Source organism: Vanessa cardui, chromosome 6, assembly GCF_905220365.1.
Source record: "Vanessa cardui chromosome 6, ilVanCard2.1, whole genome shotgun sequence".
Taxonomy (NCBI): Eukaryota; Metazoa; Arthropoda; class Insecta; order Lepidoptera; family Nymphalidae; genus Vanessa; species Vanessa cardui.
Window position 1 is genome coordinate 12,360,839 of NC_061128.1, and position 121,896 is coordinate 12,482,734.

At 32.6% G+C, this 121,896-nt stretch overlaps 3 protein-coding genes and 1 non-coding gene across 6 annotated transcripts; 2 read left to right on the forward strand and 2 right to left on the reverse strand.

Moving 5' to 3' along the window:
* The first annotated feature begins 14,836 nt into the window (after positions 1–14,836).
* Trnay-gua lies at positions 14,837–14,922 on the forward strand. Its single transcript is given in 2 exon segments — positions 14,837–14,873; positions 14,887–14,922. It is a non-coding gene; the product is annotated as a tRNA-Tyr (tRNA).
* A 53,240-nt stretch (positions 14,923–68,162) lies between these two features.
* LOC124530766 (netrin receptor UNC5B-like) lies at positions 68,163–93,660 on the reverse strand. The gene is given in 22 exon segments (XM_047105042.1): positions 68,163–69,997; positions 70,931–71,188; positions 71,761–71,861; positions 72,367–72,535; positions 73,209–73,340; positions 73,794–73,952; positions 74,331–74,387; positions 77,398–77,586; positions 78,803–78,881; positions 79,694–79,893; positions 83,212–83,422; positions 83,880–84,306; positions 84,470–84,477; positions 85,266–85,372; positions 86,873–87,014; positions 87,643–87,855; positions 88,477–88,608; positions 89,230–89,328; positions 90,484–90,687; positions 91,838–91,981; positions 93,299–93,435; positions 93,513–93,660. Coding segments are annotated over 22 exon segments (4,353 nt in total). The 5' UTR covers positions 93,532–93,660; the 3' UTR covers positions 68,163–68,831.
* Positions 93,661–95,898: 2,238 nt separating this feature from the next.
* Positions 95,899–104,073, reverse strand: LOC124530183 (zinc finger and BTB domain-containing protein 24-like). 3 transcript variants are annotated; one of them, XM_047104190.1, is made up of 7 exons: positions 103,782–103,991; positions 103,321–103,366; positions 103,038–103,219; positions 102,725–102,875; positions 101,623–101,754; positions 100,022–100,184; positions 95,899–98,119 (listed from the first exon to the last, which is right to left on the reverse strand). In XM_047104190.1, the coding sequence occupies exons 3-7, from the start codon at positions 103,156–103,158 to the stop codon at positions 96,671–96,673; spliced, it is 2,016 nt and encodes a 671-aa protein (XP_046960146.1). In that variant the 5' UTR covers positions 103,159–103,219; positions 103,321–103,366; positions 103,782–103,991; the 3' UTR covers positions 95,899–96,670. The 3 variants fall into 3 exon arrangements, with proteins under 3 accessions (XP_046960146.1, XP_046960144.1, XP_046960145.1); XM_047104188.1 differs by lacking the exon at positions 103,321–103,366 and having other exon boundaries at positions 103,782–104,073; XM_047104189.1 differs by lacking the exons at positions 103,321–103,366; positions 103,782–103,991 and adding an exon at positions 103,499–103,763.
* A 73-nt stretch (positions 104,074–104,146) lies between these two features.
* Positions 104,147–121,534, forward strand: LOC124530184. The gene is made up of 5 exons (XM_047104191.1): positions 104,147–104,404; positions 108,407–108,519; positions 118,225–118,382; positions 120,208–120,394; positions 121,243–121,534. The coding sequence occupies exons 1-5, from the start codon at positions 104,372–104,374 to the stop codon at positions 121,394–121,396; spliced, it is 645 nt and encodes a 214-aa protein (XP_046960147.1). The 5' UTR covers positions 104,147–104,371; the 3' UTR covers positions 121,397–121,534.
* Positions 121,535–121,896: the final 362 nt, after the last annotated feature.

The window sequence follows — 121,896 nt, forward strand, 5'->3', positions numbered from 1 at the left end:
AGAATTTCGATGAAATTAGACATATGCAGGTTTCCTCACGATATTTTCCTTCACCGCCGAGCACGAGATGAATTATAAACACAAATTAAGCACATATATATAGTGGTGCTTGCCTGGGTTTGAACCCGCATTCATCGGTTAAGATGTACGCGTTCTGACCACTGGGCCATCTCAGCTCTGAAACTCGAAACCTGCATATGTGTCTAATATCAACGAAATCCTGTGAATCCAAGAACCTAACATCTCCTCAAAATGAGAGAAGGCTTAGCTCAGCGGTGGGAAATTTATAGGCTGAACTATTTATATCTATAACATTACAATACTAAGTAGACCTATCCAGGTGCGCTAATAGTCTAAGGATTTGCTACAAGTTTATTTATGTACGACAATACTAACGGACTCACTGCATCGAATACGCAGATACTTTTTATACATATATTTACAAAAAAATCGTGCAATGAAAGCCCTAAATGGGGAAGCCGCAAGAGTTTTGAGGGTTAGTAATTAGCAAATAAGAAGAATTTTAACATTTTATATCCTTTATAAAGCGTCTTTGTACTTTAAATTACTTTTTTAATTGCATTAAGTGTGTTCAAAGAATGACACTTAAAACCTTTCTTTTAATCCTCGTGCCAATTTTCGGGCGTATTGTATTCCTTCACACATCGCTCATCCAATTTTATATAGTGAGATGAAATTTTGGGCAGATATCAACTTGAAACTTTTGGGTAAGTTTAATTGTCATTTAAGGTAAAAAAATGTGGGAATTGGCTAGTTTCATAGAAATTTAACTGTCTTAAAAATCGACAACAGAGCCATTTTATAGGCACTTCCTGCCTCACACAAACACTTTGTGCAACCAGCTTACGGCGGCGGTTTTTTCCGAACCGATACGACCTGGGATCCTTCAAGTATAGAGCGTACTCTTAAAAGCCGGCAACGCACCTGCACACCCCCCGGTGTTGCATCTGCAAGGTGTTGCAGATGTCCATGGGCGTAATAGCTTTGCATCAAGTGAGCCTCTTTAAAATTTGCCCCCTATAACATAAAAAAATTGCCACCATTGAATATGATTAGTAATTTTTAATTACTAAATATTCGTGTATAATACACGAATATCTAATTACTTTTTTGTTCCATTTGTTGTCGAAACGTTTGGCCCTTGGAGTAGTGGTGCAGGAGGTGACAGCAGGGCTGGTTCGTTTTTTGCCCAGGATCGGAATTGCGATTCAACGGGGAAATGCTGCTAGCATTCTTGCCACCATTCCACGCGGTCAAGATTTATACAGTAACTAGTTTTCGTTTATATTTATATATATTTTAGCATTTAATGTTATTCATTCTTATGTTAACAAACATGTAATTAGTAATGATCTCGTAGTATTGTTAAAATCATTGTATTTTTAAAAAAATTACCGATTTGAAATGCCTGACTCAGTAAATACAATTTGTCTTTTTATGTTGGTTGGAAAATAAGTCACATGATAGTCGAAGATAAAGATGTTGGGACTGCTAATTGTTTAGCCCTTTTCTTGTCCTATGAGCCACATATAGCTCATAGTCGTTGTTTAACTGTTCTATATGGAAAGATTAACGAATTACACAAAACAAGACGTTATATATATTGTTCTTGGAATAGTTCTGATATCTGAACGAACTGATGATCTTATTATAGATCACACTGGATAGCTAGATGTCTCCAATATATGGTTCTGCCAGGGGATGCCATTGAAGTAGCAATGTGCTCTAATAGAATATAAAGTACTGTGCCCATGGACCGTAATCGTAGAATCGTGACTTATCTTGTTAAGAATTGCCTTCACATATTAAGATCAATGACCAAATGTATATCCCAAAATTTCTAAGTATCAAGATACTTAGTATTAAAATATAATTTGTCATGTCATACATAACAGAAAAAAAAAGATTATAATACAATCATATTTAATAATATACAATTAAAGGATTAATTAATAAAAAACGTAATTAGTGATCTCTAGAAAGAATATAATTTGTTCTTTTTGACATATTCACACGCCACTGGCTGAGATCACAGGCTCTCATTAGACGGCGCGTGCCGGTCGCGACGTGTGCAGGGGCCTTAATTGATTATAATAACGCCTGATCTCACCCATCCATAGTTTTATAAGGGTGACATTACGTACTAATGGCTGCGAACTATTGTTTTCAACGCATTGAAATAAAACGCTTTGTGTTCTAAAAAATGCTTTCAAACACATCTGCCGTGAAACGGAATCGTTAATTGATAATTGGTTCGTGTATTGCGCTTACAATAGTCAACAATTGTTTAAATATAAAAAGTTTTGTTTTTGTTCGTTTCCTATACTTTCACTCATGGCCTTTCACTCATAGTCTTTTTTAACTGTGCCGTTTTGTTAATTCAAATTGTTTGTAAAAAATACATTGGTAAAAAAGGCATATTATTCGATACAAGATTTTATAGATGATAAAAAAGCGCGGAGTTAACATCTGTCGACTTCCAAGCAGGATATATTAATTTAAATAATTGTATTTAACTAACATAACTTTGTATTTTTCAATGTTGACAAAGAGTAATTACTGATTTTCTTGTCGGTTCTTCTTGGTATAATCTACTTTCCGAACCGGTGGTAGCATCACTAAATGGTAAAATGACGATTTAACAGTGCTTGTAAAAGCCTACTTGAATAAAGCTTAGTTTGATTTTGATTGCTCTTGATTTTTTTACTTAAATCTTGGTAGTTTTCTATTACTCCAAAAATATTTCTGTAATTGATAATTAATTGGTTCGTGTATTGCGCTTACAATAGTCAACGACGATTGTTAAATATAAAAAGTGTGTGATGGAATTAAAAACATTTAAGTTCAATAAACATTCAATCATAGTCATCGTGTTCATCTGATTGACTTAAATCTTGGTACATTTTTCTATTATTCCAGAAATATTTCTGCAATAGTACCAACAATGTGGAATAGTACAACAGGTGGCAAGCATTTTGCACAAGATGTAACTCGTAATTTTCATAAGCAATTTGAAGATACACTGCAACTATACCGTTCATAATTAATTTAGCTGATGATTTTTTGATGACTAGAATTCAATTTAAATTAAGGTATTAAGGGCTGGGAAGTCCTCAAAATCATTAATTTTTTTTTTATTTTTATAAATAAATAAATATGAGACAACATCACATACATTACTCTGATCCCAATGTAAGTAGCTTAAGCACTTGTGTTATGGAAATCCGATGTAACGACGGTACCACAAACACCCAGACCCAAGATAACGTAGAATACTAATGGTAATCTACATCGACTCGACCGGGAATCGAACCCGGGACCTCAGAATGGCGTACCCATGAAAACCGGTGTACACACCACTCGACCATGGAGGTCGTCGTATTTAAAAAATAAATAGAAGTTTGTTGTGGGGTTAACGATCGATTCTCACTCCATATGAGGAATACGCGGAGCATATTTAGGGATTAATAATACTTAAAAAAAATTCTACACCAAAATTGTATCAGTACTGAACGAAACATGAAAGAATCCCTTTTTTATATATAGGTATATTTAATTAATGAATCAGTATGGAGTTCATATTTATTGATTTGCTTATAGTACCTATAACATTGTAAGGAGTTTTTATTTGTCGCCATTAACCCGACGAAAAGTAACTCAGAAGTAACGTGACATTTGCTTGCCATCGATGGTATGGAACGGACGACGGTGGTTTTGATAAAATTTTGTTAATCCGTCAAAAATAATAACTGATAATATACGTATCACTTACTTTCAAAGTATTATCCAAAAGATGTATCGCTTTACAATTCTTCTTCTATTATTATTATTACCAATTAATAAAAACTATGTGTATAATATTATACATTATTATATAACTATATTTTGAATTACAATAAAAATAGAATCTATTATACTACATTCTACACACGGCTTCATCGGTGTGACGGAATGAGCATATAATAGCTAATGTAATTTCAGTAGTTCGGGATGGTCAAAATAATATTAATGTTTTACAATGATGTTTCAATCTCTCTATCTTTTGTTACAATGCCACGCAATCGTCCAATTGTTATCTAATCACAGCTCAATCATTTTTAAAATAAGAAATAGTGTTACATGCCAGAATTAAATGCTATGCCATATAAAATAATTTTAATGATCAATAAATTTGATTTGATCAATTAATTACAAATGATTGTATATAATAAAGTAAATTCCATAGCCCCTGGTATATTCATAATATACAATAATAATATGATATAAATTATAATATTTAATCGAATGTCATAATACCGTATTGAAGGTTAAGGTAACCCTCGTAACACTATATTTTGTCCTTTTCTACACATCTTACGCCTATGTAATTTTCATTATGATTGGTCTAATAGTCAAGTCACTGACGCACTCATAATATAAAGTCGTATTTCTATATATTTTTGCGAGTAACTTAATACTTTTTTAATAATAATACTCAAAGCGTCAACTTATGTTAGTATCATTTTTGGTCACGTATTATCAATATCATTTAAACCGAGTGAGTAGGATTATACTATATATATAATAGTCTTTGAATGCAAATCGTATAGAGTAATAAATAATTTATAGCAAGAATAAGGTCGTTTTCGCATTCCGCGGTCTGCAACGATCCTACCGTGGAAAATAGGATTTTCATCATACTCGAATCTGGCTAGCCATCTGTGCCCAAATCTTATTTGTGACACACTGTTGATACGAACGACTTCGTAGTTCGTCATTGTCAAATGTTTTGTAACGATCAGAGTGGATTGGTGGCTAAAAATGTGTGATTTTTTATGTGACTAGTATTATTGTCTGTGTCAGGTTAGAAAAATACGTTTTGTTGTCTTAAATTTTCGCGATTACACATTGAAATAAAACTAGCTATAACGGATTTGAATCGCGTATATTGATTCGCGTAATCAGTATACGCGATTCAAATCCGTTATAGCTAGTTTTATTTCAAAATACGTTTTGTTTGCGATGGTTTTGTCTAATTCCAAAAAAGAATTACTCGGTAGGGACTCATGCAAGACCATCTGGGTACCTAATTCTACCGCCAATCAGCAATACCTGGTATTGTTATGTTCCGATTGGAAGTGTCTTCATTTATCAGTGTTTCCTTACTATATTGTCTATTCTATATACAAAAGCCTTCCTTTCGAATCACTCCATCTATTAAAAAAACCCGCATCAAAATCCGTGGCGTAATTTTAAAGATCTAAACATACACAGAAACAGACCGTGGTAAGCGACTTTGTTTTATACTATATAATGATGTATAATAATATATAATGATAATGATAGATGAATCTGTGTTAGATGTTTTAATTTTCTAAAACTGAAGGTGGCGTCTGTGTGTATAGGGTATTATAGAGGTCGTTAAAATTCAATTGTTAGTGGCCACCCTGCCGGGTCCATCGGCCCCCTGTAGATGTAATAACTCCATTGAGACTGCATAATTGCAAATCATTTGCGGGTTTTTTGTCCTTAAAGAGCAGGGCGTAGCGTGAAATTATGATATGGAAACCTCAAGAGGAATTAAATTGTTCAGGATTGGGGCTGATAGCTCGGCTAATAGACGAAGGAAATTAGTATGTATTTATAACTGATGTAAAATATGGTTGGAGTTGATATATCCCTTACTAGCGACTCGTCCGGGTTTGCACGGGTGCAATGATATAACATTACAGTAGTAACTTCTAAAATTATCAGTGTTTCTTAACTAAATTGATAATGTATTTTAAATAAAAACCTTTTTATTGAATCACTATATCTATTAACACCGCATTCAAATCTGTTGCGTAGTTCTAAAGATTTAAGTATATATAGGGGTATCGGGAAGAAGAAAGCGACTTTGTTTGTGATGTTTATAACCTACACCTACATAAAAAAGGTAAAGGTCAATGCCCTCTTCTCCTCTTCCTGGATTCCCATTTTTTAATGTAAATAAGAGTACAAAAAAATTGTTCGATATATGCAAATTAATATGTAATTTTTTTTATTTTCTCAATTGATAATTATCGAATTTTCACCATAGGGCTTTATTAATTCAATTGATTTTTTATTTATTAATTGATTACATATGCGTTATAAAACATTACAAGCATAAGATATATTTTCAGATTTTCAAACCGTACTATCACCTCCAGCACCATTAACAGGTATAAACTTGTCCGACAGTGTACGAACCTCCAGACGAACAGATGTTGCTTAAAGTAACTCTTTTATGAGATACGTGTACAATTACAGTACTTCTCCAAACGATCTCACTTCGCATCTCACTCGTATAATGTCGCATATTAATCATAGCGAGACACTATAATTCATGTACAAATTTATCATACTCTAAATTATTTGTACATTTACTTATACTATGAGACAAGTTTTAAGTGTGATACGTGTTTGGTCAAATTAGTCCATTGACAAAGATGTCAATCCTGTGTATAATCTCATGATTCAGGACTAAAAATATTGTATAGTGTCAAGTCCCAAAGGCCCTAGCGTGTATTTTAATCCCGCCTATTTCAATCAAGTGTAGTCAAAAAGAGTCAGTAAAGAGTATTATATGAATTGTTTAAAGTGTTTTATGTGAAGTGTTTTATGAATGGAATTATAGAATTTTATACCCAGTATTGTAAGTCCTACAGTACACAAACAATTGTCGATTATTTTTGTTAGAAATATAAATTAAAATAGACATTTAATAAATAAAGATATTATAAAAAAAGATATTCTCAGAATTCTCAAATTAATAATACAGCATGATATATGACAAAGTAATTATCCTGTCAGACTCGCCACTTTTCAACCCATTAATGTTGTATGCCTCAATATAAACAGAATATACATACGTGTTTTAAGAATACGTGCCTTACATTCAAATAGCTTGGTCAACAACAACCCCAGCCATTGTTGTTTTGAAGTCACATAACTGTCCTTATCAACAACACCTAACACGAAGTATACATACTTTATCTTATGTGAATCTTGTTCATGGAGTATGTTGTAATTATCTAGGCGATATTAAAAATATGTTTGCGATTGTTTCTACTATTGAGAAAATGGTTTATTAGTTATTATCCTTAGAACAGAATTAGCCTACCTAGAATATCCAATACCTATATATATTGACAAAGATCAACTTTATTCAGCAATATATTTTATGTTATTATTGTAAAGTTAATACCCAATTTATATTGTATAGCATTAAAACTATTCAAAACAAAATTGATAAATCGATTTAAATAACGAATATATTTATACAATCGAATGAAATAAATATACATTCGAGTTATCGGTACTGAATAATTCGAATAAATCCATACAAATGTAGACGGTAATAAAATAATTTTCTCAATCGGAACGCACCCTCTGCGTGCTTAATAAAGCCGACTATAGATTCGTTTAACTGCCAACATTCCATTCTAATCATTAAATCGTTGATGCGTTATACATATATCGCATGTATTTGTCTCTGTGCCAACGATTCCATTGAAAAGTTTATAATATAATGTCATTTTTATTACTGTACTAAATAATATAACTATCGTCATATGCCTTTGAATCAATTGTTTTACTGAAGAACGTATTTAGTTGCACAAAGTTCTATTTACAAATTATATTAATGTTTTCAATACAGATTTCTGTCACAACGACTATTTCCAAGTAAGATTACTCAATTGTCTTACTGAAGAATTTATTTAGTTGCACAAAGTTCTATTTACCAATTCTAATAATGATGTTCTCATTACCGATTTCTGTTGCAACGACTTTTTCCAAGTAAGATACCCAAAATGCAGGTTATTCATACATTCATGTTGTAGTTCTCAAATATATGCTTTACGAAAGACAAATTGTTTTTCTAATACAACGCTGTAGAACGATGACTCATTTTGTCTCTCATACTTGGGTCACTCAATAACATTATCTCTAACTAAAATATAAGTCATTTTAATCGAATATATGCTTTAAGTCATTATGTTACAGTGCAAAGTCCTTTGAAAGCTTGAGACCCTAAAAATATATTTTAGAGGAGATAGAATCGTTCCAAATATATACAAACTTGGGGTGACTTCATATAACCTATTCCATAGATTCCATAGATAGAAAAAAAAAACTCAAATTTTAACATCATAATTGTTGAGTAATAATTAAAGAAAGGTCTTAAATATACCCAAAAAACACACTATTTTTTAAATTTGAGTTTGTTCATATCTTTATGTGACTTTCGTTATATTTTCGAAATAATCTAATATTTATAGAATCATAGTCGTGTCTGTATGACATTCTGTTAAATTCTACTACACCGTAATTACTTCTAGATCATAGTTCATGTAATGGTCATCTGCGTTGAACTAATAGTGTAAAATTATATGGATTTTATTAATAGGTAATGTTACATCAAGATGTTGATGTACATAATAGGGTAGTTACAACCGAATATCGGGCGTTTCACTAATCCTGTCCATTCGCACCCTTGCAAAGATTGTGAGGGAGCAGCATTATCGGGGGACTTGTTAATTCCTCCGTTGCTTATCGCTCTCATCCTGGCTTATTTAACATTTCGTGTTAATTTTTATTGATATTGACATTTATACATATGAAACATAACGTAGAAATATGTATGAATAAACTACTGACTTGTTGGTGTAGTGTCTAGATATAAGGCCGTAGCTTCGGAGATACATCTATGAAAAAACACTACGGTGTCGCTTTTCCCTAGTAGTGCAATTTTAAGAGAAATCACTTGTACAATGTTTTGATCTGACGTTTATTAGCTGCTAGTTGTCGCTCGCGTTTTATCCTCGGGTTGCTTATCATGTGTTGGGCAAAAAAGTAACCTATGTCCTTTCTTAGAGTTAAAGATTGCTACACATTTTTCATCAAATTCGCTTCATTGGTTTGGTGGTGAAAGAACGACAAACCGACAGACAGACAGAGTTACTTTCGCATTTTGTAATATGTATTAGTATAGATTTTGATGCACATCTTTTATTGGCATAATGACATTCCACGTTCGTTTTCTGTGATGAACTTCGAGGCCCTTCTAGAACACTAACAAAATATAGTAAGTGAAAAAAAAACATCAGTCATCTATTTTAAAATCCAGTGAAGTTGAATAAGAACACGGGTTTTTTTATAGAATAGATTGGCGACCAAACAAATGGGAAAACCGTCATAAGTGGTCGTCACCACCCATAGAAATTGACACTGTAAGAAATAATAACCATTCCCCACATTACACCAATACATCACTAACCTTGAGAGCTAAGATATTATGTCCCTTGTTTCTGTAGTTACACTAACTCACTCATCCTTCAAACCGGAACACAATAATACTAATTATTGCTGTTTGGCATTATGATATCTGTTATTTGGTGCCTATCCAGACCTACCTGCTACCCTTGATTCTAACGCCATATTTATTTTATCGTCTATTAATGTATAATCATTATTGAAATGAACAACATTGTTTATCAATACTTACGTAATTGGGACCACATTTGCCTCGTTTCCAATTTACTATCAATAAAGTTAAACCTTTATACTTATGTTCCCAAATTAAACGTAAGGTATTGTTTGTATGATAAAATCCTTCATGAGCCGTAAAACAATAACGATTTAGGTTATGGTCGTGATAAAAGGGTGTAGTTGTATGTATCAGTATAAATCTTCTGTATGTATGAATTTCAGTGAACCCCTTTGAAGCCACTGGACCGATATGACCATAAAAATGTTTTTTTTTTTTGGTATAGGTTGGTGGATGAGCATATGGTCCACCTGATGGTAAATGGTCACCATCACCCATAGACAATGACGCTGTAAGAAATATTAAATGTATGGAATAGCCTTACATCGTCAATGTGCCATCAACCTTGGGAACTAAGATGTTATGTCCCTTATGCCTGTAATTACACTGGCTCACTCACCCTTCAAACCGGAACACAGCAATATAGAGTACTGTTATTTTGCGGTAGAATAACTGATGAGTGGGTGGTATAGCCAACACGGGCTTGCACAGGGCCCTGCTACCAATTATATTGAAAAAAAAAATGTATAAAAAAGATTAAATTAGATTAACTATACAAAGAATGATTTGTATATATTATTTTGTATGTTTCCTTGATTTTGTGGATTTAGAATGATTCTGGTAGATGAAATATTGTGTTCTAGTATTTTTTTTAAATATTCATTTCTTATTTCACTCGTATGAATTCGGTTTTATAACAATTATATATTCATATAAATAAAATATTGTCATGTAAGAGGTTGAACTAAAAATTAAATTCCTTGCTAAGAAAGGGATCAGGTAAATAAAATTGGTATTTATAACAAAGTGACAAGCTGATTACACCCCAATCAAATAATTATATCATATTTTTAACCAATTGGATAATTATTTGCTAAGTGATTTGCTGATCGATCCCTTGTCCTGTGCTTTTTACAACTTTTAAATTTGTTGGACATCAAATATATTTAAGTTTAAAAAATGTTCAAATGGATTGATGAAATTGGATGTTCAGTTTAATAAAGATACACAGGATAAGCAACTTCAGTATAATTTCGTATTTCGGTATTTCCTTTGCTGCTGAGCCTGTTGGAAATGAGAAAATAAGGAGTTATACGATATTTCCCGAACCGTTATTTTATTTTTTTCGGTATCAAAGATCTCCAAATTGATCTTATTGGTTTATAATCCCATTAATTTATTTATATTAATTGTGTTTATAGTAAGACTGTTCTGTTTTTGGGTTTTTTAATATCTTTGTATCAAAGATGGCAGCTCATTTTTTTATCAGTCAACAAATCCATATAATTAGATTAATGATTTCCCATGAAAATATAATAAATGTATTAATGTACTAATATCTTGTTATTTAAATTAACAGCCGTACATTTCAACGAATCCAATTATATTAGATGTCATCACAAGCTTAACGGTCTCATCTCCTTGGCTTGACTTTAGTTGGATAAAAATTTAATTCTACATTTCCCGCAACCAATACGGCTATTCGGAACTTCCCTACTGCGAGGCACTAAGATTGTATCTGTGTCCGTCGGGGAGCATAATTGGTTGCGATGCCGGCGAGATAACGCAGTCTCGTCTCGCAGCTGATTAAACGTACATGCATATTTGGTCTTTCAATTCCGTTCCATTTGCGTGTTCAATCAGGGCAAAATTTGGAGTTCTTTTTTCAACTTTTAAATAAAGCACTCCATTAATCAGCAACATATTAATCATCTTTTATAATATTCATCGGAAAATAGTATCGAGTTCTTTTTTTTGGAAATATGTCCCGATTCTTCTGATTCAATTTTATTGTTAAATCTTTCAAAAATATATAGATGTAATTTTGGTCTATATCAAGTTTAGAATCATACCATTACATAAAAATGAATCACTTATATTGGTATACAAAGAATGATGCGATTTAGAGTAACTATACTACTACAGCAGGCTGTAAATTTCCTACTGCTAGGCTAATGGGCCTTCTCTCCTTTTTAAGGAGAAGGTTCGGGACGTATTCTACCACTCTATTCCAATGAGGATTGGTGGAATACACGTGTGGCAGAAGTTCTTTGTAATTAGACAGGAGATCACGATATTTTTCTTCACCGCCGAGCACGAGATGAGTTATAAACACAAATTAAGCACACGAATATTCGGTGGTGCTTACCGGGGTTTGAAACCGCAATCATCTGTTAAGATGCACGCGTTTAACCACGGGACAATCTCGAGCTCTTTTTTTCATTTCAAACAAAAGTATAAGTTCTGATAAATTAAGGTTCAAGATTTTTGATAACTTGGAAGAAAACTATATCCGAGAATTATCAAAGAGATATAGAAGGCAAATATGCATCTTTAAAAAATGTACCAGTGAATAGTCATAAAGGAAATAGGACATGACCAGAAGCTTAAAAATCACATAAGGAAGTAGAACGCAATAATGCCATAATTACTGTTTTTCCTTCAGCATTAAAACACAGCGCTTTATGGCACAAACAATTTTGCTTACCGCTAATGGCGTCACGATGACATAGTATTCGGATAGGTTGCTGTAATTATGGGAATCAGGGTAATTCGCCGCTTAGTACGGAAGGTTTTTGCTCGTTAGGAATCACCTAAGGCCTGACTGTAAGCGTATTTAGAAAACCTTCGAAATAAATGACACAATTATTTATAAAGCGTTATATTGTTCATTTTATAATGGAAAATTTTAATTTCTCTCATCTCATCTTATCATCTTTTAAATATAGGAACTATTTACATTTTTGAAAATAGAACGATATTGTTTTAAATTCTAGTTAAGAGTAATGTAAAAATTATTACGAGATAAATAAAATCGTTTATTGCGATGTAAGTTCCGTTAGTATTAGGACCACGCCAATTTGCTCCATTGAGCCGAGAAATGCCACGTCATCGCGGCTGAGTTTGCCGGTGAGCTCGCATGAAAGGGTTTTATGGAACTGGTACTAAAGTCATGAAACTGCGCAATGGACACTTTTCCTAATACCGACTATTGCGAGTTGTGAACTATTCTATTTGCATTTCATGATTTGTCGACTGTCGAATCTGTGATTGGCGTTTGGATTTATAGATATGAGGATCGTAATCCTGATTCGTGAAGCTCTTCACGATTCGATTTGGTGAATCAGCGTCTGTGTTGTGGTATCGGTGATTTAGCTTTAATTTAGAATCATCCTAAGTGTGCTATTGCTGGGCATTAATCTCTTATGTTGTTAAAATTTTCGGATCAATTCAATTTGGGTAATGATGATGATGTATTATGTTTATATAATATAAAGTCAGGTATATTTGTTTTTGTCAAAGTTTTAATAAACCAATTTGAGGCTCGATATGATGTGTGATGTTTTGACCTTCAGCTTCGATCTGTTTGTTTTATCCACTAGGCCCCCTTGAATTGGTTGATAATTTGTAGACTTTTTAACAATTTACTTCAGAAACTAAACTTTATTACGGCGTATTAGGTAAATGGTTGTGATTAACGTAATTATAATCATAAAATTGTACGTTGTATAATATGATAATAAGGAAAATTAGATTAATTTAAAAGGAGTATTACCGACAAAATATACTTTTTATTACGCATGTCATCTTGTGGAGCATACATTTAGTACAAAATATTATTTATTTATTTCAGTCAAATTAATATTTTGCACTTTGAACCTTCAAACTTGGGTGTATTTTATTTTTTACTTAATTATTTAAAACAATCTCAAAACAAAAAACAGTCATTACTTAACATCCGAGTAAAATTTTTATGACCATCCTCACGACATAATATAATTACGCTAGTCGCTCAGAGTACAGAAAATCAGATCATCCGCTGAGCAAACAAAAGGACAATTAGACAACGATCCGGCACATGAATAGCTTAATGTAGACGCAAACGCTGTTTACATTTCTCTCTTTGTTAAGGGCGAAGTAAACGAGCGGTTAAATCTCCGTTCCGATTTAAATACAGCGAATAGTTAAACGAAAATTGGATTTAAATTTTATCGCCAAGAGCAACACAACCAATGATTCTTTATTGTGATCCATAATATTTTTTATCTGTGTACGAAGGCAGTGCAAGTAAACTCAGTGATGGAAATGATCTTCGCCTATGGAAATTTGCCCTGAAAGTTAAATAAAGTAATTCTCAAAACAATTTTACTATCAAATTGGCGTTGCATACATTAGACCATGTTGGATGCCTTTACTAAAAAGCTGAAATGAGTGAATTTGAAGAATAATGTTCCTTAAGTAACAGGATAACCACAACGGAAATCATCAGAACGATTAGAGGGTGAAAAACTTATATGTAAAAGACTACATTTCAGATATTTATTTATGTTTGACAAGTATACATTTAAATAAAAAAGCAAGTTAATGTTTGGAGTTTCGTATTTCATTCTAAAGTACGTCATTAAACTTGAGCGTGTGTACTTCAATTTTACTTAATTAGGACATTTTAGACGAAGTAATTAGGTTTAATGTCATGTGCTTGAAAATATTGTAAATATTTATTTCAAGGAAACGCGTAAGTATTTCATACAAAAAATATGTACTCTATATTTTAATCATCCTACCGATATTATCAATGCGCAAGTTTGTGAGGATGGATTGATGTATGTATGTATCTTTGTTACTCTTTTAGGGAAAAACTTGTAAATGAATTTGGATGAAATTTTACAGTAATATAGACTGTACGTCAGATCAACACATAGGCTACATACTGCTACTGATACTGCTACTGATTTTATGTAATTTAGACAAAATATCAAATACCCGGGAGAAGCCCTACTTATTACTACAGTTAGTAGTAACATAAATTGGTAAATAGTAAATGGTTCGCAAAACTATACAACGAGACTCACAACATACAAATATTCGTATAATAGTTTTATCCATAATGTTTTAATTTTTTAATGTTTTAAAAATTTAAACATCGAATGTTTACATATAATATAATCAAGAGTTTACATTAATATGAGTGACGTAATTATTATTCCTCTTTACATAAAAATACATATTGTCTCTGTATTTTATCTATAATAAATTGTACGCGTGCAAATCCGGGGTAGGTCGCTAGTATCCTCATGGACATATTATTTATTTCGAATCACTTTCAAAATATATAAGACTGTTGACATTGATAAAATACGTATATAGTTAGTTATATAAAGTGGCGCTCGTATTGAATGATAATATAAGTAGAGCACACCTTTCACCTCAAGAGCAAATCGCAAACGTTCGCTCACGATTAAAAAAATCGTTGTTACTTCTGTGCCTTCGATAGCTCAGTTGGTAGAGCGGTGGACTGTAGCCGTGCGATTGTCATCCATAGGTCGCTGGTTCAAATCCGGCTCGAAGGATCAATATTTTGATTCACATTCAAATTTTTTTAAAGCGTTTATTATAACGCTCGTCTGCGCTGTACTATTGTAACTGTCGCCGTCTCCGACCTTTCTTTCTCCCAAATCTCTTCAAGCGTCATTTGCACTTTCCCAGGAAAAACATTGCAAATGAAAAATGAAATTTCACCGCCAGCCCTCCGAGCACAATGCTCATTGTAAGTTAAAACCTCATTTAAATCTCGCTGTAATGATATTAATTCTCTATCAGGTTTTTTTTTAACTTATGAGCTGTTTTTTTTTCATTTATAATTTTTCACATCGTGTCAGATCCTTCATGCTTAAATTTCATAATGATTTATTAAAAATAAATTGTCATGATATAAATGTAATCAACACCCTATATCTTTCATTTAAAATGAAGCTTCTCTCAGTATTAACTTGATAACACCTGTTTTTATATAATAAGTATGCGGTATTGCAAATAGGCCACTTGATGTTAAGTGAAAATAGTATATTAGAAATAGTAACCTCCCCATATTTCGCCAATGCACCTTGGTCCCTTGTGCCTAGTTACACTGGCTCATTCGCCCTTCAAAACGTAACACAACAATATTACTTGGTATTGTATAGTAATATAAAGACTGCTTGGTGGCAGTATATCTAATGAATGGGTGGTATCTACTCAGAAAGCAAACCGTAGGGATTTGTGCTAGCATTCGGTAGATACCTCTGATAGTAATGAATTATTACTACTGAAGACTCTTACTAAGACAAATACTCTTTATTATATCACTATAGATGTATCACTAGTGATTTATTCAATTGGCATATAAATTAGTATTGTTTAAATAGTGTTTAAATATGAAATAACTAGCTATACCCACCCGCTTCGCTGGGCATTAGTCGCGGAAAAATAAATTTTTAATTTTTCATTTTGTAATTAATTACTGTTCATCAACAATATACAAATAATAAAGAAACAAATGAAGAAACATTCGAGAACTAATCGAATTCTTAAAAAAAAATATTTAATATTCGTCATCTATTTCATCTTCTTCAATGATGTTCTCGATAGGCTGCAGATTGGTCATAACACCCATAAACTTATACGATGTTATGTAGGTACGATGAAATTTTTAATCAAATTTCTATAGTCTGTAAAAGTTTGCATCAAACCAACACGTCCTCTTTTTTCCGCTTCTATCGAATATCGATGTTATTACATCTACAACCTTGTCAATACTTGCGAACGTACATCAAAGCATCCTGAGCTTATTCGTACATATGTCTTGGACTTCAACTGTACGAAGATCTTTGTTTTATATCAGCAGCGACTTTATCATTCGATATTGTGTCTCGTAAAATAACTAATAATAATAAATCAACAATGAATTGTTAAAACAGTTGACGACACTTCAGAATATGGTCACATTGATTATCTTTAATCATCCATACAAAAATCCATACAACTAACTCTTCGATGTCACAGAGCCTTGATACAGCCTTTGATACAGTCCGAGATGATACCCATCTATAATTAGATAATCGTAATAATTGTCATACGATTGATGTGTTTCAGCGACACCTTGATTGTTTTTCTGTCGCATAATGATAACAATACCTCGTTTTGTAATTTCTGTACCGACAACTACAGCTGTGACTTTAGGAGCTACGGCAGCAATAAAATGCCTTTCATCCTCTGCATTCAATGGCGTTATATCTGCATTGATAATAATGACCTTGAATCATTTGTTGTTTCAGCTTCTAGAGCAGTTTTAAATTCTTTAACTAAACATTTATTTTCATAAAGCATACCTAATCCTAACTTTAACGAAGATTTCTCGATTAGTTGTGGTACTGAACATGCATTGAAGATTAATCTTTTTCTACGTTGTCCATGGAATAAATGTCCAGAAATGGAAGAAGTGAACCAATCATATGATACACTTAAACCTAGACGCGAAATTATTGAATTGAACAATATTTGTTGCTCTAAATGATGACATTTCAAAGAAAGAATTGTTATTTCTAATATGCTTAAAGGAATTTTCAGACTCCTCAGTAGTTCTCGTAACGTAGATAAGAAGAGGTTCTGGTGGTTCAACCAGTTGTAATAAATACATTTTGCCAGTGGAGTAGCACTATACCAGCAGTTTATTTTAAACATCATAGCGTGACAATATGGACATACTATATTCATTGAATCAATGATCACATCGGGATTTAATGAGATTGAGTTCTTGACTTAGTCTATTTTAATCGTTAATCATCCAGTCGTTGGGCTCGCTCGTCAGGTTTTTCAGTATCTCTTGATAAAGATTCTTGTACGAAAATCTGGAACTTGATCATTACGTTGACTTACTGTTTTGGCAACTCTCAAAATAGAAATTCGCATTCTATTTGTTTCTAAACGTATTTCTTGTTGGTATGTTGTTTCCGTAGCTCTTTTGGATGACGCTGCGCATATATTGTTGATGTTCCGATATTTTATTTCTTCGATGGCATGGTGGTTTCTGTTTATATAAATTATTTGATTCAATGATGATCAATGATTTGCATTTTTTATTTCATATTTTATACTTATCGGTTGATCGGTATAGAAATGCATCGTGAAACTCGCAAGGGCCATCTGTTGGTTAATTTTAATGATACGGATGAAATAATCACTTTCTCCGTGAAAAATACTTGTACGTACTTATTTTCGTAACAATCGCTTGAACGGTGTGGAATTACGACAAAAATAAGTGTACAGACAGACTCTAGAGATTTATATAATAGTATAGATTTAGTATTCACGTGCGATATCTTTATTATTAGTGTATTTCATGTATAACTTTGGTGTTTCTATATCGATTTCTATACTTCTTTTTTATGGAATAGTTAATACTGTTAACTTTTTTAATTTGGGATGATTGAGAGTGTTATAAACGCAGGAAAAGACAAATATAATCAGAAATCTTCGAACTACTAAGCTATTGAGAGTGACACGTCTTATTGTGAGTCAACCATAAAAGATAGACAAACGCTTTCATGGGATATTTTTTATATAATTTTAAGAAGAACATTTCCGTAGTACACAATTTCTATGTAGCTTTAACCATTAATGTTATATACGCGACGGAAGCTTAAAATATGGAGTAACTTCTCCCGTTTCCCGACATTTCCCTCCACTGTTCTGCTCCTATTGACTGTAGCGTGATGAAAAGTATACTATAACCAGCTCAGGAGGATGAAAAATAAATGTACCAAGTTTCGTTAAAGCCCGTCGAGTAGTTTTTGTTTCTATAGCGGTTATACGGACAGACAGACAGACAAAAATTTTACTGATTGCATTTTTCCATCAGTATTGACCCCTCTTCAACCTCTGATAGTTATTTTGGAAAAATATTTCATGTACAGAATTGACCTCCCTACAGATTTATTATAAGTATAGATAAAGAAATATTAAATAACTATTTATATGTTATACAGAATTTATTAATATAATATAAATATAATAAAATAACAATAAGCAACATTAAATGCTTAAATATATATATATATATATATATATATATATATATATATATATATATATATATATATATATATATATATATATATATATATATATATATTTTTAAATATATATATGAACTAAAACTGGTTACTGTATAAATCTTGACCGCGTGGAATGGTGGCAAGAATGGTAGCTGCATTTCCCCGTTGAATCGCAATTCCGATCCTCTGGGCAAAAAACGAACCAGCCCTCCTGTCACCAGTGGAGGCAATGAGGCGAGGTGTTATACTTTTGATTAAGCTATAAATATATAATGTTATATGTAGGTTATATTGTTGTAATAAAAATAACAAGCCAAGTAAAATACCGTTGCACCTGTCTATATGTTTTATGTCATAGAATAGCGAGAAGGCGTATCTTAAACGTCCAATCCATTCACAAGACATACATTTGCATACAATGTTTTAACGGCAAATTTATTCCTTTTTATAAATTGATTTTATTATATTCAAATATCATATAAACAAAACATCATATGAATTCGATATTCACAATCCATTCACAAGACATGCATTTGCATACAATGTTTTAACGGCAAATTTATTCCTTTTTATAAATTGATTTTATTATATTCAAATATCATATAAACAAAACATCGTATGAATTCGATATTCACAAAGCATCTGTCACTCTAGATAACAACATTTGTTAAACAAAACGGATGTAAAAGCTAAGTCATGTCCGATGTCTTAGGGGGAGCGCGCGTCTCTTTGACAGACAGGAAACGTCGAAAGTAAGACTCACTACATCGATAGGATGTTAGCTATTATTTTAAGAATTGCCTAATGTAGTATATTTTGGAGAGTCGAGATGGCCTAGTGGTAAGAAGGCGTGCATCTTAACCGATGATTGCGGGTTCAAACCCAGGCAAGCACCGCTGATTCATGTCCTTAATTTATCTTTATAATTCATCTCGTGCTCAGCGGTGAAGGAAAACGTCGTGAGAAAACCTGCATGTGACAAATTTCATAGAAATTCTGCCACATGTGTTTTCCACCAACCTGCTTTGGGACAGCGTGGTGGAATATGTTCCGAACCTTCTCCCCAAAGGAAGAAGAGGCCTTTAGCCCAGCAGTGGAAATTTACAGGCTGTTGTTGTTGTTATTGTATACTTTGGATACGATGTAGGATGTCTTTGAGGGTGGACAACGTTCTTAAATAAAGTTTTTTTTTTAATATCTATACATATATAAAATAAAAATATCTATTAAATTGGAGTATCTATTTGTCATACGCCAAAAACATTGTTTACAATTTTTGTCTGTTTTTTTGGCTAATCTCGTGAACGGCCAAACCAGTTTTGACGGAACTTTATATGAAACTATATACGAATATTTATATATCGATACTGACAGAAATATTGATCATCCCTTACACCGACAACGCACCACCAATACATATTATAAATGCCTGGTGTAATTAGTACCTGTTAGGCACACACACATTTAAAAAATATATATTAAAAGTCAAATGTAACGTAAGTCTGTTTTTTTAATTCTGGTAACACCTGAGACTGAAACAAGAATTAGAATTTAAGATATTTTATAAAATTATTTTTACTTTCTGTTCTGATGGGTATGAAATAATTGGCAGCCATCTCTGTAAATTTCGAAGTGCTTAACTGTTCAACTGTGAAGGAAAACATCGTGATGTTTCATGCGATTTTTGGCAGAACACTGAGACGTCTGGAAAACAAACCATATTGAATAATTATTCTTAATGAATGAGGAAACCTTTTGAATCTGCAACGTCATACAAGTTACAGAACAATACACTTTAATGACTTAAAAAATACATGTACCATGTATTTTATGAATAAATAATAATTTGTGTTTATAACTCATCTCGTGCTCGGCGGTGAAGGAAAACATCATGAGGAAACCTGCATGCGTCTAATTTAATCGAAATTCTGCCACATGTTCATTCCACCGCATTGGAACAGCGTGGTGGAATATGTTCCAAACCTTCTCCTCAAAAGGGAGAGGAGGCCTGAACCCAGCAGTGTGTAATTAGGCTGTTACTACTATGTACCATGTAACTTTCAAATGTCCAAATACGAAAGATTAAAAAAAAACGACCACAGACTAAGCTGTACTATTTTGTAAAAAGTAATTTGTTGTCACAATCATGAAAAATCGAACATAGTGTTCGCTACTCGTAGATTTATTTTATTTATTTATTTTATTTTAGGGAAACAAACAATAAGATATGAACCGAGATGGCCCAGTGGTTAGAACCTTAACCGACGATTTCGGGATCAAACCCAGGCAGCTCCACTATATATATGTACTTAATTTGTGTTTATAATTCATCTCGTGCTCGGCAGTGAAGAAAAACATCGTGAGGAAACCTGGATGTGTCTAATTTCATCGAAATTCTGCCACACGTTCATTGCACCGCATTGTAACAGCGTGGTGGAATATGTTCCAAACCCTCGTTTTAATGGGAGAGAAGGCGTTAGCCCAGCAGTGGCAAATTTACAGGCCTTTGTTGTTAATTTAATAAACAAGAAGATGACACTTATGGAATTAAAATACACAGTACTACATACATCAGCAAAATTTCTACTGATACTAATTACTCAATAATAAAAAAATAAAAAAAAACAACATACATAAAATCAAATAGGTAACATTAACATCGAAAATTTGTCATTTCACGATCGTTTTCTGCAGTGAGTTTCGAAATTTCTTACAGAATAGCTTTACTGACCTTTACTAACTTGATATAGAGATTTGGAATCAAGCACGCGATATTATTTCTTATATATAAACGAAAGTAATATTTCAATCTTTATTGACGTCAATCGGCATTCGTCGGAGCCTTATCAATTTTTTCATAACTCATTTGCTATTTCGATTCAAACAAGGTCAAACATAATTTACAAGTTGCTACTTAAATAAACAGAATTATGTATAATACGCTATTAATTATATACAACTACTTGACTCATGATTCAGCAATAGTTAATTCCTCGTACATCTGACAGATTTGTGTTCACAGAATATATTTTTTAATAAAAAGTTGATGTGTTTAAGGGTACTTGTACACGGGTACATTTATTACGCAATTGACAATAATCTACTATTTAAAATACACGTGTTGCATAATGTATACGTAAAACTATAAATTTCAAAATGTAAATAACATTATTTACAAATGAAATCGAAATTCCTAAACTTTATAAAGTTCATATTGTACATGTGTCTATAATTGGCTATAATCTATTGTTTAAAATACATGTGTTGTATAATGTATATGTAAAACTAAAAAAATCAAATTATAATTAAAATTAATAACATTAAATTCTTAAATTACAAATATGAAATAAAACTAGTTACTGTATAAATCTTGACCGCGTGGAATGGTGGCAAGAATGCTAGCAGCATTTCCCCCTTGAATCGCAACTCCGATCCTCTGGGCAAAAAACGAACTAGCCAATTGCACCATTCCACGCGGTCAAGATTTATACAGTAACTAGTTTTATTCCATATTTGTATATATTTAAGCATTTAATGTTATTAATTCTTATGTTAATAAATAAGTAAAATTGAACTAAAGTTTATAAATAAAACAATAACAGAGGTTCCTCTCAAAAAATCCAATGAATACCTTAAAAATCTTTAATGAAATATTTTTAAAGTTTTCTTAAAGTTATAAAACTTGAAACATCTGAAAAATTCTTCTCGAAAATTACCTTCTTCGATATTCCTAACGCCGAAATATATTGAATTTATGACTTATTAAAATTTGACGAGTTTCGTAATTCTGACTTTAAGTTAGATAATATCATATTTTATTGTCCGGCCATCAAGTAACGAAGTGGTTTATATTCAATCGGAGTGAATAACAGAACCGTTATTTGTCTGGCAAAAAGCACAATGCCATTAAATTAAAATTAATTTGCCAGTCATATTCAAGAAACACTTACAGATACTATAACTATCGTTCATAGTGACACAATTTGCTACTTGGGGATAAATGTATAGTACGACACAAATTAGATGTAGCATTGGCAAAATTCGTAAAACCGATCACAATCTAATTAAGTACGCTGTCCCAAATTATCAATATGTATTTCTTATCTGAATATGACCTTTACACAATCGTAATAACTTGTAATATCATATGACCTAAGATATTCGTCAATTTTGACTTTGCTTTCTCGAGTTGAACTGACGCGAGAATCTATAGCGACGAATGGCGCGATAGGGAGCTATTTCTATTGGTTGTGTAAATGGGTTTTACGAATTTTACCGATGCTACATCTAAGTTGTTTCGTACTATATAACCTTGTTACGTTTAACAGATTCCCACTACTCGTTATACGTAACGTTACGTAACTCCTAAAGTGTTAGCAATGTATGCAATCCTGTCTAAGTACGTCTGGTTTCTGTAATGGTAGATACATTCATCATTTATTTCACAGCGAAATACTCGTATTTTGTGTTTATGTGTTCCGATTTGAAGGGTGAGTAACACCTACTTTAGGCTTGTTTCTTTATTAATAGTAAAAGTAACCTTTTATAAGGTCAGGTTAACTAGTGGTCCAAATTGGTCCATAAAAAATATTGATGTTTTTAGGGATAAAATAAATAAATGTTTTTCAAACTTTTCGTTTTTCGATTATAATAGCAATCTGGAAAGAAAATTTGTATTGTATTCGTTTGATGCTAGCTACATATATAAAGGTATTAGCAAACCTGTTCCGCGCTCCTGTGGTTACCTTATATGTTAAATATAGTATGATAATGTCTAGCCCAAAACCTTCCCAGAGACACGCTGAAAATAATGGCACAAAATTCACGTTAAAATATTCAGTGGTTTCTACGTGTTGGGCGTTATAAAAACGGCGATCTTTTCATACATATACGATTTCCGTGGTCGAGTAGTCTGTACATCAGTTTTCATGGGTACGCCACTGCGAGGTCTCGGGTTCGATTCCCGTCTGTGTCTATGTAGAAAATTTCATTAGTTTTGTATGTTGTCTTGGGTCTGGGTGTTTGTGGTACCATCGTTACTTCTGATTTTCCATAACACAAGTGCTTTAGCTACACAGATTGGGATCAGAGTAATGTATGTCCAATATTGTATTGTCAAAAAGTATGGATATATGCTTAACAAAATAATATTCTCCGGTCTTGATATCAGGGAAAAAAAGTTTCAACTTTCGTCGCAAAGAAAATGAATTATTTTCGAAAAAACCATCTCGCAAACGCCACAAAAAGTTTCCTGAAGTCCATTGAAATTCTTATCAGTATTGACACGGCGGCGACGCACATCTGGTGATTGATATTAATGGGGGTCGTGTGTAGCGAGCCTTATCTCTTTGTGTTTCGGGGCATAAATCCGGCCACAGACATCCTTTGAAAAACGGAGCATGTGTAAACTAGCATAGTTCGGCCGAGGACGGCAAGGAAAAATGTGAAATTGCACTTACGTTACGCAAGCTGCTTATTCTAAGAGGTATATTTACATCATGGTAAAAAGATTAGTACTATTTTCTTCGGATGAAATCATGTAGTTAGAGATTTTTTAAATATATTTTGGACACTTCTAGAAATTTCTATATAAATATGAGAGAGAACGGAAGGCATAATAAATACGAATTGCGTAAAAATCCGTTTCGTAATTTTAAGGGTCTAAGCATATATAGGGACAGACAGTGGTAAGCGACTCTGTTTTATACTATGTAATGATGATGATACAGTTGGTATATAAAAAATAAATTACGTGTTCTGTATTGTGTGTTCTTTGTGACTGAATTTAAATCATTAATCTATATTAATGATCAGAATCCCATTACCATCATTATCTCGTATCACTCGCTTAAAATAAATCAAGCGCAAGATATATCATTATTATGCCAATTATTATATGAAACAAAAACGTCTTCTCTTTTTGTAAAGTTAAGTAAAGTAACAGCCTGTAAATTTTCCCACTGCTGGGCTAAGGCCTCCTCTCCCATTAAGAAGAGGGTTTGGAACATATTCCACCACGCTGTTCCAATGCTAGTTGGTGGAATGCACATGTGGCAGAATGTCGATGAAATTCAACACATGCAGGTTCCTCACGATGTTTTCCTTCATCGACGAGCATGAAATGAATTATAAACACCATTAAGCATATATATATAATGGTGCTTGTCTGGGTTTGAACTCGCAAACATCGGTTAAGATGCACGCGTTCTAACCACTGGGCCATCGGAGCTAAGTTTTTTGTCCGCTTATTTTTTTAAGAACAATATCCGTTGCGTCATATTCATACATATATATATTTCAGAGTCCAAATATCACGTATTAATACAGATATGTATAGCAAAAAAATATAACGCGTCTTCTAAATCCTCGTGCAGACGTCGTCGCAATATGTTAGACGCAACGCGAAGGCGTTTCCGATACATAACAATAAATAAGTTCTGTATACAGTTCTGCAGAAACATTAATATGATACAGATTACTGGAAACGACACTATAATAAAACATTTTAATTATTTATCATTATAACTCTTTGTCAAAATAAGATATAGTGTAAATATACATAAATACAACTTTGTGATTAGGACTTTGTGCAAGTCAGTCTACCGCCAAACAGTAATACTTATATGTTGTATGTTATGTGCGCTGGTTTGAAGGGTGAGTTAGCTAGTGTAATTCTAGTAGCTAACGTAAGGAATATAACGTCTCAGCTCCCAACTCTGGTGCCGCTTTGGTGTAACGGTTAATACTTCTTAAGGCACTTATATTCTTGACCCTAATTCTACGCTTTGTATAAAAAAACACTAAAAAATAAATAACAATGATTCAAGTTGACCTTGACTGAAGCGATAGAGATTTTTCGAAATATTTAAGTCTTCAAAATCGTGTACTTTTAAGACATAAATTTTTAAACAGACATTTAATATTATAATACAAATAATATATAATTTACAAAATCATTAGTCACTAATCTTGAACTTGATTAATTATTCTTAAATCTGTAAAACGATTGAATCTATTCAGACAGGTCATTTCCATTCTTTATCATTCTTGGTGATCATTAATTGCAGAACACGGTCGGTCGGCGCCATTTCTTCGCTGTCCTTACACTATGGTCTTGGGAGCCACACTTATTTCACCATAATGTGTGTTCCACAAATCCTTACAGAGCGAATGAATGTAATGAATGAGAATGGAACGAGCATGTTGTTTTCTGTATCGTTTGGACATTAACCTGTCTGAACATTTTAAATAAATAAAAGAACTGCAAACGTTTTCAACAATATTCTTTTGTATATATTTAATGTTATTTAAATAGTATTATTGTTTAAAGTAGGTTGTTTTCAAAGAGATTTTATTAAAAAGGTTTTATTTTATCAATACCATACATTCATGATAACTATCAATTTTATTATTATAAGGAAAGTTGTTGTGTTCTTCCGTTATAAATGCTCGATCGAAGCCTGAAAGATGTAAGTGGAACAGTTCCATGCCCCGAACAGCACGCACTCGAGATCTATTAACTGTAAATTACTATACTATATTGTAAAGTATATCGTATAATTTTCTTTATATAAAATTCAGGCCGTGAAAAGTCGGGCTGGTGTATAACAATTCAACAGTATTAGTCTAATCACAGATGTAATTTAAATGTTGAAAAAAGATAACAACCTAATTACTTAAAAATTATTATCAGCACATTCATAACGGGGTCAATTAAAATTGGAATTATTTTCTTGCAATGAAAATTCAAAATTGCTCGGTATTTATAGCGTTGTCGATTTTCATTCGAAAATGTTCCCACCTGATTTCACTTTTCACTTCGAAATGATTACGAAGGCAATTAGTTAATGCTAATTCCAAGCCGTTTAGGTCAAATTCGAAGTTTAACCAAGCCATTAGGTGGCACGCGTCGTTAAACTACTAATTGCGGTTCACGCTTGGCACTCCCTCGCTTTGTATCCAATTAGTTTTAGTTTATTTGCCGTGGCTAGTTATTTACCGCGATACGGTCTGTTATTGGGCACGTTAAAGTATCATGGTTTTATCGTTTTATAATACACACTAACATAATGGTAACTTAGATGTTACATATATATACATATGTATATATACAGGGTTATTGGTAATTCGACGTATATCCGTTAGGTTAGGGGTGACTATTTGCAATAATTTTAACCCCTTTATGCATAATCCTAAAGTGAACCATTTTTGAGTTATCACGTTTTTTAGCTTTTTTCAAAATTTGTCAAAAATGCAACTTCAAAAATTTATTTTAAAAAACTAACAATTAAATTCTATTTTTTTCTTTTGTATTACAAAAATGATTAAACACTGGATATTTGTCAATATTTAAGCAATAATTATCGGTTCAAATTTTAAAATGCGTGTCGGAAAACGAGATTATTCATTATTCAAGAAGCTCTAGCTTAAACGAGTGTACGTTACAATGAATCAAAACATTTCTAAAATATTATATATCATATTTTATTAAAATTGTTCTTTCAATATATATGCTTATACATATATATGCCTTCTTGAATTGAGTATATTTTTAATTTGACATATGATCAAATAATATAAACATTTTGTCTTAATAAATACAGATTTTTTTTAATGGTGAGAAAAGCGCAATAGACTCGCCAGATTATAAGTGACTGCTATCGTCCATGGACCAAGCAAAACGGTGCTTGGTCGTGCGTCGAAATCCTTTGAGAAATGTGTACGCTCTTTTCTTGAAGGTCGTATCGGTTCAGAAACCGCCGGCGAAAGCTGGTTCCACAGAGTGATTGCGAGGCAGAAAATACCTTAGAAATTGCGTTGCTGAAAACTTTTTCAACTTTCCTATCTGGTCATTTTACTAAACATTTTTAATCCAATGAAAATATTTTGACACGCGTGCATTTCACTAATATATGCGAACTAAAATGGAATCCATGCATTAAAATTCAGAGAATAAGCGTCGCTAGCTTTAATTTATTACACGAATTATAAGAATTCCATTCATTTCCTTTATTATATATGAATCAAAGTATCACATTTTAATTCCGAAAATTTGTAAAAGCATAAAAATCAGGTCGTAATAAGATTAATTACAAAATTGTTTACATCGTTATAATAACAGCCTTTATGTTATCACAATAACTGCGGCGTGGAGGGCGAACTTTTCGCCAAAGCAAAAATTTAACTCGCTCATAATCCTTGTCATTTTATGTATTCCATTGAAAGAACAATTTTAATAAAATATCCCATAGAATATTCTATAAATGTTTTGATTTATTGCAACGTATACTCGTATAAGCTATTTTCAAACACTTTTAATAAAATTGAATTCGATATCCAGTCTTTTACAACGATATCCCGTTGTTAGAACTTTGCAATCTTAACTGTAATAATTCAAACCTAGCAAAGTATCATAGATTTTTATTTACAATATCGTGTTTAAATTTGTATAAAACAAATGAAAATCTGCCATAGGTGAATCCGCTAACACGAATTGGAACAGCATAGTTTAAGTAACTTTATCTTCAAAGGGAGAATAGGGCTAATTGGTTTTATTTTATATACTGATACTAATTTCAAGGAGCTACCCCCAATAAACGGAATGCTTTACAATTATTTATTATGTTATAGGTAGCAAACGAGCAGGAGGCTCACCTGATGGAAAGTGATTACCACCGAACATGAATATCTGCAACACCAAGGGGTTTGCAAGTGCGTTGCTGGCAACGCGGGAGTACGCTCTAGTACGACTAGTAATGGAAAGAGTACGCTATTTTCATGAAGGTTCTCAAGTTGTATCGCTTGCGTTGTTGTGAATTTTTGGCCATCAAGGCGAGATAATAATCATATAAGACTGAATACAACGCCGTTCCGATGTTTCGTAATCACTTGTTACTTTTATATCACTGAGTGAAACGAAATTTTCCAACGAAATATATGTAATCAGCTAAAATTCACAATTGTATAAATGTAATATATGCGAACTTTAAATAACAAAATACATAATCTAAAATATCCGTTCATAGTCTTAAACTTCTAAGTATTTTCCACGAAATAGATAAGATACAAACATGACATAAGGACCAAGAAACACTTAACCCTAAAATGTATCTACGAACATTATACAACAATTACAAATCTAACCCTTACCCCTAAACTAAACAATTTATTTGCACGTACCAAATTATCTAGCGTTGAGATCTGCGCGTGACCAACCGAGATACGAGATAACAAATATCTAATTGAAACACAACAGGGTCCGAGGGACCGATGGATAGCTGAGGGTTAACTTTAAGAAATTGTAATGCAAATCTTGGAGTATTACGAAATGATATTCGGTTTGTGTTTACTTGCAGATAAGCTTAGTATTATGTAAAGTTAAATAACAAAGTTTATCGATGTTGTAAGAACATTCCAATAGTGTTAATTTATTTAAAAAAAAATAATTCAATAAATATATGTATCATAGCCGAGATGGCCCAGTGGTTAGAACGCGTGCATCTTAACCTATGATTGCGGGTTCAAATCCAGCCAAGCAACACTGAATATTCATGTGCTTAATTTGTATTTATAATTCATCTCGTGCTCGGCAGCCTCTGTTCTGCCACATGTGCATTCCACCAATCCGCATTGGAACAGCGTGGTGGAATATGTTTCATACCTTCTCCTCAAAGGGAGAGGAGGCCATAGTCCAACAGTGGGAAATTTAAAGGCTGCTGTTGTTGTTGCTACTGTTGTGTAACATATTAGCCATATAGTCTTGTATTGAACCAGTAAAAATATTTATATGACAAACTCTAACCTTATTTTGTATTCGAATTTTAAAATAATATGTCCGCACTACCGCTTCATTTGGTTTGAGAGGCTCAAATACTTGTGTTGTGAAACTAATAATGTCTGCGTTCAAAAATGGAATTAATTTTACAAATGAAAAAGAAAATGTTTTTTAGTCCTCACCTAAACTGCCTTTACATTATGAAAAGTAATAAAAAAATAACGTATTGGATTATAGTAAATTAAAAAAAAAAGAATAAAAGAAAAACACGTCTAGCGACCGATCCCGATATCATACTGGCAACTCTATTTTATTATAAAATCAAGAAACGCAATTATATAAATAAAGATATCGATATTTCCCTATTATTATTCGATAGTCATTAACAATGATGTATCCACACATGTACTTCTTAATTTCGTTTCTGCGTGTATTTTACAGACCATGGCCGCCATATTGGATTTAATTAATTAATAAAATTATTAATCATCTGCTCTTTGATAATGAAGTTATATAATATCATAATTATTTCACCTTTTCAGAGATTTTCTTCATACACATATAAATTGTTAAAAAAAATACTAGTAACATATATTTTTTCTACACAAGAAATGTTTTACATAATGAGATTGTTATACATGGTGCTCTAAAAGTAATGTTGCAAGTCGGGCACTCAAGCTCGCGAGTTCCACCTCACTAATTACTCCGCCAAATATTTACTTTACAGAGATTCCCAGCGCAATGAAAGACTGTGGACATATTATATGAAACCAAGAAAGTTATAGAAAGATATTATATATATTTTTTTAAATTGAATTAATTTATTAAGTCTAGTAAAGTAATTAATATTTAATTTGTAATTGATTATTCTATCCAGCAAAACAGTAATACTTAAGTATGGCTATGTTCCGATTTAAAGGGTGAGTGACGCACAAGGGACATAAGACCTCAGCAAATGCGCCACTTATCTTGAGAATAACGAACGTTATATGAAATGGTATTCCTTACAGTTTTTATGTCTGTTGCTATGGTATTTACTAATTATCACATTTGCAATGAATTGTACCGTCAAGAGCTAAACATAACTTAATATAAAATATACTTAATATCAGTATTTTACAGTACAAGTCAAATGAAAAGCATAACAAACTTTATAATTATCGCATTATTAAATATGTAAATTAATTATATTTATTCACAAATAAAATCATATTAGGTTCATTTAAATACTGAATATACACGCAAAATAAACAACTTCATTATATAGCATAACACAAAGTCACTTATCGATTACAATGCGTTTTTTTTTAAATATAGAGTGATTCGAGAGGAAGGTTTTTGGTTTATAATACGTGGACAATATAGTTAAGAAACACTGATAATTTAGACATTCTCTATTATAGTTAGTATCAGTATTGCACCCGTGCGAACCCGGGTCAGGTCGCTAGTATATAAATCGTATATTGTTTGAAATGAGAGTACTCTGAAAGAATCCCCCGCTGAGTTCTCTTAACTGTATCCTAAGTCTGGGCATTAGAGCGTCTTAGCTCTTGGCCAGGAGTTGAAACTCGTTGAGAACTCGGTGGATTAACAAGATTAATGTGACAACATGCTACTCCTGTTTCAAATTTCATGACTTTAATTTATGCATTTAATATAGTGCTTCCGTTTTTTTAATAGCTCTCGGAAATCTTCGTATTTCCGTATTTAACCGAATATAATTTTGTATGTATACTTGCAAGAATTTAGACTTGTTACTATGTATAGTACGACACAACTTAGATGTAGACCTAAACATAAATAAAAAAAAAGTTTTCTATACAAATATTTTCAAACTAGGAAATTTAATTTTAACGAGTAGAAAATAAGACACGACCGTTTTTTTTCGACATTCCGTCCGACATCTCGGATTAACCTTTCCTTTGTTATTATCTACCTAATAATACTATACCGTGTAAAATATTTAGATCGTCATGAAAATTATCGAAACGAATTATAATTAATATAATTTCATTAATCGTTACAAAATATATCTGTTATATTTCATCTATAGCTCTGAAGCTGGTATTGTACGACACAACTTAGATTTAGCATCGGAAAATTCGATAAAACCGATTACTGCCGATTTATACAACCAATAGAAATAGCTCCTTATAACGCCATTCGACGCTATTCGTCGCTATAGATTCTAGCGTCAGTTCAACCCGAGAAAACAAGTGCATGTGAATCGACGTGTCAAATTGACGAATATATAAGGTCATATGATATTACAAGTTATTGTGTTTTTGTAAAGATCGTATTCACATAAGAAATAAATATTGATAATTTGGGATAGCGTACTTAATTCGGATGTGACCGGTTCTCGAATTTTGTCGATGCTACATCTAAGTTGTGTCGTACTATATATACATTTATCCCCAAGTAGCAAATTGTGTCACTATGAACGATAGTTATAGTATCTGTAAGTGTTTCTTGAATATGAATGGCAAATTAATTTAACTTTAATGGCATTATGCTTTTTGCCAGACAAATGACGGTTCTGTTATTCACTCCGATTGGGTATCAACCACTTCGTTACTTGATGGCCGGACAATAAAATACTATATTGTCTAACTTAAACTCAGAATTACGAAACTCGTCAAATTTTAATAAGTCATAAATTCAATATATTACGGCGTTAGCAATATGGAAGTAATATAATGTTGGAGGAGAATTTTTCATCTTTCGATTTTTTGTAAATTGCAAAATGTTTACAATATATAGTTATAGGTACTCAATGATATTCTAATAAACAGATATGTTATATCCATACTAAACAACAGAAAAAAGTGTGCCGCGCCGGGGACTGTTTATTTTTACATTTTGTTAAAAGTCAAAAGGATAGCTTGATAAAAACAATAAGTAAAAGGGATAACTAGATGTTTAAATTACGCAAAACGTATTACTACGTAATTATGATGTATTATAACGTATTACTACGTAAAACAACTAAAGGCAAACGTCCCAATTAGGACGTTTTCTAGTCTTCACTTTTTGCGCGTTATTAACATATCTGTTTACTACAACATCATTGGTTATACTACAATACGGCGCACTGTTACTTAATTTTTCATGTTCTTTTTATAAGCTCACCCGAGTAATTCACGCACAATACACTTTCCAATTGACTATGATGTCAGCCATTTATATAAATAAAGTATAATCGACTTTTTATTAGTTTTTTATCTTATTACTAGTCTATATATTTCAGACTTACTTAGTGAGTTTGATATGGTAATTGATATCAACTTTGGATATTATTAATAATAATCATTTTTAATTTCCTATTTTCCAATACGATTAGGGATCCCATTTTCATACATTTCATGGCTCTCTGCTCACGAATAGACTTACTCCATTTAACGACCTCCGTGGTCGAGTGGTATGTACACCGGTTTTTATGGGTACGCCACTCCAAGGTCCCGGGTTCGATTCCCGGCCAAATTAATGTATATTATTATTACTTTTCTATGTCGTCTTGGGTCTGGGTGTTTGTGGTACCGTCGTTGCTTCTGATTACCCATAACACAAGTGCTTTAGCTACTTACATTGGGATCAGTGTAATGCTTGTGATGTTGTCATATTTATTTACTTATTATTTTATTTATATTTTTCTTTACAATATTTTAGTTTTCTTTATGATAGATAGCTTTAATCACAAAACATAATTGTCAGTTTAAACCAAAAACTATTATTGATTTATCTTTATCATTCCTTTACTATTACAAGAAATGGCATAACTCCATAATGAGACCCAAAACTAAACATGCTCTGATGGTTAAGCAATAAGGTTGATATTTAAATAATAAAAATGTCCGTACTCAAAGATGATGTTTTGGTATTAGCCAGTAGAGATTTGTAATGTCCCCTCGGTCGCATCAATCATTTGATCTTAATTGAGTAATGGCCGATGTGACGTTCGCTGCTGATTGATCGGCGCGCCGCTAAATATGATGTATTGACTTGCGTACGATCATGGACTACGTCTGAATAAATCTGTATACCGAAATATTTAAATACGTGCACTAAAAATATATTTAATATATTTTCTTGGTGGTAGGGCTTTGTGCAAGCCCGTCTGGGTATGTACCACCCACTCATCAGTTATTCTACCGCCAAATAACAGTACTCAGTATTGTTGTGTTCCGGTTTGAAAGGTGAGTGAGCCAGCGTAACAAGCACAAGGGACATAACATCTTAGATCCCAAAGTTGGTGGCACATTGACGATGTAAGGAATAGTTAATATTTCTTACAGCGTCATTGTCTATGGGTGATGGTGACCACTTACCATCAGGTGACCCATATGCTCGTTCGCCAACTTATAAAATAAAAAAATAATAATAATTTTGAGACGACAAAATTTAGTTATACAATACAAAAACCTCAAAATATCCAACATTATCAGCTGGATGCTACACCAACGAGACACTTGAATGATTATACGTCCCATATAAATAGAATTCCAACGAAGAATACGAGACTAGGAAGGAAACAAAAAGGTTCAGCAAATATTTTGCAGACGTAACAAAGAAAAAGTAAAATACAAGACAAAAGTTTCACGTCCTCGATTACATGATACCGTTGCTAAAAATGCAGTCAAATGTCGTCTAAATTATAGGGGGACATGCATCATTACTGCGGTCGACATCTAATTGTTTCCTTGGGCTTAGAGACGTATCAATTTGCAAGCAATTTCAGCGTCGGTCGTCTAAAATAACCTTTTTCTGTACGAAGATAATAAGTACATCCCTTTGTGAAGGGTTCTGTTTCTTTGAAATTGCATTTCTTTTATTCTTCAAAGTTCTTATAAAATTGTTGTAAATTGCGTCTGCAACCAGATATATCATTTTATAAACATAGATTTGTAGACTGTTTGTTTGTTGATAAAGTTTTAATATCTAAACCTTTTTAATGTTCGAACTATTAATAATTGAATTGAAAATTTGGACGATATGAAAGACAAATTTCCTAATTGAATTCTGTGTTTACATTATTTTCAAAATGACTTAAAATGGAATTAGATCTTGAGTAAGCTCATTGTTGATTGGGAAAAGGAAACGAGTTTGTTTTTTTTTTTAAATTTCCATCTAAAATAATTAAATTCTCAAGATGAGAGATTTGTACCTGTTAAATTCGTCCTCGACTTGATTAGCCGGCAGCTCCGAGATCAAAGCGTTGTCTAAATCTCGTAAACGAATTGTTGGGACGAATAAACTGATATTAACTCCGTAACTCCTAGCTCTAAACGTTGATGTATTTTGTAAAAGATCGTAAAAGCCATCTGAATTAGAAATGATCATTTTATTAAGTTGGGTAATATTTAAACAAATAGAGATTCTGTTTGCATTGCACTTCATTTGACTGAGCTGTTTGACGTGTTATGCGTAAAAAACATAATTGTAACAGATTATCTAGATTCTGATAGACAACCCAATAAATTACATGTAGTTTTAGAGCGTGTACTTAACATTTTTTACATTTGCATGAGTTATGAAAAGGTTGTTAAAGTATATTTTATAGACAGTTGAGCTGACGTCATCTCAGAAGATAGAAGATGAGAATGTTAACCAAAAACTCCAGGTTCGAACGAATTCAAGCCCAACAAATTATCGTATGGCTAATTTGTGTATATAATTAATTTCATTCACGGTGTTGAAGGAAATCGGTGTGAGGAAAGTTAACATATATCCAGATCACAACTATTTTAAAACAGCGTGCATCAACTCCAAGCACAGTCATTTACGGGCACAATATTTATTTATCATCAAATAATTTGATGAAGACACAAAATGTATTAGTAAATCTTAATTCATTTATACGATTCAAAAATGCGATTCACGTTAAACTGACGTTAAACCGAAATCCACAATTAAATCACGTAACACCGCAACGAGCCCAAGTCGAGCGTGTACTCCATTTCTTAGCGTTTTACAGTCGCGACGTAACAGCGTGTAATTATATTATAAGGTCGACGATTTCGCTGAAAATACCGAGATTTTAACGTCATTTTTAGGTAATAATTATTAACGATTTCTTTAAATATATTTTTGATGTTTCGTCATGTATACCATGACGAAGCATCAAAAAATTAATTAGGATTTATTCAATTCAATTCAATTCTTGGTTTAATGGATTTTAGTTGTGCCGACAGGGCACAGATTATTTCGCCAATGTCACGTAGGATTGAGAAGACACGAAAGAGATTGATTGGTACAGTTGAGGAAATTAGGATTTATTATATTTTTATCGTACAACGTCACTGGCAACGTCAGTATGGCATAGATGACAGCACAGCCATAAAGTGATATTTCAGAGAACATTGAAAATAGGGATATTACGAACGTGAATGACTAGACATACATTTCGAATAATGCCTGATAACGAGTTGATATCTAACTCCTCGTCATATACGTATATCCTAACTTATATTAAAAATGCCATAGTTGTGCTTAATTTTCCACAAACGTTGTCGTAGCTACATGTAGGACATAAGATACCTAACACTTACTGCCTATGCATGTGACTATACGCAAGCGATGCCGCAGGCTGAAACTAGTTATTCAAACGATATGGATACCTTCAAGGTAAGTAGATAGTTAAGGAAATACGCTTCTTGTACAAATAAAAGCATTAGGTTACTTAGGTATTACAATCAGCAATGTTAATGATCACTGTTTGACGTTAGTCGACTACGCTGGGTCTGTATGTTTTTGAATGATAGAACAAACTTTAAAAATGAATCGCCTCCAGGCCTCAAATAGTAAAATATTACTGTCAAAAAATAACTTTCGCCAATTTTCCTCAAACTCTTTCCAAACCTGTATAAGATTCCTGGCACTAAATAAGATGCCCACATAATAGATCATATATAATATATTATATGTGGACACTCACCGTAGGACTGGTCCACAAATTTAAGGTCGCTCAGCGAGCGATGGAACGCGCGATGCTTGGGGTTTCTCTGGGCGATAGAATCCGAAATGAGGACATTCGCCAGAGAACTAAAGTCACCGATATCGCGCGCAGATATAGCTCGCTGAAGTGGAAGTGGGCTGGTCATGTCTCCAGGCGCATTGATGGCCGATGGAGCCGACACGTGTTAGAGTGGAGACCGCGCTTAGGCAAACGGAGTGTAGGGCGCCCTGTGACAAGATGAAGAAGGTGGCGGGCACGGGATGGATCCGCATCCAATAATTACTAGACTTAATTTGACAATTAAATTTCCAAATTCACGAAATAATTAAATATTTTATACATATACTTGTGTTTTTTTTTAAAGGAAATAGCTGAATTGATGTAGGCCGCTATTATTTAAATCTAGAATTAAATACGAATTTATTAAACTTTAAATCAAATAATCAATCTGTTACTGGCTAAGAGGTAATACAAAATCGAGTAATGAATTATTCACTCGGCAAAGCAGAAGGACCGCCCATTCTATTCGAATAATGATAAAATCGAATGAAAACCAATGAAAATCTTTACTTCATTTTAAGTGACAATAAAAGTCGTTTCGTAAAGAACGACAATAACTGAGAGACCACAGACGATAAAATCTTTGAATATCTTTTTTAAAATAAGCGGTAACAGCTTCGGAACCGAGAATTTTATTGTTTCAAATACACGCATATATTGTTGTACAGAAATAAAAGTCGAGATTTACGTGAGCATCTTTTAAATATTTATAAACTTTATACCTTTAATGTATATTTTTTCTGTATCAAGTGTGTAAAAATACAAATTAATACATATAATAAAATTGGAGTGTCAGTTTGTAATATTAAAATAGGCCTTTTTTTACTCAATGCATATTTATACACGGTACATATAACAGAATAACATTTTTTACAATTTTTGTGGGTCTGTCTGTCTGTCTGTTTTTTCCGGCTAATCTCTGGAACAGCTGGATTGATTTTGAAGTGACTTTCACTGGCAGATAATTGATATAATACTTAGGCTGCAATTTTTTTTGTTAAATTCAACGTACACGGTCGCGGGCACAGCTAGTATATAAATATAAATAGCTAAGCAGACCTAAAAACTTTTAGACAGTCCTTTAAGCTGTCAAACCTTTTTTAAACACCACGTACAGTCCTTAATTTAATTCTATATTTTATTACGTCACAAATTAAAGTGTACAATATATAAAGCGATATTTCCTTTAAAATAATCCATTTTTCATTATTATTATTAATTATTCTGTTTTCCTATACATTTGACATATTGATGCTATGAAGCATCGATAAACGTTTTGCAACTGATTTCTTGAAACATTTAAATAATGATAAAATGTACACTTAACAATTAATATATTTAACATATTTATGAATAATCATGAAAAGGCTCCTATTTACTGAGTTATATCTAAGGATACATAGATACAGACTGTGGTAAGCGACTTTGTTTTCAACCGTCTTCAAAAAAGAGGACACCGGCTCCAAATATAACAATAACTATAACTACGTTATATAATATATATATATATTATCGTGAATCAACTATTTAAGTAGTCTAATATTTTTCATTTCATTTTACTTAGGACTCTAAAAAATATGTTGAATATGCAATTATTTTTATTACTTTTTAGTGCATATTCATTTGTTTTAAAATAGTGTTTTGTTTGAAGTCGGTTTTTCTTTTTGTAAAAATTTTTATTTATATATGTACAATGTAAAGATTTTCGGATTTACCGTGCCCTCACTTGTGTTTGCGGCTCCAGTGCACTTTAATATGTCCTGCACAGTTGCCTCATCCTCGTTTTAACGGCCTTCGTGGCCGATATCGGTTAGAAGGACACCATATACATCTTCTGGTTCGAAATTTGAAACTTGGCAAGGCAAATGCATAAATTAATCGTAATATTTACAGGTAAGGTCTTAAACGACTGATGTGGTTTGTACATATTTCGACATTTAAAACCATTATCTAATACAGTTAAATAATATATAGTAGAACGCGTCTATTTTGTGCTAGAATTTATTTAATTACACAACGATAATATAAGTCCAAAAGGATTTTTCCGCAATAATATAATAAACAATAATTCATCCGAGCGCATCGGGCGTGCCTGTTGCAAATTGAGCCAATTTACACACACCTTTGTGCGATGAACCAATATCTACTGCTCAGCAGACTACACGTTACGTCAGTAATGATTTAACTTTGATACTTATATCTGTAAATTTAACTCGAGTGACACACGCGAAGTACACGTTTCTTAATAAACAATCGATTCGTTACGCCGTCTCGTGCAGTTTTGAAAGGCAATAAGTTGATAATGATTGCCTATCGAAACTGTACATTTAGGTTTTGATGAAACGATAATTTAATAGTAGTTTTTGTAATGGCTTGTGTTTTGATTCAAAGAAAATCTGTCACTGTTTCAATTCCCAACTTTCACTGGAATAAACTCTAGACTTCCTCAAAGGGAGAGGAAGCATTACAAGCTGTTTTTTACTTTTTTTAAAGATCTAATCTTTAGAAGGAGCGACGTACTAGTGACTCTCGTGCTAATAAGATGTCTTAGTGTACCTGAGATGATTAATGTAAAAGTTAAATATACAAATTAGATTATATTTAAGTAAAGTAAATAAGTAATTTAACAGTTAAAAGGTACATAATACTCTAATTTTGATTAATCTTGAAAGTGGAGCCCCTAACTCAGTAGCAAGACATGTTTGCTATGATGCTACTGTCTGATAATAATTTTCATCTTCCAGTATTAAATGTATTACAAAAGCCTTGTTACGACTTGTTTCCGTTGATGCTTTACGCTTTCTCGTCAAAAATGAAATTCATTGTAAAATCTGAAACACCAATCACGCGAGCGACATTTCGGGCATCAAAACGTTCCTTTTCACATGTTTTGTATAAAAAATGTGGCAAGTGAGTGAAAAATGAAAACATCACAAACACGATACCCCCTCCCCCCGGTCCCAGCACGCCCCGCGGCGCATTGTCACACTACCCACCCGCGGAGCAGAAAAATGACAATCGCCAAAGAGTACGGCACAGATATGACAAAACTTCAGTTAAAATAGACCGTGAATGGTACAATGTGTAGTGTTCTCGAAATGCACTGAATTTTATATGACAACGTTTATGCCGACTTCTTGATAATACAGAGTATGCCGCGTAAAGATAAATATTGTGTATAATATGTACGCTTTTTATTATTCAAGCTATCGTTTACGTATTATGATTTCATACCGAAATGCGTTTTTTAATTTAAGTTTTTTTTTTATCTGTGATTTACTCTCCTCATCGCGTGGTTAATACATCCCCTTACTTACCACACACGTGAGCATAAAATAGGGGCCAATATCTATAAAATAATCAATATATACTAGTCATAAGTAATATATCAGAAAGTTCCTAAAGAGCCTGTGGTTTTTTTTTAATGGTATAGGTTGGCGGACGAGCATATAGGCCAACTGATGGTAAGTGGTCACCATCACCCATACACAATGAAGCTGTAAGAAATATTAACTATTCCTTACATCGTAAATCGTCAATGTGCCACCAACCTTGGGAACTAAGATGTTATGCCCTTGTGACTGTAGTTATACTGGCTCACTCACCCTTTAAACTGGAACACAACAGTACTGAGTACTGCTATTTGGCGGTAGGATAACTGATGAGTGTGTGGTTCCTACCCAGATGGGCTTGCATAAAGCCCTACCATGAAATAATAGTTGTGGTACACCCATTATTAAATAATCTTATAAACTGTCCAAAATTATTTAAATGATTATATTTATATTGATGTTTTCTTCCAATTTCTTTGCGTATACGTTCTATATATATTCGAGAAAGTTTTCCTCAAAAACCCCCAGTTCGGCAATGGTCCCTTCGTATACATTAAGATATTGAGTTACATCCCATAAAATGTACAATATAAAACAAGATTTACAGTCATGACCTTCTTAATTTCTTTGTCTATGAGTGAATTTTCACTGTGACACGGTTCTATGTTGTAGTCGTAACTCGAATTAAAAGTTTTTGCGTGAATCCGAAAAAAAACATAACTTTTCAGTATATCATGTTTAGTTATATGATGTTTTAAAAATATGAGTTTTATGACCTGAACAGTAATGATAATTCGTAGATTGTACTTGTGGTAGTGTAGTGTATATTTCGGATTATACTATTTTATTACTATTTGCTTATTTTAATTACGCTAATGGTTGGTTGTTCCTTTTCGGTAGAATCTATGTAACGGAATTTACCGGTGGTGGTTTCACTTAATTTAGTATGGAAAATGACGATTCCAAAAGTGTTTGTAAAAGCCTACTTGAATATATTATTGATCTGATTTGGTTTGGTTGGTCTTGTGTCTCATGAGGCTGCATATTCAGGCTACTGTATTCAAATTCCGAATTGAACCAGCAGAAAATTATTAAGAAGAAATTCCAAGTAGCACATTAGAGAGAAAAATCTCTCAAAAATCTAGATTTGTCAACACAGCCGACTATAGTAGTGTACAAGGATTGCATCTGTGCTTTCACACATAAACACACACACACACATACACAGACTCTAATATTTTAACATCTATGGAATAACGAAAATTGTTACATTTAACACATGTAGTAGTACAGTACATATTTGTAAATGTTAATTTAATTTTTTTACACTTTCACTTTTTTAATTCGTTCGCATACCATGCAGATACTCTAGTCTGATTTAAAATCAATCTTAATAATATTTAGCGTCATAAAAAGTATAGCACAAAGCAACAGGAACGATGTTACAACAATGTCAACACAGCTGATATTCGGCGTTGCGTGTCTCGTCTTTGCCGCCTCACAAAGGCCGGATATGGCGGAAAAATTTTCAAAAGTTTTCTGTTTGTTGATTGTATGCATCCGAGTGAGAGATTTTTTGTGTCCCTGACTCAAAGATTCGGTTCAAATAAATGAAAAAATCTACGCGAAAGTGTCGATTAAATTGAGGCATTTTATTTGCAAGAAAAAAAGGCATACCAACTACAAAAACTAAAAGAAAATGACTTAATAAATGGCAATACTTAATGTTTATTTGTCAGTATCATATTTTATGCTACTTCAACAATGTATCGAAATACCTGGTCTTTATACGACTTTTTTTTTATTTAAAAATGTTATATTATAAATGTGAAAGTTTCGCGATATAGAAGTTTGTTAACCGACTTCTCTCCGATTCTCAGTTCGATTGTTTGTATGTATGTATGTTTATGTATGTTTGTCCGCGATTATCTCGCATTTGGCTAAAGCTATTTGGATGCGGTTTTCAGAAAAGTAATTGTTGTATTCAGGAGAAGGTTTTATTGCTTTAACTGACTCGGAAAAAGGAGGTTCTTAGTTTGACCCATAATTATTACTAAATCTGTCAAGAACGACGTACCGGATCACAATGAATTTTGGCACGGAAATATTTATAATGGAACATTTTACCTAACACTTGTAAAGAAAGATACATTGGCAATTATTTCTATTCATTATATCACTAATGTGCCACTAACTAAACTCAAAACTTAAACTAAAATTTCTTTTTTCAATAAAGAAGCATTACACTTATTTATTTATAGTCAAATTACACACTACCACTGCACTGGTTAGGAAAAGAAAATATCCTGAGAATAACCGGCGAAAGAAACTCAGCGGGTCTATTTTATTTTTATTTACATATATTCAATATGAGTTGAAATAGCCAGGAGGCGATTCATTCCCAGGGTGTGCTCAACCAAGCTTTGGAAACTAAATTGTTTTATACCATCTATTCGCAACAAAATAATACCCAGTATTGCTGGTTAGCGGTAAATTCATTTCACAGTATAAGACAAAGTCGCTTACCGCTGTCTGTCCCTATGTACGCTAAGATCTTTAAAATCACACAACGGATTTTGAGTCATGTTTTTAAAACATAGAGTGATTTGAGAGTAAAGTTTTTGTATATAATACAATGACAATGTAAGAAACACCAATGATTTTAGAATATTCTAATGTGGTGTCGTAAATAAACAAATTCTATAGTATTCAAATAATATAGTGCGAAGCGGGGCGGGTTGCTAGTATTTGTTAAGAGCGCTCTCTCAAACAAGTAGAGCTATACTACACTGGATGTGTCGCAATGAAACATGACTGCTCGAAGTTTGACAAATAACTGCATTCCTCCCCCGACTATCGTTTGTCAAACTTTTTCGATATCTTCATGCTTATCAAGCAATTCTCTTGTAATAAATGTAACGGCACTTAACAAATGTTGAGTCAGCTGATGGAAAGGAGAAAAGCAACTTAATATATCGAATAGTGTTATTTTAATTCGTCATTTTCTGTAATTAATAAAATCTACCAGTGGGTAAGCCGCGAAACTTGGAAAACTTCTTTATTCAACAGACTTTTTGAATATTTCAAACCTATGACAGGTTTTTGTTTTGATTTCATTTCATTGTAAACAACTCACTAGTCTACACTTTACGCTAAAATTATGATTCTCTTTTTAATTATTTTTTTAATGTCAATTAGAATTGAAGTTAGTTCTTACGTTTTTCATTTGTTTTTTTTTTTTTTTTTAATAAACGCCTTCTCTAATCGGCCACTAACTTTCTTACACTCTCTAAAATTAATTCTATGTAAAATCGTTATAATTTTGTAAATTGAAATGAAGAATCTATTTTTTATTTTATATCTAAAACCGGAGTTCTTCAAAATGAAATCTTTACCGATTTTTTTATGTGCAGCTATCGTCCCATAACGGAAACGCCATTAATATATAAGGTATTTTAATAGAAATGTAAAAATAGTAAGTGATAATGGATATGATAAAGGAATCATGACTTAGCAACGTTCGACTGATGGTATTTGTTTTTATTAGTCGACGACCATAATTGACAAACAAGTGCGTTACTTGGTATTAACTCTTTGTCCTTATCTATCCCCTAGTTTTGGTGTGATCTGCTTTGAAGGGTAAATAAGCACAGATCAATATAGTTCATAATGCTGGTACTATATTTCGTAAATATTCCACCAGCATTGATCCAATGGATGATCCAATGGATGCCAATGGATGGATCATATCCAAGACATGTTTGTCTAAGCTTGTCTGGGAAGATACCGATACCTCTACAGAGGTATTTCTACATAAAGTAATAGGCTATTTGACAATGCGAAAAATAAATTGTGAATTATTATCATCAGGGTATATCATGAGTTTAAATGGTTATATGGTTATTTACTAACAAAAGTTGAAAATAATACTTAATTTAATCAAAAATACTTGAATAAAAGTGCATTTTTTCAAATGTTTGTCACGTGACACAAAACGCTCCTGATTGACCAGGCTTATGATGAAGTCACTTTCTTGTAAACCTTGCTTTTCTACTATATGTACCACAGATTAAAATACAGGAAAGTGACGTCACCGACTCCATTGCAGCGCCAAATTATCCAAGTAGCGTTTTTGCGCGCTATTTTAGTATGGAAATTTTAATATGATATTTTTCGGCAAATATGTACTAGAAATAAAAAACACAACTTTTACTGGGTTCCTAAACTTCTACTAAATCATATAAAATGCATTTTAAAAACCAGTCAAATAGCCTATTATGTACATTCAGTAAATGTATCTCTGATGTGGTACATTTTTTTAATGAATCTTATATGATATATTGATTTCTTTATGCACTTTTTTATAGTTTACATATCGTAATAGTCTCAAAAACAGAGATTAATTTAAACAAAATTCACATATATTTATCGTATTGAAATAAACTAAAAGTTCGATAATAAAACGAGTTATCTACGTTTCAACTCGTATTATTTTCCACAATAAAATCTTTCAACGGCAGAATCTTCACGGGCGTTTCACAAACAAGTGTGGCTGACGTGAAGGGTGGCGTCCAAGTATTAACAGTGGTTCCACGCACTTACAAGTTTACAAGCCGTGTAAGATTTATATGTTTTCTGATTGCGGTTCTGTTAGCTAGACGAGTTCACTTTGTTTTGATGTATCATAAACGCAAATGGAGTTTCAAATGCACTTAAACATTAAACTCTTTGACTTTCAAATATAAATAAAAAAATATTGGACTAAATCACATACATTATATAATTCTTATGTAAGTAGCTAAAGCACTTGTGTTATGGAACATCAGAAGTAACGACGGTACCACAAACACACATACCCAAGACAACGTAGAAAACTAATGAATTTTTGCTACATCGGTTCGGCTGGGAATCGAACCCGGAACCTCGGCGTGGCGTACCCATGAACGCCGCTGTACACACTACTCGACCATGGAGGTCGTCAAAATGATTTTTTTTTCTATAATAATACATCACAGACTGTTTATTTGTCTTTCCTCGGTAAAATGTCTCTTTGATATGTCTTTCTAAATTGCACTTGGATACTTTTGTATTATTAACATGAAATCAAAATCAATAAACTTTATTCAAGTAGGCTTTTACAGGCACTTTTGAATCGTCATTTAACAACTATTTTAAGTGAAGTTACCATCGGTTCGGAATGTAGATTCTACCGAGAAGAACTGGGAAGAAAATCAGTAGTTACTTTTTGTCAACCTCAAAAAATACAGCCATGTTTGTTAATTACAATTGTATGTAATTATTCCTGCCTGGAAGTCAACAAGTATTATTTCCTCGCGTTTTATCGTCTGCATAATCTTGTACTGAATAATATGCCTTCTTTATCAATATATTTTTACAAATGATATATAAATTTATGAAACGGCAAAGTTAAAATTTGCTGTGGAATTTTATTATCATCACATATTATCATGAAAAATAATTATAGTTCAAACTAAGAACCTCCTTTTCTCGAGTCGGTTGAAGCACTAAAACCTTCTCCTGAATGTAACAAATACTTTTCTGAAAACCGCATCCAAATAGCTTTAGCCAAACGCGAGACAATCGCGGACAAACATACATAAGTACATACATGTATACATATATACAAACAAACAATCGAACTAAGAACCTCCTTTTTTTTAAGTCGGTTACTAAAATGTTGGGTCCTAATGTTACTATAATTACTTGAGTGAATGTAAATTTTTATTTTTATGCAATTTAGAATCAGTTTCATTTAAAACCAATGATGTAAACTTTAATAGTAGAGTTATCAGGTAAATAAGATAATATAATATTCCAAATAGCAATGTTGATAGTCTCAAAGTAACTACAGGCACAAGATACATAACATCTCATTTCCCGATGTTGATTTTGACTTTGCTTCAGAGATGTTATTTTGCACACGACTAGTCAAAATTGTTCCAATTCCAATTCCAATTTTTTCCAAAAAAAAAAAATTTTGACTTTTGACTTGAAAATGTCAAAATTGTTCGTTTAAGTTAAATCTTAAAGGACCGAAAAGTCTCTATAATTGAATTTAAGATTTACAAGAAGATATTTCGATTTTTTCTTTTACTTATATTCAAAGACGTCGTTAGTGATGCACCCACGTAACGGGATACTGACTTCGTTATCAATCCCGCTTGACAACTTAATGGATTATAGTCTTAGGGGAGACGATGTCGAGATACAAAAAACATTATGTAATGTATGGTATAAATGCTATATTTGTCGAAGATATTGTATCGTATCGACAAACCAATCTTGTAATACCCTAATATATCAACATATATACGAACATTATCTTTTTATCACTTGAAATAATTGTCGTCAAACTGTCAGTTGACAGTTATTTTATATTTGTGATATATAGGGCATATTACTCAATACAGGTTTGTATTAAAAAAAAGTAACAGGCTGTAAATTACCCACTGCTGGGCTAAGGCCTACTCTTCAATTAAGGAGAGTTCTGTTCCAATGCGGGTTGGTGGAATGCACATGTGGCAGATTTTCGATGAATTTAGACACATGCAGGTTTCCTCACGATGTTTTCCTTCACCGCCGAACACGAGATGAATTAAAAACACAAATTTAGCTCATAATGGTATGTGGTGCTTGCCTGGGTTTGAACCCAAAATCATCGATTAAGATGCACGCGTTCTAACCACTGGGTCATCTCAGCTCATTCCATATTCACGTTAATATTTACGTTAAACTATAAAGTGTTTTTTGTTTTACAAAATAAGATCCTCTGTCAAAGTAAATTTCTAAAAGTATATATAAATTTCTGTGAAAAAATTCACAGCCACCAGGGATGCATTACGTCGTAAAGTTCTTATCAAATAGAAACGCATATTAATCTCAGCAGGACCGCCGGTACCGCCCACGCTTTTAGACCGGCTCACATTGTAATAAATCCCGTGGAACATCCCGAACCCCGGAACGCAAGGCGTTGTGGCGACGACGAAGCGGCGCCACCGCGATTTATGTGGGAATCCCGGAATCGGAGCATAATTTTACATCAAAAATTAAACTAGCATAGATAGAATAATATTAATTTGATAAAATTGTGTTTAAGTATTTTTTAAATGTTCAAAGTAAATATAAATTTCGTAATATAAAACAATATATATGGCATTTATTTACGTGGATCATATTTAGTTATAACTATTATTTTCGTATGATAACAAAAAAAAAAAAAAAACATTTCAATATATATGAAATTCGTGTTCTCTTGATTTAATTTTTGGGCCGTGCCAGTAAAAAGTCGATGTGGCCCAGTGGTATGAACGCGTGAATCTTAACCCAAGTTTCCGGATTCCTACCGTAGAAGCGATACTGAGTTTTCATGTGTATAATTTGTGTTTATCATTAATATCATGCTTGTTGTTGTTTTAACTCGTATGACTTTCAATCAGTATATGAGTAGATTTAAGTCTTCTACTAACGATGAATAAAGAAGTTTTCTCAGTAATGAGGTATTTACAGTTACAAGCGGTTATTCCAATTTTAATTATATTCTATTAATTAATTCACGTATAACTTTTCCAGAGAATAAGATAACATCCAATGGAGCTAATATAAACTATTTTCATTCGAAAATGTTGTCATAATAAACAGATTAATTAAAATGAGAGCTTGAAAGCCTCCGAAATGCAAGCCCATTGTTCCTAATTTAACAAAGAATTATTCCGAACAATGAAAAGAACCTACTCATTGTGACTGTTTAATTTTCAATCTGAGAATTAGGTCAACAGTTACAATAAGATGACGCGTCTTTTAATTTTTCTTTCAAAACTGTCAAAGTTGTACTCCAACTTCTTTACTAAAAATAAAATGAAATTACACAGGACAAAATATACACCTAAGTACACATAAATAAACAATTTACATGCCTAAAGAAAGCGTTAAGTATAAAAATTTATAGTACGACATAACTTTCTAAGTAGCATCGACAAATTCAATAAAACCGATTACTGCCGATTTATAAAACCAATAGAAATAGCTCCCTATCGCGCCACTCGACGCTATTCGTCGCTATACTAGATTCTCGCGTCAGTTTAAACCGAGAAAGCAAGTGCATGTAAATCGACGTGTCAAATTGACAAATATATTAGGTCACATGATATTTCACGTTATTACGTTTGCGTAAAGATCATATTCACATAAGAAATAAATATTGATAATTTAGGATAGTGTACTTAATTCGGATGTGATCAGTTTTACGAATTTTGCCGGTGTTACATATAAGTTTTGTCGCACTATATTTATTTATAAGTGAAATTTAAGTTAGAAAGTTGTACAACAATTTACCCGTAAAGATCTTTTTCGGGGTAAAAACGGTACCAAATTAATTAATTCCTGTAATGTGAATTTTATGAAGATTAGTGTTGCGGAATTTGATCTCCAGAATCTGTGATCGCCGATGAAATAATATATTATTTGGTGAAGTAATTTTTTGGATAATGACTATTATTACCTTATTGTTTATGAATAATGTCTTATCTATAATTAAGGTCACAAAGATATATTCCAAATGGATAAAATGTGTATGTCGCTATGTTTAAAACACTGCGGGTTACATTGATAATGTGAATGACCTCATAAATCAAAACATCAGCTTAATTTGAAGAATATTTTGTACAATTTAAAAATTGCTCATGAATAAAATTAAACGGGTTTATCAATTAGAATTGTTTTGCTATATCGTGTGACCAAAATCGATCTAGAAATAAAACCCGCACAATTCATGATGAAATATGTTGCCAGAATTGTTTATTTTAGTACATAAATATGTTGTTCAATCGAGTATAAAAACATTGAAGATATAGACAAGAAACCATTTACTATTTATGAACTCGTTGACAACATGATATTCAGATGGGCGCATAAATGTTTATGCTTTTGATGTCGACCCTCTGAAAACACAAAATGTATTAAAAATACTAAACATACAATCGATTTTATTTTTATATGCCCACTTGACATATATATATACAAATAATATAATTAACGTTGTGTGTCTAGAATATTTTATCGACATTTTACTTGGTGGTAAGGCTTTGTGCAAGTCCGTCCAAGTAGATAACACCCACTCATCAGTTATTCTACTGCCAAATAATAATACTCAGTATTGTTGTGTTCCGGTTTGACAGTTAAGTGAGCCAGTGTAACTACAGTCACAAGGGACATAACATCTTAGTTCCCAAGGTTGGTGGCACATTGACAATGTAAGGAATAGTTAATATTTCTTACAGCGTCATTGTTTATGGTGACCACTTACCATTAGGTGACCCATATGCTCGTCCGCCAACCTATACCATAAAAAAAACATTGAAGATGATGTTCTTCTGGATTTCAGCAGTTTCCAGTGACACCTGCCAATTGCATATAACTTGTCATAATAAAAGACATGAAAACCGGTGTACACACCACTCGAACATGGCGGCGTAAATAAATTTTTTTCTGGAATTATGGTTCTGTGTTCAAATGTAAATGTACAAGATTTTTGTTATTTCTGGTACGTTTTGTACTCAATCGATTCTCAAATGATCGAATAGAATTATAAATAATATAGACTAATTTCTCAAAATCAGTGAATGCAAATCGAAGCACCTTCAAAATTCATGGACAGTCTCCATAGACCGTTTTCCTGTGACTATAACCGTTTAGATAGCTAGCCTGGAGCCATCTCATATATCATCCTCGAATCATGCAATGTATGGCAAATAGGTGCATATTTTTGTGTTCCTGTAAGAAGAGCCTACTTTTTATAAAACAATTCATTTCAAAAGAAATGTATTTTATACAAAACTGCTCAAAAAGTATTCATCAAGTGTATACTCGTAGATACTCGTATATAAGATTAATACAAAATAATGTTTCGGAAGGCGATCGTAGCCTCAAGTTTCAGTCCGCTTCATTCGAATAAATTTACTCTTATAAATATCAATAACGAATTATTTATACTAAGTGAAATTATATTTGTCGTCTGGTGTAGGCGCCACCTATTTCTGGTGCACGAAACATAAAATTATACCTAGCTCCTAACATTGGTGGCGTTTTAACGATTCTAACACTGTTTAATATTTCTCACAGCGGGTAGTGGTGACCTCTTACCATTAACTGGTAACTGGACTATTTGCCAGTACCTACCGTATACGTCGTATTTGACAGAAATAAATATATGCTGCGATAGAATATTTTACAGTCGTGAATCAGCATCTGTGCTGTCCACAAAAACAATTATATTTAATAAATATTCATATTCCCAGATAACGAGTGAAATAGAATTGAATGGACAATTTGCTTCGCCGCTGATAATATCTAAATTATTTATTCATTGAACAAGAATCGACTACATTTATCGGACCCGGGAATTGTTATAGAGAACTTCAGCAGCGTCGGCTTGCCTAACGACCGCCGATTCAGTGACTATTCGACGAACTTGCCTCGATATTAGCATAAAACATCAAAACTCGCATTAAAGTGTCCAAATTCGCCGGAGCTCCCCTTAAAATATTCCCCTTTACCCCTGTATACTCTATGCTCATCGGAGCGCGGGGACAGTGGGCGAATGTGTGGTACAAGTTATTCTAATCGGAATATTTATAATTTTATCTAGGATCAATCAACATTACTTAATTTGAAGATTATAATCTCGAATTCACATTTCTTGATATACAAATGTTTACTTAACCCTTCTCGAAATGCGCTGCGTTATATGGTAAAAGTTTTACGAATATTGGTTCAGTAGTTTATTCAGTTTTACCATATACTAACTAACTGATCTTATGCCGAAAACGGGTAGTGGATCTTCAATGGCTACCGTGAACTCGACTTTGGACTTATGTCGACTATTTTGAAGACGTATAAACTTGGACTTAGCTTGATAATATTATAATCATTATAGATATAAGCAAATAGGTATCCGCCCCACCTTCACACAAGTACGGTAAGGATCTTTATACAACTTTCAAGTTGGAGAACAAAAATTTAAAAAAATCTTGATTCTTCTGGATAAGAGCGTTTCTTTATAATAACATGCAACTATACATATAAACCCGCACCTTAAATTACCCTATTTAGTGATGAAAAATGCTTTGAAATCAGTTGCCTACTGTAAAAGACATAAGCGTAGAGCTGATAAGATATATAAATCGCGTCACATAGCAGTACACATTTGCTTAATAATAAATTATACTTAAATAGATTTTTCAAATAACTAATCTAAATATTCAAGCGTGTTAGTACGACATATAAAAACTGATGCATTACAGTAATATTAATAAGAAAAGTCGCCATTTCTACGCTAGATATTATGTATGGAGTGCATCGCCTCTCCCTTGAACCAAAAAATAATAAACTCTATATTTTATTCAGCTACATTAGAATACTTGAACAATAAAATAATTATCATTTATCGCTATGGATTTTATGTTTTGGAAAGGATCGAAGGAAAAAACAAGAATACAGAGTTTCGAAGTTTTAACTTTACGAGAATAACGTATATGTATTTCTTACAGTTAAAATAAGATTGGTCTTGCATTCGGCTATTATGGAAGATGTTACAGTACAATGTATATTTAAAATAAAATATTTTATAAAGACAATAAAGTACATAATAATCTATATTTAAAAATATATAATAAATCTGTAGGGATGTCAATCCTGTACATGAAATATTTTTCCAAAATAACCAGGGGGTGATCAGGGGTCGATACTGATGCCAAAAATGCAATCAATAAAATTTTTGTCTGTCTGTCTGTCCGTATAACCGTTATAGAAACAAAAACTACTCGACGGATTTTAACGAAACTTGGTACAATTATTTTTCATACTCCTGAGCTGGTTATAGTATACTTTTCATCACGCTATAGTCAATAGGAGCAGAGCAGTGAAGGGAAATGTCGGGAAAACGGAAGAAATTACTCCATATTTTAAGCTTCCGTCGCGTGTACAACCTTAATGGTTAAAGCTACATAGAAATTGTGTATTACGGAAATGTTCTACTTAAAATTATATAAAAAATATCACATGACAGCCTTTGTCTATCTTTTATAGTTGACTCACAGTAACACGTGTCACTCCCAGTAGCTTAGTAGTTCGAAGCTTTCTGATTATATTTGTCTACTCCTGCGTTTATAACACTCTCAATCATACCAAATTAAAAAAGTTAACAGTATTAACTATTCCATAAAAAGAAGCATAGAAATCGGTATAGAAACACCAAAGTTATACATGAAATACGCTAATTATAAAGCTATCGCTCGTGAATACTAAATCTATACTACTATATAAATCTCTAGAGTCTGCCTGTACACTTATTTTTGTCGTAATTCGTCATAAGTATTCTTTTTATCATATATACTCAGAAACTATTTGATCGATCATTAAGATCAAATGAATAAAAAGATTATGTAACTCGCCACCAAATAGCGCTGCGGTATAAATATATCTACACCGTTCAACCTATTGTCATGAAAATGAGTACGTACAAGTATTTTGTCAAGGAGAAAATGATTATTTCATCCGTATCATTAAAAATAACCAACAGATGGCCCTTACGACTACTACGATGCATTTATATGTCGATCAACCGATAAGTATAAAATATGAAATAAAAAATACAAATCATTGATCATCATTGAATAAAATAATTTATATAAATAGAAACTACCATGACATTGAAGAAACAAAAGATCGGAACATCAACAATATATGCGCAGCGTCATCCAAAAGAGCTACGGAAATAACATAGAAACAAGAAATACGTTTAGAAACAAATAGAATCCGAATTTCTACTTTGAGAGTTGCCGAAACAGTTAGTCAACGTAATGATCAAGTTCCAGATCTTTGAACAAGCATCTTCATCAAGAGATACTGAAAAACCTGACGAGCGAGCCCAACGACTGGATGATCAACGTTGAAAATAGACTAAGTCAAGAACTAGAACCAATCTCAATAAATCCCGATGTGATCATTGGTTCAATGAATATAGTATGCCCATATTGACATGCTATGATGTTTAAAATAAACTGTTGATATAGTGCAACTCCACTGACAAAATGTATTTACCACAACTGGTTGAACCACCACAACCTCTTCTTATCTACGTTACGGGAACTACTGAGGAGTCTGAATATTTCCTTCAACATAATAGAAATTACAATTCTTGCTTTGAAATATCATAATTTGGAGCAACAAATATTGTACAATACAATAATTTCGCGTCTACGTTTAAAGTGTATCATATGATTGTTTCACTTCTTTCAGTATCTAAATGAAATCCAGTTTCTGGACATTTATTCCCTGGATAACGTAGAAAAGGATTGATCTTCGATGCATATTCAGTACCACAACTAATCGAGAAATCATCGCTAAATTTAGGTTTATGCTTTATGAAAATAAATGTTTAGTTAAAGATTTTAAAACTGCTCTAGAAGGAGAAACAACAAATGATTCATCAGTTAGATCATTCAGTCATTATCAATGCAGACAGAACGCAGAGCATAAAAGGCGTGTTAAAGCTCCCATAGCTCCTGAAGTCACATTTGTAATTGTCGGTACAGAAATTACAAAAAGAGGTATTGTTATCACTAAGCGACACAAAAACAATCAAGGTGTTGCTGAAACTATTACGATTATCCAATTATGTTTATGCTAGCAGACGATATCATCTCGGACTGTATCAAAATAATCTCACGACAGGCTCTGTGACATCGAAGAGTTAGTTATGGATTTTTATGCGTATCGTATAATGATTAGAGATAATTAATCTAACCATATTCTGAAGTATCGTCAACTGTTTTAACAATTCATTGTTGACATGTACGCTACGGTCGAGAACGAACGATTAAACTACTTTCGATGCAACCAATCAAAACTTCGGGCCAAAGAGTACATTTATTTACGAGATACATACAGATGACAAGGTTGTAAATGTAATAACATCAATATTTGATAGGACTGAATAAAAGTGGACGTTTTGGCGTAATACAAACTTTTAAAGACTATAGAAATTTAATTAAAATTTTCAACGTACCAACTTTACATCGAGATTACACCAAAAATAACATACTCATAAATCATATCTGTTTCCGGATTAAAAAAAAAGAAGATGTGATCTTGATAAATAAGTTTATGGGTGTTATGACCAATCTGCAGCCTATCGAGAACAGCATTGAAAAATATTAAATGAAATAATTTTATGTATTTCATTAGATCTCGCATTTTTCTTGATTATTTGTACATTGTAAGTCATTACAAAATTAAAAATTAAAAATTAAAAATGTATTTTTCTACGACTGCCCAGCGAAGCGGGCGGGTATAGCTAGTTTAAAAATAAAATATTTTATAAAGACAATAAAGTATACAATAAAGTATATCATAATCTACCATTAGGTGATCAATTTCACTAGGAAAGTGGAAATTGATTTTTAGTTATTTCAATAAAAATCTTCAGTAGGAATAACAGAAGTCTAGAAATCTCGTAAACAAAACAAGTCCACGTAAAAACTCGTTTTTTAAGTAAGAAAATATTGTATTTGAAATAAGAAAGGACATACATAACAATATACATATATTTTAATCAATTTGACCATGAAACTGATAATTTTTTTTTTAGTTATTTTAATAAAAATCTTCATTGCATAATAAGTTTTCAATGAGAAAGACGATAAAAGAGATATCGAGCATAAACAAAACAAGTCTAGGAATACGCAAGAAAATATTCTATTTCAAATAAGAAAGGACATATATAACAATATACACTTTGAGCATCGTAATATATAAAAACGAAATCTCCAGGAAGCAGATGTCAAGCGTCGAGCGCGTCTTCCGTCACACGTCATTCGTCCCTTTACGCCTTTTCTCCATTTTCGTCGCGCCATTGTCTTGTCTGGGGACGGCTGCAGTGAGTCGTGAAGTTGGCGGAATCGTCTCCCTTCAGCACGTGAAATGCACTAAGATAAATCCGGTACGTATAATACCATTGTAGAGGGTGAACATTTCGCAAGATTCGTGTGATAATACCATTTCATTTTAAATTAAAATATATTAAGGAAGTTTAGTTCTAACCACAGAGCTGAAATGGCCCAGTGCTCAGAACGTGCATCTTAATCGATTATTGCGGATTTAAACCCAGACTCACTGAATATTCATTTGTTTAATATTTGTGTTCATACTTCATCTCGTGCGCGGCGGTGAACGAAAACATCTTGAGGAAACCTACACGTGCCTTATTTCATAGTAATTCTGCCACATGAGTGTTGAAGTGTGTTTCGAACCTTAAAGGGAGAGGAGGTTATAGCCCAACAGTGGGAAATTTACAAGCTGTTGTTATAAAGAAGTTCATAGTTCGTTATTATCGTTCATTAGTTAACTAATTTATTTCAAGTTTTATTTAAGTACAGTTATGCTGAGAAATCGTAATAGCTCGACATTTTTTCTGGGTTTTTCCATTGATAGACGAATTGACGTTATTAAAGTTGTACAAACAAATATATTTTTCGCAAACCGGTAGCACTTAAGTAATATAAACATACAATACTCTGGGACTCGTATCAATTGCATCGGGAACGGTTCAGTGAAATAACTCCGCGTCAATCAGTGTTTATTTGGCGGGAGGGGTGTTTAAAGTGCCAAATCGTGTTGGGCCAGCCAGCCACGTAATGATACAGAGTGTACATCTGCCAATTCTGAGTCAGTTGGTGTTTTTTTTGGCAAGATAGTCCATCTTATCTATAAAGTATATGCTTGTTTTCTTAAACATTTTTAAGTAGTGAAGGAAGACATTCTTTCTAAACATCCCATTTTAATTTTTAAAGAACAACCTGAAGTAACGACAAGAGTGTCAGAGTAAGTCAAAGTCAAAATACTTTATTCAAAATGGAAGTTACACTTTCTTATTGTTAGTCGAATATTCCACCGGTTCGGAATATAATACCTCAGACCTGAGAAGAACCGGCGAAAGAAATTCAGCGGGATCTATTATTTTTTTTTTATAATATCAATTTACAATATACAATAAAAATCAATCTGTTGTGGTTTTCGGACATCTAGGTGGTGCGGTTGACGCTTGGGATTGTAGTAATGTGCTTTGTTAGGTGTGATTCGCAATGGTAAAGCATATTAGTTATCATGATATAGTAACGATCTACCTATAAGGTGATCAATGTCACCAGGAAACTGAAAATTGTTTTTACATGGAACTGAAAATCATTATAATTTATTGAACGATCTCATGGTTTCCAAATAATGAGTAGTTAAATAAATCCAAAATGTAAATTTGAAGTAATATATGTATTTACTGTAAGGAGTACAAACTACTTATTAGTAAAGCAGTTTGTGCCTACTCATAAAATATTCAACCGCCAAACATCAGTGCACATTATTGTTGTGTTCTGGTTTGAATCTTATTACTGGCTCAAAAGATATAACTTACTTCATAAGATTGGCGGCGCATTGCAAGTAAATATCTTATATATACGGTTAATATTTTTACGGCGCCATTTTTTATGATGATGACCTCTTACTCGAGTGCCTATCTGCTTGTCTGCCTACCTATATAATAAAAATACCATTCAATATTATATATCGGTACCCTCTGTACTCATTTATAATCTTATATATAATAATTGGTATTACAATGTATTAGTGATACAAAAAATAACAACTAAGTTTTAATTTCGACGAAACGATTTTCATCTTTTAGAGCTCTGGATTTAATTTAATTTTATAACTTTCTATGTGCAATTTTTACCCGACTTCAAAAAAAAGGAGTGTTCTCAATTCGACTGTATATATTTTTTAATTTATTATTTTATTTCGTTATTGTTATATTTTGAGCCAGTGTCAGCCACGGGCATGCGTCTCAACAATCAAAATAAAGAAGCGATTCGAGCCCCTTGATTGACCCAGTATGTTATCGTATAAAAGGTAATTTGTAAAACACATATTTGTTAAAGTATTCTCGTATTGTTTTTTGATAGATATACTGTAGGGCTTTATTGGCTGACACCGACTCCAAATATAGAAAAAATTATAACTACATTATATTATAATCGTAAATAGACTTAAGTGTCTAATATTTGTCATTTCATTTTACTTAGGAGGACTCTAAAAAATATGTTGAATACGCAATTATTTTTTTTATTACTTTTTAGTGCATATTTATTTGTTTTAAAATAGTAAACACTAATGTTTGAAGTTGGTTTTTCTTTTTGTTATTTTTTCTTTTTTTTAAATTTTTTATTCTATTTATAATTTTATATAAATAAACATACTTTTTGTAAACAACGATCTTAATTAAAAAAAAAGTTTTTTTTTTAAATATTAATAAGTAAAGGACTTACCCTAGTAATCCTAAGTTATTAGAAACAATGCAGCGAAGCGCGAACAGGAGTGACTAGAGTGGGGTTCCGTGCTTTATTCATATTTGTTGTTTTTTTTTTCAATATTTATAATGAAAAAGGAACACGCGCTGCTCATATTAAAAAGCATTTTGGGGAATTTCAGCCCCCTAATACAACGTGTTAGGTATAACACTTTAAAAATTTCTCCAGAGATTTAAATTAAAATACTAAGCATACTTTGAGCAGGCCCTATATATTAAAACATATATACACATATATATAGCTGATATTTTTTGCCCGTGACTATGCTCGCATTTTGTAGGGGCGGGGGCGATTGGCGCTCACAAGTTTTAGCTTAAATTACTAAATTATCCGAAAGAGCTTGGCCGGGTTGGCAATCGTAATCTTCCATGAATATTCACGTATAATTATAAATCTATAACGTATCTAATTATAGATCTCTTATTTACTACTAGCGGCCCGTCCCGGCTTCGCACGTGAAGACGTTTTATTTACATTTTTACCTTTTATTTATATATTTTTGTTGCTTTTTTAAAAACATTTCGGTTTAACAATTGTCGTTCTATTTCAACTTATTTACATAAATACTTTAATAAATAATATACCTAATCCTTCCTTACGAATCAATCTGTCTATTAGTGAAAACCTCATGAAAATTCGTTCAGTAGTTTAAGAATTTATCGTGAACATAAAGATAGACAAACGGGGTTTTATAATATGTAGTGCTATAAATGAAGTTTGATCTTATAATGAAATACATAAAAATTAAATGAATGGTTAGGTAAATTCATTGTTACGTGTGAATTGAAAGATATTATTCAATATTTTTTCGTCTCGAAGCGATAACACAACCCAAAAAACTTCACGAAAACCACTCACTTAGATTACAAGCTAAAATATGCTTCTGCCGTAAACATAAACTTTTCGGCACCCACTAAGTATTCTGTTAAGAGGTTTTTAAATTTATTCACCCTTCGATTCGAAGTTTCTCTCAAGTTAAAGGAAATTCAAGCGATTAAATCGACCGAATGCAGAAAGTTAAGGGTTTAATTTGCATAGAGATAGAACGCCGTGTGTAGTATTGTCTAGGTCGAATGTAAAACCGAAGAGAAGTGATTATAATTCGTTTTAGAAATCAATAAACTTTAGGAAAAAAAATAATTAATTTAAAGGTATTCATTTAACTGCATCTCGATGATGCATCATCGAGATGCAGTTAAATGAATACCGAGTTGGCCCAGTGGTTAGAAAGAGTGCATCTTAACCGATGATTTCGGGTTCAAACCCGGGCAAGTACCACTATATAATTCATCTCGTGCTCGAGGGTGAACGAAAACATCGTGAGGAAACCTGCATGTCTAATTTCATCGAAATTCTGCCACATGTGCATTCCACGACCTTACATTTGAACAGCGTGGTGGAATATGTTCCAAGCCCTCTCGTTAATGGGAGAGGAGGCCTCAGCCTAGCAGTGGGAAATTTACGGGCTGTTACTTTACTTTCTTTACTTTACATCATCGTTGCGCTTTATACGTTAGAGTAACAATTAAAATTATTTTAAAATTAAAATAACCTCTGCGTTATTTTCTTATAATACGTTTCAATTATACTAATTTGTTGATTTTCAATATAAATTCACATTTGATATTTGTTAAATAATAGAATCACTGCTGAGATTCCAATTCAACGACTTTCTTTGTTACCAGTTTTGGCCGATTTTTGCACGCCTTACATACATATATATTTGTATAACCTTTTCTTTGATATACGTTTTATTTCCCTCTATATAAGTAAATAATAAACTTACTATGTAACGTTTGGTACACAATTGTCTAAAACGATAAAAAATAACATCAAATACCATATATACTAAATTTAAACAAAAAGTATAATTAAATAGAATAAATTTAAAAATCCTCTATTTTAATATACTTATCAAGTCACCAAAGTACGCGATAGCAAGGTTAGCAAAATTTTCCCAGTCAATTCGCATTACCATCGCTTCGCTGATCTGATGTAAGCTCATAAATCAGCCGAGATGTACTCAGCGGGAACGAGTGTGTTAAAAGCGCGATTTGTTATCTTTTGTTGAACGCCGCAACTCAAGCAACGGTTTGTCTTTGAAATGTTCTCATAAATCACATTCGAGTTCAATAAAGGTGGATACAATCAAGCTGTGTTCAATCACGTTATATCGCCCAATATGTTACTGAAACTATGTGTGAAACAAAAAGCTGGACCATTATTACGTAACATGAATTATTGTTTGCGGTCTCAAAAATAATCATTTCTTTAATGAACATTTGAAAAAGATAAAAAAAAACTTTTGTCAATAATTACAAATACTATTAAACTACACAAAAAAAAGTATTACTCCTTGGCGATGGAACGATTTTGAGTCTGGAATAAATCAGTAGGTACTATTAATAACGTACGCCTTTGTGCAAGATCGTCGGGGTAGATATAGTATAGAATAGACGAATATTTTCTACCGTGAAATAGTAATATTTATTATTATTCTGTTTCGGTTTGAGAGGTTTGAATCAGTGTCACAAGGAACAAACACAAACTTGTTACTCCTGTTACTCGACTACATAGAGTCAGTAACTCCTTTGTGGGGCAATGTATACGGTTTTACAACAGGATCCCAGAAAGCGTTCAAAATGCCTCTGTTGCCAAATTTAAGAAAATTATTAAGGAACGCTTGTGTGCAAAAGGTTACTATACAATTAATGAGTTTATGATCGATAGCACACCTTGGGAATGAAACGATCGCCTCCTGGCTATTTCATCTCATATTAAATTGTTTAAATAATATATGAGACAACTAAAAAAAAAAAAAAAACCCGCTGAGTTTCTTTCGCCGGTTCTTCTCAGGTCAGGGTATTTTCTTTTCCGAACCGGTGGTAGTGTTTCAATTGACCATCAATAAGAAAGTGTAATGCTTCAATATTGAATAAAGTTATTTGAGTTTGAGTGTACAAGAGAAATAACACCTAGGATGCAAATCTGTGATGTGATATAAGATCAATGTTTCTTACAGTACCAATTTCTATGGGTCGTGGTGACCAAAAAAACACAGTTGAGTTTGACAAAAGTCTTACCGACGGGTTTGTATATAACACAACAACAACAACCACGCTGTTCTAATGGGAGTTGGTGGAATACGCGTAAATAAAGTAAATAGAGGTGTATTCCTCGATACAAGATTTTGTAGATGATAAAAAAGCGTGGAATTAATACCTGTTGACTCTCACGCAGGATATATTAATTTAAATAATTGTATTAACTAACATGACTTTGTATTTTTTAAATATTGAGAAAGAGTAACTACTGAGTTTCTTGCCGGTTCTTCTCGGTAGAATCTGCTTTCCGAACCGGTGGTAGCTTCACTTAATTGTTAATTGACGATGCTGCTGATGCTTGTAAAAACCCACTTGAAAAAAGTTTATTTTGATTTTGATTTTTTTGATTTTACACATGTGGCAGAACTTCTATAAAATTAGACACGTGAAGGTTTTCTCACGATGTTTTCCTTCACCGCCGAGCACGAACAGAATTATAAACACAAATTAATATTCAGGTGCATGTCTGGGTTTGAACCCGCAATTATTAGACTCATATAACACATTATTTAAAAAAAAATCATTTAATGAAACTATTTAATATTTTATTCCCATTTTTACAACAAATGTACAGTAAAATGTTATATGTACAATAATAGTCCCAGAGCTGAGAAAAGAATTAAACATTGTTATACTGCTAATCATATAACTTTTTCAGTTACCATTTTTCCCCTCCCATAATAGATATTAAAATTAATTGTACAAAAAAGATCAGTCATGTATTAAATACGATAAGGAATATCAAATAAAAAGCGAAAAGGGTTGCGCAATTAAATATTAACTTAATACATACGATGCCTAATAAGAACACTAGAAATATCATGGTGGAATATTAAAGTAGAAATCCTGTACCTCGAGTCTGTAAACCGCAGGTTCTTTATAAGACAAGTTCAAGAGTACTTTACTAAGCGCTCTCCAATTAGGTGCGGCCCTTGCGCCGTGCTCACTAGGAAAGTGTTTTCAAATGTGCCGTCTTCTAAAGGGCTGGGAGTGATGAACTTGGATTTTGCGATCACGTGACGGTTACAACTATGTTTTTTTTTTCGTACCCTCAGCGGTTTTTTTGCTATCAGATCTCTAGACTTAACCGTGCGTGGCTTTATTTTATCTCTCTATTATTTACAACTCAAAAATATACGAAGATTAAATGGTGTTATCTTAATTCATTTTAGTCATTTTGAAGATTTATTGGATATCGTTTTTCTTCAAAATGTGTTGTAAACAGAATCGTGCCTACATAATTATAGACCAATAAATGATTTAAATATATTTTTGCTTTATTTATTTTAATATGTTTTATTACTGAAATGTAATTACTGAGTTATCACAGTTGAATATTTGATGACTTTTCATACCTAGCAATTTAGGGCAAAGTGTTTTACTAATAAATTTAATGTTTTGGTAATTATCGAATAATAATTTTTCTGGTAAGTTTCTAGCGAGTTTTTATCGTTAGAATATATATTTCTGACTTGTGGTAGCTTTTCACATGCAAAGACTTGCAATTGTAATTTTTCCAATTACATACATACATTATAATAATCTTACCTTCAAGTTACTAGATTTCAGTAAATAGAGTCCCGGATTAAACATGTCAAAATATATTAAAATTTTGTCATTAAATATGAAGAGAAAAATATATTATAAATAAATTTATTAAATCATTGACCGCAACGAAATTCGGTCAGTATATCATTAGCTAGAAAAGTGAGCACAAAAGAATTTCCTTACATATTTTATTCCCCTCATTATACAGATCACTGCTCTTCATGGCTTTATTCATACAGATCACAACGTGACACTATCTTATAAACAATTCTAGTCTTTATATCGTGGGCCGTATGAAATAGTTTTGAGTGGAAACGTATAGTCCGAATGTACACGCTGACGATTGTACCACATCTTTGATCTAACATTCTTCGACGGGAAATCCTGTTCAGGACCAAAGGGAACTTGTATTGGAGTTTTCTAAATTACGAAGCAGTTCACAATCAAGTTGGATAGAATTCGAGGTAAAACAAGTGAAGTCTTTAATTAGTTGAAACGTTAAAAACGAATTTATGGCTCGAGGAGTATGAAATTCATTAAAAAATAGTCAATAAGGACAAATTGGGAATATTACTTGTAAAAAGCTAATTGTCAAAGTTTAAATGATAGTTGTGTAAATTAAAACTTGTTTATAAAATGAGTTTATAATTCTTCGACTTTTTTTATTTAGTTCGTTAATTGATATGTAAAACAAGAATAAAATCAATTGGAAGAATATGTCAAGTTTGTTGTACCTAGTAGACAAAGTGACCTTTTTGAATTGACTGAATAAGCTTCATGATTTCATCATTATTATATTGTATAAAACAAAGTCGTTTACCACTGTCCATCCCTGTGTACGCTTAGATCTTTAAAATTACGAAGCGGATTTTCATGCGGTATTTTTTAATAGAGTGATTCGATAGAAAGGTTTTTGTATATATATTATATGGACAATATAGTAAAGAAACACTGATAAATTTAGAAGTTTCTAATTCTACAAGATTTAATATCAAATTAATGTATCTGTTGCGGTTTGTATTATCTAATGACACAAAGCTATGACTTTTGTATGTATTGACATTCTGCAGTACATTTAGTGTCAGAATTGCACACGTGCGAAACTAAGGCATGTCCCTGGTAAGTACATATAAGTGTTATCGGTAAATGCAGCACCTTTCGAAGGTTTTACCTTTTTTGGTCGAAGGTTTGATTTGAAGGTACCAACCCGGCTACTAACGGATACAATAAGAATAAACATAAATAAATAATTAAATATATATACTCTAATTGTGAGGCCATGAGTCGAGATGGCCCAGTGATTAGAACGCGTGCATCTTAACCGATGATTGCGAGTTAAAACCCAGGCAAGCACCACTATATATATGTGCTTAATTTGTCTTTATAATTCATCTCGTGCTCGGCAGTGAAGGAAAACATCTTGAGGAAACCTACATGTGTCTAATTTCATTGAAATTCTGTCACATGTGCATTCCACCAACCCGCATTGGAACAGCGTGGTGGAAAATGTTCCAAAACCTTCTCCTTAATGGAAGAGGAGGCCTTATCCCAGCAGTGGGAAATTTACAGACTATTACTTACATATCTTACTTTACTCTAATTGTTTGTTAAGATTGAAGAACAAATATAAAAAAAATCTTTCTTGAATTTGTGTATCAACCACTTTGTAGAACCAGCTTTCGCCGGCGGTTTTTCCGAACCGATACGACATGGGAACCTTCAAGAAAAGAGCGTACTCCTTTCTCAAAGGCCGGCAACGCACCTGCAAGCCCCCTAGTGCTGCAGATGTCCATGGGCGGCGGTGGTCACTTTCCATCAGGTGAGCCTCCTGCTCGTTTGCCAACTATGTCATAAAAAAAAGAAAATTTTCTTTGGAAATTTGAAATTTTCAGCTTTTGTCACATTATAGTATAATGTGTACCTAATTTAAATTTTAAATCACTTCGGCTAATCACGTTTACTAATAAAAACCGCATTTAAATCTGTTGCTTCAAAGATATGAGTACAGGCAGCGAGAAGCAACGCCTGCCGTTGCATTGCTAGTACATATGTTATGATTTATACCAAATAATAATGCTTGTTTTTATATACAACGTTATGCATAATTCATACGATTGAGTTGAAACTTTGTACAATCGATGTCGGCACTTGTGTGTAGCTTACGTGTTTTGGCACGGTACCATCGAGGCATAATCGGTAGCGCGCGTGCTAGGAGTAGGAATATTATTTACGAATAAATTGCCATTGCAATACATATCTAGTCTTGTTTAAGTGTTGCATACTAAATTAGCATAAACTGTATACTTATAAATATTTACTATTTGGATAGATATTGTATTCTCTGCACTACATTAATCTTTGAACTTTCTTGTTCAAATTTGATAGGATATTAAAAGTAATTTAAACAAAAAAGTTTTTAAAAACGAGGTTTTATATTTATAGTATTGTATAGCGTAGTCATGTAGAGTACTTTTTGTTTGTCACTGATACATTTCTGGCTATCATTCTCTATTAGAAAAACAATGTAAACTCCTTATAATGTCGTTCTTGAATTTTCTGAAAAGTTCAAATATTTTGGGCTATTTCATTATATTTGGAATTATTAACGTGGCATTAAAAAACAGTGTCATCCGAACTGAACAAACATGAATACAAACTTACAAAAATTGCATTGAATGCCACAAAGGAAACTTGTGGAGGTACAGATTATAAAACGAATTATTATTAAATCAGTCCATTCATAATGAAATGATTTAATTTCGTTTTTCGCGTTCGGAATGGGCACGAATTCGGAACACGCGTTACACCCTCATGTTTGTTAAGGGATTTCTTTAATAGAACGGAAAGGAAACTCGTGAAACTGAACCGTGGTTCAAGTTAAACGCGATAAGTAGTTCATTGTGAGATAATCGCTCTTACCTGCATTGAATTATTTTTAATTATCATAATAAAATACTGCACAATTTCGATTAATTTTACTGCACTTACCCAGTTCTGCTATAAAACTACTTTCGCCAATGATGTTGTGACCAAAGAATGTCTATTCACACCAATTGATTTTTGTCATACTTTACACGATGCAATGGTATAAATGCCATAAAATATATTATTTTATCAACATCAACACCAAAATACATGAAAATTTATTAAATTCATAGCAATGGATACTTTGCAATCCTACTAGTTGCCAACCATTCACCAGGCCATCTCTTTCGGAAGGTTTCCACTACTAGATAAACTCATCAGTGATTTTACAGCGTTCTTAGGAGTACGGCCTGATGGTAAGTGGAATCTACGGCAAATTTTAAACCAACAAATAATCATTTCCTATTTCTGTGATCCAATTTAAATATTAAGTACCAGTGTAGTCGTAAACATACTAACTCGAACAATAGAGAGATAGTATCCTTTAATTATCTTTTAACATATTCCTGAGTCAAAATCGCTTCTAACATAGCCCACATCTCAATACAGAGTAATGTCGGAAGGTCTTCAATTATTAAACAATGCAATCGCGGGCTCCAACCCTAGCGTTAATACTTGAATACCTAGTATTTGGGTCACGGTGTGTGTTACGTGTTTCGAAACTAAGGTTTTACTTATCTATTAAAGATATCACTCCTGTATCTCTTTTGTGGTTTGATTCAATTTCTTGGAAAGGTGGTTATTAACTAAATATTTGTATTAAAGATACTATATGTATTAATAGGGGTTCTTATACTTTGTAATGTCTTTCAATAGGTCATGGATCATAATTATGTCAAAATTAAAATTCTTTATCTTATCTTTATTATCTTATCTCTATTATTCATTATCTATTCTTATCTTTTTTCTTCTACAATATCTGATATCAATATCTAATATTCTATATATATAATTTATGTTTAAGATATCTTGATCCAGGAAAAAGAGATGAGCCGATAATAAACCACTGCTTTCTTCTGTTTACAAATTCCCAATTCTTCAGTAAAACTTAGCCGTTTCTTAGACAGATCATAATGTCATTACCCCTGCAACTAAAGTTTCTCCCGTGGCGATGGATAATCGGAGACTGAGGAAATAGTGTATCTTAGTTTGCATAAGCCTTTTAGCACTATAAAATATTTTACAGGACAATTTGGACATTTCAATAGTTTACAAAACCTTGAATTTGGAGCCCGTAATCGAAAGAAGCGATTTTTTAAACTTATAGATGACTTAGATAATATTGATCGTTCGTTTTCCTCAAATTTAGATCACCTACAATTGCAGCAGCATAATCACTAAGCGCCGTGTGATTTACTGCAAACTAGGATTATCAGCTGATTGGAGATTATATATAGTTGACGTTAAACACTTCCACTTAGAGCATTAACAACCAGAGGAGTGAAATCAGCAAAAACATACCCAACGATTGATTACGTCAAGCAGGTGGCCGTAAGTCTGTCAAATATTTTACTTGGACTGTTACAAAACGTCTAACAAAATAAATGATGTTTAATGATGAGATAAAATGTTGCCACTATGATCTCCTAGAAACTAAACTTTATTCTCATATCAAGCCAAATGTGGCATAATCAATTACATAACATTGTGGTTTAAATTCATAACTGCCAGAATTAAACCACTTTCGTGTCTCGGACTGATTTGATGATAGCATTAAATACAAATTAATTTATTTTTACTTAGTTCATTTACGAGTATTCAATTTTTGTTTGGTTTATTGACTTTTAATATTAAATAAAACTATTAGTATAAAGTTAAAAGCATCAAAAATTTAATTTTTAACAAATCATGAATAACTTTACGAATTAATAAAAAATAAAAACAAACTAGGGACGAGATAAATAATACCAGCGCTGGAATAAGTAATTAATGCTAATTTATAGTATTGCTGCTATATTTAAAATAAAGTTAAATTAAATATTTTTTGTTTGAAATATTCTATAGGAAATTATAGTATAGGCACTTAAATGAAAGACATATTTGCTTTAATATATTTACTTCAAAAATTTAAAATCACTACTAAACCATCTCATATTCCTTAATCGAACATACGATACAATTTCTGTTTGGTTGGTAACTAACTATACATAACTACTTATGTTTAAAACATACTCTCCATTAAATATTAAGCACTCTAGAATCTGTGAAATAAGGTCGCGTTCACACTAGCAATGCAAGGTGACATAAACTTTAAAGAATAAAATAATTATCTACCATGTGAACCTCTCCGTAAAACTTCAAATCTAAAACATATTCATAATACTCTAATCACAGATTAAAATGAAACTAGTTATGATGAAGACAAAATCGAAAACCTTGTAAAAAAACTATTAAAAAAGAATATAAAACTTCAATCACTATAAAATAATGAACATATGGCTAAAGAACTAAATGTTTCTTCCAAATCAAAAAGTAGGTTTTAGTCCATTATGACAAATACAATAGAACGTTAGTATGATATAATAAAATTGGTACTTTTATTCACAATACAAAATCTTATTATCGAGTGTAATCTGTAATTGAATTAACCAACTCACTACACCATTACATACCAAGACTGTATTGGCAAGAACAGATAAAATTAATGCTCTTAGTATTGAAAAGAATAGGCCTGTGCCTACTGGGCCATTCCGTAACAGACTAACACTGTAGCGTGCCGTTCACATACTTTTAGCACTGGCAAAATTTACTCGGTGAGGTGAATACTTTTTTACAACTGCGAGAAGTTGAATCATAATGTTACTAAGACGCTCTGATGGTACAGTCATTAAAATCGTTAATTACGTCTGTGATACGAACTTGATACCTTCTTTGGTCATATCATCTTCAGTTTTGGTATAAAACGGTGTAGTAGTCAAATATTGAGAAAATTAAATATGCTAATACAATATTTAAAATCATATTGAAGGCTTTGTAATAACAAATTAAAAATCAACTTATTATAATCTAGAAAATCTGTTCACGTCTACTGATTTGCTTAACTACTCAAACTGTGCAAATATATTGAAACGCTTTTTATGTTCTATTGACTACTGTAAGATCAATTGACTTGTCATTTTGTTAGCTTCATGCTCGTAGAATGACGTAACGAAACTGTTGTTATAAAAGGTCGCATTTACAATTTAAAGGCAAAAGGAAAGCAAACCGTGTGTTTGTTTTATAAAAAAAAACAAATCGTGTATGTCGATGCCATATTTTAAGTATTAGTTTTTGGTATCCTGCTTTTCTAACGAATTATTGCCATACTTGGAATTACAGAAATGTGTAAATTATACTAATAATACTCATAAACAGGCAACAAAAGACTTTCAAAATTCGAACATTAAGGAAAGGTGAACTTCTATATTCAATTTTGATTGGCAATTTAAGGGGTTAGCTTTAAAAAACCACCATACCAAACTAAGTTTATTTCATATATACTTATAAAAATAAACCAAAATATAACTGATCAAGTTAAGAGAGCTATAACTTCTATCTTCATCGCAGTCGGTCATTTTCAATTATTAAAATATTATTTAATAAATGTATTCATGATAACTGATGTGTGACGAAAATTGAATCTATCTATTTACTTCTATAAAAAGTTTGTTATTTTTTTGAATACCTATCACGCAATAACCGGTGAATATTTTAAAATGAAATTTCTACCATAATATTTAGCGTTTCATACAAAAACTTTTAGCTAAAAAATATTATGAAATATCATTCAATACAGCAACGCGTGGCCGAGTCTGTCAGTTCATAAATAATAAAAAACAGTAACTCAATTTGCACATTCGACCTTTTACACTAACGGCAACGATAAAAAAATTGATGTTCTAAATTCAAACGTCATTCACGAAAAATAAGCAAAGGTGCAAAAAATTTAAAAAAAAGTAGAACGTACAATTAAAATTCTTAAAATTTAAAATCCTTGTATACTACGTGTAGAAATCTAAGAAAATATTAAAATCGATTTTAACGACATACCCTTTATTATTGTTCTAATTATATTTTTTTAATCGATTTGGCCATGTTTAGATAGCTAATAAATATGAAACCGTTTTACATTTCAACCTCACCTTTCGTAGCTTTCACTTTTGAACAACGAAGCACTACTTGCTTTATACGTGAAACTCCTAAGCGTGATATTACAATTTAAAAAAAAAAAACAATGACTAGAGTGAAAAAATATATTTAAAAATAATAATCAGTCTAATTGGGAAAGCAGCGTCTCTCCACGACCGTTGCACAGTCGATCCTCGACATCTCCCTGAATATTCTCGACAAATTCACTAACATATTAAAATCGTTGTTCCTACATAACCACAGATTCAAAATGTTCTCCGTCGGCGAACACGTGTTCGAGAAGTAATAATAGAATGACGTCATTTTCAACTTCTCGGCGAGAAGCCTCCAATCGTTCGCTTTGGTCGTCTGACCGTCCAGCAATTTACAAAGTATAACCCTATCAGATTTAGTCAAAACGTTCGTCCTATAATAATTATTGTCAATAGTATAGCTTGTTCTTTGAACGCCGTTTCTGTAAACGAAATCGTATCGGCCATCTTTTTTCGATAACGACGAATAATTGAATGGATTCTCGAGGATATTAACGCTGTAACCCATTTCCATGCCCGAATAACTAAAACGCTTATTACAATTGAAATTAGAATTAAAATCGTTTGTTTTCAAATTGAAAACGACTGAGTTACTCTGTTTTTGTTTCTGATAAACTGTGACGTTTAATTCTAAGCAGTTCATCGCGTCTAACTGTTGCAGGGTGAAAACGCAATGCAGTGATCTTACATTCATATTCCAAATTTTAGAGAAGGACAGCTCCTGATATTTCCCACCGGATTGTATCTTCCATCCCGTTCCCACATCCCGTACATTAACACACAAATCAGAGCAACTTTCTTGGAAATAAATCATTTTTGGATCACAGAGAAGGAAACCGCCAGATCTTCTCTCACTCTCGAAGCATTCGTAGTACGCATACGGAGTATCATTGAATACGTGTAAATGAAGATCGTAATAGCCGTCCACACGTTTGCTGAGAAAGAGGGCTAATTTTAACACTTTCGCATCTAATGCACTGAAACTTCTGCCGATCAAAACGAAATCACTTAAGAATTCACAAACAAGATACACTTTCGCTGGGTCCACTTGCGCGAAGATTGGAGTACCTGGCGTTTCTTGGCCAAGGGTTAAGACCTTTCTCCATTCTCTTGAGTTGATTTCTTCAGGTTTCTGAAGGATGGAGAGAACCCAGCTGGAGTTCTTTAGTGCCGCACAATGTGGAAATGTTAACACAACAGCTTTGCAGAAATGGAAATTTTTCGGTCCACATCTGATTACTGGACTTAGTTGCGTTTCACCTGCCAAAGAAAGGTAATGTTTTAAAGCAAGTAAGTGCTAAAAGTATAGAGAAGAAAATACTTATGATTATATTGTACATCAATGAGTCAGAACTCTTGGAAATTCTCGGAAATTATGCAGCATTTTCTACCACGCTGGTCCATCGCAAGTTCAAATTAATTAAAAATTGAAGATTTAACTTCAACACTTCACGCCCCTCAAGTAATACTGATACAATACAAAGCCAAACTTTATTACTTAGTGAATATTTTTGGTCCCTTTAAACGTACAGGCGTTACGTAAATCACTGGATATTTTATTTTATGATAAATCCTGCCAGTTACCGTAAAAGAGATAGGTTGTTGCGCTGTGATGGTAAATTTCTGGCAGTAAATTTATCAATATTTGCAAATATATTTTTATTTTTGACTTTGATGGCTTCAATCCTGGATTGTCAATAAAATTTTATCTCGAAATATGCATAAACTCACAAATATCTGTTATTATTAAAGACGGCCTTGCAAAAAGTAAATTTAGATTAAATTTGTACCAAACTAAGTTTATTTCAAAAATAAATTGAAGATTCAGGTCGAGACATATATTTTAGATTTAGGTCAAAATCTGCAGACTTTATTTTAAAACTCAGCTAGCCTATAAAATTTAGATTTAGGTCGATTCTTACGTAACTTAATTCCAAAATAAACTATTCATAATAACTTAAAAATGTAAATTTCCCACAGCTGGGATAATGCCTCCTCTTCCATTAAGGAGAGGGTTTGGAACATATTTCACTACGGGTTCAGTTCCAATGCGGGTTGGTGTAATGCACATGTGGCAGAATTTCAATGAAATTAGACACATGAATGGTGCTTGTCTGTGTTTGAACCCGCAATCATCGGTTAAGATGCACGCGTTCTAACCACTGGAACATCTCAGCTCCTATAATAACTTACCTTCTTGTAAATTTGGTTTGTTCCATTCTTCATCTGTGACCTCTATAGAGAACAGTTCTTCTCCTTTCTCTACCACGCCATCGGGAACGAACAATCTGACCCCACATTTGTCTAAATTTAGCCAATCGCCGTCGCTGCTGACAATTTTCGAGGTGGCTGTTTCCAGATATTGTGAATTTAGAAACTTCGAATCTACGGAAGCATTGTTTTTAAGCGATGGTGACATTTCTATACTTTCATTACCGTACGACGATCCCGCTGAAATGAAACAGCTTAATTATGCATAGAATATAACTCTAATGTAATTAATTGTAAAGCTGTGAAATAAACGAATGATTAAATGACAATTATTTGATAATAAGCTGCAGCAGAAATAATCCACAATGCAGATTTAATTTAACGTGAACGTAGTGTATAAAGTAAAATTTGTTTAGAAAAATTTGCATAAGCTTGGCGTGCAAGTAATATTCTAAATATTATTTAGTCGTTTTATTTTAGAACAATACTACTCATTCAAACCAAAAACATTCATAATTGCAGTACAAAAATTCGGATTTTGAAGCTGACTGTCAAAAAAAGCAGGCATATAAAAATAACATATGTCATATAACAATTACAAATAATACACATAACAAAAACGAAATCATAAGCAACAGCTACAACTTCGCCAATAATTATTGCGTTACCAAAAACTTTCAAAACGTCATAATAATTTCTCGTGCGAACGCTAATATTATTACTAGAACTACATGCTGTTGATACTCAAATATGAAAAACAAATGAAAGTTTTGTCATTAAATCATCCAAGAAAGCGTGATAGGTGAACTCACAGCTCAAAAAGCAGCTGGAGTCAGAGCGATCTGACTCCTTGTCCTTGCAAGCGAAACTCTCCACTTGTGGTCTTACCTCGTGATCTATTGGGGAGATGTAACTGAAATAAATTGATTCGTTTAATCATTTATGAAAAAAAAACTTTTTTTTTGTTAAACAATAGTAGTAAGTTTCAAGGTCATTGTACAGAACAATTTGGAACAGTATTGATTTTTATTACGTACAACTAACACTAAGATACAATAATTTTGGCTAATTTATAATGTACCAAATAACATGTATGAGATATATTGACACAGGCGCAATCTTACCTTACCGATAAGAATTTAGTTTAGTAACAATTTATCGATAGAAAAAAACCTAATATGTTTTTCCGGCAAGACCTAGGTTTCGAACCCAAAAGTTTGGAGTAGGTTAGCCAAACTAATAATTCACATACACATACATTAAATCCTCACCTTCGAGTTTGACTGACCTGGTTACAAAAGTCTATGCATTTTATTAAGACTGGGCAACCGATCGACGAAAATCTACTTGTATGGACGCGCCTTAATAGAAATATCACCCATACACACATACACATTTTTAAAGTAAGTAGTCCTTACCTGTTAGCCAATTGAGGAACTTCGTACAAATGTTCATGACGCGCGTTACTAGACGCGCTTGTCTGTCTGTGTGTACGTCTAGAATCGACTGTATGGAACTCTTCATGTATGGTCAAATCTGGTTGGTTGGTCAACGTTCTCTTTATAACGTTACCAAAATAATTTGTACCTGTTTTAAATGAAGCATTTGTTGATAACAATGAAGCTTTAGTAATACCGTCGCCAACCTTAGGAACTAAGATGTTATAAATAAGTCAAAGACAACAATCTTTATTCAATAAAGAATCGATTACACTTGCTTATTAGTTGTACAAAATCTACCACTGCTTCGGAATTTAACACCTCAGACCTGAGAAGAACCGGCGAAAAGAATTCAGTGGAATATATGTATGTATAATTTAATTTTTCATGTAAAATTATAATAAAGATATTTTGTTATTTGAAACAGCCTGGAGGCGATCATCTCATTTCCAAGGTGTGCAATCAACTAGAAAATATGATACTAAGTTTATGAGGAGTGGGTACCAACCTACTGACACGTAAAGGTACAAGGTCTTACCATCAGGAAAGTGTGAATCAAACAATTGCCTTAAGCATTTGGTTAAGATCAAGCGAACTGTCTTCGCCAATAAATATGAAAAAATATTATATTTGTAGTCATTTATATGATAATGGTTCTTCAAAAGCTTATATAAAAATATATTACATTTATTATATATAGTTAAAAATAGCTATTTTTAACTGCCGCCCATCTCCCCGTAACGTCAAAACAAATTAAACAATTTGAAAGTCATATTATTAAGATTATAATCGCGTTTAAACATATTTACTATATTTCTTACCAGGTGGAGGTTTCGCGTACGGTGAATTCTCAGCCATTTTTATCTTCATATATTTAATTCCCAATACAACGACCACAACGAAAATGAGAAACGCTATTGATAATGCTATGAACAATGGCCAATATGAAGATCCTGAAAACATTTCATCGATTACCAAAAACCAAAACAAAAATCGTTGACCATTTTCTTTTTCTGGAAGACTCGTGCATTCATTCAAGAAAAGACACATACATAATAGATTACATATACACGTATATAAACACCATATAATAAAATAATTATTGCCATCATCGTCATTTGCTTGCTCATATGTTACTGGTACTTAAATTTATCTACATATATTTAATTTACATAGATCTGACACACACTTTCAAATGGTTATATTCTCACTACACCTTACTTAGGTCTTAGATAAAAAGATATATCAAGACAATTACAGAAATCAATACACATTCACACAACATTCAATCTCTCATTCATTCATTCAACAAAGAACACAATTTAAATACGTATATTGAATTGGTGGTTTTAAAAATAAGCCTTCGATTATATAAGTATTGAAAAAAAGATTGACCAATAACATACCATCGTGTAAATCTGATTTTGAAGTTCGAACGCATAAAGGGCATTGCGCGACCTGATAGTCTTTGCCGAGACAAGCGGTACTTGTGATGCACCTTCGTCTTCTGGTCTGGAGACAGTCTGAATCGCATCGAGACCATTCAGACCATTGTGACCAACGACCTGTTAATATTTTTAATTAATTAATAACAATGCAACGAATCTTGTGTATGTATTTTTATTGCCATCCGAATATTAATTTCGATAAAAGCAGAATTGACAACGGCAACAAGTCCTTTGCAGAGTATATTTAATTTCGGACTTCTGACTACAAACAAATTCTATACCCTAACTGTTACATTTCGAGAGAGGGTCTTATATGATCAGGAAAAACATCGAAAGCTGATCGAAAGACTTGCGTACTTTGCAAACTATGAACATGCTGTTTTTTTCTTCTTTTTTAGTTTCTAATGAAATCTTTATCTTGATGAAACCCATTACTTTATTTATTTAATATTTCAGAGTCAATTTTAATTCCCTACCAATATTAATTATACATACCTAATATAATATCAGATGACTCATCTGCCAGCTCATCCAAGCTGTCGACGTATACGTCTGAAAAATTGTCTCTGAATGTATTTTCGTCAGTTTCAACGGTGAATTATATTATTGATCGTATTATGTGTGAACCTGGCCACTTGGTTTTATTTTCGTGAAATAACTTCAGATCAAAATTAAAAGAAATATTTAGATTGAGTATAGTACTATGATGAGCTGATATGTATTTATTTTCAGGCAGCTTCCCACGTTAAAGTTGATGATGTCCAATTGACCACGGTGGCTATTATCATGGATGATAAGCCAACTGCACACGATTATATGATGCAAATGTGTGTACAAATACAAATGCACTTTTTATCACCTCATAGTATCCAATGTGATGAAAAATCTAACGTGACTGTTAGTCGTTCAAATATAGAACCAACTATTTTAGGTGCTTTCCAAGAAACGGTAGTTTAAACCAACTTCCAGATTTGAATCTGATTGCTACTGAAAATTATTCGAAAGGAAAACCCAATAATATTGGACAACATCACATACATTACTCTGATCCCAATGTAAGTAGCTAAAGCACTTGTGTTTTGGAAAATCAGAAGTAACGACGGTACCACAAACACACAGACCCAAGACAACATAGAAAACTAATGATAATCTACATCGACTCGGAAGAGAATCGAACCCGGGATCTCTGAGTGTGGTACCCATGAAAAGTTGTACACAGTACAACCACCACGAACCATCGACCACGGAGGTCCAATGCCTTTTTATTTTCTCTACCTAGTGTCTCTGAATTTACGGCTTTATAAGTAAGCCATTAGACCAAAGGCATTTCTACTATTAATAAATCCATCGACATACATACAGCTGCAAATATAATGCACGCTTATAGCCGAGAGCGGGTATATTTCAAAATATATGATAGCGTACTATGTATCCATAAAACAGTCTTACGTGAATAATGAATCTGAAACATGACGCTCTAGACCAGGGACCAATCGTGTACGCGACACATATTCTTGGACTATAAAAAAATTTTCAATTTCCGTTATTTGCATTCACGTGATAAAATATTGTCTTGTTTTGAAATATTCACTGTATTTTAAATAGAACTAATCTAATACATAATGATATCTGTTCTAAACTTGTAACGAATATCGTTTATGAATGTATTTTTTTAAACATGTAATACATATGATTTATTATTATTTGTAAAGTAAAGTAACAGCCTGTAAATTACCTACTGCTAGGTTATGGCCTCCTCTCCCATTAAGGAGAGGGTTTGTTAATGCGGGTCGGTGGAATGCACATGTGGCAGACTTTCGATGAAATTAGGTACATACAGGTTTCCTCACGATGATGTCACCGCCGAGCACGAGATGAATTATAAACACAAACATATATATATACATATGTAGTGGTGCTTGTCTCGGTTTGAACCCGAAATCATCGGTTAAGATGCACGCGTTCTAACAACTCGACTCTATTATTATTATTATTTATGTTAAAATGATTAATTTTAAGTATAAAAATGTTTGAAAACTTGCAATGTCTTGCAATAAGATATTACCCATTTTAAATATTCAAACACAGTAAATATATCACCGCTGGTAGGGCCGCCTGTTGCACATCATGGAAATAGGTACACTTCATTTTAAATGGAGTACAATAGAAAAAAAAATTCAAACTACGTAAATGATACACTAAAAACCACGATGGTTCCCTGGACTATTATTAAGCTTTAATGCTTTCGACTTGGAACTTCACTGAAAATTTTATTAAGTTGTATCTTCGTTAACTTTACAGAGAAAAAGCAGAAGTTTGTAGATGTAATAGTTTGTAGACATTCGTAAAAACTTAAAGTACGACACAACCTAGATATAGCATCGGCAATATCCCAAATTATTTATATTTATTTCTTATGTGAATATGATCTTTACGCAAAGTTAATGACTTGTAATATCATATGACATAATGTATTCGTCAATTTGACACTCCACTGACGCGAGAGTCTATTGCGACAAATAGCTTCGAATGGCGCGATATTTCTATTGGTTGTATAAATCGGCAGTTATCGGTTTTATTGTATGTCTGGTACGACATCTAAGTTGTGTCGTACTATAAGTAAGGTTCGTAACACGAATTTCGACTAAGGCTCATACCGGCCAGTTTAAGTTGGCTTTACCATTTTGATGTGAAATGTTTAATGGTACGCTTTTGGAGGAAAAAAAATCGTACGTCGTGGCGGCAAACTGCATATCACTCTATCTCTCACTCTTATGCAATCATACATACACTCTACTCATAAATACGTCATCTATTATTAGAGCACCACCCACATTCTATGAGATATCCTAACCTACATCGTTGGTAGCCTGAAAGAGATCGCTGTGTAGCGATAAGGTCGTCCAAATTGTACGTCATTTTATTAAGGCTGAATCTATGCCGTATTTATTTATTTTCTAAGTTGTGTTTTTTTATGGTATAGGTTGACGGACGAGCATATGGGCCACCTGATAGTAAGTGGTCACCAGCACCCATAGACAATGACGCTGTAAGAAATATTAACTATTCCTTACATCGTCAATGTGCCACCAACCTTGGGAAGTAAGATGTTATGTCCCTTGTGCCTGTAGTTACACAGGCTCACTCACCTTTCAAACCGGATCACAACAATACTGAGTGCTGTTATTTGGCGGTAGAATAACTGATGAGTGGGTGGTACCTAGCCAGACGGGCTTGTACAAAACCCTACCACCAAGTAAAAATGTACAATCATTAGATAGTAAAAAATAAAGTCGCTCGCAGCTGTCTGTCCGTATATATGCCTAGACCTTTAAAATATCGCGACAATTTTGATGAAGTTTTCTTTAATAAAACATAGTGATTAAAAAGAAAGGTTTTTGTTAATAAAACATGGACAATATAGTAAAGAAACACTGATAATTTTAGAAGTTACTAACGTGATGTCATAAATATACAAATTCTGTAGTATATTCAGTATCACTACTGCAACAGTTTAAAGTAAAGTATAAAGTAAAATAATAAAGTAAATAGTTGTACCTACCCAAGTCACAGTCCAAACAGTCCTGGGTTCTTTGCACACTGGGCCCAATGCACGGTTGGCCACCGTTCAAAGGCCTAGGAGCGGTACAAGTCCTCACTCGCCGTCTGCCTCGTCCATTACGATGTTCGTTAATTTGTCCCGCGCAAAAACAATCGCTCCAAGTGGACCAAGCTGTCCAGCCCCCATTAACTATCATAAGAATTTTCACACTTAGAAAAAAATAAAAACACGCAAAAAATCACATATAAGTCTTATTGGAATAATACATTGGAATGACTTGGTCGAAAATTTTGGGTTTGAATTCAAGAAATCACCAATAAGTTTTTTTAAGTATGATATTCCTTTATAACAGTTGAATTAGACAAATACGTACGCAGTTTGCGAAGTAAAGAATTACAAATACAAAATATGAAAAACTGGCGTTTAACTTTATCATTATGGATAAATGAAATCTTCTAGATGTACATTTTTCTTTTATTTATTTTTTTCTACTGTTTCCATCCTTCGAATGTAGTTCTTGTTCTTTGACATACTTTTCAAATTCATTTTTTATTTTAATTTCTTCAAGTTTTCGGCCGACGCCAGCGTTTCTTTTATGTCATTAAAACCCTGATCTCTCCGATGTGATATTTATTTCGGAAAAAAATATTCTGATCATTAATTTTTATTTCGATAACGAGTTCAAATTCATTTTCAATTTGACCTCGATGATGGGAAACATCGTGAGGAAAGATGCAGGTGATTAAGACATAACACATCTGGTAAATTAGGTACGGTACAGTAACCGCCTGTAAATTCCCCAATGCTAAGGGCTCCTCTCCCTTTGAGGAGAAGGTTTGAGGCATATTCGGCCTCGCTGCTCCAATGCGGGTTGTTGGATACCAAATTGACAAGATTTGATTGAAATTAGACACATGTAGATTTCCTCACCGTGACCTTCACCAAACACGAGGTGAATTAGAAACACAAATTAAACACATGAAAATTCAGTGCAGAATGCCAGGGTACCCGAAATTATCGGTTAAGATGCACGCGTTCTAACGAATTGGTAGACTAAGCTTAAGAGCTTAGACTACCAATTCGTACACACACCACATCTGTCTAATCTGAATATTAATATGTATTTAAATCATAATCATTTGGCTTCAAAACTTCATCAGTAGCAAACGTCTAACTCTTTTTCCTTAAATAACTTAATGCCTTAGTTTCCCTCGATATCCTATTCTTTATATAAATAATTCGACGACATCACTTCGCTGTTCCGAATACAATGTCAAAAACTTTATTCGAAACGTACTAAAATAAACATCACGACTTCTGATAGAATTCAATGAGATCTTTGTAAGTTTCAACAATAGAGATATAAAATTCATGTTTCGGGTGGAAATTTAATATCGCAACTCACCGAAAACCGTTAGCAGAGCGGGCTCCGACATCCTCTTCCCCGCCAAGTTCTCTGCGACGCAGGTGTAGTTTGCCATGTCCTGGAAAACACTTGTATGCCTATTGGGATATGTCACACATTACACTTGCAAATAATCCCACGCATTTTTATTTGAAATACTGCTTAATGAGGCAGAATATTTTGTCGTAAGTAACCGATTGTATCCAAAAATCACTTGTCACTTTTTATTAAGCATTAATTATTTTTAAGAAATAGAATTATTTTATATATTCTCTTTTGGGTCTTTAGCAAAAACTTCACCTTTTCTAAAGCAAATGTAACGTTAAGTCATTGGCAATATTACGGCCATAGGCTGTGAAAAAAGTGTGAATATAATTCTCGCGGTTAAACTGAGTGTCGTGTTAAGTCATTTTAAAGACTATAGAGGTGGTGAGAGAAGAGTTATACTAATATATTTCAATAATTAGCATTGTTTATATTACACTTATTAAAAATAAAAGAAATTAGAATTAGATTACGTATTTAAGTTTATTTGTCATGAATCTATGTGCAGTCGTTAATATGTGTATGAATACAAATTGGCATATAGAATACGCTTGAACGGTATAGAAATTGAAAAGAATATTTTACATATTCAGCTCATCATTTAAAATTCAAGCAACACATTCTCTATAAAAAAAAAAAAAATTTATGGGTACATACGTACCCACTTTACATTTTTAAGGCAATAATCTAACGGTATAAAGGCAACTTTAATTTTCATGTAATAATTTAAATAAAACCCTTATTTTCCATTATCATCAACTTGTACTGAGCCTTACACAAATGGCTGCGCCTTATCCCATAATAAGCTACTATTGTAAAGTTAATGAGAAATGACGTCATACTCACCAACAAAGATGCCTGTTTGATGAGCAAGTCGCCTTCCTTCGAAACTTGAACATTATCGTCAATGGCTACTGGGGCGCCGTTCTTGAGCCAGTACAGCTGGGCGAAGGGCGCGGCTGGAGGCGGTTCACAGCGGAACGTCACTGGTGCGTATTGCTTCACTAGCTGTGATTGTGGGGCTACTGAGAAATGCTTCTTTATATCTAGAGGGATACGGTTCATTTTAGGATGTGTTATTTTAATAAGCATTACTTAAGAAATACATTTCTATATAAAACCTTTTTTTTTACTTAATTAAATTCTTTATTTAAATTTGATTCCTAAAATAGGCACAGCCTTGTTACAGTATTCAATTAAAGTTTCAATTTGTTCGATACGTACATTCTACCGAAAAAACCTAACGAAAAATTCCGTAGTAACAATTTTCCACCAATTAAAATACTTATATAAGTTCACTAAATAATATTAAATGACTATTTATATAATTCATGAATATTATTTTACTAACTCCAAGCTTTTTTTCATACTAAAATTAAATATAATACTTATGTATTATATTTAATATTTAGCTTTTCACTATATCAAAGTTTTTTAACAACAGTTATATAAGCCAGCACAGTTTCAAATATAATATAGTTAAGTGACGTCTACTGAAATAATAAATAAATTTTTCATAAATGCCTTTGACCAAACTATTAAACCAAATTTAATTTCGTATTCCCAAAGCTTGAATTTCCAGGAAGGACATGATCTCTTTTTATGCCTAACACCTGATATACCCCCAAAAACGCAAGCGATACAACGTGCGATCACTCATAAATTCTATATAAATTAACGACTATTATTATTAGAACTATCATTCATCCTTATTATATAAATAATAACTAGGTTTCCAATGAAATAGTTATCAATTTCTAGGTTTGCAATTCTTAAAAAGTCATCAACTATTGCACAAAATCGGAACAATGTTTGCTGTCGGCCATATTAAATTACAGGAACTTGTCACCTTCACGTGCTGACAATTTCTCAGCGGAAAATCTACCAATTTTCCTTTGTAACAACTAGTATTACGTAATCATGACTACGGAAAATAACAAATCGTATGACGTCACGGCGAATTATTCGGTAAATAATAAAATCGTTACAATTTAATTTTCCAGTAGAAATTTTATATATACAATTTATTAATTTAGTATAATTGGATCACCGATATTTTATTAAATTCCTACCTACGATACATATGTTCGTATATATAACTAATTCTATATATTTAATTTATAATTGATTCAATCAAGTTAAATTTTTTTAGAAGTTCTCTAAATAAATAAACACACAAACACACAGGTAGAGCTATTTACACACACATAACACATTCATGTACCATTCGTTTGTAGTAAATGAGACATGATAACTAATATTCGTAAAAGCGTTGCTACAAATTAGTCCACCACTCATTATTATACATATAACTTTACCAGCCAAACAGACTCATCAGATATTCTACAAAATACAACAGTATCCAATATTGTTGTGTTCCGGTTTCAATGGTGAATGAGCCAGTGTAACTACAGCTAAAAGGGACATAGCATTTTATTTCCCAAAGTTGGACTCGCATTGCCCATGTATAGAATAATACTAATTTCATCACATATAAAACCTTTTTTTACAATATTCAAAAAAAAGTAACGTGTAAAATCGAATGTTCTGTGTTCTTCTTTTGTTTTTTTTTATTGACAACGTAACAATGTACAATTATATTGCAAAAATATTAATATAAACTAGCTTTAAAGTCAATTTTTTTGTTTAAATGATTTCGGATTTTTTGAGTTCTGACTCCACTGTCTAAGTAATATACATAATATTTCTCACACGGCCATTGTTTATGCTCGGTGGATCACTTATCATCAGGTGGGCTATTCGCTTGTCCGCCTACCTATATCATACAAATATACCTATATAAAATAAAGAAGTAAACCATCCAAATCGAAGAAATTAGTAGTAGAATAGCTTGTGCCTTTATTTGTTTGATTGAGTGAGTTTTATTACAGACTACAGTACAGTGGTGAGTTATTTACACCTCAGCACTATTAGTGCTATTTTCAAGTGAAATTTTAATCTTTCTTTGTTATCGGATTATATCGCGTATTTTCTTGTAATTGCATTACTTCAAAGCTAACTTACAAATTGGATTACGAATGTACCGTCCCTATTTTCATAGAAATGGCGATTATCAACCTCTACCTCTGTGGTGTAGTGTGTGGGTTCAAGTCTTTATAAGTCAATTTTATATACAGTTTTGTTTTTCTGTTTACAAATATATGTTTATTGTATAGACTAAGATCATATTATTCTGGGTCAATTGATATAACTATGAAATAGTTTTTAGAATATACCTTTTACTTTATTTATACATAAACAAGGTGTGAAGAGGCATCTTGAGGGCTGACATGGCAAAGGCGACTATTGTATTTCAGTCTCTCTGACTGTACCGACTTCAGGTTCGGACTCCACTATAATTTACCAGCAGGTGGAGTAAAGTCATTTAGTCAGTCACCCGGATTGTATACGGAATACATCTTTTGGAACTAAGTTCTTTTACGTGGCTTACAGAACGAACTAGCAGAAATCATTACGCAAGTTTTATGCCCTGTCCTTCTCTCTTTTCTAAATGTCTCTTTCTATTTTATTCAATTAAATATTATTTGTTATTGCTTTAATTCACTCAGAATTTTTAATAACAGTTTTGTCGTTATCATTGAATTACCTTAAAAATGTGTCTGTTATTTAATAAACAACGCAAGCAACTTCTTTTCAACCGCGTGTGCCACGATACCACTTTTTTTAATTAAATATATTTAGAGTGATTGATATGTAGTTAATACTGCCGATATATAAACTTGGCACTGAAATAAATATGGACTATCCTCTACACCATCAATATGCCAAAGTCTCTAGAAACTATGATGTTACTCCCTTGTGCCTATAGTTACACTTTATCATTCACCCTTCAATCCAAAACACAACAATCTGTTTGACGGAAGAATATAATATGGTATTCAACTACTAAATTACCTATACTCTATTCCAACAATAACTGAAAAAGAGCCAAATATTTTGACAGCGATTTGACACCATATCTTTAGTCAAGATCTTAATTAATCTATGATATTCACTATGGACTTACGAAAAAATGGAATATTTAGCGCGTAGAAACTGTTACCGGAATTTTGGAAGAAAAATTGACATAGAATATTGTCATTGTGAAGTGCAATAGTGTTGTATTATAAATAAATATATATTAATCACAAACTCTTAGTAGCGTAAAACATAACTGAGTTATTAGCGAATCGTATGGAATACGTAAATTTAAGGTATGTTTACTTTTTTTCCTACTTCCATTGAAATAGGCTATACGGATTACAAGCACAAATTTCGTTTAAAAATTATCTATACGCGCTCAAATAGTTCTTGGCACTATAATTACTTAATGAGGTTGTTACTAAAAAGGTTGTATAACTTACAAGCTAATTCGATGGTAGCTGGCTGACTCCGTATCTGTCCTCTGCTAGTCCAAGCGAAGCAGGAACATTGATATTTCTCACTTCCGAAATACTCTTCAACATTTTCTCTCGTCACTTTGTATTCCCCTTCTATTATCCTCACCCCCGTTTGCGGATCAACGAATTCGAAATTTAACGCTTGAGTTTTAACGCCGTTACATTTGAAATATACCTAAAAAGTGACATTTTTTTGTTTCAAATTTGAATTTCGATTTTTTTGCAATATAAGATAATACTCTGTAGTAAGAATAAATATTGTACAAACTCAAAAAAATTAGTTTCAAATTAAAATGTTTCGTTCCAAATTTAAATTTGAAACTATTCTATGCTATTTCTTATATATTGAATTATTATTATTATTATATTACAATTTTTAGTAACAAACCTCTGAAATACGCTGAATATAATGGTACAAATTTCATGTAAAAATATTCAACGTTTTAAAAATGAGTGGCAATAGTTTCAAATTTAATATATTTACTTAATCAATAAACTATTTTCAATTAGTACAATTATACAATTAAATTATTTGTTAAAATTTAGGTACATGAGTATTATATTATTTTATATTGAGTTTCGATGTGTCATGCAAATCGGGTATTATAATTTCTCGTATAAATTACACTTACTTCTAAAGCATTTGCTGCTCGGCATTTAAGTGTAGCTGGTTTATTTTTTACAACATATGTGTTTTCTGGTTCCAAAAGAAAAACTGGGAGATTATCTTTAGTTGTATGCAAGGGTATTTTATCATCTACTGGTAGTATATCCTTGGTGTTACTCTTAACTGTTACGACATCCGGTGAGTCTTTATAATTAGTTTCTTTATTATCATAATCATAATCTAAATACGAGTGATCATCTTCATCCTCCTCATCATCATCATCTAACTCTTCATTATTCGGAAATACTGGCGGTAAAAAATAATCTTTGGCTTCATTGTTTGGGTTTATTAGAAAATCTAATGGTCTCTTGTCATCATCTTTATGGTCACCATCAGTTAAACTATCACCGACTCGACGATGTGTACCTAAAATTTATTGAACGTATATATTCCTTTCAATGTTTACTAAATTTAAATATGACTTATCAGACATAAGTTAACAAATCAGTAAATTATTAGATGAAATTATAATATATTAGGAAAAACAAATTCAATCAAATGGTCTTATTTAAGAAGGATAGAACATCGTGTAGAATTTAAGATAACTTTGCGTACACATTCTGCTAAACAATTCTAAACCAATTTTATTTCTTTGACAGCATTTTTATGAACTTTTGAAGACTTCTAGTCCTTATTGTTATTAAGATACTCACTTTCTCCAATATCCTGTCCCTTCGCGCGAATGTAATGAATTTGGATTATGAATAAAATAGTCCAGAATTGCAATTCCATTTATGCACTGGTTTAGTTTCAAATAAATTAACAGACCGATAATTTTTGTGACGATTTCATTTTGTTCCATAACTGAATTTTATTATGTAAACATTACATCTTATTCAATAAATTTTTAAAATAAGAACACTTTTAAATAGAAAACAATCAGATCCACTCCCATTCCTATTACATTAAAACTTCAAACGTCACTCAAAATCACTGCGGGATATTTAGTCGTAAAGAGAGACGTAAAAGTTTGCGATTATGTGATTGGCATTTATATAGGTGTTTACGCCACCGCGGACAAAGTCCAACTGAACAGGGGTTGAAGGGTGAATGAAAACTTGCGAACTCCGACAAAGTTTTTTGCGCATGCGCGTAACTCGCTTTTCATCGACAAACAAAAGTCAGACATATAATGAATGCTGATGATTTTTTGTTTAAAAGCTTATGAATGGTTTAAGAGCTATAAGGTATTAACTACTAACTAACTAAATTAAAGGTTAAAGGAAAATTATAAAAACAAAACAAAAATTCTCGTAATATTTATTTCTTCTCAAATTAACTATCCAAAATTATATATGTCCAAGTTATCAAAATACAATTGATACAAAATAAATTATTTTAGATCAACTACAGTGCCGGAGAATAATTGCTGTCCTTTCACTAAAATTAAAAATAAGAAAGGATGGTCCGCCTTGAATTCCAACGGTTTCTGATATGCTAACTTCATCGCGTTTATCACTGAAAATATTTTGATATAGTATATTTATCATGTTACGTACAATATTAATCACGAACCGAGATGAGCCAGTGGGTAGAATGCGTCAATCTTAACCGATGCAGTGGCATATTCATGTGCTTAATTTGTATTTACAATTCATCTCGTGCTCAACAGAAAAACATCGTGAGAAAACCAGCATGTGTTTAATTTCATAGAAATTCTGCCACATTTGTATTCCAACAACCCGCATTGGAACAGCGTGGTGGAATATGTTCCGAATATTCTCCTCAAACGGAGACAAGGCCTTAGCCCAGCAGTGGGAAATTTACGGGCTGTTTTTGTTGTATACAATATTAACATATTTCCTACACAATGATTCAATACATGTTGATTACATGACCCATTGGACTAGAATATAATCTTACCTGTCTGGCCTACTAGAATATTGAATTGGACTAGATTGATTGAACACACCTACTATTCTACAGTAATATACTCTCCCAATTGACTCGTGGTTTAATGCAATAATATTTGGCTAACATATACTTAAGGGCTACAGTCATGAGAGTTAGTTCTGTCTCAATTTTCAGAGTCTGAATGTTGACATTCCTTGAGGATGTTATCTCCTCCCTTCCTCGAAGAAATCCATATGAAGTCCTGTCATATTCATCGTTCCGACATATTGTCATAGCTCTATAATATGTCATGAACAATTGTCCCTTGAGGATGACCGCCTAACAATATAGGGCTTTACAACATCAGCTGGTCCCATACTTACATAACACTGATCAAACAACAGTATTATTGTTTTATGTGAACATTGAACTTTGCCAATTGGGTATTTACCATAAAAGAAGGGGATAATATAGAAAAATGCTATGTTGTATGCAATTTACAAAAAAGTGAATTATTCACAATCTTCAACCACAAATGTTGATTTTTATTAAATTTGCAAGTGTTAAATTTGTGCCCATTATGAAACCTATACTTTATTTTCAAATTAATCTTTGAAATGTTACCCAAAGGTTGTATGAAAGGAATCGCTTGGATGCTATGCCTTTTGTGTTCCACATATCACAAAGAATGTAATATCCAATTTTCGTACATAGCTATGTTCAATACATAGTGTAAGAAATAGTTAGTCTAGATATATTTTCCAGTTTCCTTTTGGAACATTTTGAGTTCGAGCTTCAAAAATGATGGTATTACTGTACATACTTAGCCGAGGTGGCCCAGTGATTAGAACGCGTCCATCTTAACCGATGATTGCGGGTTCAAACCTAGGCAAGCAACACTGTGTATTCATGTACTTAATTTAGTTTTATAATTCATGTCATGCTGCATGGGTCTTATTTCAGAGAAATTCTTCTACATGTGTATTCCACCAACCTAAATTGAAACAACGTGGTGGAATATGTTCCAACCTTCTTGTCAAAAGGAGAGAAGGCCTTAGCCAAGCAGTAGAAAATTTATAGGCTGTTGTTGATGTTTTTTTGTATATACTTAAATATTTAGTTTACCTGATGATCCTGCAGCCTCAGTTCCAAATTCATTGACCTCTATATATGCTTTCTGTTTCGCGTTATTTACGTATAAAGCTTCATCTCGTACTATTTTAGTCAAACCAGAGCCAGTACTTTCGAATATTTTTTTAACTCCTACCTAGAAGATTTGTTTTTACGAAAGTTACCAAACACTTTTATTTTTAACGAAAAATCAGTTTTCTCTGGAGTGCCTACGATTCCAGGCATACATTATCTCCAGTCATGTTGCTCTCCCATCGAATTATGAGAATGAGAGAAGAGAGAGAGCAGATATTGCGTCTTTACTTGTACACTTCATTTGATGGTAATGCTGTGTAAACACATCCACTACAAAGTACATCAACATACACATATACACCAATCAAAAACCGCTAAGAAGTAATAATTTGTATTACTGTGTTCCGGTTAAAAGAACAATTACCCTTCATATCATCTTCCTCTATGTAAGATAATAACTTGATTCCCAAGGTTGGTAGCGCATTGGAGATGTAAGGAATTATTAAAATTTCTCATAGTGCCTACTTCTATAGACGGTGGTGACCACTTACCATTGGCTGGCCCTTTTACACGTATGCCTACCTATTTTATAAAAAAGTATACGTCCATACGTCTCCAATATAAGATTATCTCCACACTTGGCTAGTCTTAATAACATACTTGCCAGCTCGCAATTGGCATTTTAAAATATGATCATCTTAGTACTACATCATAATCTATCAAATAAACAAAGACTTAATCATAATTACCTTCATGTACATTGCGTTTAAATTTAATCGTGACTCAATTTTAAACTTTGGCATCATGAGGTTCATATGCCTTGATTCCATCCGAGCCAGAGCTGAGTCCAATAATTCTGGAGCTAATTTTAACTGAGCCAGAAGTACCGATAGACCGGTCCGTGATGTTGGCAATACTAAGAGAAAAGTTGCCTTATCTCCATAGTATGGTATCAGAACCAACTTTAAACAATACAAAAACACCTTTACCAAAAATTATAATTTCACTGAAAACTTGTAAGGTTCTTTTCAGGAAGCTGTACAAAAATCCTTTTTCAAATAACGTAGAACAGACCAAAATTAATTGGGTACGATAAATGTTCTGGTATTCATTCCATGACTTCAAGCTAACCTCTTTTAGCTGAATAGGAGAGTTTAGGTATCACGATGAATTCTCAATAGAGACAGGCTAACTTCATAGCGGAAAATTCGTATTTTCCTATTTATATTCTTTCAAATCCAATCGCAAAAGGAATGATAAACGAACCTTAGATGTACATATATCATGCCCTAGCAGGCCACTCAGTAGGTAACACCCACATATCAGGTATTCTGCCACCAAACAGCAGTTCTTGGTATTGTTGTGTTCCGGTTTGAAAGGTGAATAAGTCAGTGCTATTATAGGAATGGACATAGGTACTATCTTAGTTATCGAGATTGGTAGTGTATTGCCGATGTAAGGAATGGTTAGTATTTCTTACAGCGTCATGGTCTATAGGGACCTTTTACTATCAGATGTTCTTTGCTCGTCCACTAACCTATGTCATACTTTAGAAATATATGTTATATGTATGTTATATTTACCCGACTTGCCAATGTATCGCTTTCACTGTAATTATAATATCCGTTTTTTAACATCATTGGGACGGTATTTTGACCGTTCGGTGAATGAAATGTCATATTCTTCACTTTCTCGAAGCTCTTTTTCCATTTACCCTAAGATAAGAAAAACCTTAAGATTTTCTATAAAACAAAATAAACAACTTAATTCTTTAAAGGCCAAATTTAAACCAATAAATATAAGGATTCTTAATGTAATCAAATCTTTTGTATACCAGATTCCGTCAAAGAAGAACAAGTAGCCCTCGGTATTAAATAGCGATTCAGGACATTTTTTGTAATAATAAGGGCATCAATACGCTGCGCTTCTAAAATGTAACAGCGAGATATAAAACCACCAAAGAAAAATATTCCTATTTAGAAAGCTAACAACAAACAAATTATTAAATTTTCCAAAACCATTTTTCTGGCAGTATTATCACTACATTGTATAAAACAAAGTCGCTTTCTCTGTACCTATGTCCCTTTGTAGGCTTAAATCTTTAAAACTACGCAATGGATATTGATGCGGTTTTTTTTAGAAACACTCATAATTTTAGAAGTTTGTAATGTTATGTCGTAAATAAACAAATTCTGTAATATATTTAGTATCAGTATTGTACCCGTGCGAAGCCGGAGCGGGTTGCTAGTAAAACATAATATACTTATATGAAGATGATGTCAAAATTAATTTCATTTATAATATAAATAATAAAAGATTCATGTTACAATACCCACGCTAAAATATACACCGTTGACCATTACTAAAGATGTAGAAGGCGGAACGTCTATTGGGCTGACAATGTCTTTTATCAAGCCATTGGTTTGTAAGGAGACCTTAAATATAAAAGAGGCAAATGAGAATAGACTTTGGGAGTAATACAATACCAATCCTGTACTATATTTTAGGTTACGCCATTTCTTTGGAATGTATAAAAAAAAGGTTTTTAAAAAGAGGTCTCTTATGTCTGTATTATTAGAGCTGTCTAATTTACGCAATGTTATAAGGCATTGGGTCTTACAAAATGACATATCAATAACTAGGTCGTTAATAATGTTTACTGGCTATACAGGTTTTTTCTTTTTCGTTTGACACAGTTTAATTGTATTCTAAAATTATCCCGAATAAGTTATAACAATAATAAAATCCTGTGACTTCGTTAAAATGTTAGCTTTTTCAACATTAACCTATCATGTATGTAGAGATGATGGTTAAAACTGTGCTTAAAACATACGTTGTTATTATTATTACGTTCGTAATAATGTGGAATTGAACATGTCCTTATGATTTGATTTGTTATGATTATTTTACTGTTATGACGTCACAGTTATCGGTTTAAAAAAAAAGAAACTTATAAAATGGTATGTCTGTTTTCGAAATATCAAATGTTTTGGATATCCGCCATTTTCTTGCTTCTTAAGCAATGCCCACTTTAAAACGGGGTTAGAAAACAAAAGCAAATCATATATCAGTAATTACATTGGCTCATGCAATTTAAATACTGAAACACATGTTATTAATTAGTAGGTGTTCTCAAGCCGACTTCAATGATGTCGAACTACTTCGGTAATCATCGGTCTATTGAAATATCTGAATGAATATTAAAAATGATAGATAAACAGACTAATCGGTCTAGCGGATGTAATGACCATTGAGATCGATCCCATTTTAATGCGTCTTGCACCATCAAAGCTCAATCTTTCTTTTCCATTCACCATGATTCACCTTATCTACAATAAAATTGGAGTGTCGGTTCGTAAAATCAAAATAGCCCTTTTTTACTCAATGCATATATACACGGTAGATATACCAAAATAACATTTTTACAATTTTTGTCGGTCTGTCTGGACCGATTTAGATGGGACTTTCACTGACAGATAACTGATATAATAGGGAGTAACTTAAACAACAATAATATTTTTTATTGTTAAAATCAAACGCGTACAATGTCGCGTTCACAGCTAGTTTCGCATAAATTAAGAGCATCTTACCCAGGAGTTAATTTCTTCAGCTGCATATGATGGATATTGAAAATCAATTTTCTCCGCACTCGAATCGAATATGTCCCTTGCTTGTTCTGAGAAAGTTCTGTGAATTCGGCTGTTGATTGATACGTATAGTTTGCTGGCAATATCCAACTTTACACCAGGAAGGTAACGGAGTTCAAGTATCAGTGGTTTAAAATGACTTGAGATCTGTTGATACGATATGACCTTTAGATATTTAGTACATCTTAAGCCTAAATAATGTAGAGATACATATAAAATCTTCAGTTATTATCTTTACGAAATTCTAGACTTAAAAGATCCCTTGAAATATATTTTTATTTTTCAATATGATAAAATGATTGGTCGTTTTGTATATACCAATACTATGAAATTTATAACGAAAGCGTTGGGGGTAAAAGTATCATTTTTGGTAGAGATGCTGTTCCTAGTGCAACAATATCTATCAGATGTATTGAGAAAACATACAACAGCATAACTATCAAAACCAGTGATAACGTAATATATTATTATAAGAAGTTCAGTCTACACTTCACAACAGATGGTTCGTTGGACCAATGAACGTAAGGCTGTTCTAGGTTCAAACACCAGGTCAGCCCGATAAAAAGTCACGGATTTTTTTAAAATAACAGACCAGTATTTTGAAAGTTGGAATTTTGAAGGCACTAAAAGCATGCAATGCCGTTGAACTGCGCCTGAACTTCTTTCCAGTGTTGTCTGATTATGTAAGTGTACTCCACACTTGATTCTGCGCAGACTTTTGCATAGTGATATATTCCAAATAAATCAGTCACTATGACATAATCAATAAGCATACTAAAAAAAGTCATCAATGACTCATCATTAGCAGAATTTTTAATCACCTACCTTGAGAGGTCGAGGCGATTCTGCTAATTTCTTATCATTATTATGTACATAGAGTCAAGATGGCCTAGTGGTTAGAACGCGTGCATCTTAACCGATGATTGCGGGTTCAAACCCAAGCAAGCACCGCTGATTCATGTCCTTAATTTGTATAATAATTCATCTCGTGCTCAGCGGTGAAGGAAAACATCGTGAGGAAACTTGCATGTGACAAATTTCATAGAAATTCTGCCACATGTGTATTCCACCAACCCGCATTGGAACAGCGTGGTGGAATATGTTCCAAATCTTCTCCTCAAAGGGAGAGTAGGCCTTTAGCCCAGCAGTGGGAATTTACAGGCTGTTGTTGTTTTTGTTGTTATGTACATACAAAATCTAACCTGCACATAAACTTTGGAAAAAGTTCTCTAAAACTACACCGGTTACAAACATAATAGTAACAGTAAAGTAATAGGATTGTTTATAAAGTACTGACCATAGATTTTTTGTCAACGCCGATAGCCGATAACAGTTCCACTAAGCTGTGGCCCTCGGCTCCTAGAGCCAGCTTACCCAGCGGCATCAGAGCTGATATTGGAGAACATACCGTACTTTCTCTTGACTCGGAAAGGGCTGCATGCTTACAACATATGTTAATACTTGTTTGTAAATAATCTATACATATAATAAAATTGGAGTGTATGTTTGTAATATTCAAATAGCCTTGTTTTACTCAATGCATATTCATTTATACATGGGAAATATACTAAAATAAGATTTTTTACAATTTTTGTCTGTCCGTCTCTTAGTTCCGGCTAATCTCTGGAACGGCTGGACCAATTTTGGCGGGACTTTCACTGGTAGATAACTGATATAAAAGGGAGTAACTTAGGCTACAATATTCAAACGCGTATAGTACAACACAACTAAGATGTCGCATCGGCAAAATTCGTAAAACCGATCACATCCGAATTGAGTACGCTATTCCAAATTATCAATATTTATTTCTCATGCGAATATAGTCTTTGCACAAACGTTATAACTTGTAATATCACATGACCAAATATATTCGTCAATTTGACGCGTCGATTTACGTGCACTTGGTTTCTCTGACGCGTGAATCTATAGCGACGAATAGCGTCGAATGGCGCGATAGGGAGCTATTTCTATTGGTTGTGTAAATCGGCAGTAATCGGTTTTATTTTCATTCCATTGCATTTTCCGATGCTACATCTAATTTGTGTCGTACTATACAAGGTTACGGACACAGCTTTCTTAATACAAATCGTATAAAACAAAACAATAAATTAAAAAGTGAAAACATGGAAATATTGCATATTTTCTTTTCTAAATGCTTTTATTTACCTAGTGGGTACTACGGTGTATGGATTAACTCTTACAACTGAATTTTAAGCTAATTTCATCCCACCGATCGAACCAAAATACAAAAATAACCTTTCCTAAATTTTGGGTGTAGTGAAAACAGTCAAACATATTACACAAATAACAAGTATACGAACCTTTTAATTTTGTAGATATATGTGGAATAAAATTATATTTTGTAATATTGAATATACTTTATGTTACGATGAATTTTATTAAATCTTTAAAATAAATATATATATGATTCATATTAAGACCAAATCACTGGACCGTATCTGATGAAATTTGGTACGAAGTAAGCACCTCTAAGGAACGAAACATTTTACTTTTATATCAAACATCTGGAAAACAATCCCTAGAACGATAACGAAATGGCAGACAAAATACGGCCTATATTATAAATATTATAAGTGTGGAAGTACCTATGTCTGTCAGTCGCTTTTTCACGACCGAATTTGGAGGAAGGACATATGCTACGTTTTTTACCTAACACATGACAAGTTGACAACCTACCCCATAAAACGCGAGCGAGTCCGCGGACGATTACTAGTTTTGAATAAAATAAAAAAGTTACCACAAAAAATGATTTTCTTAGAGTTCCATTTATATCCATGTGATATCCACTCGATGTAGCTTCATTCGTCGTATCGAAATATGATAAGTCTTTATGTTTTTTCGATGTTGATTCGGCGATAAGTAGAACCACAATAACTACAAAATTATACTTTTACAAATAATAATAAGAAACAATTTTTTTTTTTTTTTTGTTTAATAATATACCCACTCACATTTAAAAAATAAATACATTATACATTTAATAGTTTTAGAACACTATTATACCATGTCAACAAATTTTGAAAAAGATTCCTTAGATAAATTACTTTCGTAGTTGATTTTACTGTTGCGTTGTAAAAAATACTGCAATAAATTTACTTTCATTCAAAGGTATATAATTCTTAATTTCATGGTTCTGCCTTTTAATTTATTAAGCTACTGGTAACTTATATTGGCTTAAAACGATTTCTTGTCGAACGTTGTAACTCATTAATTGTATATTTGAGTCGACTTGTTCAGTATATCAAAGTCAAGGTTTTTGTTTGATTTAATTATATTGATAATCAACATTTACTCAATTACATTTCATTATCTGTTAATTTTTTTTTAATGGGTCTTTGTCCCGGGAGGGCACAGATTATTTCGCCTATATCAAGTGTGATGGAGAAGACACGATGAAGATTGAACGATACGGTCGAGATTAGAGGCTTAAAAGACATAGACTAAAATAACACAATACTATATAAAAGTGGACTAAACACACACATTCAATATATCATAACATGGGGTGGAGAAATAATTGATTTCGTTTCGGCCACCCTGTTCCCGCCAAAATGGGTTGACAACAAGACAGCTTACATTTTCTTCAAGATTGCCACCTCAAACGATACTTTTATAATTCTTGAATAACTCAATAACCGTAACAAGCAAAAACTAAAATTTGGCAAAAACATATACAAATAGGGTTAGTTTTAGTTTTATAGTAATTTTAGTGATAATATATTTTTTACTTTGCCTTTGATTTGCATATTGTTATCTATTGTTTAAAAGATACAGATAATTATTGTCATTGACTGACGTTTGACATTTGACAGTAAACAACTCAGACCGCTTTGTTTTCAAAATCCAGTGTATTATATTGATCGCTTCGTGTAGAAAAAATAGTTTTTACTGAATAAAATAAGGTCATTCCTTGTATTAAGTCTTGCTTTAAACACACGTAGCATCAGCTACATCCGCGCAAATTAAAGAAACATGATTCCGAATGAAATTTTTGCTGAAGATATGATGAGTACTGTGATACGTTATGGCTTGTATATAGGCGCAGCATTCCAATTGGTATGCTTATTAGCGTGTGTAACGCTAACTGATGAACAAAGTGAACCACATCCATATGAAAAGGTATTTCTTTTTTTCCAATAATTTTAGTTAAGAAAGGTCAGAATGGATGCGTGTCTTTTTTCCACAGGCCTATACTGATAGCGACGAATGTAGCTCCGAGCAATCATCTCCCGGCCATCGTGCCACAGTATCCCGTGCCAGGCGTCATGATAAAAAGAAACGGCGTTGAAGAAACTTTATTCAAAGCATGAGTTTCCAGTTATTTTCCTCTGTATTCCGAAGCTAGATCATATAAGTGTATGCTGACATTAGATTTAAGAGCAATTATAATGTAATCTTTTATTTTATATTTCATAAGATGTAATTGAAATAATTCTGCATTTATTAATTGTATGTATTAAATAAAATTCAGCCAAAAATATCTGCTGGTTTAATTACACACATTGCACTCAAATTCTTACTTTACACACATTGAAATAGAACTTCAAGATTCTAATTTACTTTAAAGAGTTTGTAAAAGAGAGTTTTCCATTTGTTTTATGCTACTAAGCACTTGTATATGTCTCAATGTGATCTATTTTGAATAAGGTTGCATATCAGTATGGACATTCAAAGAGAAATAACATCTTGGTTACAAAGCGAATGATGCATTGTCAGTGTTATGTATTGTATACTGTTTTTATGATGCGTCTGTGTATAGGTGATAGTAACTGAATACTCAGATATTTGTTAAAATCAGGCCTTGCTTTCTAAAAATATGAGGTTGAAAACCGTCAATATTCTATTATCATGAAGACTAAAAAACACTCATTATGATAAGGTTACAAATACTACTGACAATTTATTCAGTAAAGTACTTTAGAATTGTCAATTTAAAAGATTGAATTTAATGTTTGTTATCACAAATTTGGAATGTAGATTCTATCAAGAACTGGAAAGAAGCTCAGAAAATTACCCTATTTTTATTAATCACACACTGAAATTTTAACATATCATTCTTGTAATCTTCTGCCAATCTGCCATATTTTGTATAATTTTGTTCCAATAAAAATGTCACACAAAATAAAACGTCCACTGTGAAATTTTACACAATTATTCTCGATACAAAAATTTTAAGCACACTCAAAGATAAATTTCAACATATTTTATATCACACTGTGTTCAAATTACATCAATAAAGTTTATGAATACACACTATCAATGCAAATTAAAAATGGTTTGAGGTCAAATAGGTCACTAAAATTAATTACTTCAAAAAGTTAAAAATAAAAGACATAATTTAAAAAAGCATTTTATTTGTTACACAGACTAGAGATTACAGCATTTGATTATTGCTCTCTTATAAATAATTATTTCAAAATCTCATATCTAATATGTACAAGCAGAAATTAAGTACATGATACACTTAAGGCACTGGATCCAGTTTCAATAGCACCAAATATAAACTTTTGTGATAATATTACTCAATAATATATAATAACAATTTTCTTTGTAAATTAAATATATTTAATTCAATAAATCTTATATTTAAATATATGGCACCATAACATGGCATGTTATTTTTAATTGCATTAATAAATTGACAAAGTTTGCTCTATACGAGCGTTGTTGGATAAAAACTATTGTCATTATAGTCAACAGTAAAACATCAGCCTATACTTATTATGTGTATAAAGTATAAAAATTTCTGTATATTCTATAAATATATTTTTTGATTCTATCTATGGCAAGATTTTATATTTATATCAAATTTGTTCAAAAGTTCAAAATATCACTAATAATTCTTTGGACACAATTGTTTTGGTAGTTATAAATATATATTTTTTCTTTATTTGGCAATCAAGAATACTTCTCAATTAATAGACCAGCACACTTTTACAAATGTGTGATATAAATAGAATGATAAATAAATTCTCTGAATTCAACAATAAATTTGTTTAAAAATCTGTAAAATAATAAAATATTTTTTTTATAACAATCATTGATCAAGGAACTGAATGCTTTGTACAAAATTAAATGCAACAGAGGGTTTTTCTAATAAGCATTATTGTTAGCCTGTAGTCAAGTTGAAATTATGCAGTTTGAGAGCATTTAACAAATCCGATTCCGATAGAAACTGTTTGAAAGCATCTAATTTCTTAAAGCATATCGTTACACAGCATGATTTCGCATTAGTAGTGGAACTGCAACATCGATCAGTTTTCGTACTTTTATTCAATTCACTTTCACTACAAGAACATTTTATACTATTAATAATATTCGGAAACGATTCATCGCACTCGTGTGTGTAGACACCGAAATCTTCGAGATTTGAATTGTTATGTCGCCTATGATAGTGTAAAAATGTATTGTGGTTCGTATCCGTTGCTTTGCCACAACCGACGGCGCATTTCATTTCGGCGTGGTTACATTTACAATCGACACATGAACATTTATCATCACAGCAAACACTTTTTTCCGGGATTTCGTTTTCTTGACAATTTCTACATTCACCATTATTTGGGCCACATTTGCACTCCTTACAAGAACAGATACCAGCGTCAGCGGCTAATTGTTCTAGAGAATTTCTAGCTTTTTTACCAAAAATATTTTCAGTTCTTACAACATACATATCAGATGGAGGTTCGTTATCAAATAACAGGGTATCTTCAAGAGTTAACTCGGTATTGAAAGAGACAGAGTTAGCGGGGTTTATTTCAATATTCTCCTGTACCTTACTCGGAGGAGGAGTGTTTAACGTTCTATCATCGATTGTTTGATGGTGATTTTTAATAAATTCAATATCAGTGTTGATTTTATCCGGATCAAGATTAGATACAAGTTCACTGTCATTAAAGACTTTATCGCTGACATCTAAAATATTTGGTGTATCTAAATCGAATGAACTCTGTGATATAATATTGGCTGTCGGAATAACTTCAGGATTGAGGTCTATGTAACTTTGCATATGCGTGGGAACAAACGTAGCTAGTGTGAATATGCTCTCTGGAGTATTATCTTTGATACTGACCGGGGTCTCTTGTATAGAAGATGCTAAAGCGGTCACATCTATCCACGGCGCTTGTACTTCAACTTCATTGGCTAATGCTAGCTGCATTGCTTTTGGTTTAATCTCTATTTTAGACGTTGGCAATACATCCGGTTGTATATCTGCAACATCTACCCAGCTGTTGTAACTCGGATCCTTTTTAACAACTTTATCAACATTGAACGGAGAGAGGACTTCTAAGTTACTCAGATCATAGTCGACAGCGATGTTACTTGTGTTAGAGAATTTAGAATCGTTAGTTGAGTTATTGAAAAGCAGTTCGGTTATATCCATATTGTTGTTAGAGAGTGGATTGACGCTCGTTATGTCTTCCAAGCTGCCGTCTGTGGAGTTGGACTCGGTAGTGATCCTACCGAAGGATTCGAGTAGACTGTCCCATTTCATCATGTCGGCATCGGTTTTCGTTTGTTCATTTTCAATAACTTCAACGGTTTGTGTTTCCGCTTCCATCTGCAAAATTTATTACAGTATATTATATTCAGGGCCGTATTTAAGGGAGGGCAACCGGGGCAACTGCCCTGGGGCCTCCAACTTAGTAGGGGCCACAGTTTTCAGCAAGTTAAAAAATACCGAGATATAGTTAAATTATAATAATGTTATTATTTAATATTTTAAAAGTTACCGATACAAGTAAATAAATCATATTTAAATAAAACTAGTTATGGTCACGGGTAGACCACGAACGCTGTAAAGTGCTCGAAACGTCGGGATGCCAAAAATAATTAATATACGCGATTCAAAGCCGTTATAACTAGTTTTATTTAAATGTGTAATAATCGCGAAAATTTAGGACAACATTAAATAAATCATAGCTTACTGATTGAAATAAAAAAAGTAATTAATTCATGATAATATAATTATTAGGTTGTTCACGCTTCTGTTTGTCTAGGGCCCCCACTGCTTTGTGGCCCGGGGCCTCCAGACCTTTAAATCCGACTCTGATTATATTTGTTTTATTTATTACAACTTAATCAGATAAACTGAAATGTATATTTGATTCAACAGAGTACATGAAATTCTAGTAAACTATTTATCGTTTATAGTATAGAATAGAGCGGAGATGGCGCAGTGGTTAGAACCCATGCATCTTAACCGATGATTGCGGGTGCTTAATTTGTGTTTATAATTCATCTCGTGTTCGGCGGTGAAGGAAAACATCGTGAGGAAACCTGCATGTGTCTGATTTCATCGAATTCCACCAACCCACATTGGAACAGTGTGGAGGAATATTTTTCAAACCTCCTGAATGGAAGAGGAGGTCTTATCTCAGCAGTGGGAAATGTACAAGCTGTTACTTTTAGTATAAAATTTCATGTCATAATATTGTTAAACAAACAAAATGTTTGCTTGTTTAACAATATTATTATTAAATGAAAAATCATCTAATAACTTTTTTCGTAAATATTTCTCTATCACATTGTAAAAAATGCATAACCTTATTCATGTTTATTTAAACTGACATGAAATTAAATTAATATATTAAAAAAATATAGAAAACAAATAATAATAAATGGAATATGTTCCAAAAAGTTAAAGGGGGAGAAGGCCTTAGCCAAACAGTAGCTATTTTATAGGCTGTTACTTTACCTTTTTTTACAAAACAAATATTATCCCTCTAATTTTCTTATGGTTTACATAAAATATATGTCAATTTGTACACTAGAATAAATCAGTATTTCATATTCATTTTCTCACTATTAGTATGTAAATAACAGAAATAATCTAACATAATTATAATAGACTTTATTTAAAATTAAACAATTGCATGTTTCTTTACGTATTTTCCTTCCCACTATGACATGAATTATAAATTAAGCAAATAAAAATTCAGTAGTAATCACGGGTTCATTTCGCCTCTGTATATATTATTCAACTAGCTTTTGCCCACGACTTCGTTCGCGTGGACTTCAGGTTCGTCCCGTCTAGTCTAGTAATCGCTTAAAATCGCTTCGTAAATAAGTCATTATTTCTCGTATATATAAGGATAAAAAATGGTTATTGTGGGTTATTCCTAAGAGATAAACATATACCATCACGGACTTTTTTGTAGACCTTTTTAAGTTGTACAATACTGTAGTACATCGTTTTGTAGAATCTTGTAGGATTCAGTCAGCGTTTGCAATGTAAGCGCAAAAAATGTGTTTTTTTACGACCTCACATTAGAAACCTCAAAAATTGTAGCCTATGTGTTATTCTGATGTATAAGCTATATTGTGGTAAAGTTTCATTCAAATCCATTCAGTAGTTTTTACGTGAAAGAGTAACAAACATCCATACATCCATACATACAAACTTTCGCCTTTATAATAGTAGTAGGTTGTAAGTAAAACATAGTATATAGTATATAGTCACCTGGTGTTTCCTGGCGTGCGCGCGCAGGCTGGTGGCGGACGCGAAGATGCGGCCGCAGCCGGCGCGCGCGCACGCGTGCGGCCGCGAGCCAGAGTGCGTGCGCGCATGCGCCTTTAGGTGGTGCGACGCCGTGAACGACTTGCCGCACCCGTCCGTCACGCATCTGGTAACAAATCACCTGTCACTGCCCCATAGTCCAGACATTAAATACATTTAAAGATTTAAGCAGACAAAGGGATATAGGGACAGAGAAAGCGACTTTGTTTTATACTATGTAGTGATGAAGCTAGCTACATATAACACTAATTATAATTGTTAGCCAAATTGGTCCAGTGCTTAGAATACGTGATCCTTAAACCAAGATTGGGGCTTCAAATTCCTGTCAAATTTAATTTTCCTTCCTTCAATTATTATACCTTTCATTTAATTATTCTCAATAGACGATTGAAGATTACAGAAAACATTGTCAGAAAACCTCTATGAAACACACATAAGTCTGCCGTCTACATAGACCAACTCACATCAGAACAGCGACATAAAATAAGCTTGACAAATTTAAAGCGATATAATTTTTTTTTTATGTTACAGGTTGGGGGACGAGCATACGGGCCACCTGATGGTAAATCACCATCACCCATAGACAATGACGCTGGAAGAAATATTAACCATTCCTTACATCGTCAATGTGTCAACCTTGGGAACTAAGATGTTATGTCCCTTCTTGCCCGTAGTTACACTGGCTCACTCACCGGAACACAACAATACTGAGTACCTTTATTTGGCGGTAGAATAACTGATGAGTGGGTGGTACCTACCCAGACGGGCTTGCACAAAGCCCTACCACTAAGTAAATTACATTCGAAAATGAAAGTGAAATTAACAAGCTAATTATTTATTTGTTGTAGAGGATATTGATAATAACGCCCCGGAAATCTTGGTCGAAAAACTCCAGTTAATCTTTTAGAGGTAGACTACAAAATATCAAAATATAACTCGTTAATTTAATTTTCATATATTCGAAAATTTTAAAAATTAAATGACTGGACTAGAATAATTCAAGTGGGTTTATAGTAACAATTAACTAACTTTCAAAGGTTATTTTATGATTAGATGAGTAATAACAACAACAACAGCCTGTAAATTCCCACTGCTGGGCTAAAGGCCTCCTCTCCCTTTGAGGAGAAGGTTTGAAACATATTCCACCACGCTGTTCCAATGAGGGTTGGTGGAATACACATGTGGCAGAATTTCTATGAAATTTGTCACATGCAGGTTTCCTCACGATGTTTTCCTTCACCGCTGATCACGAGATGAATTATAAAGACAAATTAAGTACATGAATCAGCGGTGCTTGCCTGGGTTTGAACCACTGGACCATCTTGACTGTTCAGATGAGTAATACATACAGTGTTTTTTATTAAAATAGTACATAAAAAAAAATTATAAGCAATATTAAAATATGTAGACTTTAATAAGAAAAGGAACTAAGGTAGTAAATCAATGCACAACACACACATAAATACATAGAATAGATTGATAGTAATAAGGATTATAAGCATTTTTTATTAAATAATGTAAATAACAGGGAACATCTAACTTACTTGTATGGTCTTTCTTGTGTGTGTGTGCGAATGTGTTTTTTCAAATCGCTCAGTGTTGTAAAGAATTTTGTACATCCGTTTGCTTTGCAATTAAATGTGTCACCGCTGTGTAGTCTTTGATGTGCTCTTAGTCTGAAATTGAGAAAAAGTTGATTGTTTAAAAATCGAATGTTATTTTAATTTTAAAGCAAAAATTTATGAGTGACAGTTGCCAGTATAAATGACATAGAACAGATTACGTGATTAAAACATGTGTAAATAAATCAAATGTCACGTCCAAGATAATAAATAATATCATGTCACTCAACAACAAATAAATAATAACATAAAATAATTTATATTCTGTGACATTTCAACGTTCATAACGAAAGATTCATAATACAATAAAAACAAATCCACTATCTAAGATCAAAAAACGAAAATAGATTCATAAGAAAAATACAGTTAGGTATTCTGACAAGGATTTTAAATGTATGTACATCATAAATTGTAGCAAACATTTCATTACGACACTTATGTTTAAAGTCTTAAAAGTGAAAATTGAATGGTCAGTCTAAAATTTAATGGTTAAGAATGTACTATTGGAAACATGAATTGGCATACATCCAATTGCACATAAATCAGTTACTTAAGCACAATTTCTGTTTAGAAATTCGTATTTTAAAAACAATTCAGCCTTTATGTATTGCGTAAATGTATGAATGAAAAAAAAAACGGTCAAGTTCAGGCCTTGGAGTATTTAATGTTATGACTCAGGATGTGTGGGCGGCAGGTTTCTATTCGTAACTTGTAAACAGTAATCAAGCTAAAATAGTAACATGACTGTACATTTGAATTACTTTAAGAGCAAAATGATGAATTTATTAATTGATATATGTGTATATATTTAAAATTAGAATTTATTTAAATCTACAGTGAGATTAGTTTATTGAGACAGAATCAGAGACAATTACTAATTTTAAACAAAACTTAAATTTATCTATGACATAAACACATTGTTACAAATTAAATAAACATGATACATGCCAAAACAGCTGTCACAAAAGTTAATAATTTCTATTTCTGACTAGCAAGATTCCACATATAATGTATGTATGCTAACCTGTATAGTGTATTGAAGGCTTTATTGCAGGTTCCGGTGTTACAAGCAAATGGTTTTGTTTTCGTATGAGCTCGTACATGTATCTTTAGACTGTATGATGTAAGGAATGCCTTGTTGCACGACTGCATTGGACATATGAACCTATATTCACCTGTAATCGAAAAATAGAACAATATGTATCCAGAACATACTTCAATTTCAATGATAGCTATACTTATTTAATAAAATATTCCTTTTTTTAATGCAATAATCCTACATAAATATTAATTAGGCAATAAATTATATAGGTAGATAAATAGGGATATATATATACCTTTATGAGTTTTCATGTGGGTGCGCAAATTGCCCACCGTACTGTATGTTCTTTCGCAACCATCATATTCACATTTATATCGTGCACTGTTGTCTTCGACTTTACGTTTGTTTTTATCCATACTTGACTTTGGTACATTAATATTTGGTTTAGATAGATCTGTGAAACCCCCATTGTTACTGCTGAAAAGGCAATATTATATTGAATGTTAATTATGAATTACAAAGTTGATAATAAAATTAATTAGCAGTTAAAATAATTTTATTCCTTTGGATTTACTCACAAACGCTTTGGGTATCGAATGATTTATGTTGATTCATTTAATTAAGCTGAAAAATATATTTGTAAACAAATGATTAGAAGCATTATGGTTTGTTAATAAATGTTAATGCGTTTCAAGTTTCACGTTACATATTATGTTATTATCTTTGTAGCATTTTCGTAAATGGTATATCAGTTACCTTCCGATCATTACTAAAGAATGTACTCAAGTCATTAGAGAACACAAAATTAGGATATTCAAACCGCATCGTGATGGTAATGTACCAAAATAGAATGCCCAAAAATGAAATAGTGGGATAAGGACCACATATACGAGTTCTCGTATGTTTGAAAGAGAAATGTGATCATATTGACAAACAGCTGATCGCTTCAAATGTTTTTCAAAAATGAAGCGGTACTTTTCCAAAGTTATTAGAAGCATGATAATAGAAAGAAAATATTATCGTATATTGTTAAACTTACGATACTATTTCAATTTCGATTTTCGACGTCACACTGTCCCCTGAGACTTTTTTATCGAAACCAAAGAAACTTCCAGAATCCTTATTAAATAGTTCGTTTTTTATATCACAATTACTATCTTGATCAACTATTCTCGGTAAAAAGCAGTCGGAATTATTATGCTGTGTATTGATTTCTGAATAGCCGCTGTCACCGGGCCATGCGGCCATGTTGTTTCTTGTTTCGTTTCGTTTATAGTTTGTGGTGTTTGCTTTTGTGTAGCTGTCATTTTTAATCGGTAAACGTCAAAAACCGGTATTGAATGAAAGATACGTCATAGTTGAATAGATGGCGCTAATTTCAAATTTCTTGCCAGAGAGATTGGTCGTCGCGGAAGCAAAGTAGGCGCTCGCGCCCGCACTTAGGACTCCCGGCCGAACTCCCGTTATAATGAACACCACTTGTTGTCTGCGCGGGCAGTGCGCCGACCGCACGCCCTTCTACTAACGCGAATGTATTATTTTCACATTCGGACATAATTTTGCATCTAAGTGTGCCGCAGTATTCAAATAATTTTTATTTTTAGTGATAATATACCTGTTATTTACAAAATGTGTCTTAAAAGTTTAATCTATTTTTATTTGGTAAGTTATACATAAAATACAATAGTTTTTCTTAAATTTCCCATAACTAAAAAAATATCTCTGATGTTACTATCTCATTTCAAATAAATAAACAATATTAATACACAATATTTCAATATAATTACTAAAACACCGAAGAAAATATGTGATAGATTACTTTTCCCTATTTTTTAAAATGGTATTTATAAATAATCAAAGAAAAATATAGTTTCTTATTTTATCAAAACTCAATAAGACTAAAAACGTGGACTGGATATTTTATAAATTTCTTTCTAGATTCAAACTGGTTTAGCCGCAGAGACGGTCTACTATAACAGTCGTCTTTTTATGTGCAATAATTTTATTCCAAAACTAGAACGGAAAATATAAAATGCTAGTTGTACCCAATATAGACTATAATACTTTTTCCATAGACCTAATATGAAATTTATATGATATGATTTATGAAATTCATAGTACCTAGAAGGTACGTAAGTAGATAATTTTAATCGACTTTTAATGTATCAGATCTGATAATGTTTTTTTCGAATTTAATAATCATCTTCTCATGGCTGACTGACTCATTGTCTATGCATTGAGAGCAAACCGTTCAGGGAGATAGGAAAAAAAAACAAGAAAATGCGGGTGAAGTTATCATAAAATTACTGTTATAAACACGCTCTTCTCTGTCTAAGCACATTAACGTGTCATTAGTCAAAGGTTGCTGACCGAGATCATGAACCATAACTTGCCATTCATGTGAAGTCTTAAGTACATAACATAATTATGATGTTTCTATGGAAGGCCGCCGGTCTCAAGATAATTTGCCATGAACCAAAAATAATTTGAGCTGTAATTGATTTAAAATACTTTCGTTGTATTTACCAACTATGAAGTAATTTTGTAATTTAACTCCTTGCTTTATATATAGTTTAACATATATGCGAAGAATTTCTCGTAAGTATTGTTCATGCGATAATTGGGTACGTCAAAACATTTCTGTTACCTAGAAAGTTTTCTGAACCCGTATATATTATCCAGTCGATAAACTTAATTGGCTCCTCAATTTTGTAAATTCATCAAATATGTTTAATTGTATATTCTTAATTCAGATAATTTTGCCCACGTTACTAAATTTCTCATTACTTTGACACGACGATAATACTAGCCTCCTTGCCTGGTTCTGTTAAGAAACTCTACTATTAGGGATTTCTAGGGTCAGATAAGTTATATTTTACCTTTACAAAATATCTGTCTTTTTATTCTATCTTTAACGATGTCTTCTTATTCAAAGTATTAGAATGTATGTATATTTATATGTTCATATTTATTTATTGGCCTAGAGATAAAATTTTAAGGCTGCAGATCTTACAGCACTAGGTTCAAATTGGGCTGTTATATTAATCTTTAACATTTCTGTGAATCAAATCAGAAGTCAGTTTTAAAACACCATCTGAACTCTCTTTGTTTGTATCAGATTATTATCGTTCGTATTATGACAGTGGAAGATAGAGAGTACTAACCTCCCACTGTCGATTAGACGTAGGGGAAATTAAATTGCATTTTATATGCAAATGCAGTATATGTGTATACATTATTTTAATGAATTATTGCTTTTATAAGTCACAAGAAATCAAATTGAAAATTCCAGAGTAAGTTTCTCTCTGATTAAACATTCCTATTTATCTTTTTTGAATGCTCAAAATGTTATTTGAGGAAAAAGAGAAATGTTAAACCTTATCACGAAAATGTTGCCTTAAACAGTTACACGCTAAACAATTTAAAAGTACGAAATACGTGCGATAGCTTATCATCTTCATACAAAATTCTGTTCAGTTGGAATACACGCATACGAAACTTTTTTAATAACATAATGTTAAGTCTGAGTATCAAGTAAGACTATTATGAGACTAAATTTTCAGTTTCTAACGAAATTACCATAATTATGTTAAACAGTAAAAAATATAAATTCATAATACATAACAATCCGAATGAATACGTTCCGCTTTTCGTTAACAATGTTAATTTGTTTTATACATACAACTATTAATAGACAAAGCTATGTAATATTTTGAAAAATAAATAATAACTTATTTAAAACAACCCTTCAATAATTAATATTGCATCAGTGATTATTAAACGATTCACGATCACAATTGAGAATTAACCGTATAATCTTATAAGAAAACGTCATCTAGCTAGCATTCGTATATTTATTTTTACAATTAATTTGTTTTTCGAAGTGTAAATATAAAACTTTTTTATAAATAAAGTTTTATTATTGTTTAATAAAAAACCGTTACAATTCCGTCAAACTGTTCCCATTCAATGTAGCGGCTAGGAATTGAAGAAACGAAAAATAACGCCTACTACGTGATCTCCATACAATGGACCTAAGTGACCGCTAGACACTTTCGCTACTTTTTCTTTAAACTATTTTCACTTTTGTATTATCCGATTATTTTATTCCGTTGGGACTCTTCAATAAGAATTATAATTAGGTTTTTAATCCCTGGTATTGTTTATTGCGTAAGTTTTACCGTCACTGACTAGATTATTATGCAATTCCCTGTCTAATTACTTGGTAACAATATTATAATACAATTGAATTGATTTGCTTTTTATATTATATCAACCATTCAGTTAGCTTAAAATACATTGCTAGATATATTAATAATTCAGGCCTTCTTCCAAATTTAATATTCCATAAAAATCAAATACATTTAAAAATACAAAATGAAAATAAAATAATAATTAAATATCTTAGTGGTAGGTAAGTCATCGTGCAAGCCTGTCGGGCTATGTGCCATCTATTCTACAGATATAACGATTTGAAGGGTGAGAGAGTCCGTCTAACTACGAGCACAGGGGAACCTTATAAACTATTAATTAGTTTATAACAATAATCTATTTATTATACTCACTTATTTTTCAAATTAAAATTTACGTGATAAAAATGAATAAACGTCAATCATCGTATTCATAACGAAAGAAAAAATTTACTCATAATTCTACAGTACACAAAGTGAAAATTATTAATATTAAAATATTAAGTGTTACAGCTATAACTTTGAACTTAATTTACACCTGACACCTATCTAAGTTTCCAATAACGGTTCAATGACATGTCATATACACTTGACCTAGAAATGTGACACTGGCACTTTCTTCTTGAGGGCTTTTTACGATTCACCGCACATCACTACATTACTTTTCCTGAATATACAGTAAAAACATCGACTTGAGTTGATCCCTTTCTCACAGATTATTGAGAAAAAAAAAATCATATTATCTCGACTCTGTTTTTGATTAACATATTTTAATCGAAGATTTTAATTTCGTTGAAAGAAATGTCAAGTTTTTAAATAAATTATATAATTCAAAATAAGTTTAAAATTTTTACGATTGTAACGGAAATATTTTAAGATATTACGGTATATTTTTTATTCCTGCACCAGCTGGTTCACGTAATTATATATTAGTGGGAAATATTGAACCGGTTAGATAGTGCATGAAAGGACAGGTATTGTTTGGACTGCAGAACTGTGCTATGGGGCCGCGACACACATACCGTCCTGACTAGCTCACGATCTTACGATTTCGCGTGACTATCGATAGTTAATCGTTTTGATTGATGAAATTATATTTTCACTATTTATCCTCTAATCGAAATAGTTATGTTTTTCCTGGTTATTTTATTAGTAGCTATTGAAATTTACTAGTATAAAGAGAAATCACAAGCATCAAAAGCTAGAAAACACAAAATTATGTGACTCATTTATAAAACCTCTACTCAAATATTTGTATCACTGACTCATATTAGTTTTACTTTAATGTAAATGTATCTATTTTGGATGATAACATAAAGCCTATATTTGTATTAAGGGTTATGAAACGGTACTTCAAAATTAAATGAAATAAATTATTAAAAAATAAAAACGTGTTTTGATTTTTTTAATTGTAACCAAGTTATGTTTTGTTAAAGGCTAATCTTTTTTTTTTTTAATTTTTTGACATTTCCAGGCGACAATAGCTGTCTGCGTGGTGGGAGACTGTGGACCAAAATTAAAATACGCATGGGGAGACGCACTACAAGGAACAGATTGTCCTGGTCCTGATGGCACCCCCTATCCTAGGTAATTGTCCATACATCTCATATTATGTATCTGCAAATGTAATAAAAAAAATGATTAAAAACGACTGGTATCTACTATTCTTCAGATTTTAAAAGTAAGTTGTAACGGTACGCAGTACGCAACTTTTATTTTTTGTTTTCTATATTAATAGTTTTATACAATCGAATGGAGTTTAAAAGATTAGAATCACAATTGTATATTCTCAGACTTAATCTCCAAATAAATATTTAAAGCAAAATAAACAAGGGCAATTTCAGAGCTAGTTGTGTGGGTACATTTTTGTGTAACTGTTAACTAATTAAGTATCCTATAAATCCATTCACTCACGACGGCGTGCCCCTCCATTTAAATTATTATCAGCGTGCATTAGTTTGTGGCACTTGTGCCTACGAAGTATCGTTGTGTGTGTGAGTCGACTAAGAGTAACGACAGCAAAAAAAAAACAAATTAGATTATATTTTATTATGTTTATTTTATAAAGCTTCGCAAAACATTCTTTTAATAAAAAGGCGCGCCTTCTTGTGTCAATAGATTTATAGTATAAGCTAGGTTGCTAAAAACTACACAAAAGCTTTGCTAAGAACGATTAATGCTTTTGTTGACGGTCAATCCATCGTATTGACATAATATTTACATTAGTTTGATATGAATTTTGGTAAAGTCCTATAGGAGTTGAGAGGACGGATTTAAATGTACCGTCGGAATTATCATCACCGCGCCAATTCGATTTGTTGGTGTTAACATATTACCAGTTATTAAAATATATTTGTTTTAAATTATTGAGGTAATATTCATGTTAATGAATGCCAATATTTATAAATTATGGTGATAATGCTAAGAAATAGCTGCCAAAAATGATTGGTCGTTTGTAGAGTAGGGAAGGCTTTAGCCTTGTTTTCTTAAAAAAAAATTCGGATACAGAAATTTTTATTTAAAAAAATGTAAATATTATTTATGCATAGAAAAATAATAAAATATTATTGAAAATACTTAGGAACGTAAGATTACTTTTATTAATTCGATTAATTAAAAATACAATTTTTAATTAAGATTCGCCTAATTCTTTTTATAATTAAAAAAAAAATCTTTAATTAATTTGAATTGACATTCTCACCCGATTTTGCGTTAGGAAAGTTAATTCTTAGTAAGTAGTAATGGTAATGTCAAACTAACCAATGATAATCTCAGATACAGGGATCAAATTTAATAAGTGATTTTGGGAAATCTACCTAACACATGTATGTATCTACGTCATCTATTGACACTGGCATAATAAAAAAATAATTGATTATTACGTTGTTATAATATGAAATATGAACCTTCCATATAATTAAAGTATGTATCAAAGGGTATATGGAGTAAAAGTGTACAGTTTTATAACCACACACTGTTACTTTATTGAGATAAAATGACGTCAAAATGACAAGCTTCTTTTTTTAAATTGTAATAAAAGCATATTACATATGATTAAAAACTTTACGTACTTATGTTGTAACACTATTCTCATGTAGTATCACTATTTTTTAGATATTATACAGACATATGTATATCATGTAGTCATGGATTTATACCAACAACTTAATACTGTTGGTGATTTAACACATATAAGCTTAAGAAACAGCAAGTAGATCAAATAACGTTACTAAATTATTGATTTTCACTTTAATAGGTGACCTAGATAATATTATGTAGACTAATAATTTAGCACTCTTGTTTATATTCTTCATACGATTTTAGACCTTGAACATATAACGATAAGAGTCAATGCAGCAAATATTCTGTAATGTCAACACGACGTCGACCGGTTCGATAGTTAAATGGACAAAACGCGTTCATACTGGAATATGTGTGAGCGAGAGCTTTAGCTTAGTCAATATCCTTCTTTGTCCGGCGTGGCGTTCGTACGCGTTCGGTTCTTTCCGTCTTCACCCGATAACGTCACGATTCGACTCCGGCATTCCGTGTAGTGTACATTTTGCTTTTAAAGGTTAATACGCGTAATTACTTGGTTTTATTATGTAACTCTCGTATTCATGACGCTAAGAAATCCAGTTATCTGCCGATTTATTAACGTTAAATGATTTGAAATTGTGATTAACACACAATGTCTGCAAACGATGTAAATAGAGAGATATTTTACCAGAGAGTTCATGAATTACTATTAAATAAGCCAGCGCCGAATACGTTCCTAATGACAGCGGCAAAATATGCACGGCTTATCCAACAAGTTAAAGAGGCGAAAACAAAAGTCAAGAAACATCCGGCGGATTATCGGCGTTTGAAAAGATATAATCTCATAACTACTTCACAGGGCGATAGACTGGTTATGGCTCACAGTGATGGCAAAAAGTCACCTCAGATGTTTGTAAAATTAGAAGAGATATATGACATCATACGCGAATATCATTTAAAAATGAACCATGCGGGCAGAACACGTTTAATGTACGCTATAAAACCAAAGTACAAAAATATAACAACTGCAATAGTCATGCTTTACCTGTCGCTTTGCGAAGGCTGCAAGAATAAAGTAATAAAACGAAGTAAAACAGTTAAGAGCTTAGATTATGAAGATAAATTAGATGTAAGTGACGGGAACAGTGAAGTGGAATCAAAAATCGATGTAGGGCCTGATCCTTTAGAATCAGCTATCAATGATGATGCATCAGATACCGATGTGCAAGAGAGCGTGGAAGAAGATAGCAAAGTGTATCCAGAACTATATTCGAGAGGGCAAATGGACATATTAGATGTAACAACAGTAGCTGGCGAAACATACAAATGTTTAATGGTGTACAGGAATCTTGTTACGAAATTCATTCATTTGAAACCCTTAAAGACTATAAGCATAGATGAAAGTGTCGATGCTCTTTTGGAAATATTTCTAGTATTTGGTGCCCCAAATGTATTACAGTCAAAGAATGGTATTAACGTTACGAAACAGATATGCCGACGAATGTACACGGCGTTTCCTGATATTAAAATCGTGTGTGGTGAAGCTAGTCAAAATAAAAACGATTTTGTAGGCCAAACAAACGAAGATATACTTAGAATGCTACGTGATTGGTATAAACAAAACTCGTCCCTGAAGTGGTATCAAGGCGTTAAGTACGTTCAATATCTCTTGAACAATACATTCAACGTCCATATTCGTCGAACTCCAAGCGAATCTGTTTTTGGTTACAACCCGAAGAGAGGCTTGGCGACATTTATGACGAAAAACGAATACGACCATCTCGTCACGGAGAGTGATTTACAGACCGCCCTAGAAGAAAAGGAATCTGGCAAAAATTCTGAACAGTTGCTACTGGAAGAGTCCATCATACCATCTTGCAGCTTTATCAAACTGGAACCGGAAACAAATGACGTTGAGGATGTAGAGGATGAAAACAATGAGAATGCAAGAATAAAGACATAAACATCAAAATTTATTTTAGCTTCAATTGACATTGTCAGATTTGTAGATGTGATTTATAAATATAATTTTCCATTATAGTATTCTTGATGATAAAATAAACGAGCAATCTGAACCCGAGTCCCGTTAATTTCGATTGAAGTGTTCATCCTCATTTTACATGTTCGTGAGAGATTTCCCATAAAACCGTTACACCAAACTTATGCCTGAGATAATTTAGTGTACACTCACAATAAAACTTGTAAAGTCAGAGTAAGAAAACCTTTGTCAGTTTTCAAATTTATTCCTTTGTCAAGTCGTAAACTCTTAGTACCTTTTGAATCTTCAGCACTAAACTGAAAACTTCATATAAAATTAAACTTACATAGTGTGATTACTTGGTTTAAACAGTGTGACATCTTTGGACTACTTCTAATTTTTTATCAACATGAAAATTAATGGGGTAATTAGTCATTCCAAATTTAAATTCGATATGATATCTTCTACTGAATTGTCAAAATATATCTGTCAGTGTTATATTCTCGATCGGTAAAGCAGATTATCGCTGATACTGATCACACGAAAATAGGTCTTAAGATGATGCACCTTTTCTTACCCCGATTGTACAGTCAGAATAAGAAAACCTTCGTCAGTTTTTAAATTAATTTCTTTATCAAGTCATAAACTCTTAGTACCTTTTGAATCTAAACATCAAATTATTGCGACGCAATATGTCATTCTCGATCGGTGAAGCAGATTATCGCTCATACTGAGCACACGAAAATAGATCTTAAGGTGACGAATCTTTTCTTACCCCGACTGTACATGATTGCTATTTATAGCGATTGTTTGCTTCAGGCTGAGCGTGGGATAATCGCATTTGACGCCATCTATTGATGATCAGAGTCGATTAAGTCTGACAGCTGTCTAGCTTGTGTCGGAGTAAATTATGATGCGCTAAAACTATTCCGTCATGACGTGTACAGTCCGTTCACATTGTACCTCTGGCTATAAAGTTGTTCAACTTGTGCTATGTGTTGCTTTAGCTAGTTTCTAAAATAACTTTGCATTAAATTAGCCAATCGTAATTGTTCAGGGAATAATTTAGAATAGCTGTCCTACATAAATATATATATATATATATATATATATATATATATATATATATATATATATATATATATATATATATATATATATATATTTATCCCGCAAACAATTGGCCGTCCACTGAAGGCGAAAATGCATTTAAACTGGCGTCCACCTGCTTTTGGCGTCCGTATACCGGACGCCACTTTTTTAGCCGGTGGCATTGAGGTCCTATTCATCCTAGCTAGCCGTAGTACAAAAATCGACGGAAGCTAAAAATCACTCTAAATAGTTGCAATAAAATATTGAAAAGTTCCCGAAGAAATCACCGCGCAGGTGAGGCGCTGCCGCAGCGCGTATATCGCACACTGTATATCGAGGGGAATTCCTGACTACGGATTCGCGTATTTGGCGTCCAAAATTGCGACGTTGCCATCTCGCTCATTACTTACGCGGTACATAATACCTATTCGGTGCTTGATTATTGTTTGTTTTACATCAGTCATTTAATGTTTATAAAATATATTAATAATTAATATATGAATCCCCGAGGACTTCGTGGAAGTTTTTTTTAAATATATTACAATAATTAATATTTATATTAATTATTCATAATAATAATATAAAGAATGTCTGTCTGTCTGCTATCTTTCTTTATACGCTTAAGCTGCTGAACCGATTTAGATGAAATTTAGTATGGGGACTTTGTAGAAAAGAACATAGGATAATTTTGTCTCCAAAATTATACCCTAACGAGATAAAAAAGGAAAGTAGAAGTTTGTACAGGGAATCTATATCCGATAAACTGATTTAAATTAAATTTAGTATGAAGATAGGATAGTTTCCATCCACGAAATAATCCTCTAAGGGTATAAAAGGGGGTGAAAGTTTGTACAACATCTATATTTATCGTGATTGGTATTTGTACTGTTAAATCTTCTGTTATCTGTGATTGGTAGTTTTTATTATTCGGTGTAAACAAACCGGCGTAAAGCTTAGTAACTTGGTACAGAGGCCAAATTGCCATATACGGACGCCAAATTGCCATATACGGACGCCCAATAGCTGTATACGGACGCCCAATAGCTGTATACGGACGCCCAATAGCTGTATACGGACGCCCAATAGCTGTATACGGACGCCTAATAGCTGTATACGGACGCCCAATAGCTTTATACGGACGCCAAATAGCTGCATACGGACGCTCAATCAAAAAAAAAAAAACAGAAATCAAAATGAAATTTATTCAAATAGGCTTTAACAAGCACTTTTGAATCGTCATTTTACAATTAAGTGAAACTACCACCGGTTCGGAAAGTAGATTCTACGGAGAAGAACCGGCAAAAAACTCAGTAGTTACTCTTTTTCAACACTTAAAAAATACAAAGTCATGTTAATTAAATACAATTATTTAAATGAATATATTCAGCTTGGAAGTCAACAGATACCTCCACGCTTTTTTATTATCTATTCAATCTTGTTTCGAATAATATGTCTTTTTTACCAAAATACGAAATGGCAAAGTTAAAAATTTCTGCCGAATTTTATTATAGAATCGGATACCTTGCCCCAAGAAGGATTTATTGACTTTGCGGAGTAGGAAACTTGGTGTTATAAGCTTATCCTTACTTTTAGTGCACAAACAATGATGATCACTGATTTTATCAAAGTGATCAATGTTACTGTGAATATACATAATATTGTTGTAAATATACTGAGACGCAACAGTGAGTATTCCTACTTTTTTAAAAACATCCCGAAGAGAGTATCTAGCTCCAAGATTATAAATAAACCGGATTGCTCTCTTTTGTAAAAAAAAGACAGATTAAATACCTACAGCGTTACCTCAAAGTAATATGCCATATGACAAATACTGTGAAAAAAACCAAAATATACTAAACGAGCGGTATCAACCTCAGTTAGTTGTCTAACTTTTCCAAACGCGTATGTTGCAGAGCTGAGTCTTCCTGTTAGGGATGATAAATGAGGACTCCACTAAAGTTTGGAATCCAATTCTATTCCTGAGAACACCGTAGTATCGGCTACATCAAGACGGTCACCGTTTATAAATATCTTATAATTATGCTTTCTAACATTGGGTAGGGTAAAAACTACACATTTTGTTTTTTGAGCAATCAAAACTAAATTATTTACTGTAAACCAATTGTGTATCTGTGATAATGCACCGTTCACATCGTCATAGTCAGTTTTTTTTGTCAACCCTAAAAATCAGTGAAGTATCGTCAGCAAACAACACTATATCACAAATACCTTTAACATAAAAAGGATCATTTATATATACCAGAAATAGAAAGGGACCCAAAATTGAACCTTGTACAATAGCCGATAGATCGTGATCTTGAAGCATACAGTACTATTTTAGGTGGTACTATGTGGCTGTATGCTACCAACTTTAAAATGAAAGCACTGTTCCCAGTAATTTCATTTTATTATAAATACTATCATTTTATTATCGTAAATATGAAATTTGGTAGGTAGATTTTTATGACATACAGGAAAAATAAAACACAGGCGATAACAAATGCAACAACAAAGTAATATGATAGAGAAGTCATAATTATTCCGATGAAGTTTTATGGACAGAGCCACTTGTGCTAAGAGTGAAAATGAGAGACATCGAGATCATATTTGCGCAAACCAAATATGAATCTAATATAAAAAATTTGAAATCGCTCAAGTTTTTCGCTGATCCTCCGTGAGATCTGGATAAAAGTCGTCGGCGTAATCATGGGTTAAGTTAAAGTAAAAGATTCGTATTTACACATAATAACATATCGGACATCCGTATATGTATAAGCCTTACGAATATTGGAACAAAATAAACGTTGAACTGTTTGAACAGAACAGCGATAGGAAAAGAAAGAGACAACAAACCTAAAGCTGGCAACGTCGCACTTCCAAATACAGTCCATCCTGTGAGGACGCTAAATAATCGATGCCATAGGTAAATTATGATCAATATATCTAGGATACCTTAAATGTATCATCATGGTTAGGGGTTCGAAAATGTTTGGGCATGACTGAAAGACGAATATCGCGGATTTTCTTTTTATCGGAAAACAACGTATCCCAAGGACCTGGAAATCAAAAAACTAAGCAGTATTCATTAAGACATGTTAAGTAAAGTAAGGGGAACTTGGGGACGTCGTAATGATGCACCACGTACATGACGCCAAAAAGGTTGTAGGATGTATATATATATATATATATATATATATATATATATAATATTATTTTATTTCTACCTGATCCTTTTCTAATAATGCTACCGTTCAATTTTACAATTACATTAAATTTACATGTACCTCAACTTCTACTTACAATAAAAAAAAATTAATTAATGATCTTAAATTATAAAATTTCATAAATGTTTAAATTATTTTTCAATATCCGGAAATTGTTTATTAGCAAGTATCATTCTTTTGCATAACTGTCATGTATATGTATAATGCCACCCTCATGCAGCTTTTTTGATAGATATCAGAGGAACGATAACTGTGATGCACTGTACTGTCATGTGTAGCAATTCAAGCGTTTATTCCAGTAAATGTCAGAAAAAGTTAGTTTAACTTTTTGTATGGCAATGTTGAACTAAAATGTACTGACGTTCAAATTGTTTTTTATGAACAAAATCAACTTTATGGGAAATTGCTTTATTTAAAAACAACTTATACAACTGGTTTTCTTTTTTGTTGTATTTTTTTTTTATAAAAAACTTACTTTACGTTTTATAATCACTCACTTTCACAATTTTCACTTTATTGCAATAAAGTACAAAAAATGTATTGTTTTTTGTTTGTACTGAAACAAGGTAGAATTATATAATAATTCTAATTACAAGCGTTTATTATAGTAAGTTAAGATTGTGAAAGTTAATAAGAAATAGAAAGAAAGGATATTATTATGCCACATATCTTTAGCGCTACATTAGATTATTATCAATATTTTAGAGCCGATTAAAAATCAATACAAATTCATAAATATTTTATTAGAATGTTAAAAATCTATCACATATAAGTTAACATATTTTATTAATTCCAAGAGTAATTCAGTCTATTAATAGTGTATTGAAAATAAGCAGTTTTTTTAAGTAAATTTAAGTACTTGTGAGTCAGTGTAACTACAGGCACATGCGGGGCTTAACATTTTACTTCCCAATGTGTACTGTCGATTTACAAGCACGATTGTCGATTACAGCACCAACTTGTATCAGCGATATATATTATATCATTATACTATTTAATATCAACGTCAATTTATTTGACCTTCCGAATAACTATATTATAAAAAAAAACCTTATGCAATCATTAATGTAGGGTACATTCGTCATTTATAAATTACACAATAGTTCGTAGCTTGAAATTGTCTTTACCCTATAGCCCAAAAATTTATCAATTAAAAGACTATCAAATAAAAAAGGAACTATTCAAATGAGGCTCGTAGTTCCTGATTATAGGACATTGTTTTTGTTTTAATAATCACTCTCCCAGACGTTCGTGGTCCTTGCCTTCATTATTCTTCTGTTATTTATGATCAACTTCGGTAGATTGATATTCCTGCAAATTTTTAGTGCATAAATTTATATTCTTTCTTGTATAATCTTCGGTCAGAATCATCAAAAGGCTTGTAGTTCAGAATGTCATTGATAATAAGCTTTTATGTCGTCAAATAAGTCTAATATAGTATACGTTCTTCGCGTGTTGTTTCTCTTGCAACCATTGTATCCAGCGGCGGATTTACCAATAGGCTAAGTAGACTGGAGCCTAGGGCGGCAGATTTAGAGGGCCGGCAAATTTAGCCCAAATCTGTTATCATCTTACAGAAATTGAAAAAAAAAGCTTGTAAAAACACAGCGGGTTTGAAAAATGAACTAGTAACTGACAGAAATATCACCTAGTTTATAATCATACTCAGGAAAAAACCGATGTAATGAGGACGATAAAACACAAATTGAATAGCCTACTAGCCCGGACAATACGAAAAACGCACGCCCAATTGTTAATAGATCTAAACTACACGGGTCTATCTCTTTTTATGTTACGAGCGATCTAGATGTGCTCATATTTTTTCTGCATTATCTTAATTTAACGTAAAATTATTTAACTATAAAACAAGAAATATATTTAGAATTAAATTGATATCCGCTATTTGTTTCATAAAGAATGAATATCTTTAACAGTTACGGTATATTTTTCTCATTTAAGGCATCTCGTGAATCGAGCGTTGAAATCAACATGGGGTCAGAGTCGGCAAGGCAGAATGGCGCGGGTCCTCGACCCTTCGGTAATGCGGCGGGCGCTTCTTGACGCACACGCCGGCTACGCTGAAGGTGTCACTAAAGCTTCGAGCGGGAATAGAACCGGTAAGAAAGATATAAAACCTTTTCACAACGTATCCAACACTACTCATGGCTTTACTACCAATTAAAAAAAAAAAAAATTACAAAGAAGGTTTTACAGTAAAATTGAAGATTTAAATAACATTTGTATATATTTTTTTAGAATACTTATTCTTATTTTAAATGGTTATCGATATTTTAAATTAATTCGTTTTAAAAATAAAAAAAATAAACGTTCGATGATCTTTTTATTTGTTTGATATATTAAAAGCGAAGAACATATTTAAAAAACCGGTCGATGATATAGCTTTGCATGTGTGCTACAGCGTCTTATTAAAAATCTTATTATGGTGTGCATTTCTTTGTAATAACTGTTCTCGTTATACAGCGCATGCTATAAGCTGCAATTAGCGTTAATTTGCTATTAAAACAATTATGGCTTAACAAGACGTTTCAATATTACTTACCGGTAACATTTGTTCTTGAATATAATGAGGATTTAATAGCCTGTTTACTGATAGATTGATGGTGCTTCATAAACGCAGTTTTATGGCTATCCTTTATGATGATGCGCGCTTAACTTTACCGGTTATTCTAAGGATTGTCATAGCACATTTTAATTTGATTTTACATTCATAAATCATTCCATTTTTAAAATCGATTGTATAGTTAGTAGGACATTGTATATGTCGCTCATAATAGCGCTAATTTGATGTGGAAATATAATTTTATTAGCACTGGAATTTATTTATCTGGAGGCTTGCTTGGTTGCATTACATCCCCACTTATAGTAATATATTTAAATATAATGTAAAATAAGTAAGCTTCACGAATGCTCGTCGAAAGTATCAAAGTGGACAAGAGTTTTCTATATTGAATAAAACATTTTATCTAGCTTTTAATTCAATTCTTAGTTTAATGGCTTTTAGTTGTGCCGACAGGGCACAGATTATTTCGCCAATGTCACGTAGGATGTTGAAGACACGAATAAGATTGATCGGTACGGTTGAGATAATAAATTAAATTAAATTTTAAAGCAAAGTGTAATTTCCTTGCTAATCCTTAACCTAGAAAAACACAAACATTAAGAGTTAATAATAGGGTAAATTAAAAATACGATGTAAGATACCGAGATGGCCCAGTGGTTAGAACGGGTGCATCTTAACCGATGATTGCGGGTTGAAACCCAAGCAAGCACCACTGATTGTTCGTGTGCTTATTTTGTGTTTATAACTCATCTCGTGCTTGGCGGTGAAGGAAAACATCGTGGAAACCTGCATGTGTCTAATTTCTTAGAAATTATGCCACATGTGTATTTCACCAACCCGCATTGGAATAGCGTGGTTTTTTTTTATGGCATAGGTGGCAAACGAGCAGAAGGCTCACCTGATGGAAAGTGACTAACACAATAGTAACAAGTAAAGTGAAATATATTCCAAACCTCCTCCTCGAAGGGAGAGGAGGCCTTAGCCCAGCAGTGGGAAATTTACAGGCTGTTGTTGTTGCTAGTATTCTAAACGTAATATTTATCTAGCTTTTCAAATGTCCTTTATGGTACGGCGTACTTGTCAGATATTCTAGTGCCAAACCGCAGTACTCAGTATTGTTGTGTTCCTGTTTGAGGGGTGAGTGAGCCAATGTAATAGGCACAAGGGACATAACATCTTTGTTACCAAGATTGGGGAAGCATTGGCGGTGTAAGGAATAATTAACAATTCTTACATCCATATGGTCGTATGCATTCGTACCTATTTAAAAATATATTATATCAAGCTAGCAATAAAGTTTATTTTCATACGTCGATTGCCATACAGGATATATAACCTTATTCACTTTCATCGTTTTCCAGCAAGAGCGACAAATCTACCCGGGCTCACTCCGGGTAATACCAACACCTGTGGAGGCTCACGTCTCTGTCGAACCCGGTACAACACGACTGCGCCGATGTATGGCGTCTCGCTTACATCCGGACAGCCGGTGACGATCGTTCAGAAATTCCCGGATCTATTACAACAAGTCGTTTTTGAAGTTTGCGAGTGAGTGTTGCAATTTTATCATTGATATTTTATTCTATTCTATATCAGACAATTTCCCGGGGCGTTTTTCTATGTATTCTACAAAACTAATAAAAAATATCCGTAAATATCTAAGTATATCGGTAAATCAATAATAATATTTGTTTGTACAATATGAGTTACCAGAATAATGACAATACAGTGTCACTTTTATTTAAGCACTATAATAATCACATGTGTCATCAAAAGTCTACCAAAAGGGGGCCTTTTGCCATAGCGCAGCTGTAGAACTTTTACGGACGTTTAGAAAAGAGTGTGCATTTTGTTTTAAGACTATTGGAGCTAATGTATAATTGCACAAGATAATTGTATTGTCTCTTGGGAAATAATATTTGATGGTAGAAACTTTTTACTTCTTAAATGTTATAAAAGGAGATTATAGCATCCGGCGGCCCAATTGCCGGACGGCGGCGTTCCTATTTTAAATGAATTTAATAAATATAGATATAAATGACTATTGTACTTATATTATCTGTGAATCCAAAGAGATTACGTCTTCGACAGATTATATTTTGAATGTAACTATTTTAGGGGCAATAAGTTGTCGAATCGAGTTAATTACGGACAATCAATTTTTACATTATTTTCCAAATATATTTATTATAAATTTTTAACATTTCTTTTGACAAACTAATTATATTAATATTTTTATTATATCTTAATATAATAAAACAATATATTAAAGTTATTTCTTCATCGGGATTGTGCTTCCTTTAGATTCTATATCTTATATTCTAGATCTATTGTGAGTTGCCACTCTCAAATGGAACACTTCCCTTAATCATGTATTTACTTTTTTTTTGTTTCAGATCAAGCGAATGCTCCGTAGTTCGCGGATCATGTACACAAACCTATGTACCGTATTTATTCCTGGTCCTACCCCTAGGACCGGTCACGTTAACAGGGCAAGATTACGTACTAGTTGAATCGGGATGCGTTTGTAGACCTGATCCTATGCAGTAGGACTTCCCCTCGGCTAAAGACTGTATAGTGAATATAGTGCTCAAAATATTATTTAATTTATTAGAAAATATTTAAATGTGATTCCAATTTATTAAAGACAGAATATGTCTTAAGCATTTTGTCTTTGTTTGTTTGAAATTAAAAAAAAAGTTCTTCAGATTTATTATCTGTATAAATGATGATGACATTTCAACGTAGCGCGAAGGAGTAAATTTGACATTAAATTAGCTAAATAAAAGTGTTACTATATACAATTATGAAGTTGCAAAGATTTTATTGCATTGCCTAGTGTTGCCTTTCGCTAAAAAGAACAGCTGACAAGGATAACATAAATTGTATATTAAATAATAAAAATAATAGTTTTATGAACAATAGTAAAATTATATACTTTTACGATTTATAAAGAGTATTTAAATATGAAATGCATTTAATGTAGATGTTAATATTTCTAATCGTAAAATGACCGATAGCATCGCATTAATTTTATATTCTTGGTCAGT

Coding starts and splice junctions, on each gene's coding strand:
- LOC124530183 (XM_047104188.1), bottom strand. CDS start 103,990: ATGGCCGCATGGCCCGGTGACAGCGGCTATTCAGAAATCAATACACAG. Junction 103,220..103,781: donor ATCGAAATTGAAATAGTATC/GTAAGTTTAACA, acceptor TTGCCTTTTCAG/CAGTAACAATGGGGGTTTCA. Junction 102,876..103,037: donor CCACATGAAAACTCATAAAG/GTATATATATAT, acceptor TTTCGATTACAG/GTGAATATAGGTTCATATGT.
- LOC124530184 (XM_047104191.1), top strand. CDS start 104,372: ATGTGTCTTAAAAGTTTAATCTATTTTTATTTG. Junction 108,520..118,224: donor GATGGCACCCCCTATCCTAG/GTAATTGTCCAT, acceptor TTCTCATTTAAG/GCATCTCGTGAATCGAGCGT. Junction 120,395..121,242: donor GTCGTTTTTGAAGTTTGCGA/GTGAGTGTTGCA, acceptor TTTTTGTTTCAG/ATCAAGCGAATGCTCCGTAG.